Below are 131,939 nucleotides of genomic sequence, written 5' to 3'. Positions count from 1 at the left end.
GAGTAATTGCCGACTATAAGCCTCAAACAAGCCTTAACCGTAACAAATACCCACTCGGCCTGCTTGAAACACACCCCGGTCTCGCCTAATTAAGACTAGCAATCCGCATGTCACCACAACGGGTAATTCCCGTGTGTGACTCCGTGCTCGTATAATCCATCCACATAACTTGAGATCTCCATCATACTCCTCCATTAAAAGCCTGACTTGCTTCACTTGTTTTTAAGATCTTCATTGTCCGGTGTGATTCTCCGACATTGAAATCTAGTGCAAGTACAAGTGCTAGGCACGCTTCTGACGATGGGTCTCCTTTCTGATGTTATTAACAACTTCCTACCTGAAACTCCCCTAGCATGGGCCGCTCTTATACTCGCATCTTTTACTCTCTATTCTGTCCAGCTGGTCGTGAGGCGGCTCTACTTCCATCCTCTGTCCAAGATACCTGGCCCATTCCTAGCGCGGTCGACGTACTGGTATGAGTTCTATCAAGACATAATTCTAGGTGGCATATATGTCAAGAATTATGCCGCACTCCACGAGAAATATGGTACGCACCCCACACTCTGACACTTGGGGTCCCGCCCCAAGATATATCATAGCTATCATGATATGCATATACTGATTCCATGTCAACAGGACCTGTCCTCAGAGCCAGCCCAGATCGGGTTCACGTCAGTGACCCTGACTTCTTCCATGAGTAATTTTCACCTCTAGTTGATCCATTCCTTCCCAGCTAACTTACAATCTCAGGGTCTACTCCTCTGGATCCAAGTACATGAAGGATCCTGCGTTTTTCCAAGCAGCTGGAGGCATTCCCGAGGCGCTTCCTGCCATTGTCGATGTTGAATACCACAGGCGCCGGAGAAAGCTCATCAACGACTTGTTCTCTGCCAAGTCCATGGAAGCGCTTTCTCATCTCGTCCTCAAGGTTGTCCAGAACGCACTCAGCAAGGCCCATGAACACCACGAGGCGAACAAAGTGCTGGACATCCAGCGTCTCTACACCGGCATTACGATCGACACCATCATGCAAGTCCTGTGCGACCGAACGCTCAACTTCATCGACGCTAAGGAAGAGGAGGAGCCACCGTTCCTTGCGACCCTGCGCACGTTCTCTGAGAATTTCTTCCTCTTGAAGCACTTCCCCATCCTCATTTGGATGGCACTGAACATCCCTAAGAGCATTGCCCAGAAGCTGATCCCCGGTGAGTTCGAGTTTCGCGCCAGCATCAACCAGTGGATTCGTGATCGCGCTAGTGAGCATGAGCTCGGCGTGGAGAAGGCCGAGGATGGCCGCAAGACCGTCATCGATCTCCTGTTGCGACCCGAGGACGGTGGCAGGCCCCTCACCCACCAAGCCGTCGAGGATGAAACCTACTCGTTTGCTTTTGCCGGGACCCATACTACCAGTCACACTATGAGCATGGGCACCTATTACCTCCTGAGCCACCCGGCCAAGCTCCAGAAGCTTCGTGACGAGCTCAAACCCATCCCCAAGAACGACCAAGGCCTTTACGAGTACAAGACTGTCCGATCTCTTCCATACTTGAACGCCTGCATCAAGGAGTCTCTCCGCATGTCTTCGCCGGTACCAGGTATCCTTCCCCGTCTTGTGCCTGCGGAAGGCATGACATGGAGGGGTCACTACCTGCCTCCAGGAACCTCTGTTTCTAGTTCGATCTACTCTGTTCACACTGACCCTAATATCTTCCCCAACCCCGAACAGTTCATCCCCGAGCGGTGGTTGGCCAACGAGAACCTGGACCACTATCTCGTCGTCTTCGGCAAGGGCTCCCGTGCTTGCATCGGCCTCAAGTAAGATTCCCTCTGTTTTGTTCCTTGCTCCTTTTTGGAGTTGCCCTTTATGCAGCTGCTAACCATTTACCCTCTATAGCGTCGCTTGGATGGAGACCTACCTCACCTTCTCTAACTTCTTCACCTCGCTGAACATGACCCTGTTCGAGACGAACGAGCAAAGTACGGACTGGACCGACTGCGGTAACGCTATGATTAAGAAGCATGTCAGAGTCAAGGTTGACTCTCTTGCATCATAGTAGATGATTGATTAAGAATGCAACGAGACATAGGATATAGATAGTATAGTTAGAAACTGAAGAATATTAGATTTGCTCTGTTTGTTCCAGAACTTCTGGCCTTCTGTGAGTATCGAGGCGATAGTGATGATTATACTGTGTATAAATGAGCCAGAGAGCTTCTTGTCCTTCCGCTACTAGTATCGCACACTATTCATCAGATATCAAATTAGTTATCTTGAAGTTATTACTCTTATTGACTGGTGTTTCAATTAGTATCTTACTTTAACAGTACATATTGATATTTATAACGTGACTTATTATTATATGAACTACTTTAATCTTAACTCATCTAATAATTATTGAATACAATAATCAATCAAAACTATTAAAAACCTAATAATTTAGAATCTATTGTATTGTTTCGATAAGTTTTTGAATTATAATTCAATTTTCTATATAGATTATAACATTTACCAGAAAATGTTTTTATTAGTAAATCTAACTCGAAAGAATAATATACATCTATAATAAAACTAAAGAAGCTAACATGAGTCCTTAGTTTAGACGTTATAGTATTGTAACTATATATAATTATCTATACTTATATTATTAGTTTAACAAATTAAGAGTAAAAGCATCAATAGTTATATAGAATTTATCAACCCCAGGAATACTTTTTTTAATATAGTGTCTTTGCGAAGTCTCTACTTTTCATACTCCTTAAATTCTTTTTTAATTCTTTTATAGATATCATTAAGAATCGATCTAAGATCGGAGTAATTTAAGTCATTGAGTTTATATTCCAGCTTTTTTCCCATTTCTATAACCGTGAGTATGGGCTTGCGTTTAGCTATAGAAAATAATTAGATGAATCAGTCCTTTTCCAACGATAGGGTTGATGGTGAAGATGGATTCCGTTTTTCGTATGATCTCTTTAGAACGAACTATATTCGGACCCGTGATACGTCTCGCTAAGTTGAGCTAAGCCTGAAAAGTACAAGCACGCTGCTTGACCACGTGACTCATTCACGGCGATCTCCTACGGGCCAGCCAGGCAGGATGACACTTCATCCTAAATTTCCGTATACAATGCAACAATATAGATTTGCAACGACTGTTTGTTGTATCTAATCTTTTGCTTGGTATTCCCACCTCATGCGGAAACTATGAAACAAGAAAATTCCTCGCGCGGCCAACCGCAAGGGTATAACGACGCGATATGAGCTTTATCAAGATGCAGGTAAAAGTGAGGGACGCCGCAGACACATTTGTCCGCTAAGCTACGAACAGGAACCGAAGAGGTGTCGAGTCGCTAACCTTAAAGAAGCATTGGAAGCTTCCGATGAAAGTTGCGGGACCGCAAATACAAACAAGGTAAGCCCGATCCATGTAAATCGAGAACAGAGTGCAGGGACCATACGCATACAAAAGTAGGTGACGGCGACTTGCTGGTTACCTTTCTGAGCTTCGGGCGAACCGGAATGTCCTATTCGGGAATATACCGGTGGACTCGAGGTGGATACCGCGGCAATTTAGACGCCCGAGGCGACCACGAACGGGGTGCCATGCCAGCAGCTAGGTGTAGCACTTGGTAGATATTTATTGTCGGTGTTAGAAACCGACTTGTAGCAGATAACATGAATCGGAGAAAGTGAACATGGTCGAGTATAACGTCACAAGCACCACTCTGGAGCCTAAGACCGGTTGGCCTGTCGTCGACCGTCTACTGGGAGGCTATACTGAATTGGAGACGTTGAATGGGCAGGTTGTTGCCAGATGCCTTGTAGCTATCGTAAGTTCTCTTTGTGCAGCTCATGATTGCACATCACAAAGCCGTTGGCTAATTTTGAAAATCTCGAATACAGATCCTGTGTAGATTCATCGCCGTGTGGAGCTACAATCTGTGGTTTCATCCTCTTGCCCGGTTCCCAGGGCCATTCTTGGGTCGTTGCTCCCTCGTAAGTTATCTAAAAGCCCGCAACCTACTACTACGATCTGGGTTCTCACCAGGTTTTCATTCTGCAGTTATACCGTTTTATCCATAGCTCTCGGGGTAGGATCCACTCTGCAGTAGCAGACGCCCACAAGAAATATGGTTTGTTGTTTCATCCCAGATTATGGTCTACTCTAGTACTTCTGACACGGGTTCTTAGGCGATATTGTACGCATTGCGCCAAACGAGCTCTCGTTCGCCAGCGTGGAGTCCTGGAAGGCCATCTACGGTCACCCCACAAGGGGCAATGAGATTGCACCAAAGGGACCTTTTTACGAAGTTTTTGCTGCCGGCTTTAACAGCAAATGCGTCGGCAGCGAGCGCAACCCGGAGAAGCATGCTTTGATGCGCAAGATGTTGAACCCTGCCTTCTCCCAGCGTGGACTGCTCGAGCAGGAGGAGATAATCTCCGGAACAATTGACAAGTTCGTTCACGTTTTGGGAGAGAAAGCGGGTCCCGGCACTAAGGGATTAAACATGACAAAGTGGTATGAAATGAACTCGTTCGACATTCTGGGCGAGATGGCCTTTGGGGAGAGTTTCCACAGTCTAGATACAGGCAAGTCTCCAGGCATATCTTCTGCGCGGAGAGACAAAACACTGACTCATGCCAACGACAGGTATCCCGCACTTCTGGGCAGATGTTGTCCTCGAGCATCTCTACATAATAACCTTGTTGGACAATTTGCGGCGCATTGGCTGGCTGGCCAAGCTTGCTGGTCTGCTTATTCCTGCCTCGCTCGTCACCAAGAACCAGAACTCGAACTATAGCAGGCAGCAGGTCGAGAAGTGAGTCAAAAAAAATGGTGTAGAAACTCGACCTTTACTGATCAAACATCCTTAGACGTCTCGGGATACAAAAATCCCGCAACGATTTCGTTAGTCTGCTGGTCGACAAAGTTCGCGCGGGAGAAGTCTCTAAGGAGGAGATGACGGCTCATGTCTCAACCATTACGTATGTGATAAGTATTCTCACAATCATCATCTCATAAAACAATGGCTGAAAGATTTGTTGTTTGACAGGATTGCTGGTGGTGAGACCGTCGCGACTACGTTATCCGGCCTGACGTGCTTTCTCGCTCAGAACCCTGACAAGCTTGAGCGGCTCACCAAAGAGATTCGCGCCGCGTTCAAGACTTTTGAGGAGATCAATGCAGTAAAGTCCCAGCAAATACCGTACCTGCAAGCCGTCATCAACGAGGGTCTCAGACTTTTCCCCCCTGCCTCTGGTGGTGCGCCAAGAGTCTCGCCTGGTTTTACGCTACATGACAAATACATTCCCAAGGGAGTAAGTCTCACTGTTTCTGCCGTGTTGTGTTCTATTCAGATTGTTCATCAGTCCTAACGGCACCTTAGACCGAGGTCAATGTCAGCCCCTGGTCCATCACCCATAACGCCAAGTATTTCTCAGATCCCTGGGAATTCAAGCCGGAGCGCTGGTTGGACCCCAACTCAAAGGACATCAAGGATGCCAGTCGTCCATTCTTGCTTGGTCCCCGAGACTGCCTGGGACGGAAGTAAGTTACCACAGCCCAATTTGCCCCCCGAGACTTCAAATAATCAATCACTCACAATTTTGTGTGTAGCTTTGCCTTGATGGAGCTGAACCTCGTGCTTGCGAAGCTGCTCTGGTCATATGACATGGAGCTCGTCAACAAGGAGATCAATTTCTTAGAGCAGAGCACAGTGCATGTTCTGTGGTGGAAACCGGGATTGTTTGTCCGGTGGCATAAGCCACAATCTCCTGGCTTTTCTCCTTCTTAGCTTAAAGCCCTATGACAGGAAAGTCTATACGAGCTTGATAGTGCGGGCGGAGCCAATTGGAAAATTAGGTGTTCTTTTTCTCCAAATCGTACTGGCTCTTCCTCCCCCAAGTTCTACCAGAACTGACTGTAGGTAATAGTATCAAAGCGCGCTGGATAGGCGCCAGGGCCGAACTAGATATGGTGCACTCAGAGATCTACGAGATCAGGTAAAAACAGATTGTTGTAGACCTACAAGGTTATTTGAAGTAAATCCTCTATATGGAGTATAGGCAACAGAATAAATCCATTACTTACTACTCATTTGGTCAGTCAATCTTGTTTGAGGTAGACCGCGTCAACAAGAAGCCGAAGCTGTTTCTGTGCCGCCTGGTGTTAAATCTGGTGACAGTATTTGTTATCTATTGCAGTCTAGGTGACGTCCGTTTTCACGCTGAGAGACGCCGCGATGACGCGGGAGTATAAGCCTTTCTTGCTCAACTTTCATGAGCGTGCCGCCAAAGTGTTCCCTGAGCGTGTCGGGACATACAGCAGAGCGATTGATTGACAGCGGAATCAAAACATGCTTGATGTGGGTCCCATATAAACGTCCACCTATATGAGCGTTACCATTTCCACCACCTCAATATATGTACACTTTAATCGTACAACCACAACACTAAAGGCCACATAAAGAGCTCTGCCGTTCCCTTTTACATCAATGCTTGGTGTTGAAGTGAGAAAGTGGCAGATGTGTAATTGTATGAAAGCGAGCCAGTAATAGTATTATAATTAGGATATGGTAATATTATTATACCTGATATAAAGAGTATAATATATACACTAGTATGTATAATTGTTGGAGATCACATGATATGGCACATGCACACCACTATAAAACCCACTCTTTCGAGCTCTCCGGTCATATGAACTTAATTATATGTATAACAATTCAATGCTTTAATATATATTATATTATAAGCGTAACTTACTGTCTATTTCTGATAATATTATATAGATTCGAAAGAAATTCCTGTTTTCGAAATAAAACAAAATATAAATAAGATATTCGTATATAAATTAAATAAAATTCTAAATCGTTTGAAGTCATATTAGTAGTGTCGTAGGTCGAAAGTATATGAAGGGTGATTATATATATATAATTATATATATATAGTATGGAAGTATGCTCGAGTGAATGATTAATGGATTATATAAGTAGTATGATATATGATTTTGATTGAAAAATTATATGAGATTTTCTTTCTTATTTTATAATTTGAAGAATTAGATCTCTTTTTATGCTTATTTGCTTAAAATCATTTTTCTTTATTTAAATTCCTTTTCCTAATCCAATCATTTTTTAAATAAAGAATCTAATCTTTCTTTTATTCTTTCGAAATAACAATTAAATAATTAACTATTATTTTATTAATCTTATCTAATCAATTTATATATCTTTCAATTCTTCATTATTAAATTATAAATCGAATTTATAATGAAAATTATTCTATTCTTATTTGAATATATATATATAAATTAAAAGATATCAATATTATATTATATTATTATTTTTATTTATAAAAACAATATTATAAATAATAGTTCTTCTTAATATATATTATTTTTTTAATTAATTATATATATAAAATAATAATAAAATAATAAATAAAAACAATATTATATAATTTTATATAACTTTGTGAAGTTTTTGTAAAATTATATTTTTGTATTATATATATTATTTTTTAGAATATTATTAGTTTTATTAAAAACCTTTTTATAAGGGTAAAAAGAGTATTAATTTTATATATTCTAGTATTAATTTTATTAAAAACCCTTTTTAAATAGGTAAAAAGAATATTAATTTTTATTTTTATAATTATTTAATAATTATTATAATTTTGAATTATATCAATAAATTTAAATAGTTTAATTTTATTTAATGGTTTAATTAATTTGTTAGTTATTTGATTATTAATTGATATTTAATTTAGGTTTAAAAGTTTTTTATTTATAAAATTTCTTATATAATAATATTTTGTATTTATATATTTGTTTTTATTGTGATATATAGTATTTTTAGATATAGTTTTTGTTGTTGTATTGTTTGTTTATATTGGAAATTTTTTTTGATTATATTGATTTAATTTGATTAATATTCTTTTTAAATATATAGCTTTTTTAATAATTAAATTTATAGTAATTAATTTAAATTCGATTATATTTTGAGTTATTATTGATTATAATTGAGTTTTTTAATTAATTGAATAATTTTTATATATAAATATATATTTATTAATGGATTTTGTAAAGCTTTTATTATTAATATAATTAGAATTATAAAAGTCTTTTATAAAATTATTATAATCTTTTTTATAAATTGTTTTAAAGTTTTTAATACTTTTTAAATATTTAAAAATTCTTTTCATTATTATTAAATATTCTTTATTAGAATTAGATATATATTTTTTTAGTTTTAGAATTGAAAATACAATATCTTATTTAATTCTTAATATTAAATATAATAATTTTCTTATTATTTTTTGAACTAATTTAATATTATTTAAATTTGCTTTATTAGGATTTATTTTTAAATTATTTTTAATAATTATAGAAGTGGTTATAGGGGTACATTTTTTTAAATTTAAATTTGTAAAACATTTTTTAATATATTCTTTTTGAAAAAGTTTTATAGATTTTTTATTTAAATTTATTTGAATATTTAAATAGTCTTTTATAAAATCTAGATCTTTTAGATTTAAATATCTTTTTAGATTTTTTATAAAATCTTTTATTAAAACTTTGTTAGAATTTATAATAGTAATATTATTAATGAATATATTTAATATTAATTTCGAATATTTATTTATAAATATGTATTCGTTTGATTTTATATTAATAAAATTTAATTTATTTAATATGCTTTTTAATATAATATATTATATTCTAGTGGATTGTTTTAATTTATATAGAGTTTTATTTAGGTTTAATATTATATTTTTATTATAATATATTTCAGAAGATTTAATATATATATCTTTATTAATATCTTTTTGAATAAAAGTTAATATTATATTTATTTTGTATATATATTATTTTTTATTTATTATTAAAGCAAATATTAATTTTTAAGTTATTTGCTTTATTATATTAATAAATGTATTTAAATAATCTAAGTTATATAATTGTTCAAATTTTTTAATTATATATTTAGTTTTAAATTCAATATTATTTTTGGATAAATATTTGATTTTATAAATCCATTTTGTTTTTAAGATATTTAGCTTTTTAATATTATTATTTTTTTTTAATAATATTCTAGATATTATTCTTTTTTAAAATTTTAATTTTATAATTTATAGTTTTTTTCTAATTTTCTTTTTGATTCGAATTTATAATTTCTAAATATAATTTAGGAATAATTAGATTTTTATTATAAGGTTTTTTTTTTATTATTTTTTTTAGTTTTTATATTAAAATATAATAATATTTTATTTTTATATTAAAATATAATAATATTTTATTTTTATATTGATTATTATTAATATTATTTAATTTAATTTTATAATTTTGATTTTTTGATTTAATATGTAATATATAAATAAGATTATATATATTTAATAATGGTTCTATTTTTTTTATATATTTAAATTGTTTAATTAAAATAGATAAATTAGAATTATATAGGATTTTTATTATTAATCTTTTATTATTATTTTTTAAATTATTATAAATATTATTATGTATATCTATTTCTTTTTTTTGATTTTTATTTTCAAGAATTTTTATATTTAATCTTTTTAATAAATTATTTATAATAAGATTATTATTATTATTTATATTTTTATTATAATATAAAATATCTTTTTTAATAATGTAATTATTAGAATTTATAATTTTATTTTTATTTGAAATATAAAATAATAAATTCTTAAATGATTCAAATTTTATTAAGATTTCTTTTTCTGATTTATAATCAAATTTATTTGTTCTCTTTTCTTTATATTTTAATATATATATTAGAGATTTTAAAATTTTAATTCTTTTTAAATTAGATTTTTTATTTAATATTAATTTAAAAAAAAAACTTTTTATAATTTTATTATAATACTTATTTTTAATATAAATTATATTTTTTAATATATTAAATTATAAAAATATAAATAGATTTTTATCTTTTATAAATATTAATAATTTTTTTATTAAATATTTATTTAATTTTTTGACTATTTTATTTTGAAAATGATAATAAGGATTTATAAATTCTAATATAATGTTTTTTGATTTAGCAAATAGATTTTATTAATTCAAATTAAATTTTTTAATATTATTAAATTTTATTATTTTAATATTTTTATTAAATTGATTTAATATTAAATTATAAAAATCTTTTAATATAATAAAAGTATTAGATTTATATTTAATAAAATATATTTATATATTTTTTATAACCTATTCAATAAAAATAATAAAATATTTTCCCCTTTTAATCCTAATATTTTAAATTGTTTATAAATATTAATATTAATTTTTTCAAATTGATTTAATTTAATATCAAAAAGAGTTTTATTAATATTTTGAATTATTTTAATATATATATAGATTTCATAATAACTTAGATTAATATTAGATTCTTTTAAATTTAATATTTTTATAATATAACTTTTATTTATATGATTTAAATATTTATATTAAAGATTTAAATTATTAAGATTTATATTTTTCAGTTTTTTTTTAGATTCTATATTCAAATTTATTTTAGAATTTATATTTTTATTAATAATATTTATATTTATATTATAATTTAATTGATTTATTAATTTATAATTTATATTACATTTTAAATAAAAAATATTATCAATTCATTTAATTTCGATTTTAATATTTAATAATTTGTTTAAAAAATTATAAATATTATTAGAGAATAATATATTATTAATCTATTTCTTTTTAATTATTTATTTAATATTAATTAGAATTGATTTTAATAAAGATATATATTTAATTATTCAAATAAATATTCTTTTATTATTTATAATAATTAAAATATCTTTATACTTTAATATTAATATAGATTTTTTATTTGCTATTGTAATATATTTTAGAACTTTATATATTTCATAATTTATAAATCATTCTTTATTTAAACAATAATATTTTATAACTTCTAAATCTAATATAATATTATTTTTAGATTTAATAATATAATTTATTAATAAAACCATAATATTATTTTTATATTCAAAATTAAATACAATATTGAAATCTTTTAAAGAAACCTGATTTATTTTTTCAATATTAAAACTTTTAAAATCTTTTTTATTATTATTATTATTATTATTTTGATTGGCTTTTTTATTATTTTTATTTATATTATAGGATTTATTAGATTTTTTAAGATTATTTAATTTTTTTATGATTTTATAAAGTTTATTTTTATTATATTTATTTTTATTAAACTTTTTAGATTTTTTATAATCTTTATTATAAAGTTTGGAATGTTTTTTAAAGTATTTGCTTTTTAAATAATTCTTTTTATTATAATATATATAATTTAAAATTGTGTTTTGAAATTTAATGATTTTATTAAACTTTATAGAGCCTTTTATTTTAAATTCTTTGAATATTAATTCAGATATTAATTTATTTAAATCAATATTATTATTATTATTAATTAAATCTTTTGAAATTTCTTTTGTTTTTTTAGATTTAAATGAATCAAAAGAATCATTTAAGTTATTAAATATTATTCAAATTATATAAGCCTTTTGCAATTCGAATTTTAAATCTTTTAAATAAATGTATAATGATAATATATGATTTGTATATTCATTTATATTATTAAAATTATTATAATTTGATTCTATTAATTTATTAAAATGTCGATTTATTAGATTTAATAAGGTTTTATTATATATTTTATTTGTAATATTCTAGAGCTTTTTTGGATTAGATTTTTTTTTAAATCTTTTATTTAATTTTATTGATATTATAGATTTTAGTATAACAAAAACTTTTTTAAATTTTTTTTTCAATTTTTTTAATTTTTTATTATATTTTAAATGAAACTTTTTAAATATAAATATATTATTAAATTTAAAATAATATTGTTTATTAGGATTATTATTTGAATTGTTTATATAGAGTATAATATTATTAACTTTTAAAAAAAGTTTAGTTTTATTATATTATTTTATATAATTAAATTGATTATTTAAAATTGAGCTTATATATTTAATTTTGTAATTTATATTTAATAATTTCTTAAATATAATATAGTATAATAAGTATTATATAAATTAGAATTTTATTTAGAAAAATTTTTTAATTTTATAAAAACTTTGCAAAGTTATATTATATATTGTATATATTAATATAAATTTCGTATTAAATTTAGTTATTACTTTTTGATTTAAATCTTATTATATATATATAATAAAATCTATTCAAATTAAAATACTTTTATATAAGATAATTGCTATACTATTCATTATAAATAATATATATATATTTGTATAGTTTTTAGAAATCTTATTTTATTTGTTTAATTAGATTTAGTTTTAAAAATACAAACTTATATATAAAAAAATTAAAAAGTTAATATTTCTATAGGGATAGGAATTTGATATATATTCTATTCTATTATATTGTTTTCCTTATTCGATTTCTAATATAATAAAAATATTGAATTATTCCAATTGTATTCTTTCTTTCCTTGATATATTCAATATAAGATTTGAATTATAATCCTTTAGTTTAATAAAATTTATATTTAAATTTAATATTTTAATTATATATACATTCGATATATATTCCAATAATTAAAACTCTTCAATAATTAAATTAGGATTTCTCTTCATATTCTTTATATTATAAATATAATATATAAATATATTGAAAATAGAATCTTTTATATCTAATTGATTTATTATATTTTGATCTTCATTTTAATAAATTATTAGATAATATTTGATTCTTATATTGAAAATAATATAATGATATAAATTATTAATATAATAAACTTTTTTATTATTATATCGAATTATATCATATTATCTATTATTATTTATATTTATATATCCTTTAATCGATTAATCAAAATAACTTTATAATATTTTTATATAATATATATGCATATATAGGGTTCACAAATATATATATAATATATATTTCAATAATATATATATATATATAGAAATTAATAATATATATAAAAATCAATAATATATATAAGAATTGCAAATATATATATATATAAGAAAATGCCTTTCAATAATATACTTTACTTAATAGTATTATCTTATAATATAACAAAAATATATATAATATATATATATATAAAAGTTATATAAATTCAAAAAGAAATATAAAATTGATATTGATTTATATTAATATATATTTTTTCGTATATAACATATAAGATATCAAATTCTAATTAAATTTAATTCGATTTTTAAATACACTTTGAATACATTTAATTCCGAATTTGGAAATCGATTTTCTTTTAAATTTTCGAAAACTTTTTCAACATTTTCTTAAAAGCTTTTTCATTGCTTTTTCAATACATATCATATTATATACTAAAATAACTTGCTTTTTAATTATATATATAAGTTACCGAGTTTATAACCTATTGTAAATCGAAAGTATATAAAGAATGATTATATATATATAATTATATATATATAATATAAAAGCATACTCGAATGAATAATTAATAAACTATATAAACAATATAATATATAATTTTAATTAAAAAATTATATAAGATTTTCTTTCTTATTTTACAATTTAAAAGATTAGATCCCTTTTTATACTTATTCGCTTAAAATCATTTTTTTTTTATTTAAATTCCTTTTCCTAATCCAATCATTCTTTAAATAAAGAATCTAATCTTCCTTTCATTCTTTCGAAATAACAATTAAATAATTAACTATTATCTTATTGATCTTATTTAATCAATCTATATATCTTTCAATCTTTCATTATTAAATTATAAATCGAATTCATAATGAAAATTATTTTATTCTTATTTGAATATATATATATATAAATTAAAAGATATCAATATTATATTATATTATTATTTTTATTTATAAAAACAATATTATAAACAATAAGTAGAATTATTGTATATAATATTAATACATTTGTTAATATTCTTACTTGGTATATAGACTACTTTCGAAGCTCATTCCTAATATCTTAGAGAATAGAAAATTTAATTCTTATATTAATAAGAAATGATTCGCTTTTATAAACTCATTATCAAATTTATAATAATATCAAACTATAATTAATGTCTTTTTAGAATAAAAACTAATAAAAACTAACTTTTTAATATAAACTACTAATTTTAATCATACTAACGTGGTTTATCAGTGAATGGGTCATATCAGTGAATGAGTCATTTGAAAATACATCAAAATTAGACCTTTTTCAATATTCTTATTTTAATAACTAATCATTATTTTGAAAAAAGAAAAGAACTTTCAATAATAATAAAAGATTAGCTTCTTATAAATCTAATTTTTTTATAAATATTTTTATTATATTCTAAAAAAAATAGAAATTATTATGATTTTCATTACAAAAAAGTTATTCTTATAATAACTATTATAATAATTTGATTTTTCAATAAATAATTAGATTTTTATAATATTTATATAATTAAATCTCAATATTTTCAGATTTCTTTAAATTATATTATTAAATAAAGAAAGTGTATAATTATATATAAACGAATTTTGTATATAAAATAAGATAATCTATTTATTAATATGATTCGCTCACTGATAAACTACGTTATTGTATAATCGTATAATTATATAATCGCATAATCACACTAACAATTTTTTTTTAGAATTTCTAAGGAAATAAATTTTTAGAATTTCTATAAAAAAGATATTAGTGCGATTATACCATTGTATGATTTAAATTAGTCATCTATATCTAATTAGCAAAATTATATTAAAAAACTAGTAATCTATACTAAAAAGTTAATTTTTATTACTTTTTGTTTCAAAAAGACATTATACAAATCCATTGTATTAATCATTTTTCTGTTTATTTCGTTAGTACATTTAGTATGGTTGATACACTTATGGGATTGTCAAGATCTCCCATCTTTTAAATTCGAAATATTAATGTTAAAGGTTACTTGTTTTCGGTAGCCACAGAAGTTCAATCGTCTAGTAATGGAAAATGCGTCGAGGAACCAGGGGATGAGTAGGCTTGCGAAGAGGAAGATGAGAAGGTAGAGTGGGACTATAATAAAAGGGTTTGCAAAACATTTACCACTTAATCTAATGGCATACACTCTTTTATTGTTTCCAGTACTACAACTCGACAAGTTGGCAGTTGAAGACGTGCATCATGATATAGGTCAATACCGGAGATTCTTTTGGGGATGTGCAGGCATACAAAGAAATTCAATTTTTAATTCAGTAGAATAAAGGTGTGGAATGATGGAGCTTAAGTCCAATAACAAAATTTATAGAAAAAGGGCATGCTGGATCATATCTAGTCGAACAGCCAGCCGGATGGGATGAATGTATTAAGAGATAGATGGTGTAAGTGCTGGTGAAAACTATTGGCAGGGTAAGGAAGGAGACGAAGAATGCGATAGTAATATACAAGATGAAGAAGGCTACCAGACTCAGAAATTTCAAAACGTAAGTGCAAAATGAGAAACTGAATTAGACGAGACGCAAGAAGGGGAGTGGATGGCACAGAAGAGGCAGTACGACAGGCCTGGGAGATCGAGGACCCGAAAGCCAGATCAACGTGGATAGGAGTGCCAAAAGATTATAATCAAGGCCCGAAGCAGCCTTTTTATCGACAGGTACTCGTTGTCGTGAAAAGGCCCAGATTTGCTGATCATGTGAATGACGGGAGCCATTGGTGTGAGAAGTTGAAGAAGGTTTTGCTTAACAATATGGCTTGGGAAGACATCAAAAAGGCCAGTTAATCTCCACCTAAGCATGATATAACCGATATATGCTTGCGAATTAATACTTAGTATTGCTTGGCTACGATTGTACCCGGCTCTTCGTCGGAAAAAGGCCGACGATACGATCATTATTCGGTATGTGCATTATGATTTGGATGATCCGAATGATGTGTATTCAGATTCGTAATTCAAAATTGAATTACTGTTTACAACCACGTTGGAACTTTAGGTATTCGCCAAGAAAAGCTTCATTAGATTTTGATCACTTCCGCCGCTATCGGCCTTCATTCGAGCATTAGAGATCACTGAGTAGAGTTCGGGGTCCTTCAACGTATATAAATTCATTTCTCATTTCTTTTCAACCAACCTTATAATCCCGTATAATCTAATTTGCGCATATGCAACACGATACCAAGACCCGGGAAAGCTCTCTACCGGGCACTATGTATGTACCCCGGAATGCTGACAACAAGAGGCGTGCCCCGCAGTGTGGGGATGCGGGGAGTGACATTCTCGACGATCTTTTCAGAATGTAGTGCCATTATTCCCTGTATTTCGCCATTTCTTATTAAATGAAATGGAGATGTTCTTATCCGGTACTGTGCTTATACGACCAGCATGGATGATTAATTAGAGAGAGTTTGGCTAGCACCGGTTTATTTACGAGCGACCCCCATCATCTGAACTTTATTTTTTTTGGCGAGTATAAAATAAGGAAGATAATAGAAGCTTTTGCCTCTAAACGGTAAGAAGAAGTTTTGTTTCGTTTCATACGTCTAGACATTCAATATGTTTTCACCCTCACTTCTCCTCACTTATTCCTCCCTATTTCTTCCCACGCTAAGCTCTCCCACTCCTAACAAAAATGGCCTAGTAGTCCAAACGACCAGTGGTGAAATCCACGGCTTCATAAACCAGACCACACCACAAGTTCGTCAGTTCCTAGGAGTACCATACGCTGAACCTCCTATCGGAAACTTGCGATTTGCAGCACCAGAAACGAAAAGTAAAGGATCCCCAATCAAAGCTACAACGTTTCCTCCTTCGTGCATGCAACTTGATAGTAATAGTTCGTCGATATATACAAATGCTGTACCTCAATTCTTGATTAATGGGGGTCAAAGTGAGGATTGTTTGTATTTGAGTATTTGGACTCCTGCTACACCAACAAACCAGAGTCTTCCTGTGTTTGTGTATATACCAGGAGGTGGATTCATAAGTGGTGGACAAGATTCGTTGTACAAAATTCCGGATCAATGGGTTCAGAAAACTCAATCCCATATTGTGGTTGTGATGAAGTGAGATTTCCATCACTCTTTCCGTTTTACTGACATAAGCGTGCTAACTATATGCTTGAAGTTACCGCGTAAATGTCTTCGGATTTCCAAATGCAAAGGCTATCACGGAGGATCGAAACCCTGGCTTACTTGATCAGAGGAAGGCGTATGTCCATTCAACTCTCCTCGCATTGTTCAGTGACTGACAAATTTCTCAGCGTCGAATGGGTTCACGAAAACATTGCCTCATTCAATGGAGATCCCGATCGCATGACACTTTGGGGTCAATCTGCTGGTGGTGCGTCCGTAGATAGTTACGGTTATGCGTACCCCGACGAGCCTATTGTGAAAGGTCTAATCATCGATTCTGGCTCCGCATATCTTCTCGGTAGTACCGATGCGCCCCAAACAAATTTCACATCTCTCGCTGGAATGGTCGGATGTAAAGATCTTGCACCAGAGGCCGAAATTGGATGTATGAGAAATGTTTCAGCCAATGCTATCGAAAATGCTTTAAGTGCATACACGAGCAGTGGCGCTACTCCTAAACTTGCATTTACGCCTTTTCCGGATAATGTTACCGCATTCTCCAACCCTGCGGATAGAGCTGAGAGAGGACTTGTGGCCAAATTGGTAGGGACTCCTCTTTTGTTATCGTCTGATTGTGGGATTTGAGAAATTAGAGCTGATGAATGTTTTTTTTGTACAGCCCATAATCATAGGATCCAACTCAAACGAAGGAGCTGGCTTTGTAACCTTCTCTGAAGATGGTCCCGGTGAGGCAGTATTGTTTGCGACAACACAAAGTATCATTGCTTGCCCTGTTGCACAAGAAGTCAGGTATGTTACTATTGCTCTTTTTTATCACCTACACAGAACATTCTAACGTAAAATCGAAACATAGAGCTCGAGAGAACGTAGGCTTAACAACATACCGCTACCAATACACCGGTAACTTTACCAACATTTCCCCTCTACCTTGGATGGGGGCTTATCACAGCTGTATGTTCTTTCTTCCCCTCTTGTTTCACCTCATCACTTCCACCTTCTTTCCTACTAACAATCCCAGCCGAACTCCCTCTCCTCTTCGACACTCACTTTTTATACCGTGGTAATTCCACCCCGTACGAATATGAAGTTGCGAACACAATGCAGGCACTATGGCTCTCATTCGCAAATGATCCCCAGAAGGCACCATCGACGGGTGAGATAACTTGGCCAGTGTATGACAGTGAGCAGGATAGCATGCTTTTGTTTGCGGAGGGAGATGTGAAGACGCAATTTGTGAGTGGGGAGAGGATTGATGGAAATTGTACTCTTTGAGGAGAAGGTGGAGGACAAGGATGAAGGAAATGAGGTCTGTTTTGATAGGACTTATAGAATTATCATGACATGGAGATCTGTAGGATTATCATAGAATTTGGAATAATGCGGATGTCTATTTTAAATAGAAAATTAATTGCATGTTAAACCAGCAAAAGCAAAGAGGAATTTGATCAAGCAAGTGGCACATAACAAAAGGATAAGATTAAAGTGAGGTTCATGAAATATTTATTTCCTGTGTATGCTCATAAACATAATTTTCCTCCAGTGATTAACTATATACATCTTCGATCAACGACATTATCATACATAATACCCGTGCAGACGATGCTGCTTCCCAAACGCCAATATATGCATGCATTACATCAGTCCACTCATTTATCATCCGCTGCTCTTATCCCCTTTTGTTCGTATTGTTTTGAAGACATATACTCATTCATCCATCTTCTCCTTCCATTCAGTCATACCCAATATTAAGCTAAGCGAAAGCTTAAGCGTTCATAATCTCAGGCTTGTTTTCATGAGCAGCAGCTCCTCCAGGAGCAGTCTCTGGGAACATTCTCTCGTCATGTTCCAACATTGGTCTTCCAGCCATCTCGCTCTTCTTGATATCCTTTCCGCCCTTGGTCAAAAACATGCCATCGGTATCAACACCGTTGACACCTTCGGAACCAAGAGACTTGGGGTCCCAGCTGGCGGATGTCAATGGGTTGACGTGAAGAACGTACATGGTGTCAATTTCCTCCAAAGAACGATCCTTGGTCTCGATGACGAAGAAGAAGACAATCCAGAAGAGAGCGAAGAGAGAACCGGCGAAGACAAGACCATAGTAGTAATCAATGTCGTTGGTGATGAAAGTGGTGAAGAAAGAGATAAGGAAGTTGAAGAGCCAGTTGGATGCGGTAGCGAGAGCCATGCAGGATGCTCTGTAACGGGCTGGGTACAACTCTCCGACAATAGCCCAAACCAATGGTCCCCAGGTGGTAGCGAATCCAACAATGTAGATACAGGTGAAACAGATAAGAACGGCACCAGGAGCCTTGGCATCGGCTTGTCCTTGAATCTTGAAGTGTCCGACAAAGGAGTAGATCAACATGCAAATGAACATCTCAGCAGCACCAACCATAAGAGCCTTTCTACGACCACAGTTCTTGACAATCCAGAGACCACCAATGGTAGCAACGACGTTGACGGAACCGAGAATGATAGAAGTAACATAGGAATCGGAGATACCACCAGACTTGAAAATGGTAGTACCGTAGTAGAAGAAGAAGTTCGCACCAGTCAACTGTTGACCAGCTTGAAGAACCATTCCGAGAAGTGTACGGTACAACATTCTTGGTCCGGTGAAAATCTCATACCATGGGTGATCACCACCTTCTCTCTCGGCTGCGAGCTTAGTTTCAATTTCTAGAATTTCGGCGTCGATGAGTGGGGAGTAAGGGTCGACACCGTTGAGGAGAGCCATGTTTTTGCGGGCTTCGTCTTCACGTCCAATACGGTATGCGAAACGAGGGGATTCAGGCATGAAGAGGACAGCGGTACCGAGGATGATGGCCCAGAGTGCGGAAAGACCGTTAGGAATACGCCATTGAGCACTGTTGGTATAGGTAGAGTGGGTTCCGTAGTTGATCTATTTGTCATGTTAGTAAATTATCGATTTCTTTTGGTGAAGAGATTTGACTTACCATATAAGCAGTCCAGATACCAAGAGTAATCAACAATTGATAACTGGAAACGACGGCACCACGAATGTTCTTAGGCACAGACTCAGATTGGTACATGGGAACACTAGTACTCAAGGCACCAATACCCAAACCAGCAGTGAATCTTCCCATAGCGAATTGAACCCAGTGAGTAGTAGAAGTAATTTCGATAATAACACCAATGATATAGAAGAATGCGGAACTGGAGATAGTGTAACGACGACCGATTTTGTCGCAGAGGTAAGAAGATCCAAGACATCCAACGAGAGTACCGGCGCAGAGAATGGCGACAATGGTTCCTTGACGAACAGCAGAGAGTTCGCCATTTTCACCAAATCGAGCTAAGAAATCGGACATTTGCACGAAACCTTGAGTTTTTTGTTAACTTTTCGTCGCTCCTGCACTGTATTGAAGTGAAAACAAACCTGAAATTTGACCAGATTCATAACCGAACATGAAACCACCGATAGAGGCGATAGCACCAAGAGTAACGGCCAACTTGGTAGCTGGAAGGTTGTCGAGTACTTCCTCAGGAGAGTGGTCATGATGTTCTGGCGCAGAACCATTTAAGGATCTAGCGACACGAGGAGTATCGGCTGGTGTGTGTGCTGCTGGTGTTCCCTCTGCGCTGCTGAGGTTTTTGTCAGAGATAACAGCTGACTCTGTAGTCTCCTTCTTCTTATTGAACATCCCCATGATTGCGGTTCTCTAAACTTCTATTATAGATATATGGAAGTTAAAGTATTGATCAGCAACTTTCTTCAAAGGCACAATCGGATAGCCCCAGATAGAATGAGAAGTTGAAGAGTTAAAGACGCGGAGAATGGAGAGAGGGGGATATGGGGATGATGATGATTTTATATAAAAACAAACAATCGGAAAAGGCAACAGATGGGAGTGGAGCACCACTCCGTCAAAATATCTTATTAGGGGGCCCCGAGGTGATGCCTCCATGATTTAGCCCACATTCCCATCATTTTGTCATGCGGCCCAGATAGAGATTGGAAAAATGACTCTAGCCCTCAAATTGGGGAAGCTAGTCAAAGAGGTCTCAAGACATTACAAGATTTTTCTTTAAGATGGAGAACGTTACCAAAAGAATGTTCGGTGTTAGGTGGAGTGAAGAAAACAGAGACCTAGTCAAAGTGTTCAATATTAGCCATAGCTCCCCATCCCGCTAGCCGGCACATTGTCACGACAGAGTGTAGGGTATTGCTTGTACAGAATTGGGTTGTTTGAATTTGGGAAAATAGACGATTGTAGACCGTGATTGGAATGATTGCGAAAATGGCCGAGAGCCAAATAGTTTGAATATCGAATCCAACCGATGTGAAGAAAATCGGGTCCATCTTAAAGTGACGACCGCGATAGCACCGAGTGCTAAAGAAAGGAGCGTTTAATCCCTTGTTGTGAAATTATGAAAGCTTTATTGACGTATGTTTGATTCATGTTCATTTCTACGTGGCATTTTGATACTGGGTTACCTATTTCGTATTGTTGATGGAGCATAATGAAGAATTTCCTCACATATCATGACTTTTAAATGCCGTCTGAGATATCAACACACAGATGTGAGGTCGGAGCATTATGGTGATTTGCCGTTTTCACTTGCCCCCTTACGGACTAGATGTGTCGATGAAGTGGATCTTGAGGCTCAAGGCTTGTCCTTTCGGATGCCATGATCCTCACTTCAACTTGGAACGGCTTAATTCCTGGACCCATAAAAACAGGTAAAGCCTATGAAAATTCAAGAAAAAAAACAAGGTTCCACAGGTTTGCGGCGGGAGCGAAGCGGCAGTCAAGAAAGGCAAGGCCAGAAAGCCAAGCATCTGTAATCCGACAAGCGAGTGAAGAAAAAGATTAGATTTGCATGGCATAAGGATCTCGAATTGGCGCCCGTCATCCAAGACTGCATCCTTTGAAAGAGCTGCGTGTCATGCGTCTTTCGCGTGTTTCCCGAGTTTCTAGAGCCGAGCGGATGAAAAGGATAGATAGAGTAGTTTCAGAGAAGAATCCGGTTATCGAGTTTTCCCTTTTAGCCATATATGATATAATTCTTTTCTCTTATCAGTACCCCCCGAAGACGAACCGATCGAGTCGCTCATCTATTTCCCAGAATAGCACAGATATCATCCCCCCCAAAATAAGGCGAACTTCGTTTTTTTGTTTGTTTGGTGAAACCCACATCAAAAAGGTCATATTTCGGTTTTATTCCAACGACAACCCATTCAAAACTCCACCTCATGGATATTCTCTCGGCCATACTTTCGTCTCTAAAGATCAATCATGTAACGCATAAACATCTTACCAGTATGAAATCTCCAGACAGTATACGGAAGCATACGTAATAATCGTCAAGGAATTCATGAAATTTGGCCGAAATGTGTTGTTCGCTGGAATTCTTTTCTTCTTTTTGTGGTACCACGACGGAAAGTGTACCACATCGTCGCCCATGGGACCTCCTCATTTTCTCCCAACTTTGGATACCTTTACCCATGGGACACGAGAATGGAGTATGCAGCTTGGGGTGTACACTGTACTCCGTACAATCTGGATTCTCGGGGCCCCCCCCTTTTGACGCTTTTGATGCAGATGGTGCCGTTATGCCGGTGGGTGGTAGTGGGCGACAATGACGATATACTTTTCGGGGTTTTGCTTCAGAGTTGATGAATGAGGAGATTCTCGGAATCACCCCACCGATGATTCAATTCAAATCACGTGAGATCTTCAACCCCGAGTCATGTTTCTCGTGAAAACTTTTTCTTTTTTGCCCCCCTCGCGTGCAAATCTGTTCGCGAATGCGTCTCGAATATCCATTCATCCTGAATCTTATAGTCAAAGGTCTTAAGATCGAAGGGCCATTATTCAGTTATCCCGTACACTTGGTTTGAAATATGGTCCCGAGCTCTAAGGCCATAGTTGACAATTAGCGAAAATTCTCAACAACTGAACTGTTCCCTTCAAATTCATTTGAAAGGATGTTTCGAAAGATATTGGGAATAAGGACATTATGAGATCTCATTTGCTATCATTCAATACATTTACTTCACTTTGGGTTGGATTTTCGTAAAGTCTAAACTGATATCGAAGATCAAACCTGGCGTGCTTTCTCTCCTATGAAGAGCCAAGCCAACAAAGCCACACACTCTCGCCCTGACTATCAATGTTTAGTTGCCGTTCGAGTCCCATGCTAAGATCACTACATCGTTCTAGAAAACACTAAGAGTCTGATTTCTTGGACCCTTGGAAGTTGGCGGTGAGTTTTAGACTTTTGCATGACTTCTTGGAGTTCCTGTAACCTTCAGTGCGTGTATTCGCTCGAGTTCTCAAAATAGAAGTGATACCACGAATAGTAAAGGGAAATTCGTGAAAATTTTTAACTGGCATTGAACATCGATTGGAAACATTGAGTCTTTTGTTGCGACATAATATTCTTCAATGAGTCTGCGCCACAATCGTTATCATCTTCATTGCCTCGCATCATGGACACTCGCACATTCATAAAAAATAATTATTATGCCACTTTTACATTATTGTATGCGTTCTATAAGCTCATTGGGATATTCAGTATGATTTATTAATTCGAGGAAATAGCACCACTGGCTTCCGATGTTAAAGCCGTTAAAAAGGGGTTTGAATAAGTATGAAATATGACGGTAGCCCTTTTTCTTTAACCATACACCGCAGTTTCGGCATTGGATACTTCAATCGGTCTGATATTTCGTATCCTCTTGCGCCTTCTGATATAAATGCCCCACTCGGGGATGTATAGGTGAGGCTGATCAGGGTCATCAATCAAGCTTAAAAAGATATATAAGACTACTGTCTGTCTTTCCATTGAAGTACAACTTTCAATTGCCAGTTTTCGATCACAGCATAATGCAATTTCTCGACAAGAAAGCAAGCTCGTTGGAAATGGGAAAGTAAATAAGACAGCGAAGGCATGGACGTACTTCCAGGCTACGAGATTGAGGATATATCATTTTCTAAAATTGTAGATCCTGCCAATCAATTCAATTTGTATCGAGAGTTCGATGCATATCTACGCATTAAAATGAATCTTATTATTATGTATTGTAGTTAGAATATGACAGTCCATAGATAAAGCATAATGGGTTGTGGTGATTTTGCATTGATCGTTCTTGCCTGCAAGCGAATCGCCGTCAACGTCTTCATTGGTAACTTCACTTCAATATTCCCAAAATAGAAACAATTATAGATCAAGAATGTCGGACCCATTGAGATCTTCTTCAATTCCTTCTTCTAATCGTTCTACATTCTCTAGACGTCGATTTATCACTCTTCAATTGGCTGACCTTCCGCTACCTGGTTCTTCATCAGCCCCCCCTCTATCAACTGGAGCTTCGACAGCTGCTTCTTCATCGGTCGAACCTTCATCTGTTGTGTCATTACCAGTCGTGCTTCCATCATTTGAACTTCCATCAGTTGAGCCTTCACTAGCTGAGCCTTCAGCGGCCGAACCTTCATCAAAAATATCGTCATCAGGCAGATTTCGTTGGCTGAATCTTCAGAAACTACATTATCGTCGCCCGGTCCTCGATTGCTTGAACCTCGATCATTTGGAACAAATAAATGGGGGGCCGGTGGCGTTGAAACTTCCAATGAACCAATGAACAAATAAACTCTGCTTTTTATGCCGTGAACAACGATCCTATCATGTCTGGGGATCAGCACGCCAGAGCAGCTGTAGGAGGCATGCTTGCAGCATCTTGTGAAAATACTAACGCACAAGTATCCAGTGTTGGAGATTTACAAGGACAATGGGGAAGCGGAAATCTATGCTTCATATACGAGATTGATTCACAGATGAATGACATACCGGCAGCCTGGACGGAGCTAAACATTGAGATAGACTTATATGAAGCCGAGCTGAATAGTGTAGCTTTACCCGAAGTCAATAATGAGCTAAACACCACGGCAATACCTGGAGTTTATAGTGGACTGGATACTATGGTAATACCTGAAGTCAGTAGTGAGCCAAAACACAAAGGACCTCGAATGGGATAAAACACACAATTGAGTTATCCACGCATTGACATTTGTTGTATCAGTTAGCAAAAACAAAAGATGAAGTGGAGTATCGGATTAGTAAATTACGGTTGGTTTGTTGTGTTTCGATATTGGAGAACTGCTTTGATTGTTAAGTAGGATAGCGAAATATATAAGTTATATAGTAGAATACCACTGTGGTTGTTCTCGTGTATGATTATCAGGGAATCACATTGTGTGAACGGAGTGAATAACTTCAATTCAATTACCACTGTAATATAGCAAATGTAATAAAGCCCTAAGCGAATGCGAAAGAGACTAGTTCTTTCTGTAAGCCCTTATAAGGCTTACTACTTTCAATATGTAGCTAGCTCTTTAGACAGAATACAATTAGACATACAGGACCTACGATATTCGTGGGTGCTACGTCTTCCGTATCCTTCTCGTACCAACACACATTGATATTCAAAATGCGCTAAAACCGCTTACACAATCTTAAATACAGAAATTCAAATTGCTTGCCGGAGATGATGGAAACTGTACAATTCTTTCTGTCTTGTGGTGAATCTAGCAAATGTGAAAACTTGCTTTTGCAACAAGAATATGCGGAATTCTGTCTATCTGATGATTGATATTTGAGCGGAATCTCCGGGAAGTACGTTTTGCCTGGGATATGCTAGAAATACTATCCCCCTCACGCCTTTCCATCTTATTATGGGGTTAAACCAAATTTTCACCAAGAGTCTACTATATAAGTATGTAATGTTGTTTGATTATCAGTTAAGAAACACTTGACAACCCCGAGCAAAATTGGCAGGGCACTAATTTGGAACGTGCTTGTGTTCTATTTCATCACTTTCATTATTACGTATTGCGCATTTATGTGTGTATATGGATCCTTTGCGAATTGTAGAAAGAGCAAAGAGTGCTTCAAAATCTCGAGCTTGAGAACCGACAATAAATTATAATCCATATTGAAGAATTAGCGAAGTTGGAAAAGGGGCATCAAAATTTTTCTCTGGTAGTAGTTATCATCGAAAGAAGTCAAGAGCAAGGGAAAGAAAAGATTTCAGCACTTGGATACATGACACGAGGGTAATTTTCTGCGGATGAAATAGAGTCGGACAAAGAACAAGATTTAAAAATCAAATGACGATGGTTACATATAATCATTAATTGACGATAAATATGATTGTAATAATGTCGAATATATCATAGGCACTAACGAGATGGGATATGGAACACGGATTTTCCTATACACACTCGTCTTAAGTGAACTTATTCGGCCGCGCTCATAACTTCAGATAAGTCTCGTGCTGATGGACACCATTAATCCTTTTTCTACTGAATATTATCATACTTTGCGAGAGATCCAGACTTGAGAGGCGCCTCTCTATATAAACTGATATTGATACAACTTACAACTGAAACAAAAGCTTGCAGGTTCGAAATATATGAGTTGTTGAAATAATTAGCCTCAACAAGTAGCTTGAAAGATACTACAGATGGGCTCAAAAGCTCAAAAGCAATCTACCATTCAAGAGCTTGTATAAAAGCTCGACTATCTCTCAGTTATTAAATTCGTAACCAAATGGAAAAAACCATAGCGGGAAATGTGATGAAAAACACGACGTTCGTTTAACAGGCCGAGAACCTAGACCTTGAACCCATTTCGAATAAGGCTTCCAGCAGAGCGTCATGAATATGAGGTCTCTTTGATTCGCCGACAGTCTTTAACCTCAATGACAGCAAATATGTAAGCTATCGTTTGAAATATATCCCCTGATGATCGAACAATTTAGCATGTATATTTGAGTTTCACAAAAACGAGATCTGAACTTGCATTTCTGCGAAGCAGGGTTCACCAACAAGACTTATAGTTTTTTCGGATCATTTTGGCAGGAAAAATATGATGCAAGACATTAATCGCCACATTATGGATGCGTATATATACTAAAAATCCACAGCTTTCTCGATCGCATCGCTAGTATGGAACGACCGATCCGCTCGATTCGCTTTTTTATGACTAGACGAGTGAATGAAGGGTGTTCCAAATAAATGTCCCGCAAAAAGACCAAACGCATCAATGAGACATCTGCTAGCTCGAGGATTCACTTCTTTTATTTCCGATCCTATCCTTAGGTTCAAATACTAAATCCAAAGCTCAATAGAATACACCCAACCACACTCAATTTAAAAGGAACGGGCCAGCCGCTATTCATAACAACTTAAGAAGATAGAAGATTGATGAGAGACAGCCTCATATGTGGCGGAGTCTTGTGAAGCACGCAACCAGCTCCAAACTTTTAGCTTTATTATCTCTGTTGACGTATTACATACCACGTTCAAGAGTCTCGTCTACTGAATATCAAGCAGGACGAATTTTTTTGATAAATGACAGCAAGAGTGCCCATCTAAATCAACGATAGAAAGCCTGAGCATCTGATCCGATTGTTCCAACTATCGACAGTACAGAAACGATCCAAATATCACACCTGGAATCACAATGGAAATTAGAAATAAACTATCATGATGACATGGCACTAACACCACAATCCAATCATTCAGTCATCCCCCGTTCTCTCAATCGTAAACCGTTTCTGTGATTTTGATTCAAGATACAGGAGATTATGATGATAGTGATACCTCTTATATATCAAGAACTTTAAGATTCTCGAGGTTTGGGTGGAGTATCATCATACACCTAGGTAATAAGATACATGGAAAATTATACTACATTTTCCCGGTACATTCACCATACCCGTTACCCCTCCTCGAAAACCTTGATCGATAAACGGCCCTGTAAATGTTTGGGAGATACAAAACTTCCATACTGAAATGGAGTTCTTTATACTCATTCACATCCGAAGATCCAAATAGCAAGAGCTAAGTAGAAAATGCTATAAACCCAAAATATATAAGGAGTACCCACACGAAGCATTCCACCGACAGAGAAAGCTATGCCGAGAAAAAGGCTCAAACATATCTCTACTTCATTCCATCACTTTTCATTCACGCCATCAAATCCCAACAACAAAATGTATTACAAAAATAGCAATCAATCAATCAATTAATCAATCAATTTCAAAACAGCTTATCAAAGACCCTTAGGGCCCATTCGGATCGATTTTTTAGGTGATATAAAACAATATAGATCTAAATAAGCATTTACTAAACACAAATATTATCCAACAATTTATATTGATAATAAAATTGAAACAAAGTAATTTGCTGAATACTTATATTAAACTACAAAAAGCTACAAAATAAAAATTTACAAATTTGAAAGTTTATACAATAATCTTGCTAAACCTTCCAAAGATATAATATAACTTTTATTAGCATTTGAGAATATTTGATAATATTTGTTATTCTATATTTTATAAATCTATAAAATTTAAATTAATTTATTAATCAACAAATTAAAAAAAAAAACGATCCGAACAGGCCCTTGATTTCAGATCCCAATTCTAAACAAGAAGTTATAAAGATATCAGCCTATATCAGAAATTTATAAAGATACGTAAACTCCCCCCCCCCCCTCTTCCCAACTCACAATACCACATCCCACGAAAACAACATCTCGAATAAACATAATCTTTCCCCCGGAAGAAAACCTTCCAAGCGATTACATTCATATCGCATCACATCATATCAATAAAAAACACAAACAAAAAACCCATAATCTCCAACCTAACCTATAGATACACATCACAAGCAAGCAAACAAGCAAACAATCCATTTAATCATGCCAACTATACTTACTCAGTACTCATAAAACGATTCCCTCTTATCAACTCACCTATCATTTCCTCATTCCCCTTCTCATACTTACCTGCCCACCTTCCTTTCAGATTCCCCCTTCGAGACTAACTAACTAATAATCAACAACTCAACCCAACTCTATTCTAATTAAGTTCTGCACGTTAATTTCCATTTCCATATCCACTTTCAAGCAAAAAAAATCAATAAACAAACAAACAAACCAGACCAAACCACACCCCACCCCACACATAGGCACCCAAAAGTCAACAGAATGGACGAATACCTAGAATTGCATTAAATATTCTCCAAATCCGTGATTGAACAAGCCTTGAATCGCTATCGCCGAGTAGTTTAGTACCACTCCTCGGCTCCTCTCCTTCCTCCCTCCCTCCCTCCCTTCGGCTGGAAAGTACCAAGATGAAGAAAGAAATGCATCTAAAGTTCCCGGAGCGAAAAGAAAAAAAACAAACATATATCCACAATTTCTCGATTTATTATGTATCCAGCAACAACATCCACATCGATATCCATATGGGCGGGTATAAAAACAGAACAAGCATGTACATCGAAACAAAAGGACGTCGAAGATTGGTCCCCGATCAGACTTTGGGAAAAATGACAATAGATTATCTCATTGCAGTATCGCAGATCCATCCATCTCAAGCATCTACAGTGTAGTATTTACAATTCATGCAATAAATATGTGCGAGAATTTTCAGGTAAGTCAAAACGTGAATGAATGAGCGGATTTATAGCATGAGAGTGATGCAGACTGGGATAGGGTGATACTTGTTCACTATACTAAAAGTTTAGAAAAATACGAAAACCATGAAAAACATGGGGATCAAGATGTAAAGTTCATGGACATCAACAGTGCTTATTTTATTGACAGTTTATTTATATACAATCGCCGCAAATTATATCATACATATCATTAACCCCATCCCACCAGTTGCAATCAATATAATACAAAAGTCATTAAATATTCTCCAGATCCAAGGGCTCAAGCTAATTTAGCCAGCTTGGTACATTGCCAAAGCAGCCACATGTGGGTTAACATTTGACAAGTTAAAAGCAGTGTAGGTTTGATTTGTATCCGTCAAAGCCAAAAACATAGTACCGTTGATAGCTGGGTCACCCTCATAAGTTGAAACATCCGGTTGGATAGTCATAGCATAATTGACACCGTTTGCCGATGAAACGTTCATGAGAGGTGAATAAGTGACATTCAATTGCGAAACCCACATTGCCCATGATGGTGTACCAGCACTAGTGGAAGTGACATAAGAATTATTTGGTCCAATGGCTTGACCTGGGTTATCCCATTGAAGGTAGACCTCACGTCCTGGGTAGGAAAGAGGTATAGATCGGTTTTGGGAAATAGATGCCGAGCAATCAAATCCAGTGACGTTGTTACCAACACATGAGTCAATCGGTGCCAAGTCTGAGTTACTTGGTGCAGCAGGGCCAAATCCTACAGTTTCGTTGAAACCAGTTTGTGAGGCATTACGACGAGCAATGTTTGGTTGGTTAAGAATAGTAAGTTGTGGGAAGTTTTGCCAAACAAGACGCTTGGAGTCGGATGGACAAGAAGAAATATATGGTGCGAGAAGAGTCCACGCCCAGGATTGTGGGATACCTGTTTCGAACCATACTGGCATAGGGAAGAGACCTGCAAATTGACGGAAAATCATCTGTTGACGAGCTTCAGTGGCAATGGATTGATCGAGAAGCTGTGCCACTTCACGTGAATCAAGGTGAGCTTGGAAACCCCATACCCCAGACTCTCCGTATCTAGTAAGCTTTTGAGTGAAGTCAAATGCTTCGGTGACGGTAGTGAAAGGATAGTTGTATGTGCACTGTGGTGTTGCTCCTCCTGGCCCTCCAAGTAAATTCGAAAGCAGAGTAGCATGGCCAGCTTCTTGATCAGCCATAAACTCGATGAGGTAGCGATCACTAGGAGTGAGACCGGCAGCCGTGAATTCTTCTTCGGAGAATGTGGCAAGAATGTTATGGAAAAGGTCGAGTTCGATCCACTCTTGATAAAGACCCAAGAGAATTGATTGATAATCAAAATCAGACTGGACACGATAGACTGGCTCAGTGCCATTCGTTCCTAGACCGCCAGCTGGCTGGTAAGGAATTGGCTGTGGCTCGTGAAGTGTACCATCAGGTACATATGTCGTTTCTGCTTTTCTAGCTGGCAAGATTGGCACTTCACTGGCTAGTGCGATAGTACTCAAAGCTCCAGTGGTGGTGGGTGTACCACTGTATGGGCCATGGCTCGTGGCGCCCGTAACTTCAGGACTGATAATTGGTGCGACTGGAACGGTGGCCCCCGGAATTTCCGATGCTGGAATTCCAGCAACTGAAGCGACCGATGAAACTGCCGCGCTGTTTACAGATGGCTGTTGATTGTATGAATAGACGCCGAATGACGAGGAAGCACCGGAATCTGTCGGAGAGCCTGTGGCAGAAGCAGCAGCTTGGATTTGACCATCACTGATCTGGCTGATAGAAGCTGGAACAGCCGCGACCGCTGCAATGAAGCCAACGGTGATGCCTGCCTGATAAAACATTTTTGAACGTTCGGTGTGAATGAACAAGTAAAAGGCAAGAAATTGTTGCTTGAAGTAAACAAGAATTGATTGAAAACAAGTGATTGATATAGGAACTCAATCGCCACAGGAAAGCTAAGGAGCTTATGACGCTTGTCATGGAAAGCTCTTGTGGAACTATGAAGTAATGAAAAATAGCACATACACCTTGGCGTAACGCAATGTTAATTACTGATTGGTTCCAAGAAAAGCAGTCATCCCAAATCATGGGAATAATATCAAATCTTCAAAGGTCATTCTTTACGTCAACACATTAGATGGAGAAAAGCTGGAGAAAGCGGTTTGGTACGTGCGGTGGTACGCAACCGGTGGGAAGCTCTAGTATCGGCATCGGCATCTAAATCTTGGTTGTGAAAAAAGGCCCTAAAATGTGGAAGATAAACCGGGATTAAAGATTATGTAGCAAAATCGATAAATTGATTTGATATATAATTTCGAAAAGGAAGTGTCTTTTGAGGGTGCTGTTTTTTTCGTACTAAGTGTGGGGGTAGGTGACTGGTTGAGCCAGGAACCAGAAACGGCCGACAACGCCTTCTGAGGAGCAAAAGTTCCGTCTATATAAAATATTAGCAAAGAGATTCAGTCGATCGAAATTTCCATGTCAGAAAAATGGAGGGACCTAGAAAGTCTGCCTCAAGCTGTATGAGTATTGAGAAACTTATTGTGCTCCATTCTATATGATGAAAGCTAATAAAGTTGGAATTCGCGGTTCGACATTAACGTCATAGCCACTTCATAGCTATTTGTATACTTTCCTAGAAACTTTTAGTGACTTGATGAGAATGCCTTTAAGTGCTTCGGTCGTGCCCCGCGGGTCGCAATGTCTCACGGTCTCAGCTAATAGTCAACCCCAGAGTCCTCAATCTATTTTGGACCTAACAGCGGTGCGGTAGATAGTGTCGATTTAGTTTCCTTCATCTATCAAAACAAATCATGAAGCTAGATGTCTCAATCGAGATACTGCTAAGTACTCCGTATCATATTGCGCTAAACGGTGACATATCGAAACTCGTTTTCGGATCTGACATTTGCTTTTTGTTAAGCAATTTGCCATTAATTGTGCATGTTTCTCTACTCGAACCAAAATTTCTGTGTGAGTTCTCAATAGAAGCCAGGACAAATTCTCCTGAGAGCAGATCCATGTGGCGGATTCCGAACTTCGAACTTTGTCCGATGTTGTGAACCTATGATGAGATGAAATTGCCCCTTGTAGATGATCAGCACAGGGAATTTCAAATCTGGTTTTATCAAATCCCATTTATATAATGAATGCCATCCATTGCCATCAGCCGAACTTGCGGTCGATGACGCTTTGAAGTTGATTGCTGAGAGGAATTCCAGCCGATAACGCTGCTTTCTTGTGGATCTGCAAAACACCGTGCCAGAGGGGCAAGAAGAAGAAGAAGAAGAAGAAGAAGAAGAAGAAGAAGAAGCAGAAGAAGAAGTATTGCTACAGCACGAAGGTCTTATTCTCGGTTTAAAGAATGGAGAGTGGACAGCAGAGAGCAATGGGAGCAACAAGAGCGTCCTAGAGTGTCCTCAATATCGACCTAACAATCAAAAGAGAATTCTGAAGTTGTATTCGTGATTGATGTTGTTTTTCGTAAGTTCTGGCGTGATAACGTTGTGAAAGCTGGTGAGGCCGCGTTTAGCCGAAGATAACCCGTCACCATTATCATCATCGTTAGAGTCAAGCATGAGTCGATGATAATAATTGTAGTCTCTATGAACATCTCACCATTTTCATGTCCAATTATTGATAGATTTCCTTATTTACTACATGAGATTGACGTCGAATCTTCTCTTTCGTCCTTCACTCCTCAAAATGGCCCTTCATCCTCCACCGAATAGCTCCAAGCTCATCTGTAAGTTCTCCCCAAAACCCCTCCACAACTACCCACATCTCTGATCAAGAGTCATCTCACAGTCGCACCCGCCAACGACAAAACCAATGCCCAGGCCGATCAATTCGTAAAAGGCGCACTCGATCGGAAAGATCTCGATTCCAATCCTCTCACACAATTCCATTCCTGGTTTTCCCACGCACAAACCAATGGCGTTTACCATCCAGAGACCGTTTGTCTATCAACGGCCAGTTTACCTTCCGGCCGCGTGTCAGCGCGTATGGTATACTTGAAGGAATTAGATGCAAAGGGGGGGTTTGTTATATATAGCAATTGGGGCACAAGTAAAAAGGCGAAAGATATCGCGGAGAATAAATGGGCGAGTCTTACATTTTGGTGGCAAGAATTGGAGAGACAGGTTAGAGTTGAGGGAAAGGTGGAGAGGTTACCCGATGAGGAAAGTCAGGTTTATTACAATTTGAGGGCGAGGGGCAGTAGGATTGGTGCTTGGGCTAGTCCGCAGAGTCAGGTATTGAAGGGGAGAGAGGAGTTGGAGGAGAGGGTTAAGGAGGTTGAGAAGAGATTCGAGGGCCAGGAAAAGATACCAGTGCCGGAGTTTTGGGGAGGGCTAAGAATCATACCGGAAATGGTAGAGTTTTGGCAAGGGAGAGATAGTAGGTTACATGATCGATTTCAATACGAGAAGAAAGAGGATGGAGAATGGGATATTCAAAGACTAAGTCCGTGAGTAGGGGAAAGTCAGATGTGTCAGAATCAAGACTTGAACAACTTGATTGAAGTCTATAAATGTTTCGTGCTGACTCCAGAGAACTTTATGCTCCTATGATGACTGTGTGCTTTGTTCAATATTTGAGCAACACCTAGCATTGTCATTCATGTTCTACAGAAAGTTCTGTAAGGAACATCAACCGTCACCCCTTTCGATTTTTACATTACCGTTTGCATGCCAATAACTCACAACATGATAATATCTAATGCACATTCCGTCACACATAACTTTATACTGAAGAGGATTGAGCTATCTCCTTACACTTTTATGCCAGCGATTTTCTATATTCGAATTTTCGTTTCAATTGATATCGAAATCTGGGTTAAGTCAAAAGACCTTATTCCCTACTACATCATTTATATCTGCATTAAAAATATTTCGAGTTGATTTCGTTAAATTTTTGAGTAGTTGTAGAAATTACGGTCGATGCATGTAATGATACGATAATACAAAGTAAACGTGGCGAAGGCTTCACGCCTACTTGGAGTACTCATGCGTCTGCCGACTATGCGTATAGCGATTGTCATATATATACTAAGTCTAAGTATATATATATATATATATATATATTGTATAACCCCGCGGGTGCAAAGCATATATTATCCGTTGATTGAAATATTCTTTTAATTGTTTGTTTCAGTTTCCACTCAATCAACTTCATTACATTTTCATCGAAAAAACGAACAATAGTCCTCCATCCATCCATCTAACACCAGCGAAAACTTAGCACGATAAACTTTATAAAGAGCCCAAACTCATAGTCACAGTTTTAATCTCGCCGTCTTCATTTTCACTCACAGAATCCCAGGAACAGCTCGTCATCGTCATCATCCATCTTACGCTTCTCACAGATTCCAAAGAACCCATTAAAGTCGATATCAACGAAACGATGGTTTCCTAGCACCCGACAAAGCAAATTGTCAAACAGTCCCTATAGTCTTACTCATAAAGCTATAGGTAAACAAGAATGCGAAATACACACGAATATCGGCTTGGCTACTACCAAAATCACCAGTCCCGATATTGATGTGTTGACTGTACATCCTGGGAAACTTTTCACCACCACGTACGTTTTGGGCTCGATATGATTATCTTCCGAAACTAGTGGTAAACTGCTGTATGTTTTCTTCTTCTGTCGTCTTACCACTTTTAAAGGTATTAGAGATTCTTTCCTAGTTGTCATCGTCACTTGAAATGATTCAGATGAAGGGCCTTGAAATGGAGAAATCAAGGAAATACAATGATCTATTTCATGGCTGGTCTTCCTAACACCCCCTCAACTTCTTTTTCCCCCCAAAAGTTCAGAGCTTAAAACAAAAATATCAAGCATACTTTGAAAACAATGGAGTATCCGAGAAACAATCCAAACATGATCGCATCAAAGCAGACCTGTTGGACCTCACATTTTTATACTTCAAATTCTACCCCTTCACTCTCATAGTCCTCTCTCAGAACATTGGCTTCTGTCTTCTTCGCTTCTTCCCTATCCCCAACCAGAACATGCATCCAAAATCCCTTCGCATGCACCACATACTTCTCTCCACTCTTCAGTACAACTTCTGGAGCTTTTATCTCAATATCCTTTGTTTCTTTAGCCCCCGCATCGATAGTAATTATATCATCATCCGAAAACACGCCCTCCCGTGGCATCTTTCGATTAAGTTTCAAACCTAAACATGGAGCGAGATCTCCAGTGGCCACTGATTTGAATTCAAAAATTCCCATAGGAACAGCTCGTAGGTCGAAAGGAGTAGACCATCGGAGAAAGGATACGGCTTTGTCTGATGGGTTACTGAGTGTAACTTTCAGCTTGATGATTGGCGAGCTTTGTGGCTCGCTGTCGATTGTAGTAATGTCCGAGATTGATATTTGGATAGGGATATCGTGCTGATTTGTCGAGGGCGAGTCCATCCTGATGAATAAGCCGCACAGTACAAGAGCGACAAGTATTACGATAAGCTTTGGGTTTATTGGGAATCTGCGCTGAGATGGAGGAATGGGGTATTCTTCGCGACGATGTAACATTTCGCAAAATTTCTTTTTCCGTAAGTATGAGAGATGGGGTGCTCGAAAAATTGAAGAATCGTGTCTTTGTTTGGCAGAAAGCCAAGACAGACTATCTCAATATAGAAGGTCGAATATCAAAGTGTGGGGTTGTTCCGCATCCGCCACAACTTTATCCGAACGGCAGTTTCTTATCAAGATCAAGAAGTGATCAATGTGGATGTTGTGCATGTTCGGATGATTTATTGGTTGTTGTTCCTTTGAAGTGGGTTTTTCTTCATGTTTAGTGACAAAAGAGGGGCCGTACTTTATAGAGAGCAGACAGATGAGGAAACTCGAGAGCCGGATAAATGACTGAATGTCTTAATCACGAGGATGCAATCATCAATGCGTTGAGATCCGAAAACCTCAAACACTCGAGATCTTTACTCTCCATTGGTTTGCCCATCTTTGTTTCTTTTGTACCCTTGTATGCTCTCGTATTATATCACAGTTTGCGGGCGCGGAGAATCCAGTACCACAGCGTCACTCAACGGCCTAGGCTTCGATTGAGGATCATACCTCTTTTCAGAAGGTGAAATCGAGCCAGCAATTATATAAAGACATCCGCCAAGCCCATTTCTTCATTGAGGCCAAGATGCATATTGTCTTGGTCTTTCTTGGACTTCTCAATGTTTTGGCAGTGAATGGTAAATCAATTACCAAAAGTAGGCATTCACAGGCTCAACTCCCGATGCCACACCTCGACTTCACTTGGCGCTCAAGTGCTACTTTCCACGTCCTCTAATGAAACGGCACAATCTTAGAAGATAATGATAGAAAGCTTGTTGATCGATTTCAAACTGCTTGGCTCCAACATTCCAGACGCCTGCATGTCGCCAAAAGCTTCAATTATCTTACATCCTGGCCTGGTATCTACCAAGAGCTTTCTTTAGCTTCCTATCTCAGTTAAAAAGTTCTTCCATCATGAGAACCACGATAATTTGATTCAGGATACTTGGGCACACTAACCAGAGCTTTGTAAGATATCTCCAATCATTCACTGCAACGACATCGTATTCGGAGGCAACCGCATGGATTGTGAGTGGAATCATATTCTTTATTATCACAGGGGAGATTGGGACAGCCAGTGCAGTTCACCGATGAGGCAGGCAGATTTGAACTTCGGCCGAAAAATTATGTGAAATGACGATCTTTTGAAGACAATGGATGAATTATTCTTATCACTTACTCTTACCTTCCATTTATGACCACAACAATCTATGTACCGTACTCTGCGGCGGGAGAAGTCTTCCGCGCTCAACAGTGCGAAAAGGAACGACGGTCAGTCTTGGAAGTATCTATATATGAAGCGTCGATGCCCTTCAACTTCAAGTACCTCATCCTCATCTCCAGCAACTCAAAAGCTTCTGAACAGACAGTATCATCTCTCATCCCTACATTCAATTCAATATGCGCTCTTTCTCCAAGATTTTGGCAGTTGCCAGTTTGGCCGCCATTGCCAACTCTGCGGTTTTGAAGAGGCAAGTTATCTCCCAATTTCCAATTTTCTGGATATCTATTCAGCAAGGAATGGTCTTATGCACCGGATTCATGTTGCAGATTGAACTGTTTGGCACACTTCATCTGGAGATATTCACCCCATTTGAAACGGCAACTCAGAACATCAACATGCTACATTTTAGATGCTTCGAACATTCCGAGTCTTGATTTCTACCATGGAAAAACTCAAACTAACAATACATCTAGGGATAACAATGTCCTTGAAGTCACTTTGGTTGCTGGCGAGAATGCTGTAGTCCATGCTTCCGTCAAGAATGTCGGAGCCGAAGACTTGAACCTTTTGAGCTATGGAAGTCTCTTCGATACTGCTCCAGTTCAGAAGATCAATGTTTATGAAGGCGGTGGGTTTACATTATCCTTGACTATTCGAAATAGTCTCTTATATTTAAAGGATCGGAAGCTGACATGAAAAAAGAAACTGCCGTTCCATTCAAGGGAGTTCTTCGCGCCATTCAACGTACCGACTTGGCCCCAGAGGTTTTCCATACTCTTGCAGCAGGTGAAACCTTCGAGACCTCATTCAACGCAGCCGAAGTCCACGATCTCTCCACCTCAACCTACACTTTCGTAGCCGAAGGTGCCATCCCCTTTGCCAAAGCCGGATCCACCGAAATCAGTGATTCCATTATCTTCAAGTCCAATGCCATCACTGTTTCCGTTGATGGTGAAGCCGCCAAGTCTGTCGCAAAGGCCATTCCATCTTCCATCGACCGCAGAACCGTTCTCCAATCCGGATGTTCCACCAGCCAAAGATCCGCAACCACTCAAGCACTTTCCTACTGTGCTTCCCTTGCTAGAGCAGCCTCCACTGCCGCATCATCAGGATCCTCCACCAAGTTCAGCGAATACTTCAAGACAACCTCATCCAGCACCCGTTCCGTCGTCGCAGCTCGTCTCAGCGCCGTCGCTTCCCAATGTAGTTCTCTCACCTCTGGCTCCACAAAGTACTACTGCACTGACGTATACGGATACTGTGAATCCAACGTTCTCGCCTACACCATCCCATCCACCAACGAGATTGTCAACTGCCCTATCTACTACTCTGCTCTTCCAGCACTTACAGGTACTTGCCACGCACAAGACAGAGCAACAACCACTCTCCACGAGTTCACCCACGCACCTGCTACTTACAGCCCAGGAACTGCTGATAACGGTTACGGATACGCAGCTGCTACTGCCTTGACCAGTGCAAGAGCTGTCTTGAACGCTGATAGTTACGCACTTTACGCCAACGGTATGTTTTTCTATCCTTCCTTTGATTTTTGCGCAAGATATCTACTATCTGAATTGTTGCTAATTGTTACAATAGCTATCTACGTCGGATGCTAGATCAGAAATGATGCTACCATCTCCAATGGCATTGATATCCGAAAGACCGTCCAAATATCAAGCTATTATGTTTCATGGTGGATGTTAAGACGTTTCCCTTCACGAAGTTTCTTGCCAGTGCTTGGGATTAGATACATGAGAGTAGATATATATTCTAGCTTCAGTCGTATTTATATATCTCATTCGTTAACGAAATTTTCATGATCTACGCTTTAATAAATCTACCCTTTCCAACCGTTGTGCTATATTTGTGAATTGTGATATGTGTGGTTGAAATTCTTGAGACTAGGCTCAGGTATAACAATTAATCGAGATTACGATCTAATCACTTGGCACTTCGAAAACCCACTCGGTACTTGTGAGTTGTGCAAGATGGGAAGTGCGCTAGAAGGTGTTGAGATAACGTTGAAAAACTTCTCATACTTCTCAAATGGAATGATTTCCATTGAAGTCAAATATTTGAAGAGGTGAAAGAATCTGCAAGATGAATGTAACATCGAAACGACCGTATGTAGTTTCGTTAATCAGGGAGATAAGCGAGAAAGAAAGAACACATCAATCTAGGCCTGGAGGGAGTTGTAATACTTGATGTTTAAAAAGGAATTGAGTATAATACTCCGACTTCATGTTCCGTAAAATCAATTGCCGAGAAATTCTGGATGTCGTCACATTTGTGAAGTCTTGAAGTGTGAGCGTGTATGTACGACCACGAACTTTCAGACAGCACATTAGAGGTGTATAGCACATGACCATTCAAGCAACCACGTTCAATTACCCGTTACTAGTATTACTCTAAAATCAATTAGTAGCCACAACCTCAAAAGTCACCTCGAACTATTTCTTGCCGTCCCACAACTATACAATCTCACAACCAGTTGTCGTCCTCCTATCTACAAACAACACAACCACCAGTCCTGCTGTATCGCCTTCTTCGTAGGTTTCGTATGCGCCGAGCTCAGTTGTGGTATCATTAACTCCCAGAATGTATATATATATATTCCATGGCTATCTACATATGCATAGCAAGGCTTGGTGTAATCGAACACGTTATTTCAATATACAAGTATGTAAGTATATCGAACCAATTCACAGTGGAACATGGAACCCAAAACTTACCCCGCACCAGTGCCTACTGAAATTTCTTTCGCTCAAACACACCATTCTTTCTTCTCATTCTGTTAACTCTATTATCAATTTCGTCTTCACAGTGAACAGGCATCAAAAATTGAGTCATCCTAATAATAGTCATTTAGTTGCTTCGGCGGAATTCAAGATTTCATTCCCAATCTCCCACTTTGGAGAATATGCCATGTCAATGGAACAGGACTTGTATGAAGGCAAAAGTTCCAGGAAGTATTTATTGCACGGAACGTACGTCATCCAACCCATTCTCAGTCAGGCTTCACATGGTCTCTATTTTCTAAATACAAAATACTGATCATTGAAATAGACAAATGCAAGAAATGCCATCAAGTTATTGAACCTCGCTCAACTTGTTGTTCTCAACGTAAGCTTCTTGTTTTCAACGTTTAATGCAGATGTAATTTTGCTGGTTCGACATGTTGATCGTGGGAATAGATAAACAATTCAACTCGAGAAAGGCTAAATGTCGCACGGTTCAATGCACCAGACCACCTTTAGGGAATGGAATCTACTGCTCTCAACGTAAGTGTGTAATTGCAGCTTTTCATGGCTCCCTATTCAAAGCCCTTTCGTTGATACTGACAAAAATATAGACAAGTGTCATGATTGGAATTGCAACATGCAAAAATGTCTTGAAATTTCATGGTGTCCAGAACGTAAGAAGCCATTCCTTTTCAAGTCAAAATGGAATACAACAAGACTGATGTATTTACCCCAGATTCTTACTGCGCCCAGCAAAATTGTGATTTCCCGAAATTTGGAAACGCGTTGATTTGTGCCGCACACAAATGTCAAGATCCTTCATGTGTGATTCTTCGATTCGGTCTTTCGAAATTTTGTGGGAATCACAAGTGTCATTCGGATGGATGCTTAAGAAGAAAGTGTGGGGAGAACCACATATATTGCGACTTCCATTCGTGTTATTCCGTCTCAATTTGCCAAAACATGAAGGATCTACACGACGGGAGAGTACATTGTCAGATTCACAACTGCTCCAAGCCGGGGTGCTTGTCACCTAAAATCGCAAAAGAAAAGTTTTGTGAAGATCATGGTCGTGTGTATTAGGTACGCCAATTCACCAAGTATCGACGGAAATAAATGACAACATAGCTAATATCAATAGTATACAAGCATTGTGATCTTCGTCCTCGCAGACATGACCGAGTGTAGCGAGTAGCAACCAAGTCTAATAGGCTGAAAGGAAATGAACACATTATTTTCTCTCTCTATTCACTCGCCTAATCTCCAAGTAATTCAAAATCTGTCCCGCTCCACAGCCGTAACAATTTCCATCTTCCACTTCAAATAACTTTTTCTCACATCACACCATCTCACCCGTCAGTTCCACCCTTCATAAGAACCAACACTATCATCCGTATGTAAATACAGTGAATAACTTCAATTCAACCGCTCCTGTAATATAATCCTACACCCGCACGAAAGAGACTAGCTCTTTCTAGTAACCTTATATAAGGGCTACCATTCCCTATACACATGTAAATCTCTAAATAAAACGCAATTAGACATTCAAGACCTACACAATCGTGGGTATCGCGTCTTCAGTATCCTTCCCACACAAACCATTCCATCACTTCAAAACAACAACCCTCAATCAGAATGCCCTGTCACTGGCAGCCCCGCGGCGAAAGACGCTGCAAAGGAGCAAAGGAACCCCAAAGCATTTTCTGCAATCAACGTATGCATACCCCCCCCTACCTACCTATCTATGCCACCATCTTCCAATCCCAACCCAGATTAAAAATCTCCAGACATCTGCCGCAACCAAGAATGTCCCGAGCCAATGCTCGACTACAACACCTGGTGGTGCAAAAAACGTACGTAAAATTCCTCATCCCCTCCCATCCATCCCATATCCCCCACCCCAAAGTAAGTAAGAAAACTAACACTCCCCCCCCCCTTCCCACAACAGACTCCCCCTGCGCCCTAAAAACCTGCACGACCCCGCGCTTCCAATCCTCCATCTCCTGCGCCCCGCACAAATGCCACCGTCCCAAATGCATCTCGATCCAATTCGCGCCGTCCAAATACTGCAGCGGCCACAAATGCCACATCGACAACTGTCTGCGGGAGCGCAGCAGCACGAATCGTTTTTGCGCACTACATGAGTGTGCGTTGGGAGATTGTGAGAAGTTGAAGGATTTGGTGGGCGGGAGAGTGTACTGCGCATTGCATAGTTGTGGGATGCAGGGGTGTTTGGAGGGGAAGGAGGGGGAGAAGGGGGAGTTTTGCGAGGGGCATGCGAAGGGGAAGTAGAGGGGATGGAAGGGACTGTGGGATATGTAAAGCTGGCTGGCCAATTGCGGGGGAAAGCTCTCTAATGATGATCAGGATGATGATGATAATGATGTGAACCAGGCATCGAACAGAACAGGATTGAAACCCATCACCTCACCTCACCTCGCCTTTACAAAGACGATACATACAGATCCAACAGTCAATAAAGGGAGAGGAATTCGAAACCAACCCCCCCCCCCCCCCCCCCCCCCCCCCAAAAGAAAAAGAAACCATCAAGACATCCATCATACAATACAATATGATCACACAAAGGACAGACACCCGTGTTAGCTAGCTAGCTAGCTAGCAAGTCCTTATATAAGTACAAGTACAAGTACATCGTGAGCTTCCCATAGATAGATAGATAGATAGATAATAATGAGCAAAAATGATTACAATCATAAGAGAAATAAAGTGCCGACATCCCCAACCCCCAACCCACAACTCACAACCCTTTCCCCCACCTCCTAACTTCTCAAGCACAAAAAAATAGAATCTACGTCAAATCACACTGCTGCTGCATGTGTTATGTATGTATTATGTATGTACGTACGTATGTACGTATATATTCTTCAAACAAAAACGCATAATCAAGTGAAGAATTTGTAACTATACAATCGGTAGATAGTTAAGTAAGTTCAAGTCAGAAAGAGGAACTTTCTCTTGCTGCATTTACAACTAATACTACCTGATCTTATTACTACCTCTGACACCAAAAAATCAGCCTCATCAACCAAATCACCAATCCATCAATAGAATTTTGTTTGTTTAATTAATTATTCCTCGCTATTTCTTGTACATACATATGTAAATGTACATATACTTAATCTTGCGCCGACTTCCACTTCCCCCTCTCCTCCCTCACTTCTCACTTCTCACATAAAACTAAACTCCTATTGCTATTCCTATTCCCAACCTTAATCCTATTCCATCCCATTCCATCCAAACCGAAACGCCAAGAAACGAAATAATGGTATCGGAACTAGAATTTGTACGTCCACTCGTTTATTCGTTCGTAGCTATTGTTATTATTAATCTGCTTTAATCGCACTATCACATCATTAGCTTCATATTCTTGCATGTATCAACCCCATCACAAGCGAAAGATATATCCACTCCCCCCCTTTTTTTCAAGAGGATAAACATCCCAAAGACGGAAAACAAAAGGAAATGTTTCAAAAACTTACCCATAAACCCTTCTCACAAACCAAAAACTTGTCAAAAATCCTACGGTTCCCGTCGCCAATCCATAAGTAACAGCTACGACTCCACAGTAACTGAAAAACAACATTCCACTAACAAATCCCTCAATATGTAACCTCCTCATGTAAAACCACACACAATACGCCATAACCCAAACTGCTGATCCACCTCCTACAAGGAAAGAATGCCACCACCAATTGTAATCTTCAGCACAAAGTTTAATGTAAATAGTAACAATTGTGACTTCCGCAATGGTGATGATAAGAAGAAGAGTTATGAGAGAGAGAAAACCGAATACGTAGTAATATCCACTTTTATCTTGCCAAAGTGATTGGAAGACAAAGAGAAGTTCGATAAAGATTACTGCGAAAGGGATGAGGCCAGCTAGGAGAATTGAAGAGGTAGAACGAATATACCATGGCTGAATTGGTACTTGTCGAGGGATAATAGCCGTTTTTGTTGGGGATTCCCATGCGCCGGAACGTGTGTAACCGTAGTAAGAACCAGCGTAGACAAGAGGGAGTTGGATGCAAAGCCATAGGAATACGAGAGCAATAAGGGTACCGAATGGAAGGGCGGTACTAGATGCCTGGGCCCAGACGAATAGATTGAGGATGAAAACTAGAGAAAAGAGAAGACCAGGGAAGAGAATGGCTGTGATCAAGGTATTTTTGCGCCAATTGAGACCTCCAAATGTTTTGTAGACGCGTGCGCTGAAATAACCAGAGAAAACTCCTGCGAAGATGAAAAGACCAATTCCGACACTGATAAATCCACCACGGAAACTAGGGTTCAGTATACCTAGACTACTTAGAGAAAGTAATCCAAAGGCCATGAAAACGAGTTGCATTCCAGATCCGACCAAAGGTGCTAGAAGATATCCATAAGGAGGTGGACGGAAAACATCTCCATGAAGTAATTTCCAACCAGTAATATCTTCCAGTTGCTCGTCATCAGAAGAAACGTCCGCATCATTCTCAGTATCAACCTGATCCAATAAACCAAGCCCAGTTTTTTCTCCGGTTTTAGGTGATCTTGCTCCACTACCAGGTCTAGATCTTCTTTTTGGTTTCAATTTTCCATCTTCTCCTGAGACATCCTTTGTATATGCTTTAATATCTCCTCGAACAGTTCTGGCCAAGATCATAGCAACAATGCCACTAAGAAGACCTGAGATGATCAAAGAATTGACAATAGCCAACCAGTGAATTCTTGTTCCTTCCTCTTGGTTAACGAAGTATAGATCCCATCGATTCCTCCATTCGACCTTTTCATCCTCACGGAAATAAACAGAGTAGGTGTATGGAATCTCCATTGTAGCTCCATCATCCAAATCTATTTCTCTCTCCGGTGGATGATATGATGAAAGTGGGTATGCGAGGGCGGGTGAAGAATCGGTATGATTCGGGGCGAGATATAATTCAAATGGTGTATTGGCATCATTTAGATCCGCAGGACATCCCGATTCCACTCTCTTATCAGCTCCAACACTCTTGGTATAAACTTCGAATCCAACAATAACCTTTCCACCTTTTTCTCCATCCTTTCCTGGAGCTTTTCGATACCGCAGCACGATTGTAAGATGATTGTTGATGAAATATCTCGCTTTGCCGGTTTGAGAAAAGTCCTTGTAGCCCAATTTGAATCCGGCAGCGTAATATTTCTTGCTTTTATCCACCGTCACAAAACTCGTTGCTCCAGGTAAATTATCCACAATCCATTCCACAACATAACCATCCTTAACCAATTCCTTTGCGCGTTTAAGATCTCTTCGAGTGACCGTTTTGGAACAGAGGAAGTTGCATTCTTGATCCTTCCCCATTACCAATTCGATATCGGATTGTGTTATTCTGTCTCCGCGTAAGACTTCGCCGAGATTCAATGATATACTTTGGCCGCTGAGTAGAGAAGATCCGGCATGACGAACACCGGTTGGAGGACACACGAATGGAAGATCGTAGTAGGCATATTGTAATTGTGTATTGTCGGAGTAAACCTTGTTGACTAGCAATGGGATTGCTTCGTTGTCTTTGTAACTTTTAATCGACCAACCTGTATGAATGAGAGAACAGTTAGGTTGCTATCCGGAGTCCAACATCTAGCAGATAAGGGGATGGGATGGGATGGGATGGGATCGATGTGGCAGCTAGTGGCAGACATTACCTGGTATATAGAAAGCATCCGTGATTGAAATTGCCAGGAAGAAGAGTAACCAACTTCCTATCCTCATGGAAGAATTGGTCGCCATATTATTGATGTTATCTTGTCCAATAAATTATGAAAAAGTGTAAGTCGCTCCGGTAAAATTCGAATTTCCCCCCAGCTTTGAAGTCCGGAAGGTCCGTAGATGCCGTTCGATGATGGTCGCACCAGACGGAGTTGTCGCGATTGAATTGAAGATAAAGTGTTTTCTTATCGATGAAAGAATGGAATGATTGCGAGTTTATGATTTACGATTGAAGGTTTCTTCTTCTTCTTCTTCTTCTTCTTTTGTTGGTGAGATGGAAAGGTGCACAACGAGCGCCTCCTTCTTTCCCTTTTCCCTTTTCCCTTTTCCCCGTCTCCAATCTTTAGCCAAGACGCCGTATCGCTCTGTTGGTCCTTCAAGATGGATGGATGCGCGATGGCATAAAGCGTAATATGGGGATTGGGGTTATATTTCGGATCAGAAGCTTAAACGTTCAAGGATTAAAGCAAAGTCCACTGGTGATCCTTAATAACGAGCGCAATGGGCACAAAGTACCTCTTTGGAAAGATTTCAATCGTGGCAAAGGGAAGTGCGAAGGTGTCTTTCCGCGAACGAACGAAGATGGAGACAGAGGCGTCGGTGTCGGTGTCGGTGTCGGTGTGTGAATTATGTTACTCGATGGCAATCTGGAAGTTCGAGCGAGGCAAACTGATGGTTGAAGCTCTTCGGGGTAAGGTTAAGATGGGAGTGGAACCATCGATGAGCGAGAACGCGAGCGAGAACGCGAACTAGAGCCAAAACTACTTAGGAGATCGATATTCTCCACCAAAACGGCTTGAACGGGTTTGGGGCGGCGAGGTATGAGAATGGAGATGGCCAAGGGGAGGGAGATGGCATGAAGAGAAAGAAATTGAAGATGTCGAGGTAAGGATGTGTACAAAGTCAAGAAGAGTAAAGGGTACCGTGTAAAGAGCAGATAGATATACACACACATTTCCTCCGACGTGATTGGTACGGAAGATGGAATAATATATCTTTGATTGTGTTGCCATGGATCTATATATTCACATATTCATCTCCTCGTCTATTCGTCCATCGACGGGGTGTACGTCTAGACCTTTCCACAGCAAACGGCCTTCCCCTTTTCATTGATCCGAGCATGTCGGGTATCCATTCGTTAGATATCGGATATTGTTACGGAAAATGGATAAATTGATAATTATCCGTTTGTTTGTTTATTTGGTTATTGATTTATTCACTCCCCTTATTATATATCTATATGTATTATGTATTATGTATTATGTATTATCCTTTTCATCTGTGTCAGTTCCATTGCGTCGATTCCTAAAAATAGCAACGTCAAGGTGAGTTGTCTTCACCATGTTTTGATAACAACACCAAGCCCACAGCCCACTCTGCTGCTCGGGTACGCACACGTGAAATTGGGAAAGTGGTGGAACTCTTGTCTTGTCTTTGACCATCTCTTGTCCCTAGCTGCTTAGTCCGAAAACTTCAAACACGACGACAACATCAAATCGTCAGAATGTCTTCATCTCATCTCTTTTCCCTGAAACAAATGACACGCGTGTTTGAAAACTATTTGTTTATCAGCTCTCCCGTCAAAATCTTCCGTCATCCCGTCTCAACCCCTCACACATCACGGCACACGATGTATCGCATGCAAAGCGTCCATGTCTGAATGAGCGTGAAGATGACGAATTCATGCCTGCGCTTGCATATCGACTACGCCGTTCATGTTGGCCCTCTCGAAATAGGTAGTCGATCAAAGTTTGAGGTGGGAGTACGCAATATTATGTTTCTAGAGTTAGAGACGCGGATATGATGTAAGAAATCTGACTTGGGTGTTTCGTATCGCCACAATCATATCTCACAATCGAAGAAGTGGTGTGTTGCACTGCTGGAAGATAGATTGACTTGAGTCACATTCATCGTAAGATTCCTTCATGCTTGAATATCACTTCTTCATCCCACAGAGGACCGTGTAGACGACCTAATATGTGTTTTCTCGAATCTCGAAAATTCTTCATTCCTCTCAAGTCTAGAACATCAAGTTGATGATCAGCACCTACTAAAGCGAAACGTTACATTGATAGCGCTCAATCAATTCGTAGAAATTCCAACCTAAGGTTTCTTCCCATCAATCTCTATTTTCCATCTTTTGAGTTTCCATCTGTCGACTCTGATCATTACCCGTCGTGGTATGGTTCTGGCATGGTTCACGTGATACACCCTCCGTATAATCGTCTTCTTCCTGTTACTATTTGTCTTGTTGCACGTCTGTTTCACTTCTAGCACACATATCAGGGGGGTTCTCCTTGTCTTACATCAATCGAGATGCATAGTATCTTCTGGTTCTCGTGTCGGTCTCGTGCCGTGCACGTGTTTCAGGCATTCGAATGTACTCATGGTGCATTGCCCATCCGGGCGTTTCTTCACCGTTATGCTCTGTTGAAAAAGCAACAGCTAGACTAAGGATGGTGCATTACCGGTAATGTATCGGTACATTGTCGTTCCATAGCAAGTGCCCCAGATCTCAAAGACCATGTGTTCAGATTGAGACTACTCCTTCGTCATACCATTCTCACATGATAGAGATAAGGAGAGTCGATCATACATCGTTCTCTCACCAATTCCAGCCCAATTCTTTCGGTTGCCGCGCCGGATGTATCGGCTGTGCGTACCATAGCTACACATTGATAGATCGTCTTGGACGAGAATATTCACACAAGAGAACAATATCTCGGCGGGAAATGGCCCCTTGGCTTTGTGCTATGTACCCCGAATGAATCCCTCCAGCCCAATGAAGATGTCCCAAATCGAGATACAAAAAGATCTCCGATGAGATTCTTCATCTGTCAAATACTAAAGACCGAGTTGACAGCAGATCGTACGTTCCCAAATTTAGTTCGCATTAGCTCTCGGTCTTGTCCGACAGCTTTCACTCCTGATTTCTTAGGTTTTGACTGTTTACCTAAAGAGTACTCCTAGATTTCGAATAATAATCTTGGTATGATGTCAAATTTTTACACTTTGAATGGTATCCACTCCATCTGAAGTGCACGAAAATAGTTTCTGTTCGTCCATTTCATTGACTGTCTCTTTATTCCCGTTGGCTAGAGTTTTGAAGATGATCATCTGAAGATGTCAATGCCACCTTATTCGAAGTAGTCTACAATCAACGGACAAAATTCGAAACATGGTGATGATATGAGCTTGATGTCTATGAGTATAGGGCTATCAAAACTAATTAATCATGATTCGTGAATAGATGTGCATTTATGACTCCACAAACACTCCAAGTACCCAAGCTTCATGGCACTCATTAGATCGACCTAGATCACTGATGTTCAGCACTAAGAACAAAAGGTACTAGTGTGAGACTTTATGTTGCCTATCATATACCGGATTATCATAAGCTTGATAGTTCAATGCCGTCTCGAATGCGGATACATATCATGAAAGATCTAGGGGGTCGGCACTCAGATCCGTCCTTGAGCCGTCTCACTATGAAAACATTATGTGAATATGCAATTTACTCACTAGAAGATAATTTTTATTCGGATTATTATTCGAGTTATCGATTGTGATAGTCAAGATTTTCATTATCAGGATAATTATCGGGAATGAATTTAATCTATAACATTGCACGTGTGTGAATGTTGCAAGGAGAGTGAGGAAGTACCTTGCAATCTCTTCAATCCTCTGGTTCATCTGTTATCCCCATTTCATTCCCGTTAGTTCGAGTTGTAGAACGGTAGATACTCATCTGCCAAACTTCTGATATCGTATTGCTCCACTCAATGCACAATCTTCACATTCTTCACAAAAAGAAAACATAAAAAGAAAACATAAAAACATAACATAACTCCAACGTTGAACTCAAGCCTCAGGTACCGCAGTGCAGATGATTCAGCCTTACACTACACATCATTTTAGTAGATGGTTCTTAAAAAATCACATGGCCTACATGTCAAAAGTTGTTTAAAATGCGCCACCCGTTGCTCATCCTTTCATAATGTTCATCTCAAAACTAGCAGCCTGAGAGAAACCCATTAAGGATATCATGTAGAAGATCTGTTCGTACAAAATCACCTTGCACTATACATGTTTAGTCAAACGAATGGTATAATATATTATGAAAAGCTTGTCAAAAACGAACACTACTGCGAATTTGTATTAGCTTTCATTTATCTCGCTCTTCGCTCTTCGCTCTTCGACCTTCATCTATAAGTGGTATCCTGGATCAAATCCTCCACTCACAAACAATCTCGTACATGGTCCAATAGGAAGTCCTACAGCTTTAGACTTGATCAACTAAACGGCATACTATTACTATGCAAACCGTTACTCTCCTTGTACATCGTAATGTCTTTGATTTAATCTACAGATGCAGATCGATCGTCGTTGCAGTAGTGTAATCTCAGTCTTCTATGCATTGTTCATCGTATCTTTCTCCATTAATTCTTGACTTCGACGCCCAAAGTTTGAAGGACTGTATATGCGTATCGTATACATAAACTCTATCCCATGCGCAAGTGAATCCACTCTGCAATATCGTACGATAACCGTTGCATAACAAGCCACTAGTATCGATACAGCTCCAGGTATATTTTGTGTCTAGAGCTAAGGACAAAATGTGAACCTTCCAAGCTTCGATTGTACATATTATGTCACGAGCCACGCCATCCGCCATTACCGCGTGAGCTAGCTATGGAATTTCTGTCGCATACTCCAGCCTATCATTGTCTCAATGTACAGTAGTCATACAATGATCAACAGGTTCATCTACCAAATCTGGAAGCTGCAGCCATTTGCAGCTGGCCAATGCTTGTACCTGCGTCTGTGCGTGAACTTTCTTTAAGGTTTGCATTAGTAAGGTTTTTTTTTACTCCAATCGTCTTGTAACCGAGATGCAGACTTCCAATCAACCTAAACCCCAATGTTTCTGCACCCCGACCATTCTACGCTCTAAGCATACATTCTGCTTAGTGGACCATCAACCTTAGAAAATCGTCTAGTTTACAAACGCCCGGCTTGCTTGAAAACCTTTTAGATGCACAAGCTCCACACAAGGCCAAGCTCATAGACTAAATATTTTATAGTTTTCACGTACTATGCTTAGCGAACGCATCAATTAACGGATGACTTTCATACGTACTGGAATTCGAGATCATCCAACTGTGGCCCGATCATGGGCTCGCAGACTCCGAAGCAAGCGCCATGAAATTAAATGTTAGTGTGTGAATAGATAATTCCTTGATACCTGGAGCTTGCGATCTCTTAGTCCTTGGCCAAGTGAGTGACACATGAAATTCGTACAGTTATGGCAAAGTAAGTATTGAATAGAGTTTCCGTGCCTGAAGCTTGGAGGATGCAAATGTAGTATTTCTTTTTTTACTTATAGGCCATGAATTTCCTAGAATCATGGGAAGATCATTTAAGTTCTTATATCTGTCTATATATTCTTGGAGAAAAAGAAAGTCTTGAAATCATATCATTTCCAATACGCACAAGTTGAACACTGAATCTCTTCATTCTGAAATCACATTGCATCACCGTATACAACCAATATGTCTTCCTCCTCATCAACATCATCGTCATCAACGTCGAATATACAAAAAATCAAAAAACTCTTGTAAGTTCTCCTATACTACATCTTTCCTCATATCATATACTAACACTCCACTCTTTAGTAAGCTCAAGTCCCCATCCACTTCACGCTCTACCTCACGCTCCACAAGCCTACCCAGCACCTCTCTCAACTCTCCCCATCCCTCACCTACATTCGACTCCAAACCCCGCATCCATTCCTCCTCAACCATAACCTCAATCACCTCTTCCCACTGCTCGCACTCCTCGTATCCCACCTCGCGCAAAGGATCCACATCGGGACTCTCCACATCAGGCCTCTCCACCGCCGCCGCATTCTCCCTCTCCTCTTCCAACCACACCATCCTCGAAGACTCCCGCAATTCCATCGACTCACGTAATCGTATCGCGGGCCTCGGACTCCGCGGAAGTGGAATTGGAATGACAGGTGCGCAGACGAGGTGTAATAGTCTATCGTCCATGATTTCGATAGGGTCGTTGGAGATTGAGAAGACCGAGACGTTTGGGGTAGAGATTGAGGAGAGGGGAGATGCGGATTTGGATTTGGAAAGCAGGAAGGAGAGGAGGAGGGGCAAGGTGTGGGAGGGGGAATTGGGGGAGTGGATTTATTAGGTTACGGGATTTTTTTTTATGTCTGGGCAGGGTTGGGTCGGAGGAGAACTTCACGCTTTGGAGGAGAAAAATTCATTATCAATCATCTCTCGAATGATTATCTTTCTTTTGTCTTTTGGTTTGGGATACGTGTATAGCGTTGGTCGGTTGTGCCTGGATAGAAGGTAGCCAGACAGCAAGGGCCTTAATAAAGACCGAGGTCGAGGGAAAAATGGGAATGTACGGATGGATGCATGGAATGGTTACCTACATGGATATGGAAGTATCAAGGGCTGATTACTTGAGTATCAAATGAATAGGATGGATGGGATGGGATGGGATGGGATAGGATACATCGGACTTTAATCGAGCCGATCTTTTTTTTGTTTTCGTCTTTTCGGACATGCTGGGATGGGGAAGGGAAACTTATGTGTTATGATATCATCACGAACTCTTTTTGAAATTTTTATATTTTGATCATGTGATTTGTGATTCTTGATGTGATTGTGATTGTGAGAGTGTCCTCGTCGGGGACGAAAAGAGCGGCCGGAATTGTCAGTGGGTATTCAAAAAATACGTATTATTTTGGTGGTGTGCACGGTGCTCAATTTCGACCGCTCCCTTTTTCCCCGAAGCGGGTGTGGTTTTTATGGCTTGGGGATGGATAACGTGCGGAGACTTGTCACTTTGAACTTTTGAAGCTAGAAATTGGAAGTGGAAGTAAGGGGTAGTGGGAAGGTGGTGGTGTGATTTTCGGATGTATAGATTGGTTGATTGATTGATTGATTGATCGACGACGGTTGATTCTTGGTACAAAGACAGGATAGTACAGCATTGTCCCTCCGAAGCCACGAAAACCGTACACTAACCTTCCCATCTCCGAAGCCATAAAACCCGTCCACTAACCTTCCCACGGGGAAAGCTATACTAAATCATACCCCCGAGCTCGAGAGTACGACATCGCATCATCCGGATTCGTCAATTGCGCCTAGCGATCTACGGAACCAAGAAAAAAAAGCCACGATAAGTTATGGATTTCAAGGTTGCAATCGCTTGTTTTCATCGGTTATTATGCAGAGCGACGTATAACGATGTCGGAGTTAAGATGTAGGAGGAGGGGAGTATACTATTTTAGTTATCGGTAGGAGAGAATAAGAAAGGGATGTATAGAGAGTGGACTTGCTGAGCAAGACTTTTAGAGACTCTTCATGATAGGGTTAGAGTAGGAGCGGAGCAACAATACGCGATACTATTTATCTTGGCTGGCGGGGTGGAATAGTGATTATCCGAGGCTTAAGGCCGAACCGTTGTATTATCCCCTAGACTGCCGGTTGGTTCATGGCGTTTTCGCTAATGAGAAGTTGTTAGTTCGTTAGTGACATCAAATGCTCCTATTCCTTTGATGTAGAGAATTGGGGAAAAAATAATAGTAAGACTAGAGAATAATTAAAAGGGTCAGTTAGGGGAAAGGGATTGTACCAAGTATACTATACTAAATCATATAATAGAAATTTTCAGATTATTACTTTTATTACAAGACATACAGACTCAATACTTAAGGTTTATGATTCAGAGAACTGTATTGTATTGATATTAAAACTAAATGTCAGAATCGTATTATACGATTTCTACAGCTTCGGAGAGTAGTATAGTCCGGTGCGAAATCATAGAGTAGTACGGATTCGGGGGAGAGGTTTCATTTGAGTTTTTGTATGCATGGAGTGGAATTCTATAGTGGAAATTAAATCAAGAGGAGGAGGGCTAGATGCCATTTCTGGATTGTCGTTGATTTGCTAGATAGTTATCTGTGTGTTTCATTGAAGAAGAGATTCTTAGAATAGAAGCGTAGAGAGAAATCTTCTTTTCTAATTATTAAATTATATTACTCTATCTCATAGAATCTATCTATCCACCTATCTACCTGCCTACCTAAATCAGAATCGGAATCCAAGTTCCGCAATGAATAAAACCAAGCAAACCTTAAAAAAATATTAATAGTCGACTCCTTAAGCGATCGACTGTTCTAGTTCAGGAACGCGAATTGTCCCCGTGTGGTCCTAACATTAATTAAAGCTTGTAATATGATTAGTATTATCAAGTGTTGTATATTTGAATAATGATAATCTCAATGAAAGTATTAAAAAGATTGTGATTATGTAAAATTCGATTATTGTATACTGAAAATCAGAACTTCCAATATAAACTATTCGATTTATGAATTTTGACAAGAAACACTAGGTCATTAAACTCTCACGGGGATACTTCGCTTTCCGGGGACATTCATTTTCCCCAACTAGGAACTAGTCGATCGTTTAAAGAGCCGAATGTTAGTTGCATATTGAAAATGAATGATAGTAATTGAATATACCGGGATAGATTGTCACTACTAAACACCACCTAAGATGCATATATTCAACTCCGAGTCTAAGTCCGAAGTACGATGTATTTGCTCTATTTATGATGTAATACAGCATAGCATAGTGTGATAATAAATCACTGTTTAACCGCGTGCAGAAACCCCGCAACCTCAGGGTCGAAAATCCCATCCTGCACTAAGTGGTCCGCGGCCTCTACGAGCCATGACTGACAATCTTTTTGGATGATCTTTTTGCCTAGATGGTTCTTTGAAGAAGGGTATGTTAGTAGATGGAGAGGTGGTGATGTTGATTGGTTTTTTTGGGGAGATGGGGGGTGGAAAATAAAACGCATGGGACACTTGAATAGAGTTGAATACGAGAAGATCTTACGTACTTCTTCACCCAAAGAATTCAACGTCTTCCCGGGCACTTCTGCCCTCCTTACACTTTCCTCGAATGAACAAATGGCCCTGTTATACATATCCACATCCGCTTCACAAAGCCCCTCATTCGGTATTTTCCCCCCATCAACCCACTGCAGCGAGATTCTCTTGGTAGGGATATCCTCAGTAGTATATAAATTATAATCCAGTTGAATCTCAAAACGAAATCCATTTCTCACATCTCCGGTAGCGTGGAGACGAACGCCGACGGAGGGATTGGAGGGGGAGCGGATGAAGTAGGCCCAATGGTCTTTGTAGGGGTGACCATTGTAAGTGAGGAGTTCGACGAGGAAGGTGTCTGGGGGGCCGAGAGATGGAGGGGATGGAGCGGGGGGTATATTTGCGAGAGTGAAGGATTTGGGGAAAATGGGGGGAGGAGGAGGAGGGGGTGGTGGTGGTGGTGGAACGGAGCTGTTGTCGGTATTGGAGGATTGATTTGTGTTTTGATTATCATCCGATATTGGAGTGCAATGATTGATATCTATTGATTCGCGAAGTATCGTAGAGCCTTTAGCCTCGGCGGCTACATGGGAAGGGACCAGAGAGGACATGGTGATAGCGTCAATCTTGTGAATTTCACCACCCTATACACTTCCAATAACGCAACTTCGATTAAAAAACTACGAACAAAAAGATCAATAGCTCAAAAAGTAGAACATACACAAAAAGCAAATATTCTGGGGGAAAAGAAATTCGAAAGTTCGTTTGGAGTGGATTTCTAGGCAGTTAACGTTGGTTAAATCAGCCTTATAAAAATGGGTCCGGATTCTGTCCGGGGGGACACGTGGGGGGATCCTCGGTATCTTAGGGCGTCCCACAAATCTGTGCCGTTAACGTTGATGGCGCTTTTTTCTTACACCACCTACATTATCTGGGTATGTGTTCTAGAGTTTTTGTGGATGATGTATCTTAGTAATATGATCGTCTGTTTTTTGATTTCGAGAGTGCGTAATGTGAGAAAAATATGAGACGTATTGTGTGTGAGGAATCGAGCCGATGAAGGTGTTGCGGATTTTGAAGCAAGATATGGTATCGAGCTAAGCGAGTGAATTGTCTCGGTATGCAATTAATCCACAAGCAAGTCTTTCAGATGATATTACATGACAACTTCTCTAGATATTGTCTGGTATAGTTTTGCATAGTAGAAATGCTATAGCTAAATGTTTGAGTTCTAATCCAAAAGATTTTTATAATACTATTCCGAATTCAAATGAATGACGCACAGAATATCTTCCTAAAAATTTTACATTGGTGGATTATGATGTCGGCTATTTCTGCGCTTTATCTTTTGTTCGGAAAAGAGGATATGGTCTTTGAATAGTTGTTAAAATCATTACATTATTATTGACGTACGTTATTGATATCTACAGATACTATGCGAAAATGGTATAAATACATAAGGGGGAAATGAAGAAATTGTGAACGCTCAACCTTAGAATGGTTTCTATTACCAGAACTCAACTTCGAGAGTCCCAAAAACGTAAACGCCGTTCCAATCTTAAAGTCCAAAAGTGAATAGAATGGACACTTTAGTTTTCAAGACAATGCTTCCTTCTTTCACGCAGTAAATCAAGAGTGAGTCGAATCTCATGAATGTCCCATTTTAAAGAAGACGACTCTAGGATTTTTAGAACCCATTGAAAATCTACAGGATGTGTTGTAAGCGCCTGAGCAATACCCCTGGGATATAGGAAATTGACACAGGCTAGACGGTACGGGTTTGCACCCCTTTTATTCCTCCAGAAGCTGATCCATTGATCTTCATTCCCCTCTACAGGAAACGACACGAGCGCTGTGTCTATCCCAATACCTCGTAGCAATTGCTCTTTTGACCACTGGCATCGTGCGTTCTTTTCCTCTTGTACCAGATCAACAATCATGTCCCCGACAAATGAAATATTCTTGTAAGAAAAGATACCACAATTGATGTCGGTAGTCTTGAGAACATAGACCCCATTCCAATCCAACTTCGCACATTGTTCTGAATCAAGATGCTCTCTCAAAGGTTCGAGAAATGGCATTAGAATGTTGAGGCATACGCACTCAAATGTGTAAGGATCGTAGTCTTCGTCTTCTGGTATGGGGTATTCACGGTCTGGTTGAACACATAATCTAAACTCAAGTATTTTCTTTGTTCTAGGTGTTTCTCCTTCCCCGTTGCCTAACAATTGCTCAATAACCTTTTTGATTCTCACTTTAAACAGTCTGTACGAGCCATCGTCCGTAGATAAGAGTGAGCCATCACAATTCCCGATATTGGTTATGTTCAGCTTGATACGGCTGATTTGACTGCCGTGGTGAACTAAAAACTTGTCTAATCTCTGTCGATTATTTTTACCAAGATCGGGGGTCTGTTCATGCCAATTCGGGTCCGGTATTGTTTCAAAACTGAAGTCTGCCGCTTCTACTTTTTCTATCCAGCCTCCTTCCGATTCATAAATCTCGGGGTATCCCAGATATTCATCTCCCTCGAGGTCCAGTGTGATAGAAATGCGTATTTCTCGATAAAATTCTGGTAAACAAGTAGATCGTACATACTTGGATATTGATAGCATATTGAGTGCATCCTTGATGTGTCTCGGTTGAATTCCATAGTTAGAGAATCTTGAGCTTTTCTCTTGGGCTCGTTCAAGAAGCCGTTTGAATAGATTCTGTATAAGTTCTGTGGGAAGAGAGAGAAAAGTCGAGGGTTCACTTCTCTTTATGGTGGAAGCAAAGGTCAGATTTGAGGATTCGCTGCTTTTGAGTATGAGATTCGCGTTTCTGTCAGAGGAAGACATCTTGGAAAGGTATTAAATGATAGGAATTTATAATTCAATATTCGCGTATACAGGTATGAGTAGCTGCAAATGTATGAATGTATGTGAATACTCGAATAGATATAAAAGTCCAAATGTATACGAATGACTGTGAGCGTATAATACGGAGAAGAAGAAAAAAAAAAGGGCAATACAGGAGCGGGTATTCTGCTTGAAGAGAAAAGAAAGTTGTATATTTTTTGTGTACCATTAGAAGGCTGGGAGAGGAATACTCCTTCCTCATAGTACCTATTCTTAAATGTCTAGCTCAGACCGAAGCAGAACTAGTCTATAGACTAGTTAACTAGATTGGCACAGGTTGAAATATCCTAAAATTACTAGCGCACTTATTACTCCTCAAAATTTGAATCAAATTGTAGACTGATATCTCAGATTTTGATCCGATCAAGCACATAAATGAATGAATGGAATATGAAGCATGAACTGAACACATAGAATGATTGCAATATCTGAGATATCCATGGTAATTTCAACCAGATTGATAGAAATTCAGATATCATTGTACCTGTCATAGACTAGTCATGACCTAGGAGACCTTGCTCCTAGATACATATAGTACATGAAATAGTATGAACTACCCCAGGGTTTCGTTTTCGTAGTACAAATTTCTGGAGCACACGCGACAAAGCTAAACGAAGCATAAATGCACGTGATTATGAATTATGTAATCACGGACTTCAATGGTGATCTCTCAACCTCGGCATTACAGCCTCGCGATACATTCATACATTGAGAACTTCTCATCAACGGATTCTTATAATATTCAACTTCATTTTCATATCTATCTATAATGTCTGCGGTTATTTATTATGCCATATGAAATGCAAATAGTGTCAATCTTAATATCCCTCAATATTCATCTGATAATCTCGACCTTGGCGGCTCTCTCAACTACAAGCTTGTCACAATCGAATCGCGACGCTGAGAATTGAATTTCCACACGACCTTTAACGAAAATCACGAATACAACTATCGTTAGCATTATACATCAAGGCTTGCCATTGCAACTCAAGCTTTCTATCAAAGCTTTTACGAACCAAAGCAGCCATCCAATACCTCGCACAACACACCTCACCGCGCATCCACAATGTCTTTAGAACCACCCCTCGACCCTTACAAACCCTCCTTATTCGAACTCCTGTCCTCAACTCAACTATCATCTCTACTCCCTCCATCGCTGCACTACCTCCTAACTGTCGCCACTCATCGGCATCCACGCCATCTCCTTCCAATCCTCAATTCTTTCCACGAACTCCACGCCCTTCTTTTCCTAGCAATCGAACACCACTACCTGACAACCTATTCCTCTTCCTTCGTCGAGAACTTCTATTCTCTAAAACGTGAACGAGCCTTACCCCCCGCTATAGGGTCCTTAAGATTGACTGCCGAAGGCGCCAACGCCAGTCTACGAGAAGCAACAAAACTTACAACCAAAGATGTATGGAAAAATCTCGCTGTCTTGGTCGGGATCCCCTATCTCAAACGCCGCCTCGATGAATCTGCAGAGATAAACGCCCCCCGCGCTCTCCTCGGCGCAAACTATACTCGAATGCCACCAAATCCTACACTCCGCCAACGATTCCTCCATTACTATCGTTGGTTTCTTACTAATGTATATCCCAGCGTCAACGCTGCGTATTATTTCAGCATCTTGGCCTTCAACCTACGCTACCTGTTTTCCAACTCAAAATCCGGTTCGGGAGTTTATTCCGACCCTTTCCTCTGGCTGATAGGTACCCGCATACGACGGTTAAGTCAAGCAGATTTCCAAGCATTTGAAGCCCTTGCAAATGCCCCTTCATCTACGACACCAGGAGGTAACCTGGGAATAAGAAGCTTATTGGATCCAAGATTGGCCATGGGAAGATTAGGGGCTGGATTGAAGCTATTGCTGCCAACGAGTATTTTTGCGCTCAAGTTTTTGGAATGGTGGCATGCGAGTGATTTTGCGAGACAATTGTCGAGGAAGGCGACGGAGGGGTTGGAGCTACCACCGCCTATAATTTCGTATACACCTTCTGCTACTACTCCCTCCAAGCCAGCATCCTCATCAAAGCCGGAAACCGCATCTCCAACTTCCCCAGAAGATAAATCCTCAGAAGAGCCCACCAATCCACCCATCTCGACTCTCACCCACCTCCCAATCTACGTTATTCCTGCACCTTCTTCCTCAAGCACCGAATCTCTAGAGAACTGTCCGATTTGCTTACAAGAAATCACGACCCCGACAGCTTGTCAGACCGGTTACGTATACTGTTATACTTGTATCCATCGCTGGATCGAGGGAGTGCATGAGCTACAAGAGACATTTATGAAAGGGGGCGCAGAGGTTGTAGCGAGCGGCGAGAAAGAAGACGGAGATGGAAAAGAGAAAAAGGAAGAATACAGGGAAACAAGAGAAGGAAAATGGGAAAGCGGCGCCGGCAGATGTGCGGTTAGTGGAAGGAGGGTATTAGGCGGTGTTGGGGGATTGAGGAGAGTTTTGGTTTAAGTCTGTAGAAATTCGGACACACGAAATGAGGTGATATACAGCCCTCAAATTTCCAAATTCCGAGATCACACCACACCACAGCATACTCTATCATTCACACCTAGTAGGAGCACAGAAATGAAAACCCACAACCAGACGAAATAATGTCCCTTTTACCAATTTTAGAAAGCGAAGCTGGAGCATTTCAAATCGGAGTTTGGATATCATGTCATGCCATATCACATCATTTCATGGAATTAATAGAATTTCGGCGTTGCATTTCGATTTCACTTTAATCTTTACTTAGATATCACATATACATATATAATGAAACTATCAAGTCAGCCATAACTTAAGTCAACCTCCCACAGATACATGAATGAGGATATCTAGATACGTGTTTGTCATTAAACTATCATTGAATAAAAAACTAGCTAGCTATGCATCATGCATGTGTGCATGATCTATTCTAAGTAAAGGGAAATTGTCACCACTTCGCAGCGCATCACGTCTCATTGTGACCGCGAGATTAGAGACTCCATCCCCTACAGAGGACATCAAAGGTGAATATGCTGCTAAGCAAAGATGCCTTCGAAATGAAATAAAATTCGCGAGGAAAAAACTTTTGGAATGACATCGTATCATCACCGCTTGCTCACTAGGAATCTTTGATATTATCTGCCCGTAAAAGTCGTGCCGTCAATTTCGAGAAATGCAATGCTATCTAATCATCATTGCACACAAAAGGCTAAATCATGTCGTGCGTAACTCGTAGTCGTAGATCCGTGTTTGGGCGATCGAAAAGCTTGCCATCCGTTTATTCCTGAGTGTAATTTTAACGTGCTTCAAATCTTCAGTAGTTTTTGTGCTATCGGTGGCCCCGCAGCTTCATTCCCCTTTTAATCTCCATTCAAATCAGCCTCAGCTTTCTTCAAAATATTGCCAACAACCTCTTCTCAATATCCCATACCGATCCCCTCCATCCCGTCTTCACGTTCAACAAATTCAATATTGCCCTCTTCATCAACAACATCACCTTCACATGAGCACCCGTATTCATCCCTGAATTCTCGGACACTCATTCCCTCCAATTTTCTCAAGGCATTCCTCGCTGCTCCGACCCTAGCATATCTCATACTTTCGGCAGTGGCAGTTGATACCACCTTATTGTGTATGATGACCCCGCAAACTACAACATTCTTTCTACCATCCTCTCCAGGTACTTCCTTACTAACTGGTGCCCAGTCCTCACATCCCATGTTCTTTTGCAAGAAATTAGTAAGGAAAGTGGTTGGGTGCTTGTTAGCATAGGTATCGTAGATGCCCATATCCTCAAAGTACCATCTGATATGCATTTCAAAGAACTTCTCAACTTCACCGTAGTCATACTCAGAGTCGACAAAAATGGCACCAATGAATGCTTCTACAATATCGGGAAGACATTTAGGAGGTTGACGGACGGCAATCCAATAATCACGAGCGTAATCATCTTCTACTTTGCCGACTCTCTTTGCGTCCGTTTTGGCTTGAATGAGAGCTTCATTGATATCTGAGGAGTAATCTGCAATCATTTTTTGAACTTGAGAATCGAGTGTCAGTAGATGTTTGTGGAAGCCTAATTTGACACAAAGAGCTCCAAGAAACTGATTGGATACTATAGCCATCTTGTGCTCAGTGAGCCACTGAGGATCTTTTGTTGGGTGGTTGTGAAAAAGGAAGTTGACACATGCCATATCGAGTAGCGAATCACCCAAAAATTCGAGACGTTGATAACAAGGAATTTGTTCATAGATGAACAAGTATGCCGGATGGATGAAAGCTGATCTTAACAGGCGTGGGTGTTTGAAATGATATGGATGTTTCATTTCAACTTGTCTTGCCATATCTATTTGTGCAGCTGTAGCTGTAGCAGTTTGCCATTTTGGTTTCTCATACAATTTGTAATAATCAGACCATACAACAGCATTGTGGTTGTCACTATTGACAACTTCAGTAACGGCGCGAACCGCATTATCCATGGACTTGCTTTCGTGGTGGCTTAGTAAAGCAGCTCCAATCATTGCTTCACAAACATCTGCAACTGACTTATCGCCGAGCTTGTGGGTATTTGGTGCCGTGGCTGTCTTTCCTCTTAATAATTCGGGGCCTTCGGGATACCAAGCTCGTCGGTTGAAGGCTGCCGACCGAATGTATTTGTAAAGCTCTAATTTCAAAGCCGTATTGAACAGATTTTTGTTGCAAATCAGACACATACGATCAACATGGTAGCGGAATTCATCACTATCAGGATTTAGACCGTATAGAGATATTGACGTTCCCATCTTCAAGAAGCAGTCCCCAAGAAATTCCAATCGTTCATAATTATTGCCCATTCCACGTTGAAAGTTTGTCTGTTCCTCACCATGCTCTCCAGAATTGTCGGAATCCTTGGTAACAGCCTCTAGCGCAAGATCAGGACGGATATCAAGATGTAACAAGTCTGTTGCTTCAAGAGCAATGAGATATGACTCAACTCGATGAATAATTGCAGGTAAAAGATAGGCCATTGCAACCACGGTAGTTGGAAGAGGTGATACCTTCAATGGTTCTAAAATAATAAAACACTTCTTTGAAGTCTCGAGCTCACCTCCATCAAATTCATCAAGCAAATTTCTCCGAAGTGAAATGTAGGTTGCTTCAATAACAGGCTGTTCTTCATCAAAAGTTCGTTTTGCTCTAGCCTTTGCCCAGAGACTACAACTATACTCCATGATATTACTATTGTTCTTTCTAGCTCCCTTCCTGGGCGCCGTGTTTGGTGGGACTGGATCCAATGGTCTGTATTCTTTTGTGATTCCAACGGACCACAATTTTCGAGACCCGTCAAAGGGATCAGTTATGAATTTGTCTTTGAAATAATCGTCAGGCTTTCCTAACCATGGCTTGTGCTCCCATGGCTTATCAGCTTGCTTATTCTCGAAGTCTTGGACATATTCAACTGTCTCCCAATCGATTATTGACATTGGGTTTTGTGATTTCCAGTCGACAATAGCATTCAGGCAGTTGATAGGAACCAGAAAGTATGGCATACTATCCGGATCTGATTTGTATGCTTTACTGAACACATCTTGGAATAAACATAGGGTGAACATATTAACTTGGTCAAGCTTGTTTTTTTCGAGCGTAATTGAGGAAGCGAGAGGTACGCACGAGGTTGGAGAGTTTCGCCCTGCTCCGAAATGAAGAACAAATTCTGGCAAATCAGGCAAGGGTGATCTTGTCAGTAAGCCCAATGGCTGAGATGCTCTGTCAAGATTATCTGGAGATTTGAGAGACAAGACAGTCATATAAAATATGCCTTGTTTCCCTTTCGAAGACCATAAAGTTGGTTTAGTCTGCATATCATAAGCTTCTTGCTTCTTTCCATCCACAGCCAAAAGTGCATTTCTCATCATGTGTGCTGATCTTTTAAATGTAGAAAGTAGGTAGTCGTTGATGTATCCTTTCTGGTGCAGAATCACACAAGTTTCAAAGGCTGCTGAGCATTTGGCCACTTGTTTAGTTGTTGCTGGCCGACCAATTGCTCCGCGTATGGGTGCTTCTTCTGGCAAAATGGCCTCACAGATAAACTGCTTATCGACAGTTGTGACGACATAATCCACTCGAAGAACCGACTCTGGGGCTCGAGGAAGTGAGTCAACGAAGGCAGATAGGACCGTTAAGCTCATTCTGTAAGTAAGTTTTGCGTCACTATTCGGGACAGGGTAAATTCTGTGGCCTCGTTCTTTTCTGAGGAAGTAATCCATATTGAAGTTGTTTCCGGTCAATTTTCGATCTTCTGGAAGAGCAGAAGCAAAAAGCTTTAGCATTTTCTCATGCTTCAAAACCTCTTTGATTGTACGAATCTGTTCCTCGTTGTGGCTCTCTACCATATGGTAGTACCTTGAATTGATATGCCTAGCACGACCTCTAGATTGAATGTACTGAATGACTGTATTGTACAAATCGAATCTGACAACGAGGTTACAGTCAGGAATGTCAAGACCTTCTTCAGCAACTGATGTTGCGATAAGGCAGTTGATTTTACCATTGCGAAAGTTGTGCATAGTAAGAGTTTGTGATCTAAATGTGATATGCATTTCCCCGGCTGAAGCAGACGTAGTACCAACCTGTAAAAATGTTAGGAGTTGTGTTCAGTGGATATAATCGGTTACATACCAGCGGTGCAGCCTTCAAGAATGGTGTCCCAGCTTCAGGTGTGGAGAGAAGTGAGGCTAGAAGGCGTGCGGTGTATCTTTCTTTGACAAATACAATACACTTGTCATTGGTGGGTCGTTGGAAACGATCTTTGAGAATACTCAAGAGAGCAACGACTTTAGTAGATAAATTATTCGAATAGTGAACTTTTGTTGTGAAATCATCCAATAATCTTGATGCAAAGTGTGGTGGCTCGAAAGTGTGATTTTCGACAATGGATTTGGCTTGTTCAAGTTGTTCCTTGCGTTTCTCTAGCACTTCAAGTGGCTCCGGGACTCTCTTCTTATGATGCGCCTGCTCCGTCCTTGCTTGTAGTTTCTTAGACTCTTCTTCTTGAAGACAGAAAGTCCAGATCTGGTCAACACACCAAGATCCTAGAGTTCTACTGGCTTCTGTCCCAAATACAAATGGCTTCCGAAAGATAGGATTGTCTTTTAGAAGCGGGAGCATTTGAAGATAAAGAGGAGTATTGAATTTCGGGCCCAAGGGATCATAGTAGGCAAGAGTCTCAGGTTTACCTTTGATTGAGTACTGCAGCAAGCTGGGATCTTCTGCAGTACATATTTGACTGTGTAGCAAACCTTCAAGTTCTTCCGCAGCTTTCTTGACATTATCTCTAGCATCTACCGGTGATGCTGTCATCCCAAATATTTTAGGCAGAGCGATATCCTTTTCCGTGTCATTGCGATAAAAATCTTTAATAATCCTAGCATAAGGATGATCCTTCTTTGCATGGTGGGCTTCATCGAAAATTAGCAGATTTATTTGAGCCATTGTAACAAACGAATGGTGCAGGCATTGGCGCAAAATTTCTGCAGTGCAGACAATGACCATATTCGTATCCAGTCGTTTCTTCCACTTTATGTGATCAGATAAGTCAGTTCCCATAAGCCCACAGATCATGTCTGTTGGCTGATTGAGATTATTTCTGAGTACTGAGTGTTGTTGATGGCAAAGGGTCACAGAATCAACCTTACTAACATGTCAGTGTTGATCTGTCATGTAGTATGTAGGACTTACCAGGAAGAATGAAACACGATGAGGCTTGCCAATAGCTCTATCTTCAAGCTCTTGGTCTATGATCCACCGAAGTAAGAGAACTGCAATGAATGTCTTGCCAGATCCTAAAAATATTAGTCAGACTGGGAAAAAGAGATCGATCGAAGAAAAGCTTACCTGTATCAAGTACAGCTATAATGTTCTGTTTCTTTGCCTTCTCAAACAATTCAAGTTGATAGTCCCTGGGACTTTCTATAATATGCTGTTTTTCTGCTTGGTCAATCAACCACCTAGTAGACTGAATTGCTTCATCATTCGCATGTGAAGTCTTTTCTGTCTTTGGTAGTTTGGTAGCTTCCTTAAGAAAAACGTCAAATATGGCAGCGTTCTTTTGTTTTCGTGCTGAGATACGTTTGATATCGGGTATGGCTTGGTTCATATCCTCTTCCTCTTCCTCTTCCTTATCCTTTTCAACAACATGCAGATCTTTTTGATTGGAACCTTGATTGTTGTCTAGAATCTCATCATTCGTGTTATAACTATCAACACAAGAGGAAGTCTTGATATCAATCTGGCTCTGAATAGCTTGGGGATGCAAAGGCCGCCTAAGTTCTGCGAAAACGTCATCGGTTGTCCTTGTAGAAAGTGCGAATGGTGTAGGGACTTTGTTGATTGGGGTCACATTTGGAGAATGGTTTTCCAGAGATGGTGAATCAAGCTGCAAAGAAATGTTTCCAGAAGGAATTTGGTTTGCAGAACCCAGTGATATAACAACGGGAGAACCTGCCTCGTCCTTTTCGGCAAGTAAAAAAGCTTCAGGACCTGGCATCTTAGAGCTTTGAGCTGCGTTCTGGGCGGCTATTGCAGAATGCTGTGCAGTGACCTGTTGAGGACCTGTTAGCCAGCACGGAGAGCCTGAATATATAGAACTAACCGTCGTCGCAAGCACATCCGCATGGTGAGAAACTGGTGACAAATCCATATCCGCAGTCTTAGCAAGGGAAGATTTATCAAAAGTATCAGCCTGAGGTATACCTGTTCTGGAAGCCTCTTGGAAGCATTCGCCCTGGTGATTATTGATGATAACTGGTTTGAGTATCTTTGGATCGAGAGTTCTCGAATTTTCCATAGAAGAAGAAGCCCGATTTCTGCTCAACCCTCCTGTTGTGCGGGGTAAGCTTGAAGAAGAAAAAGGATTCAATGATAAGAACGCGAACGAGCTGGAATTCGATTTCGAGGCGTGAATTTGGAGGGTTTTAGCTTTTTCTCTTTCCTCCTTGGGCAAATTCTGTTTTGGAGGAGTGAATTGAATAAGATCTGGACTTGAAGATCTTAAAGACTCATCTACTAAGCTTGCTTCAAGTAATGGTTTAGCCGTGTTGACAATCAATGAGGAGAGGCCTTGCCCAAAATTAGTGAAGGGTTGTTGAGCAAACAAACTCGAATCTCGAAACGAATAAGAAGATTTATTAAAGAATGGCTTCTCTGGCTCCCTTAAAGGAGGCCCAAAGATGAATTCCAGTTTACTATCAGGTGAAAGAGAGGGAGAACTTTTGGCATCACCTTGATTGCCGTTTGAAGATGATCGGACTTGAGCAGAATGAGAAGATACGGTAGCCTGTTTGAGGTAACCACTGCTAACATCTGCTATAGCATCTCCGTTGCCAGATGCAGAAGGTATCTTATCTCGAGAAGTATATGGAGCGACAGACGAAGACAAGATTGTAGGTGGAACGGCAGTAACAATATCATCAAACGATAGAAGATCCTCTTCGGCTGAAGGAGTGACGCCTTTTCTTCCTGTTTGTTGGTTTCTATTAGTTTCCATCGCTAATACCAGGAGCAAACCCAATTAGACTAGTGTAGAATTGTTTGATGTCGCATTCATGCACCTCTTCCAGCGCATGCTGCAGGGTGAGATGAGATCTACAGCACAACACTGGCAGGCAGAAGTCAAAGGGTAGAGATAAGAACGGGAAAAGGGAAAAGAGGGTGAGAAAGAGGTTTGCCAAGATGCAATGGATATTTTCAGCGTGTTGGGAGGTGAGAGGCGGGAGAAATTGAATTCTTGTTATTGTTATCTGGTTGTGTTATTCAGAAGAAGTGAACGTCCCCTCACCCCCAGCGTTTCATCCGATAGGAGAAACCCAACGCCAATGGTAGAGACTTTTTGCTGCTGCTGCGTCTCTCGTCATCTGCGAGACGTCATTCGCTTGTGCTCCTGCGGGCGGTTGAAATATGCCCAAGATCTTTCCCAATGTAGAAAGCTTGAAGATATATAAAACATGTAAACTCAAGAGAAGGACGAGGTAAGTGAAGGTCAAGGAAAGGGATTTGACTACCTAGGTATAAGATGATTCTGCCCAAGTAGGTAAGACCGTTTTTACTCCGTACTCTCACACTTTTCCTATGGGGAATTGGTCGCATTTCTGCCAGGTTGTGGCGAACTAGGAAGGCGGTCTGTTATCTGCTGGACGCGGCCGCATTTCTCCCGCAATTTTGGGCCTCGCAGCTAATCCCCCACTACAACACCACACTGACTGTTGCCCTGAAGCTCTCCCAATTTATTCATCATATACCTAGTATCTGCCGACTACCCCCAAATCCACAAATATCCTTCGAATTACCTCGAACATGGCAGATAATTCTCTCAAAACCCTCTTCAGCTCAGCAGAGCGCCAAAGGCTTGCTATCGAATCATCGTGGGAAACAAATACAGAAAAATATCAGGACGATGTTGCAAGTGCGCTCACGGCATACCAGGAATGTCGGCAGCTTGCAGACAGACTTGCATTATTCAGTCCAAACGAAACTTTAGAAGACATCAATTCCAGCGATATACAGTACGTTCACACGCACGGATATAGGGCAGCAAGCTAACGATACCGTGTAGATACTTGGTCATTCCTTACAGGATCGCAGATTTGGGCCAACGGCTTTCCACAAATACTAGCGATCGAAAAGTAATTTTGCAAGAGGCCAAAAAATGTTACGAAGCATTTTTAACTCAACTAGGATATTATGAGATGCTATCTACTGCAGAAAAGAAGTTGTATGCTGAATATCAAGAATCGCCATCTACATTCTCAACCATTTCTACCACAGATCCAACTGCAAGAAGGAATGTAAAAATCGCAAATTTTAAGATGGAGAAGGAACTCAAAAAGAAGCTGGATGTATGTGTCCCCGGCGTGCGCTGGGTTAATTCTATGCCGAGCAGCCCTCGAACGAGTCTTTTGACTTGGTGCAATATGCTAACAATCTCAGTTTCTGGCAGCAAATCCAGCCTATCTACAAAACGACGAAGATGCCATTCGCGAGTTAGAAATTGCCAAGCTATCCTTGTGTTCGCACAATGCCTTTCAATCGCTCGAATCCATCAACCGCGAACTCGAGATCTTGGCTATGGCACCTGTGGGACCACAAGTTCCCCAAGGTCAGCAATCAGACGACAGAGAACGAATAGGAGGTTTACGCGGACCGGACGCAGGATACTCGGATCGCTTAGACATGAGAGACATAACTACAAACAACAAAGGGCCAATCTTGAGTACTGGAGGGAAACCATTACGGCCCTTTACTCTACTAGAAAGTAGACAAGCGTTACAAAAGGGTGTATTCAGACCAGGGCACAATCTACCAACCATGACGATAGATGAATATCTGGAAGAAGAGAGAGCGAGAGGTGGTATAATTGAAGGTGGTGGGGAGGCAAGTGGTATTATACCTGACATTGATCCTGATGATTTTGAGAAAATGGACGAGGAGACCGAAAAGGCTAGAAGGTGGGATGAATTCACGGAGGATAATCCAAAGTAAGTTGGAGCCTTTTTCAGTTCCAAGGGTGAATGCTAATGATGTCTCTAGGGGCGCTGGAAATACTTTAAATAGAGGATAGACTAATGATTAATGAATAATGTGACACCAGTCAAGCCAGTCATCGACAACTCTGTTTTCGTCTTTCTGCCAGGCGGAGATATTGGGAAATCATGCATCTGCACTCGGTTTGCAATCACATCCAGTTTCATGCTGGGTGATCATGCAGTTCTGACACAGGATTTTGCCAATTGATTACCGGCAATACCCTACTTGTTATGATAACTCCATGGGTGGAGATTTACCAGAGAACAATTTCAATGAAAAGAGAGATATTTTTTAAAGTCTGATTTAGTTGCATCTTACGGCGATAAATGAACCCTCTGCAGCGATACGAATGAGCATCTATCTACCCAGTGAGGTCTCCTTGAGCAGAACAAGGTTCGATAGACGTCTGCTAGCCCATGGATAAAGATTGGATATTATTGGCAAATGTCGGGTTTTAATATGGATGGCCTTCGAACAATTAGCATCTGCCTCCAATCCAGGACACAATCTCACTCAGGTATGCTCATCTATGCCTATCAGAGGCACCTCGCTTTCTAATACAATCTCGGAGACCCAGTCCCACTAACAATACCTTGTTAGGAAATCATAATATTGACTTGAAGTGTGAGCCTTCGGAGGTAATAGGCTATACCACACTAACTCATCACGTCAATTACTTAATTACAATAAATTCCACAATACGCCACACAATGGAACTTGAAGGTTCAACTGGGTAGAGAAATGTGCTGCTTAAGATAACAAAGAGCATGATTCTAATATAAATCTGATATCTCAAGGAGAAAATATCAAAAACGCAGGTCAGCTTTGAGCTAAACTTCACTCTTAGTTCCATCTGCAATGCCTTCAAAACTGACCTCGATAAATGTTCAATTACACAGCCTGTAATTAAGGAACCTCGTCATCGCATCATATCACGTTTCGTTACTCATTTGCTGGTCAGAAAGCTCACTATATTTCGTGTAACCTTGGGCATCCATATCAGTCTTCCATCTTGATCGCGGCCCTTCAACACTCGTCTACCATTCCCATCATCTTCAGTCGTGCATTCGCTGATCCAGACTAGACAACTATCCTATGTGTTGGACAAATGCTAACCATACAGATTAAGAAAGATTTCAGGATCGCAGTGGTGAACTGTCCATGCAACTCATGGGCACTCACTAGAAATCAAGTACTGTGTGTCTGCTTCATTTATGTTCTAGACCTATAGGATGCATTCTTGATACTCGAATATGTAACGATAAGACGGCCAATAGGAATCACCACCGAACACGACGGTACTCGGCGGGCATCTAAGACACAAGTAAAAGCTCCCGCCATTACGCGACATTGTAGGCTGAACCAAGGTCGACTGTAGATCACGTCCACGATGACTTTAATGTTGCGAGCAATTCAACGATCGCATGAAGAAAATTATCTAGTTATCTTATTCCACAAAGCATTGTCATTCATGTATGTCTGCAGAAGGAAGCATGAAGAGGACGAAGGATTAGGTAGCACCCACATTTTTCAAAGTGTGCAGCACATTACCCGCAAAGACCTCCTGTCATTAAGTACCCCCCTAGTTGACGTTACAGCGTTCGCTTCGGCACCTCAAAGGCGTCAATCAATAGCCTTACATTGTCGTAACGGCAAAACTTTGACAACCACCGGAGACTGGAAGGCCATCATACGACAATGGAGTAGATTTGACCAAATGGACCACATTTAACTTTAGCCCGGCCTTACTATTCAACGATTCAATAATGCACACCAGAACCAACATTTGGCTGTGTATGGCCGTCCTACCATTTGTAGTCTTGTACCTCAATTACAGCCCTTGTCGAAAGAAAAGGAAGGAATCTGCTGCGGTCACACATTTCTCATTAATCCCGATGGCCAGGAATAATGCGTGCAATGTAACCTCAGCGCCATAAATGAACACGCGCATGCGATTCCATCCGAATTCAATGTCCTACTCCGTGTAATGCTGAGCACCCTCCTCAACACCGAGAGCCGCGATTTGCTCTCAACGTTCAACGTTTCATGCTGGTTGCATGCTTCCACTTCTCGTATTTGATATTATCTCACCATCTTGTATACCACTTCGTAAATGTGGTTTGTGGCTTTATCAAATGGATGTACTACGCATGCTGACAACTAGGGTGTTAAAGCGAATGTTTCAAGTAGATTGCCGCGTTTGTTCTCTGCTAATAAGTGTTCCTATCGCTATCGCTATCGGAAAGCAGTTCAAGTGCGAGTACCGAGATTCATCAGTTGCAGCCAAAAATGACAAGTTAGCCAAATGCAAGGTATTGTAATGCTTGCCATAAGCCATGATGCATTGGAGTATCACACTTCACAAGCAAGCTAACACGCAAGCAATTGAAGCAATCAAACTACTGCAGCCAGAAATAATAAGGTTACAGTGCAGACCCACCCCGTACCCACCCACCACGTTTATTCCTTATTCCTTTTTCGTTTGTCTCGTTACGCCTCTCTTCTCTATTCCTTATTCGTCGCTAGTACGAGGATGCATGATTGGCATTTTTAATTCCCCCCCCACTGCGATTAGCCCTTTCGAAAGATTGACAGAACATTTCTCTCGTATCTTGTTGGTAAAGAATCTCTCTTACTGGCTGATGAGACTCGATCATGGATCATATGTCGGTCCCGACGTGGGGGGAACTGAGAGCTCATTGGTGGGGGGAGCTGAAGCCTGAGCAGTAAGCGCTTGTGGGGACACTGGGGAGGAACCATCAACTCGGGAGGGAGGGTGAGAGTGGAGAATGAGCCTAGCATGGTCTAAGGAGGATGTCACCCTCTTAGTGTGTGAAGCACAGCTTGAAGATGGTGTGCCGCAGGATCGAATGATATATGTGGGTGCCCCGGTTGAGATTAGCTCGATTTTGATGGTTCGAAATCCTTTCATATCTATTTTGCTTTACAACGCTCACATTTCACACGTATAAGCAGAGTGAATAAGCTACGAGAATACAATCGAGCAACCACAAAGCGGATGATACGATATTGGTCGATAGCCGGAAGTTGTATCAATGGCAAACCAGATATATGCTCTCCCACAAGCATGTCCGCCATCAACTGCACCAATATCGCAACCGAGAGTTAGACGCTCTCGTGCGAGTAAACCAAAGGTCAAGACTGGTTGTTTGACTTGCAAGTATGTCCACCGCCACTCTTGTTCAAATTAGATTCATTCATACTTTCCAAGGCGATATGCTGAACATATTTCAGATCACGAAGAGTCAAATGCGATGAAGCAAAACCAGGCTGTATGCGATGTGTACGATTTGGACATAAATGCGAAGGTTACGCTTATCTCCAGAGATCCAGTGTGAAGCCCACTGTTGTAACCAACATTGCGCCACGAACGCTGATACCAAGAACTGGATATCTGCCCATCAGTCCCGCTACCTCCCCCACTTCTGTGGCTTCCACGACTTCTTCAATCTTATCACGGCCAGAATCTTCCGTTTCTTCACCCTCGACATGGAGTGATCAAGGTGCTGAAGCATGTTTTCGAAACTTCGTAAGAGAGATTACGGGGAGTTCAGGTCAATTTGAAGTTTGGTGGGGTCTCATATTCTCTGGATGTCAATCCTCGTCGCTCATTTTCGATGCTGTACACATGATTGGATCTCTCGATTTGCGACCGAAGAATCGGGGAGTTCATATAGGAACCTTTAGACACATGGCTACTTATCACGAATATTGCAATACGAAATGCTTGACTAACAAGAGAACAGTGCCATTCTCTGAGGGCCTAGGAATAGGTGCAGTAATTATTGATATCGATGTGGAAAGTAGAACAACACTCATTACCCATCTACTTTCTAATATGATGGCTAGCGGCAACGAGGTTGTCAGTCATGAAAGAGTCTCGACTATGTACTTAGGACTAAGAGCACTTCGTGAATGGGTAGTCAGGACATATATTCCCCAAGGCGGCCGTCTCGGATCGATGTCGGAAACTGCTTGTTTGAAATGTTTCAGTCGCTTGGAATCAAAAATCTTACGATACGCGGATGCAAAACCAGAAAATGAAAGAAGGACAAGTCTAGGAGAACCAGATATTGAAATGATGCCGGGCCGGTTTTCCAATCTCACAGAGGCGAAGAATGATTTGGAAAGGGTTATGGTGAAAAGCATGGAGTGGTTGGCTTCGACTCTTAAGCGACATGATTTTTCGGCATATCATAGTGATAAGGAAAGCGATTCTCGCAACGATGGATCATTCTTCGATATTGATCCTAAATTTGAGGAGGAGAAAAGAACGTTAAGGGAATACGAACGCTGGAATCGATCTTTCTCGCCTCTTTTCGAAGATCGGCAAAAACGATGCCGATCCAATGATAAATTTCATTGTGAGAAAGACTCGGATTTGTTAATGGCATATTTGTTAAGAATGAATTGGCTTTCCGGATATATTCTCATTGCCTCATCTAATCATCTCAAAAATCTTGACGTTGTCGAGGGAAGATTTTCAGCACAATTACAGGAGCTAAAAGAAATTGCTAAAATATTACGCTCAACCCCAAGCTGGAGGAAAACTCTAGAGGAAAACGGAGACTTCGAACTCGCGACTGTGATTCCATCGATGGTTGTAGGGTGGGAAATCCGAGATAGAGATTTGAGAAGAATTGCAGTGTCGATGTTGTTGAAGGGGGGAAAGCATGACTACTTGAGTGGGAGGGAAGTCAGAGGATTTTCTGGGGCGGTGGGGAAGGTTATGGAGAAATTGGTGGAGATAGAAGAGGATGGGCCGGAGGTGGATAGAGTGTTAGAGGGGGGTGCATCGTTGGCTGAGGAGACTAATAAGTGTAGGAATATTGAAATGGGATGGGATGCAGCGGCGAGAGTGGCGTTTATGAGGTGTTGCAAGGGGAATCCGAGGGGATTGGGACTACCGGGATTTGACGGAAGGAGAGAGATTGTTGTTCAGTGTTAATTTGGATAAGTTGGAAGATTGAGATTAAAGTAGAAGTTTCGAATTTTATAATGGGATGGGATAGGATGGGATGGGATAGGCGTCAAATATCATGGGAAAGGGGTGTTGTGTATGATTTATCACGAGGATTCACTTCAATACTCTATAGGTAGATTATCAGCCAAGCAACCAAATCTAGACTTTAGAATGTACTTCTCTTATGTAAATTTCACCTGCTTGCACGTTCTATCGTAGGGACCCCCTCAAATATATACATCCAATTCTACGGTTTTGACAACGAAGTCTGATTCACATCAACATGCATCAACGCATTTAATCTCCATTCCTGGATTCACCATCGATCTGAAAATCCCAATCCGTGTTCACATTCAACGAAAACACTCCGGCAAAGAACCGAGTCTGCCAGTCGGGCAATTAATTCGGTTGAGGCTCAACTAAATGTGACAGGACAGCTATTCGCCCGGTCGCAATCATCAAACACGCTACGCATATCTGACAGGCTCGCCGAAGACCCTATGAGCCGCCTCAGCTCCGACCGCAGTGGGCCTGTCTGTGGCTTGTGACCAGATTAGCTCTCTTGACCAGGTTAGTGATTAGCTTTGCTTATCCCTGCGCTGAACTAGCTCGCTACTCTAGTCTAGCTTACCCCGCCTTGTCACGTTGTATCTTGACTCCTGGAGTGGATGGATGGTTAGATCGACAAGCCACAATGGCTTACCATCTCTCCTCTCTCCGACGGTGTAGATTGGATAGAGTCCTGTTTATCTATTCCATCTTGTTCACTTGCTTGTGCAAAGGTGAAGCTATACTTGACCCAGAATTCTTGATCGCTGACCTCTTTTTGTTTGATTTCCTGACTGGTATACATTGTGCTAGACGTCGTTCGGTGGAGGCGGTCGTGTTGTTGCCCAGCTTTGCATAGATTTATCTTCGCCTCAGCCTTGTGCACTTCTTACTCTGACCACGTATTTGGATACGTGTACTGGATTATCGAATCCAGGGACTGGAGAGTTGCGCTGATCATTCGCATTTCTACTATCTGCTATCGTTTGAGGCGGCGGTCTTATGGTTGCCTAGATCTACATCTCTACCTCTGCCCCAGCCTTATTGACCTTTTACTCTCGCCACTTTCTCAGATACAAGAATCATCTTGTAACTTCAGCGAGACGACCAAGACAACAATTCAATCCTTCCTTCTTTCAAATACTTCTCTCAGTAGCGATAATGGAAGCCTCCGGGTCCAAAGACAACCGGTCTTCTCCTGGGAAAATTATCTGGAATGCTTCGGATGATATGTTCGAGTTTTTCGACACGGAAATTGAGAATGCAGATGCAGAAGAGGCAGTTATCAAACAACCAGTTACGAATGAGTCTCGGGAAGGGTTAAAGCTTCCCCGGGAAACAGAAAATGTGGAACGGAAATATGGAGAAGAAATTCCACTTATGACATGCATTGATGAATATCAAGATGTCTTCAGAGTTCCAGGTCAAATGGATGAAGCGGGCCGAAGTGTTGGTCAAGAAGGTGGATCAAATGCAAATGATGGTGTGTATTTTTTGAGTGAATTATACTTCACATCTGCTTGGCCTAACAAACTTTAATTCAATACTAACGACATATCGTCAAATAGTGCGAACCCTCTCTGCTTCAGAGTGGGGCAAGGACGGTGAGCAAGAACGCAAAGCTCGACAAAAGCTCCACGAAAGAGATCGTAATTCGGTCGAGTACAGCAAATCGCTTTTATATGAAGGCGACACTCTGGTATACGTCTCATATCCTGGAGGCATTACTTTTTACGACTCCAATGGAAAAGCACAGCCATACAAAATTTATCGAGCCAGTAGCGAAAAATTAAAGGCTCTTGGCTCTGCGAAATTCTCTCGAATGTTTGAAGAGCGACCACAATATTGGGCGAGAAAGAGAAAGGGTCTTCTGCATCATCTTCCAGACGGTATCAGATATGTACTTGATCTTACACCACTAGAAGAAGGTGATGAAGCAGTCGAATTGGTATCGGAGTTATCCTGCTCGGCAGGAATTAGGAATTGGTACCTGGCTGAAACTCGGTGTGGTGTTGAAAAGCATTTGGTTGCTGGCGACGATGACGTTCCTGGACCTGCCATTGTACCAGCTCGAACTGCCGAACAATTCGGATTAAAAGTCCCGATAGACGGCTACATAACCTTCCTTTCTTCGAAGTCGAGTATCAACTCGCCTGTCAACGATAGATATCTTCGTACATCTTTGGGTCGTACGGTACCTAATGAGGATGCTTTTAGTTGTGGCAAGTCTTTCCAAGATTCGCAGATGCAGAGAGCGATCAAGAATAGCTTGGAAGGTGGCCATTTATTCGTTGGACCTTCAGGAAGTACTCCGGTGGGAACTACTCAGCAAGATTCTACCGACGCAGCGGGGTCAAAGAAAAAGGTTCTAGATTATTGTCCGATCCGTCATCGATTTGGTGTCGAAAATCTTCTGAGGATCATTCAAGGTAAAGCACCTGAACTGGATTCGGCACCAAAAGTATGGACATTATTTGTTTTGGCAAAGTATTATGAATGCACAAGTGTAGTGGTAAGAGATCATTCCTTCATTTCGACATTTCAAAGTCTAACTTCATTCAGATTGACTACATAACATCATGGATCATGAATGGAAATAACATCAAATTCCTCGAAATTCTTCCCGAAGCCAGTATAAACATCGGACTTGGCTTGAAATCACCTATGATTACAAGAGCTGCGTTCTCAATTCTCGTTTCTGAGGAAGCGCTCAATGTGGCTTCCCGAACTTTGTGTGAAAATCATGGTGATAGGCGAGCGGGGTACAAGTATCTTCGACCTCGTGAAGAGCTTGATGAAGATTTGTGGAACGTTATTCAACATGCTAGTCAGGACTTCTGCGATCGTATTCAAAAAACGATTACCGATTTGTTGGATGAAAGAATGGCTTGGTTTTTAGAACTTCCAGAGTACAGGAAAATATGCAAGTTTGAAGACTATTGCTACAAGAAAAAAGATAAGAGCAAGAAAGAAGAAGCCGTCTATGAGAGAAGAAAGTCGGTTATTCAGCAGTTACTCGTTGATCTTCGTCGATATGTTCGAGGGAAAATTATTAGTTGTTTGAACCAAGGACTAACAGTCTCGGCGATCACGATGGTAGATAAAAGTCAACGCGAAGCTCAATGGGAGATGCCTGAATCGAATGAGCCTCCAGATGCAAATTATATCTACAACGGTCTTGGTGATCGTGAAAGAGTCTTGCTACCGCATTTCTGGCGTCGTCTTCGAGATGTCTATTGGGAGGATGATTTTGACAGCCCTATACTTGAAAAATACAATCCGCAACTAATTCGTTCAGGAAAGAGTCTTGTGGATAGGGATCATTTACGCCTCATAACTACTTCTTACCTTGAGACTCATATCAGCGAATTCAATCGTGAGGTCAACCTTGCAGTTGATAAGGAGAATTACAATCCTTCGCCCCCCTCGAATCCATTACCTACCATACCACCAACTGAAACTAAGAGCCTGGACGAAGAGAGACCCAATTATGCATTTATGAGTGCATACAACCAAGATCACGCATATCACCAGGCACGTCTAGCAGGAATTAGAGCATTGGAACTTGAGCTTGCCGAGGTCGATGAGAAAACAGATGATGCAGCATCAATATCCTCTGTCTCAACTGACGCTTCGACTAAACCATTACTCGATCTACCTTTGCGCTCGAAAAAGAACAAAGTTACGGTGGAAAACAGAAAAGATGAATCTGATCCTAATGCTCAGCCAGGACCTTCAACCATGGTGGAAGAAAAGCCGGAGAATTCTGTACCGAAGGTTCTCGAGAACTTTTTGCAGCATATGGGAAAGAGATCACTTACTGATTATAAAGAATACAGAGCCGCTCCACTGACAGGTGTCTCGTACCCAAATGTGAAAAGTGGCTCCACTCTTCTATCGAAAGATATCCCAAACTTTGCCTTCGCCAATACATCCATACCCTTCTCCGCCAACTCCAATCCTGTACAACCAAATGAACCTTCTCATAATTTCAAACTCTGTTGCTTTCTGGATGAACTCGCATCTTACATTGACCATATTTGTCACTCCATGCTCTCCAAATCAGACGGGTCTGAACTCACCATGTTGACGGACACATTGCTCTGTTTGACCGATAAGGAATGGCAATATCTACCGCTTTGGGCAGGGGGGAATGATGACGGCAGTGGTGGTGTGACGAGCGCGGATGTACCGCCCGCTTATTATGCCAATGTGGGGGGATTGACACCGGGAGTTATGTATAAAGGGGCTAGAGGGTTTTTGGGAGTGGGGACAGGAATGGGAAGCGAGAGGAATAGTAGTTTGGATGTTAAGGATGGTAGTGCAAGGACGGAGACGGAAATGGGAGCTGGGAGTCAAGTGGGAAGTCAAGTTGGCATGATGGGGGATGATGGTTGTGAAAGTGATACGGGAAGTATCTTCTCGACAGGAAGTTATGATATGGCTGCTATGACACCCACGGGAAGTGGAAGTGAAAGTGATTTTGAAATTGTTGGTTCTGGAGAAGATGAGGGGTTAGAGAGTGGAGATGATTTTACGATTGATGGGGATAATGTTAGTGTTAGTCAGATGGAGATGTCGGATGGTGAAATTGATGAGGAGAATAGGGAGAAGGGGAAGGGGAAGGGAAAGGGCAAAGAGATACAAGATGAGGATGAGGATGGTGGGGTGGATGATATGGATTGGACGGATCAGGAAGGTATGGAATTGGAAGATGGTTGGGAGGGATCTTTTACTGATTAGTAGAGTGGAGAAGAGAGATAAATTTGGAAATTATAAGATGATGATAGGATAGGATGGGATGGCATAGGAGATTGGAAAAGAAAAAGTGGGTAATTTGATAGCCAAGATACAATGAATTATGAGATACGAGATATGAGATATGAGATATGATTCTGTGAGGATGTAAAGTTCAAGTGGAGTGATTTCAGCTGAAAAGTAGTCAGTCAGAGTCCTCCATTCCTATGATAGGTATGGGAAATTGCATCAACGATTACAAGTTAACTTGATGAGCACACACGTTCACGATAGACTTGTGAGACGACTCTGCCTGTTGAGTAGGAGCGAGGAAAAGGGAAGGATTGGACAATCACTGCTTTTGACCTATCTACTTTACTAGTTATCCGTAGAAACCGAAGTTATAACACCCAGACTTCAACCTAGCGCTCATTGACGCCCAAAAATAAACAATCCACCTTCTCTCATACCTTTTCCATTCTAGAATTTTCCCTTCTTTACTCTCCCAGCTTCATTCACACTCTCACTCGCTTTCCTCTTTTGGCCCCTCGCAGCCTTATTTCCACCCATCTTCTCCTTCTCTCCCTTCCCAAGTCCCCGCACTAGCAACTGCCCAGTATAAACCGGATCTGGATTTCTCGTCTTCCTACTTCCCCTTGATACCACTACTTCTCCTACTCTCTGCATTTCTTGAATCGGACTCTCCTGCGCTATTTCCACATCTGGTATCTCTTCGTCCTCGCTTTCGACCGCTGTCTCGACTTTATACGTTGGATCATATTTGACCCTTTCTTTTCCGTGAACCTTCTTCTTCTTCTTCGCGTGCGCTTTGGATGTAAGTCTGATGGTTGTCGAGGGAGCTGGAGAGGGTGATGGAGCTGGATGACCTGAATCCATTTCTGGACGAAGGGAAATGTTGTGTTTGGGCTGTGGCTTGAGAGGTTTCGGGGACTCGAGGTCTTCATTCGAAGGCTCGGAATCGGAGTGGTGAGAATAATAGGGTGGGTCTGGCGGGGTCTTGGTGATAGGTTTCTTTTTGGGGGGTTTCTTTTTCAATTTCTTTGGCTTAGGCTCAGCGGCAGAAGGCGGAACTTCAGGTTGCAGAAGTTCGATATCATCTGTTTGTGTTTCCATATTTGTGGATGCGGGCGTGTCTGTTTGCGTTTCCGCATTTTGATTACGCGTGATCCGGTGAAATTCAACTTTGGCCTCGGCATCTTCCAATTGTTGCTGTAGATTTTCAATCTCCCCAATGCTTTCTCCCGCAACGATTTTCCATCTCGCAATCTCGGCTTCGAGATCAGATAATCCTGCCGAAGTCGTGATTGATATATCGAGAAGCTCGGTAACTTTGTCTTCGCTAGTTTTGTGTAGCTCGTGAAGTCTCTCGATCTCTTCCTGGTATTGTTCTTCTTCTTCACTTCTTAATTTCCTGAAAAATTCAGCAGTTTGTGTTTCGCGAGCTTTGAGAAGATCTTCCAGCCTTTCAGCCTCGGATTGCTGGGTATCTTTTTCCAGCTGCAGATCTCGGATTCTCTCTTCGGCCTTCCTGAGTTGCTCATCGAGTTGTGTCGTTTGTGTCTCGCTAGCTCGAAGAAAACTTTCTAACCCATCAGCTTCGGCTTTATGCTCATCTTTCTCCCGCAACAAGTCTCGTATTCTTTCTTCATTCCTACTTAGTTGTTCTTCCAATTCTGCAACCTTTGCATCTTTCGTACCTTCACTCTTCATGTCCTCTTGTGTTGAGTGCAAAAGTTTAGCGAGCGCCACCCCTCTTTCTTCACTCTCCTTTAACATTTTCTCCAAACTCTCAACCGCCCAATCGCGTTCTCCATCCTTTTCTTTCCACTCATTCATTTTAGCTTTCAAGTCCTCCCTTGCCTCTCTCAATAATCCTTTCAGATTATCCCACGCTTCTTTTTGAGCCAACGGTCCATCTACCAAGTCCATACAACCCTCCAATCTTCTCGCCGCTATCTCCGCTCTCTCTGTCGCTTTCATTTTCTCTGTCTTCAATCCCTTCTTCTCATCTTCCTCTTCACCCTCCGCAGCATCATATCTCTGACATATAAACTCAACCAACTCATCCGTATCTTGAAGCTGAACTCTCAAATGCGCAATAACTTCGAGATCAGTAGCATTCGGAGCTAGAGGGGATCTCTGTCTCTTTAATCTCAAAGATTCAACTCTAGGGTGCGTATTTGACTTCTTAAAAGATAACCCAATATATTCATCCAATTTCTCTTTCGATCTTTTCGACATTTTCTCCATAGATTTGATATCGGATTGAGCTTTCTGAAGCTGGTTTTCCAACAGGTCAATTTTCCGCTGAAGTCTCGCAATCTTTTCTTCGTTCTCCAAATCAACATCTGTAATAGGAAGCTGAGGATTGCGATCGGGATGCTGTTGCAGTGTATATATTTTCTGTTCCAGTGTTTCATTGTGTCTGAAGGCGGTCGTTAAACATCCCACAGCACTCTTCGTAAGACTATTCCTCTGTATCGTTTTATCCATCAGCTTCCTCTTCGTTTGGTACAGTTCGATTAATGCTCTAGCCAATCTTGCACTCATCGAATCATTGTTCACATCGCTGGCAAGATCGTCATATTCCATGTACTTCTCTTCCAGAAACTTCTCGAGAGACTTGGTCCTTTCTTTCTCGTCGCTCAATTCACGCTGGAATTTTCGGTATTTGTTGTTCATTTCCTTGGGTTGTTCGTATTTGTCCTCTTTGGGATAAATATCAACATCGAGTTTCTGGGATAATTGATCCATCAGTCCCTTGATGGACATAAGATTCTCCTCCAGGTGTGATTCCTCCATAGCTGTATCTCTTTCCTTTGTGCACCATTCAAGCTCAGTTTTGACTCTTGTTAACTCCTTCTCCGCATCAAAATCGTCTGTATCTTCAGCAACACGAGATGCCAATTGTTCTCTCAATCCTAACGGACCATCGATTTCCACTTCCAGTTCCTCTATTCGCTTTTTAAGAAGTTCCCGCTCCTTGCGCAATTCCGAAACTTCTTCGACATCGACATCCGAACAGGTCTCTAGCATCTTCTTCACTACCCCTTCCGCCTCCTCATACAATCTTTTGTAATCCTTCGCAGCGTTTTTCTTTTCATCATATTGGGCTTGTGTGAATATGAAATCCTGCGCATCCCCCGTGTCCTCTTTCTCCTTGAGTCTCAAATCTGCCAATACCTGGAACTGCTTTTCGAGGTTCCTATTTTGTTTTCGCAGAATTTTACATTCCTTGTCCATAACATCAAGTAACACCATTCCCTCTTTCCTCTTAGCCTCTTTACGTTCACGGTATGCTTCGAAATGAACAGGTGTCAGACTGAGGATTGCGCGTGTTGCGTGGGACATGTCGTGATAACGCTCAAGACGCATATTTCTTTCCTCAAGTTCTTTGATGCGATTAACAAGTCGCTGGTAGTGAATGTCTGTGTCTTTTCGATATGTTTCCACCGATGTGTCGATTTCGTCTTTTTCGATACTTTCTTTTACTTTTTCATCGTTTTCTGTGTCTGCTTCTTCCTCTTCTTCCTTGGAATATCCTTCTTTTGCTTCTACTTCATTTTCCGAATCTTCATCTTCTACCGATTCGGCGGTAGAAGATTGTTGTCTCAAAGGAGAAGGGGCATGCAAGATTCGTCTACTGCCTTTGAACTTGGAACTACCTAGGCCGGTAGTATAGTTCAATATACTAGATTCCCGCTCTTTGTTTTGATCTGGTGTTTCTCTCGGCGATGTGTCTTCTCTTGGTGTAAACTCCTTCGGCGGAGTACCTATGACATTCTCCGTCAAGATCTCCAATTGCTGTCTCATATCATCTCTTTCTACCATCAACACATGAATTTGTTCTATAAGAGCCATTGTTCGTTCTCTCGCTACTGGTGGCGTCTCTGACACTCTCGCTGACCTACTCCTGCCTTCTTCCTTTAAATGCTGTATATGAAGCTCTTTTCCCCTTATGGTCACCTTTGCTTCCTGAAGCTCCTCTGAAATCCTATTCTTCTGCTGCTCAAGCAAACCCAAGGACACATCATTCATTCCCTCCTTTTCATCCTTCTCAATACACAAATTTTCCCATCTCGTTTTCATTTGGATCGCCATCTCCTGTGCTTTCACTACATCCTCTACCAATTCCTTATTCTTCGTTTCTGCCTCGAACTTTTCCCTCTTCAACACCTCTAACTGTCCACCAATTTCTCTCGTCGCATATTTTTCCCCTTCATTAAAAGCCTCATCCCTTTCGTCTCTCACCTGTTTAATACGATTTAATCTCGTTTGCGACTCCTCTCTAGCTTCAAGAAGCATACGATTGAGCGTTTCCAGTCTTATACGAAGAGATTCATTTTCGCGCTGACAAGCTTCAAGGGGATTTTCTTGGAGATGCCGAATATGCTCTTGAGTAAAATCTACGTGGTCGAAATTGTAATCAGACATTTTCATGAATGGCCGGTAGGTGTGAGTGATTTCTTACGAAAACCCATCTTTCTCCGGAAAAAAATTGCGTTTGAAAGTTCTTGGATTCTACCCAAGTAATAACCTACGGTAGTCAAAGAAATCCATTGACCAATTGTAGAAGTTGAACTTAGGTAGGTGTGAGATTGTAAACAAAGTGGGATGACTCCTTTGTTCACTAGCGAATGTTGTAGCTGTTTCCAATTGAAGTACATTAGAATAACAAAGGTACGAAATGTGGGCTGAGACATAACAATTAGTAGCTACATATAGAAATAAGTTAAAATTTGCCAAGAACTTGCAGTAGTTGAAGAATTGTTTAAAAAAAAAAACTGGCAAGCACTGTCTTCCGAATACCAGATATAAGATGGACATATTGACAAATATGTATGAAATGAGATGAGACTAGTACAAAAGTTTACCCTAAAAATACAAAATGTTTTCCAACAGAATGAATGAATCGAGGCAGAAACTCGTCCTCGCAATCAAGTGACTATGAGCACGATTGACATTTAACCCTTGTGAGCAGCCTTCTTAGCATTGCTTAGGAGCACCTGCTTGCTTACACCACTTGGACCATCAACTTTAGGGGCATCAAGAGGTCTGTTAAGTCCGACACGATCTTGAGTGTTGTAAGTACCGATTCCACCATCCTGGTCTGCCTCAGTAATGAGTTCCTTGCGACGTGTGTCAACAAGAAGACGGATGAGATCAGGTCTCATGTAATGACCACCAAAGTCTCCGAGAGCTTTTGGAAGGTGTGATTGATCAAGATCGATCTGAAATCTCGTTAGTATAAGTTTTTAGTGCGGCAAATGCTGTTTATCTTACCTCGACGAACATCAAACCCTCAAACTCTTCATCAGCCTTTGCAAGGCATTGTCCATCTGGTCCGAAAATTCTGCTGTTGCCGTTGTAAAGGTTGTGATCTTCACGCTCAACTCCTGGTGGAGTGCACTTGTCGACACCTTCCTTGGAAATACGTTGGAATGGTGCGAGAACATAAGTTGCAGTCTCAATGGCGTAGGCTGGAGAAACAATATCGGAGTTGGGGTTGCTAGTGTTGGTCCATGGGTCTAATGGAGTGCGAGTTTCCTCGTGTGGGTAGATTGGCCAGCCAGCAATGTGGACCTGATGAATTGTGAGAAACATTTCATACAAGTGCTTGTGGATGTGGTCTTACCTGTTCTCCCTCGGAAACGTTCATTGCCTTTAGGAATGGGTTCATGTTCTCCCAGCAGTTCAATTGTCCAACTCTTCCAATGTCTGTTTGAACAACACTCTTGAAGGTATCTCCTGCTCCATCGCCGTAGACAAGCTTCTCAACATGAGTAGGCTTGATCTTTCTGCGATGGTTGAGAACTTCTCCTGTTGGGGAAATCAAAACTTGAGAAATGTAAAGGGTTGCGAAATCGATTTCACTGTATCCCAATGAAACGTAGATTGCGTTTTCACGGGCAGCTTCGCGAATTCTGCGCATCTCATCTGAGTCAGATGCAAGACTGTTCTCGCGGTACGCCTTAAGCATAGGGAGAGATTGTTGGTAGTTGACCTTCCATGCCCAGTATGGGTAACCAGGAATCCCTATACACGTGTAAGTAAATTAGAAAGAAAAAGACCAGAGCTGGGTGTACTAACAAACTTCAGGGAATGCAACAAGTTTGCAACCTGCTTTTCCAGCTTCGTTGATCCAGTGGATAGTCTTCTTGACAGATAATTCGAGATCGAACCATCCAGGCTCAGCTTGGACAGCTGCGGCCTTGTACTTCTTGATTTGAGCAGGCATTTTGATATCTGATATGATAACTGCTGGCTGGTGATTTTTAATTGCTGTTGCTATTGTAGTATGATGAGAAGATTGTGTGATGGAGAAGAGAATACTTGGATGAAGTCGGGTTCTTATACAACTTAGAAGTCACTACAAACACAATGAAATTATGATTTGGGATTCATGCATTTCGATAATCATACGATTGAGTTCAAATCCCGCCCCAAAATTTGTGACAGCAACACGTAGGAGGGATGAGGGGTAGAAACATGACGACGTCGTATGCAAGTTGCCGTGCAACTTTACGATGATACTGTAAAGCATAAAAATTAATAGCGGCATACAATGAAGTTGTTTCGATGAAAGCTACTTCATGCAGTGTCTCCAGTTTAGAAGATTAGCCGTTTGAACCCGTTTTTGATTATGTATCGGTGGATGCTCGGAATGTGCTCTCCGTATTTCTGGATCTGCCGTGAAGATCACGAAACGGTTCGTCCCGAGATAAGGAACCCGAACTTCACGACCATAAGACAAGACTTATTGAAAGCAATTTCAAGCCATCTAAGAAACCTGACCAAGCTATGAATGTATATGTGTAAATCGTTGAAACAACTGCCTCAAATCCCAACACTAGCTGGCATTACGATAGGTATTTGTTCACCATAATAGAATATCAACAACAGCTCCGCAAAATAGAATGGAGGAGCACATTCTAGATCACCCGGGTGTGGCCTGCAAGCTGATGATTGTGATGCAACGCGGTGTTGCAGCACCTCTAGAATTTCAAATCCCGAAATGATTGGCATATGCAAACGCAGCAATCATACGATCGAATTGATCGCAATTCGCCCGGAACGATCAATAATCACAATCCGCCAAGTATACCAAATACGTAGACTCCAGGAGACACGAACCTTTGATGATATCTGGGAAGAGGTTCTTCCTGTTGCAATGCTTTTGTTGTAGTTAGATAATTACTTAAGGTGTTGAGGACCACCAGTAGACTGAAGTGTGATTATGTAATCGATAAACGTCTTCTGAAATGCCGAGGACCACCCGAGATCACGAGCAAATATCGGATAGCATCGGGAACCAACCTCAGGACAGACACCTAACAATCGCTATCGACTCACAGAATTGATTAACAACTTACTTCTGTGTCGTTAAATGTGAAGAAAGATCACAAGAAATCAAAGCGATAGAACGCAGGTGAGTAAAATGCAAACACAAGACAATGGCTGGCCTCACATGTAGAAACAATGAGATTGCTTTGGAAAGAAATATCAATTCATTTTGATTAATTATCTCATATTCATCGTGTCTATATACAGTGTGGAGCTAAGTAATACAGTGAGGGAATATTAAATGAAGTGTACAGGGTGCATTTATTTCATGAAGCCAGCCTTTCCATCACCATCAGCGTCGACCTTTGGGTTGAGCTTGTCCATCAAGCTAGGTTTCTTGTGGGAGTCGGTGGAAGAGTGGGAAGTCGTCTGGCTGATACCAGCACCGGTAGTGGCAACACCAGCACCAGTGTGAGAGTGAGAACCATTGAGTGCACCGTTGTGTGTACCAGTGTGAGTGCCAGTGTGAGTGCCAGTGTGGTGACTGTGGATACCTTCTCCCTCAGTCAAGGAGGTAGTACCTCTGGCGCCATCGCCTCCAAGAGTACCACCAACAGACTTTGGCTCGCCCTTGAAAGCATCAGTGCGCTCCTCACGTCCTCCGAGGGAGCCTCCTTGGGATCTGAACTCGCTCATGCTGACAGCGGGGAGAGCAGTGGCAGTGTGGTGCTTAGCCTCGTTTTGATGAACCTCGTGGACTGGGATGGTGGTGTGGACAACGGATGGTTGGACAGTCTCCTTTTGGATGACTGGTTGAATGGTCTCATGGACGTGGTGGTGAACATGCTCACCAGCAACGGCGGCGCCTTTGGCTGCAGTATGTTGGGTCTCTCCGACAGTTCTGGTGTTCTTGAATTGGGCTTGTTCAGCAGCGAGACGTTCCTGAATCTGATCGTCATTTCCGTGCTTAATGTTGCGGTGCTCAACAGCTCCGAGTTGATGAGTGTGTTGCTCTGGAAGGACTTCGCGATCTTGGATAGGTTGGACTGAAGTGTGGTGATGATCTTGATGAACCTCACGGTCGATAGCAGTTGTTGCTTCTTCGTGGCGTGTCTTAGTTACGTGCTCATTTTGAACGGCTGGGTTGATAGTCTGTGAGAGATCATTAGCACTGTCTAGGATGCGAATCGAAGAGCAAGAACTCGTACCTCGTGAACAGTGGTATCATGCTTTCCATCCTTGGAGAGGAATTCACTGACAGCTGACTTGGCACGATCCATTTTGATTTGATATTGTATATGAAGGTAATTGGGTGTTTGTTGGGTATAGTTGATTGAATTAGAAGAGTGTTGATTATTGATTGTTTGATTGCTTGTTTGGAAAATGGAAACGAAATGGGAGGACAGTCTATCACTTATAGTCCCGAGACTCTCGAGATGATATCTCCTCCCCCGCACCTAGCACTGTCTACATCATCACACTAGGTACAATAAATTGTTCTTTCCAGATTCGGATGGCTGTGTCTTGCAAATACCTGATTTTGTGAGATCCGGAGGATCCGTCACCAAGTGGCTGTGCATCATCGATGCTGAGAGTGAGCCAGCGGAGTGTTTCCTGGTCCTTACATGATAGACAAAGGGTATGAATATGTGCCGGGAGGTCAAATGGCGCTACTTACGCACTTCGTCTCCACTTCTAAATCATATTGTATCAGCTTTCCAGATGTCTTTTTGGTAATTGGGTACCAGTCTTTGTCCAATAAACGTCAAAATCCGATGTTGGCATCTCAAGTATAGTATTGGCAGTTGTGCAAAAGTGGGTTTCGGTTATTGCGCGAGTAACAGCGGGAGGAACTATGATTTCCATTTCCAAAACAGCTGAAGTGAGGAATAGTTCATGAGATAGCGTAATGCAATCATTGCCTGTACTGGAAACTTTATTTGAGTTACGAAATCTAAGAAGAAAGTCTAACTGCTAGTCATTTGTGTTGTGGTTCCTTGATGCCATAAAAATTCCAATAGCTTGAATTCTTGAGCACAGACAGAGCCAGTCATCTATATTGAGAGTTGTTGAGTAGTAAAAAGTAGCCGAGGATAAGAGACTCGTACCAATTTATTGAGTGTCGAGTTCTGCACAAATTTCAATTATTGAATATCATTGATCATTGTTGATTTTCGCCATGATCAACTTGATGGGAAACTAAAAGTTGCATCATTGTACCCCGCATCGGATTAAGCCGCAACACGGGAAAGGGGAACCCGCTGTACAAGATTACTAAACAAAGTAGCCAGTCATTTGCATTTCTCAATTCCGAGTGGCTAGGTGACAGGAGCTCCTCTTCCTTGCTTCCTTGTCAACATTACCATAAGTTTACCAAATATCGATGATTTGCATTACACGTAGATTTCTACTGCAATGAACCTGGGTTCATGATCGAATAACGTACATATCACATGCAACATTGTAAAGAAAAACAAGGAAGTTGAAGTTTTTGCACACCGGAAGTGGGTAGGTAACCAATTAGCAAGTGTTCCCAAATGCGAGTGGACGGAGATCTAGTTTACTAAATGATCTAGTTTTTGAGTCAAGGGGTCCATGCCACGTCGCTACCATGATCTCTATTCTGCAGTTCCAATGGGTCTAACTTCGAATAAAGTAGTAAAATAGACACAAACAAAATATTGACCTTGCTGGTAGGTTGAAATCTTGGAGATCGAGTAAACCTGCAGTAGGTAACCGATTGAATGCGGGTTGAAATTGAAGTTCGCCGACATGTTATTATACCCCTGCTGTATTTGCATCTAAACAATATACTTTAGAGCTTTCGTCTGTGGGATTAATTTCATGTCGATGTCGCTGTTATCGTTGTCGTTGTCATTTGTGTTGTGCTTTGTTACCGATACGAAGGAATACCAAGTGAAGGGGTTGGGCAAAAGAGATCGCCGCAAGCATTTCGAAGATCCCCCACCGGTAAAGCTATCTCCGAACGCCGATTGTTTATTTGAGACATCCTGACCTATCAATGGCTTCTAGAATAAAAAATTGGATCTTGAAAAGGTCATCATCGACAAATGATGCTCAAAATTCAAGAGGAAAACAGTGTCAAAAAGCAAAAGGTTCAGATTCGCCTGTCACCGGTACTAAACTTAGACACCAGTTGTCAATTGATGATGTAGCAAAATCTTCCAAAGCATACGATAGCGTGAGCCGTGAGGGAACGAGTAGAGGCGGTGGAAAATTTTGTACACAGCGTGAATCAGCAAAAGCTCCCATGGTTCTAGGACATCGGCAAGGCATTACAAAATCCAAGGAATATGATAAGTCCAGTACGGCACCAGCCGATGCTGATATCCAGGGCCGGGGAAGAGAATTCTCTCCACGTATGATCTCCGGATTTGGGCTGGGGTCTCCTTCGTTTTTGCGACGAAAGAAGTCCAATGTTTTGCAGTCGCGGCCTCGACCTATCTCTTTGGAATATCCCAACTCAACACACACGGTGCCGAAGCTACCCAACTCGGCCTATTCCCCCCAAGCGTACGAACCTGTAGCAAGGTCTACACAGTCTGTGCAGAATCATAAACGACAGTCATCGCGTTCCTCCAATTCATACATCGATGTCTTAGATGCGCATGACAATTTGAAAGGTGGACGGGAAAACTCCAGGAATCGCACGATGGCTGCTGGAGTGAGAATTTATGGAGAAGATGTAGCGAATCGAAATTTGGCCATGGAAAGTTCCCAAGAAGATCCTAGCAACCCCCAATATAGCTATTTAAGATCGAGATGCTATGGTGTGGCTGAGACTGAAGGGTCTAAACATTCTAGACCTAGACCTCCGGAGTTCATTCCTAAAAATGACGACACAAAGACATCCCAACAAGATCCATCTTACATCCAAAGTGTATCAGGGCCTCTTTTTTTCCTTACCGGGTCTCCACCTGAGACGATATTAGGTTCTGCCGAGTACGCTTGTTCCACTAGCACCTGCCATAGCGAAGATAGCAGGGCTTCTGATAATCATGCAAGTAAATTTGATCGTCATCAAGGGGATCTAGAAGCATTACCATACATTTTTGAAGCCACAAATTACACTTCATCAAGTCGAGAAGCACGTCGTCGAGCATTTGTTTTTACACCGTCGCATCCAATCCATTCGGTATCACATCTTGAATCTTCAAATATTATCAATTCATCAAGTAGCATTTTTCCAATGAAAGAAACACTACGAACCAATTCGGTGCGGGATCGAGGCACTTCCCATTCAACCTCTGCTACCACTTCGGCGGGTCATAATCACGATTTGTCTTCAGAAAATGGAGTTTCTGGTAATCTCTCTAACAGAACTCCTCGATCAATGCCATCGCCATCAAAATATGCTCCTTTTCCTACAGGCAAAAAAGTAGAGGCTACAAGCAATGGAAATGACATGCGTGTTAATGGCACCAAATTTCCCATTGCAAAGGGACAGAAGCATACCTCTTCTTCAATGCCTGATCATTTTGGGATGAATGGCTCATATCTTATTGGAGAAAGGGCGGAGCCCATAGGCCTCGAAGGTGTGGTAGATCTTACCAATACTGTGGATACTACTGTACACGAAAAGGTTGCACCCGGTACATACAATCCCTCCCTTGCTCGTCGCCATTCAAAATCAAACAAACTGTCACCCTTGAAACTCAACCCCTTGTTACCCGATTCACCTGCTTCACCATCTTTTGTCCGCCCAGAAAATTGGCCGTTTGTGTCCACAGGATCTACAGTAGACAGGAGCAGAAGCTGATTCATCTTTCTCATTAGCTGTTGTTCATGAACATATCTTGCCGACTTCACACGAGATTATAACAAAAGAAATCTATCGAGAAATTCATCAACATCATTGGTATCATCGAGTTCTTCCAGTTATTGATACCGAGGTCCTACCAGCCAAACATTATGTTTATGGCGATGATTATGGAGATACACTGGTTAGAATACCAGAGTCGATGGTACGGGGTCATACCATCACAGGAACCTATTCTCAAAATTGGTCCATTGTACATCACCCACAAGCTCCAGCCGCCGAAGATCCCTTTGATTCACCACTATTCGGAGTCGAACCAGAATTACCAGACACAAAATATGTAACACACTTTGGACCAGACTCGGAAGGCGGGCTTCAATGGTCTCATGTACCTGGTGAGCCGGTGAAAGTCATGGAACGAGAGTACATCACCGCAGAAGGTTTCCCTCGCAAGGAAACTTGGTGGAGATATCCCCCAGTCATGGCGACTGCCGCTCAGGATGCTGGCCTAACAGTACCCATGTATTGGAATCATGTACCAGCTGGGAAAGAACAAACTGTTGCAGAAGCACCAATATTGGCCCCTAAGAAAGAGAAGAAGATTAAGGAACTTCGCGATTTGGAACATGCACAAGCAGTTGAATATAATGAACTCGACCATATAGATTCCAACATGCAAAAGCTTCGCGAACAAAAACTTTACGATGGTCTTTCAGATTCGGATTCAAAACATGCCCAAGAGCTCAATGGTATGCACTCACATTCGCTCCCGAGAAAGCCAGTTGCAAATCAGCAAACGTATGAAAGACCGCCAACTAGAGATTCGGGATATGGTGGCTTGGATAGTTCTCCTTCGTCTGTGGGAAAGGGACCATCGCATTATAGAGATACCTCAGGTTCGAGTATATCAAGTCTCCTTGGTCGAGTACGAGGCGAGGATGGAATAAAGTCCACTCCTGTAGATGGAGAAGCTACCAAATATCTACAGAGAATGAGAGAAAAGAGACGGAGCTCAAGTTCTTCTGCAGGCACTACTTCTAGGTCTTGGGGCAGAAGAAGTGAGGATGTTCAAAGAGGTCCCAATTTTACCTTGCCCGAGAGACCCAAAAAGCCTGAACATCATTTCGGCGCTCCAACAACATTGCAATAAATAGTATGGATTGGTACAACTGAATGTTTGGGTTTGGATTGTAGAATCATGAGGAGGCGCGTTCACTCCATGTTTATACCTTAATTGTCACAAAATCCCTGTATGATAGAAAAATAGAAAGCCGTGTAATTATTAGAATTTTCATTTGCCAGTTAATTATTTCCTTCATCGTCGATTTTTTAATCTTCGTTCAAAAAATCATCGGCGACAATAACCAATGCTTACGATACACATGTCAGCATGATAACTTCAGCTGGGAACTTACATACATCCTCCAATTTTACTCTTTGGTCGCCTGGTTGCTATTCGAACAAATAAACAGATCCCCCACAGATCGGCACTAGGTCATGATCGACGCATCTAGACTGGAACAAGATGGTGCTAGACCCGGAGCTAAAACTAGCGTATCAGCCACATCTATGCGGATTGGGCTTAGGGGTGTAGGTTAAATCGATGGATCTATGACTTCATTGTGCTTAATAGGCAGGCAAAATGGGGAAACGAGAAGAGGAAGGTGGAAGGTGGAAAAGGGAAGGTTGATGTGGGTGTGACAGGGAAGATCCACTAGGGGATTGTCACGACTTATGAGACTCGTATTTGCGGTGTGTGCGTGGTTGTTTGCATGATTTGGGTTCTTTGGGTTCATTGGAAGGAATTAGAATAGGGATGACAATAGAGTTCGAGGGCAATCGTTTATACGTGGCTTTTTTAGGTAGAAGAGAGCCTCGTATATTAACATTGAGGTGTCCCTGCGGAGACAAGAGAAAGAGGACAGGATTGATTTCTCTCAAAAAGTTTTTACATTTCGTTTATTGCTTCTGATACTTACACGACAGATGCTTTGATAAGGTTACGAGTTCCAGAACAATTTAAAGCTAAATTCTCGTTTTCCTGTTGTGAAGTTAGGGGTTAGATGTGGGTGTTTGACGAGACTGGGGTGGTTCAATTACAGCTTCTTAATTTGTCTCCGTAGAAGGTGAGAAGAGGTTCTTACCTAGATTGGCTTGGGATTGCGATGAGATCAAAGTTTGAATTGGACTGATGAGATGCGAGTCTGAGATGAAGTTTGAGGTTCGTGCATTTGGGTTTGTGTATCTGAGTCTGGAGGAACGTAAATTTGCAGCTGACGGGTGTGATGATCTGGATAAGATAGGTGGCGAAGCTTGGAGGGGTAAATCTTGAGCTTTGAGTTGGGTTATGTAGATGTGAGATTTTGGCTTGCAAAAGGCACCTTGGGAGGGAGAGAAATGTGGGAGGTGGAGTAGTCCATTACCACGTGACAACGCACCTTAATGTCACGTGTTTTGACAAGTTAGTTGTCCCAGGTTGCGATGTAGAGGTGTTCTTGGGAGGAGGAGGAGATTGTGTATATGTGACGGTACACTCAGTTATATCATATGCTTGTCAAACAAATTAGATATCCTGAATTGTAATAAAAACTGAGTAGAGGCTTAGAAATGTATATTTATATAATCATTATAAACAATTTAAGGGATTTAGGAATGAGATTTTGATAATAATTCTTTATACAAGAAAAGCGTGTTATGAAAACATGTCCCGGCGTTTGCGCAGTCACTTTCTATTTATCAGCAAAAATAAAAGGTGGAATGATAGTCAAGAATAAATAACAGTGACCACTTGAAAGGTCATAAACAACCTTGCTTATTCTCTGTATCCCCTTCACACTTGTAGATGCGGGAGAGCTTCTTTGCAGCATGGATGCTTACATTAGATGATATTGATCCGATATGTTTCTATGAATTTCATTCTCTGACTAGTTCTGCTGTTGGTATTTGATGTTTCACCTCCAATTTTATTTCTACTGCACCTTTTGATATCTGGAATAAGCTACTTGTTGATTTCCATCTCATTTCAAGCGCTTCTATTTTTTTGTGAGATTTTTCTCTCTGTTTTCGCTTAATTTTTTGTATCAAGGTTACACACTGATTGGTTTCTATGGCCTGGAGAAGATTACATTATAGCCAATGATACGATAAAGTAGTACGACGATGTTTCGGCTAATGAAGGGGTATTTCATACTCTAGGGTCAACTCTAAAGTCACTGGAAAGTTGTTTTTATTGTAAGATTTACCCGAAGTGCTACACGCGTTTATTAATTTTGCGGTTGTCCCTCAGCCATGTTTGCACCTGAAAATATCAGAAGCCCAGAACTAGCTTACGCTGAAGTGTAAAGGTTTGCCCCTATTTTACTTCTTTTGTTTCTTGCGCTCCTTCTTCTTTCTTTTCCTTCTTCTTCCTTTCCTTCTTCTCCCCCTCCTTCATTTTCTTCTTCGCTATCACTCTCAAGCTTCTACATAACTTTGTCAAGTTCTTTTGATTCTTTCTCCTTTTTGTCACGAGCCACTCCCCAATCTAATCGATAACTCCTTCCCCAGTCATTAACTTCTTTTCCAATCTCTTCTGCTGTCCATGCATGTTTATATTCCCCTTTTTTTAATAATTTTTGCATCGAATAGATCCATTAACAGACGAGGGTTATCCCACTTTTCCTTTTTCGTGTCGCGGTTTCGGAGGAAGTTACGCAACACCTTTTCCTCGATGGGCCTCATTATTCTCGGTGAGTTCTTTCTCTGATTCTCGGGACAATAGTGACGTTGTAGACGAGATCTGGATATCAGCTTGAGTATATGGAATTGGCTTGTAGAGCCATCCATCTGGAATAGGCACGGTTAATGTACCATTTGAATTTAGGGTGTTCAAAAAATGAAACGAGGATGTAAAAAAGCAGTTTGGATGCTTCACCATTCATCCTCTTCTTTCTTTTAGTTGTTAGTCTCTTCTGGAACTACAAAGAGGTCCCGAGTGGGATGATTTTCTGTTTCCATTTTCATTGCTTGCTTTGATTCTATTCTGTTTCCAATAGAATGTGTGAATGCTTCATTATCGATAGGTGAACAACTGGAGTTCTTGTCTACTCTTCACGAGCTGTAAGTCTCTTGTGTTCCCTAAAAGTCTTCCACATCGAGATACACTCATCTTAGAACAATAAAAGATATAATTGGGTTCTTCAAAAAGAGATCCGGATATCAAAGATTTCGTTTCTGTCTAAACAGGCGGTTGTATTTCTGATTTATCATGAGGCGAAAGAATAGAGTTTATCATCTCTTGATGTCGGAATTATATTTCTTATTCTTTTTCTCAGTTTCATTAATTATCATATATGCTTCATGTTGCATCTAACAAGAGCCGAGAACTTATGAACGGATATTGATTGTTGGAATAACCCAGGCCTTTCATTTCCATATATTGCTTGTTAATTATTTTGATTCCATTCACGTACATAAAATATTGCAGATGTGAATTTGAAGTCATCAAGATAAAAGTGCTTTGATAACAAATAGCTATTATCTACAATATCCTTTGATCACTTTTGCAACAGACTTAAAGTTAGCAGATTCTTGAAATATCTTTGGTTGCTGAAGTCCTCTCGTCTTTCTCTTCCATGCATAACCTCATATTTCCATAAGATAATCAGGCAGTTTGAGATGTTCTTCTCATTTATGATTGCCAGTCTACTCTAAAAATTTGTTAAGGATTATCTTTCTCGCCCCAAATTGTTTAATTTTTTGTATAAGATGATTTTGTAGAACTAAAATAATGACTACTAATTGTAAAAACACAGACGAAACCTTAGCAGAGGTACTGAAAACTAACAAAAAAACAAGTGTGGGAGGCCCTAAAGATGTGGAATATTTCCCATGACATTAAGCTCAGGAGTCTAGTAAACACCAATTGGCACATGACGCAACGAAATGAAAAACTCGACCACCAGATACATCCGAGCAGCAGCGTAGGCTGAAACTCTCAGATACAATAAGATCAGCTTGTCATAATTAAATAACGAAAAGACTCCGTCAACTGAATACCGAGTTTTGCCAGCTGTTCTGTATGGAATATTCCTGATTCGTGCTTCCAACTTCTCGACAAAAGTAGCTTACGATCCAAGAACATGGCTGATGAGTGCATCGAAACATTTTATGAGAGCCCATAATCCAAAGCTAGAAGCTACAGCAATTAAGTAGTAGCATGATATCTTCCATAGCAAACGCTCAATCGCGGTCGGTCATATGATGGAAAGCGCTCCAAGATGAGCACACCCATACACCATAGGGACCAAAGCTATTGCTGCGGAGAGATACGTTGCATCGTATGGTATATCATTGAAAACCTTTCCCCGAAAGTTCTCAGCTCTTAGTGACAACAGTTGCTCTATGCCACTTGTGGCATATTTATAGATTCCTAAGGATCTATCCTCTACTAGCTCATTAAACAGTGGTTGCGTCTTCTTCTTTTTCTTGGTTGGAGCTCTCTTCTTTGGCATGAGATTCATTTCCGATATGTATGCTCCCGCCAAATTGAGTCTTCTCACATCTTTGTAGGTGAGCGATATGGTGATGGATCGGCTGTCATACTTTGTCCTATGAGTCTCTTTATCAGATCTATCATCTAGTCCAGGACCACACCCTAATGCTAGTGATTCGCCCGTTGTCAGTGTACAGACGATTTCTTCTGTTTCAATAGCCGGCACATACATTATGGGGGAGCTCTCAGCGGCGCAGGAGACAGGTCGAATTCCATTGGGAGTAAATGTTACTCTTTTAATGACATTATGAAGATCGCTCACGTCTGCAGCAAATCTTCCCATCGTCACATAGTATGCATAAACTCTATCGAAATCCAAATTAGCTGGCTTTGCGGAGTTATCTTTCGATTTATCCTGGGTGTTGTCAATATAACATTCAACGATCAGAGGTGAACCAATTCACATTTTCTTGTTCCCTAGAGAGTAAACTCTTCAAGAATTTGCCGCCAAGGTAGTATTGTTCGAAGGCAGTGTATACCACAATTTCCGCCACAAATAACGCAATCAGTATCCACTTTACTTTCATCATATAACCGGCAAATTTACTTTCTCCACCAGGCGGAATATTCAGAAGAATTGCGGTATAAACGCATGCGATCAAAGTACAGACACATCTATACAGGATGCTCCAGGTGTCTCTGCCATTTGGGCCAGATACCCAGCCCAGGGCTACCTCAATTTGCAAGGCTGTAGAATTAACCGCGCTGGAATTCGAGCTAAATATAGGGTGAGCAACTATCAACCCAATCTCTGTTGTAAATATATATAAAAGGAGTGCCATATTCTAGCCGGGGTGTTGTCAAGATTTCAAAAAACTCTTTTGATAGATTTCGAAACTTTTCATGATGAGCAAAGAAGGTAATATTGAGTATTTCGAGTATGTACAACGTTACCTAGCCCCGCAAGCGATTGGATATGAACCAAAATTGGCAGAGGCTTAGAATCGGCACCTTGCATATTCATTACCATCATTCGATGAAATGAGAGGCCTGAAATACTCTATTCTTGTAGACATTGTTGGCGCAGCTTCTGTTGTGTTCACAGGTTACCTTTGCTGGTGATAGATTCGTAGTTCTATACAATGGCTTACCGAACAGTGTGCTTTTGCACAACATCTGCTTGCATGAAGAAGAATGCTATGAGACTGATACTTACAATTTTTGAAGTGTCTCGTTAAGATTTTTACTTACATGCTCTCACCAGAGATGGAAGTCACCCCAACATCTGCATTTAGCTACATAAATCATCATCATCATGCATCGGATCCATATCAGATGTTATAAGCTGAATTAATCTATTTTTTCGAGTCAAGATAGGCTCTGATCTTAAAGACACCAGACTATAAATCATAGATGTCCAGATTCCACTCGAGCTATTGCCCATTTGAGGATCTGAATGAGTGAGCCAGTTCAAAACATTTGCCATATAACATCTGATCAAAGTCTATTGAGAATGGTACGTTTATCGTCGAATAGTTAGGGTTCTTAACTTTGATTTCTTGGGGGAACATGGGAGAAATAGATGGTTATCCTGAAAATATTGAGGCTTCACAGGAATTTCATCGCCTCTCGTTCAGATGAAGCACATAATGGAAATCCCTAGAGTAGATGCAATAATTGTCTTCTCTCATCTCAAACCATTTTGCCAACATTCCCAAAATTAACATATCCGTCAAGTAAGACGACTCACCAAGCATGATCTTGCTTCGTGAAATCGCTCACTGGTAACCCGTTCTGGTAAAATAAGAGAATTTTATGAGCCAGATTGCTCGGAAGGAAAGTCCCATAGCCATATCAGGGACGTAGGGATTCTGTCATTCAATGACTTATAAGACATTAGCTTGCAGCCCCCCCCAAAAAACACGTTTCCCTGCTTTGATATGCACATCGTCAAAAGAAAGCAGAAATGAGCTGTGAATTCAGCTTCACAATAATAATAACTCATCGCCTTAGGAAATATGTAGCATAGATTGAATCTCGAACAGCGCTCAATGATACAACATTGAACTTCTTCCAATGGCGTTGGAAACGTACTTATTCTTTTCTATCAAGAAGATGAGGCTCAATCTCAGTAAAGCATACACATTCTTGCTTGACCTTGACGCTGCACTTGCAGCTGCTGAAGGATCATCGCCCTGCTAGTGAATCAAAGATGACAGATCTCTATTTAGCTGGAAATGGCTGGCTGACAATGGGTGATCCATCATCTTTTTTATCGATGGAATACTCGTATCGACCGTAGAATAAAGTCTTGCCGATGAGCAGAGAGCAGATGCAAGAAATCTCAAGATAATTACTGTCTACTCGTACCCCTTTAAAATCCTGTAACGAATTTAATAAAGATGAAGCTTGACATCATAATGCACTAATCTTACTAAGTCAATTCACTAACCCCTCGGGGCCGAGAGACCCTGCAGGCTTAGAAAATATAGACTCCACCTCGCTAAACGCCATCCGATATCGTAACATACTGATAATCTGATAATCTCTCCGTCAAAGCTCAACTGTCCCTCTTTCTTTCCTTTCCTCCCAACATCCATTTTTCCCATCCACAATGTCGTTCTTTAGTCCCCGTCGTGTGGCTCTTTTGCTTTCAATTGCAGTTGTATGCGTATATGCTCAAGGCCATGCTACATCTGTTGCGAGCATGAGCTTGCCTGAAATAGAGGAACAGCTCCAAGTAAGTTCTCACGACCATCTGCCTGAGCCCCATCTAACCATTTTACTCGATAGCAATGCCCCCTTGTGCAAGATCTCAATGCGTATAAGCAAGTTACCTCTCCAATTACTTCGACTCTTACTTCTCGCATATTCGCAGTTCTTTTCCCTTCCACCCCCGCTGTCAACGCACTTCTAGCAACCCTTTACATCTCTGGACCCCCCAATTTTCTCCTCGCATTATGTCCACCGAATATCGATCCCGCTTCTCTCTCCGTAATGGTAGCATTTGCAGTTGGCGGTCTTTTGGGTGATACATTATTCCATCTTCTTCCCGAGATCTTCCTTGGTGAGGACTCTCATGAGAATGTGCGATTCGTGTTGGTTGAACCAAACCGCAATTTATTGTTGGGAGTCGCTATCATGGTTGGATTCGTTACATTTGTTGCTATGGATAAAGGGCTAAGAATCGCTACTGGTGGACAAGGCCATGAACATTCGCATAGTCATGGTCATGATAGCGAGGAGGAAACCTCTGCCATTTCAAGCAACTTGGATGATACACCAGCCAGAAGTACTAGATCAAGAAAGAAGGATAACGGAAAGTCAATTGTTGAGGTGGAGAAGACTGAAAAAGAGATAAACTCTAGTGTCAAGCTTGCTGGGTATCTTAATCTCATGTACGTTCTTTGGCAGAAGAAAACCGGGACCAATGCTAATTATATGACAGCGCGGATTTCACCCACAACATTACCGACGGTCTCGCCATGTCCTCTTCCTTTTATGCATCTCCAACGATTGGCGCGACAACTACAGTTGCAGTATTCTTCCACGAAATTCCCCACGAAGTCGGTGATTTTGCTCTCCTAATCCAATCTGGCTTCTCCAAACGTGCCGCCATGGGCGCACAATTCGTAACCGCACTTGGTGCTCTCCTCGGCACAGTCATTGGCATCGTGATTCAAGAATATGGTTCTAGCACAGAAGAAGGTGGTATTGGCAGATTCGACGGTCTTATGGGTACAAGTTTAGAGTGGGGTGACATGTTGTTGCCATTTACTGCTGGAACATTTTTGTATGTGGGAACTGTAGCTGTTATTCCAGAATTATTGGAAACTGGAAAGGATAGAGGTGTTGAGTTGACAAAGACCCTCAAACAATTTATGGCTATGGCAGCCGGAGCTGGAATCATGCTTTAGTAAGTTTTCGATCATTCCACTGGTTTTGTCACTGTTACTAACAACTCATAGCATTTCTTGGTCATAGACCGACTACATAAACGAGATACTATGATTAAAGGTGCTTGGATTACTCAATCTATATGGCACGGCTCTGGATTCAAAGATTTCGGATACCATATACATCGATAGAAGTGAGATGAGGGAATTTAGTCCAAGGATAAAGCTATCGCATTAAAAATCTAGATATATCATGGTATCTAAAATTAATCCTTTTAGGTCTCTGTCAAAATGGACGTAAGGTTTTGACACCCGGATGCAGCTGTTCTGTGACTGCTCATTTGATGTAATGCAACGCCGATGTTTTCTTCCGGTCCCTTCAAAATAGTTCATGATAATCATAATCGTAACCAGCCCATCTTAGTCAAGACTTGGTGCTAACGCAATCAAACTGAACCTCAATTCCGCGCCATTTGCCTCTTCTCTCTTTAAAAACTTCCTTACACCCCAATCCAACGCCTTTTCACTCAAAACGTCTTCATCTTCTCCCAATGATCCCAACTCAAGTGGGCCTCTTCTCCTTCCATCCATTTCCCAAAGGTTGTTATTCTCGTCCTTGACGAAACATACGTAGTGTAAATCGATGTCATCTTCGGCATTGGGCGTGGAGGATTGGCCTTGTGTGGCGGCACTTTGATGGGCAGATTCGAGAGCTTGGGAATTGTAGAGGAGATCTGCGCGATCGATTGCGGCGAGAGGAATTGCATCTTTGATTAGTTTGTCGAGAGGAGAGTCTTGTTCTGCAGAAGAGAGAAGTTATGTTAGATATGTACGTTTGATCAACGTGATAAGAGGCAGAGGGAGAAGATGAAATGAAACGTACCAACAAAACCCCTCGCAGCACCATTGCTTACAGCGTGCAAAAGGCCGATCAATCCACACGCATTCCTGATAGTCTGTTTATACCAAATGACTGGTTCACTCTCCCCCTTTCCTTTATAATCTTCGCGCTCTTTATCCTCTGTAAAGCGAAATGCCTCGTAACTTTTTGAGACGGGGAAAACGAGCAAGAGGGCGAGTGCGGGACGAGGGATAAAGGAGAGGAGAGAGGGATCTTCGATGGAAAACACGTCGTGGAAAGAAAGAGTGGTGGAGAGACCGAGTTTATGGAGGAGAGAGGACATTACTTCGGGGTTATTCTCTAGGGGAGATATGTGGTTAGCTTGGGACAAGGATGGAGGGGATGGAGGAAGGAGGAGGCACCTAAGGGAATGAAAGCCTTCTTGTTTGAAGGGACATCTGGATTATCTATTGCCTCCGCCATTTTGACTTGATAGTTTGGAGTAACTGGAAATTCTAGACGTTGGCTTGATTGATGTATTAGATGATGGAAACTTTGAGAGCTCAAAGGCAGCTCCTGCTACTACGTAATGTAAAGTTAATAATTACCCCACGATTCGGATCATCAGATCCGCCGGGTTCCGGTCCGGTCCAGTGACCAGTCAGCGTATCTTTCTTTGCAGCAATTTTAGCAACTCTACTTATGATACAATGTGGTTATGAAGCGATGCGAAAGCTCGTTTATTGGCACTTGAATCGAAGTCACTATGTTGATTTTCTGCTCCTTCATTATATGTTGATATTCTTCTAAATTGAAAATATTCACGGCTCTCCTGGATCTGCAGACCCTGGGCCGTTGAGAACCCAATCATCTGTTTGTTGCACTCCTCATAGTAGTTCTAGAAGAGTTCCATATCTTCAGCTCCAGAGTCAAAGTTCATTCCCCCTTCAATACTCCTCACACCCTCAGGGACTGAAACATTCTCCAAACTCTAATAGGAGACTGTGCCAATTTACCATGAACCATCCGAAATTACCAGACCAATTAGAGTTTTGTTGAAACAAGCTTGTCTCTTGGTCTCCAGATTTTCAATTTGTGAGCCGGCATATACCCATAATTTTCACCGCAGTTTTCATGGTTGATACATGGAAAGCATTCCTAGTTGACCTTTTTGGGTCAATTGGCATTTTCATGTTATGCGTTCCAAAAATAATGAAAGATCTCTATTGCTTCGGTTATCAGGCCATAATCTATCTGAGGAAACTTTAATAGTAAGGTAAATTCACCTTCTTTGGCGAAGTCTTATGGAATTGAACCATAATAGATGAGATGGAAATCTCGCGGGGTCGTAGAAAGGCCGACTATATATACCCATATGAATGGGCTATGCGGACCGCGTACCCTTTCATCCAAAGTATCACTGTGTGACTTTTTTTGTCAGTTCCATTCTTTTTAAACCGTTAAGAAATATCGATACATTCCTTTCTCATTACATTCATTTACAAATTTCTCTATCAATCATGTCACTTCACTCAATTCTCGGATTGTCATTGTTGACTCTCGCTTCCGTAGCACAGGCGCAAGATTGTCCACTTCAGTTTGAGGGGCGTGTACCAGTAGGCACAGCACCAACTGCATTTGATAACTCCAACACAAGTCTCTTCAATCCCAGTTATAACTTTGGTGCAAGTAGGTTTTGTTTTTTCCTGTAAAGCTCTTCTTCTAACGTTTCCAGATCTCACATGGAGCCAAATAATCAAGATCCCAACCGATGTTCCTACTTCTTTGGTAAGCCATCTTGCGCGCAGTTCTGGTTACACACCTAACAATCTCTTAGTATGATGGAAACTCAACTGCACCCTTCGAGGTCACCCTCTCTGATGCCTCCATCTTTGCTCCCTCCTCAACCAACGTACAAGTTGGATTTCGTCGTGCCGAATTGATGCCATTATCCAACAATGGCACTGATGCTTCTACCACAGGCATTAAAACTCTTCATTTCTCCATCATGAAGGATGCCTCTCGTCCTTTGAATCTCAGCCACGAGTATCAAATTGCTTTCCTCGAAAGTTCGGATTTCAGCACCAATCAATTTGTGTTGAAGACAGGTACCATTCTGGACACCAACAACACAGATTCAAATGTTTTGAGAGTCGTCGGAAATGTGAATGAGGGAGCAACTGAACTCTTTACAACTGCTTTTACCGATGGATGGCACAATTTTGGTTTGAAGTTGGATTTTACCGCTAAGTTTGTTTCCCTCTCTTGTTTTCAATAAATAGGCCCAGCTAACCTTTAATCAGTACAACTCAAGTATTCTACTCTGCCTCCTCCAAGGCACTTGAATCGGTGACTGAAGCTTTAACCAATGATATCTCTGGACAAGGTCAATATCACTTCGGTTTATTGAAGAAGCCAACAGATTTTGCTGCTGGTGCAGATATATCCAAGAGTGGATTCCAGGAAAGTGGTATCAATGAGGGATTGATCTTTGGTGGTATTTTCATGGAAGATAGCGAAAATTGCGACGCGGATACATGCGTTGAGACTGAGTAGGATGGGTAAGAAGGATTTGGTTTTCTCAATCACAACCATTCGCTCTGGCAGTGTAATTCTGAACCTTTGAAAAAATACATTTATTACCTTAGCATTGATCATATCATATTTAATAGCTTTTTCGCGCGGCTTGTGAAGAATTCATTCTACGTTATATATTTCCAAATAGGAAAGATATCACAATTCAATTCGACATCTGACATTAGCCAAACAGACCTCCGCCGAGCTCACATCTTTGTCTGGTATTTTCTTCTCCTGTATTGATTAATTTTTGCCCGACCACTTCATCCAACCAATTAATTATGCACTACTTATTTACCAAACGTTCTCTCCAATCATCAACCTCAAATCACAAAATACAAGATCAGGAAAAGTAGGTAAGTTATATGAAAGTATGAAATTATATAGCGAAGCCCCCCTCCTCATGCCCCACTAGAACTAATTATATATATCCAAATAAAAATTGAAAATTATAATAGTCACATGATTAAGGACCGCTGGCGCAACGGTAGCGCGTTCGACTCCAGATCGAAAGGTTATCCGTTCAAATCGGGTGTGGTTCAATACCTCGTTTCCTATAATCATTTTTTGAAGTTTTTTTTTGCGAGTGAGGAGTGAGACATTGCGAGGGGAAGGTTTTTTTTTTTTGGAGAATTTTGGGGATGGGGTTGTGATGGTGGAGGGATGTGTGGTGGGTGGGCTGAGGTGGGGGGGTACTTACTGTACATGGCGTGAAATGATAAATACCCTGGCAAAGGTAATATTTTCGACGAAAAGAAATTCAATATAAATCCCTATATAAATTTTATTGTATATATTACAACAATCATATATCCCCTTTATTACTAACGAAATAGCTATTTCGTTAATAACAAATAGAATCGATACTTTTTAAGATTTGTTTAATATTGAATATTAATATAAAAAAAGAAAATAAGGGTTTATGTGACGATGAAAGTGTGAAAGAAGGACGAAGTTCTCATTTTACTATGTAGAAGCTATTTATAGGTGCCTGGGGTACTCTGGTGCGCTAGTGTTCGCGTACCAGTTTAGAGGCTTTAGAGATTTGAATATTAAAATTATAGAAAAAGTAAACAGAAAAAAGCAAACATAAAAACTAAAAGGAAAGAAAGATGAACAAATATAAGAGCTATAGAATAGATAGAAGACATTAGTCGAAAGCTTAAAGAGGAATAAGAGATAAATCATTTATATCACTTCTAATTTATTTTTCTATCAAGTTTTACTATTATACTATATTATATAGAATATCACGTGCAAAATGTACTATATAATTTTTAATCTATATATTCATATTTATCAATTAATAATCGAATTCAAAACAAATAAATAATCTAATAATTTTTAGATTAAAAATTAAAATTGTTTTCCAAATTCAAGAAATCCATTGAATCCCTTAAAAATAAAATTCTCTTGTTACATATAAAAATAAGTATCGGGATAGGGATCATGTGACCGTGCTAGCACTTGCACTAGCGCTTTTCGGCATTACAGCAATATGTTTTGTAGTCCTAGTTTTTAGAATCCTAAGTAATATTATAATAATATAAATTATAATATTATATTAACTTCACCATCCCTATAATGATATCAATATTGATTAGTAATATTATAGATTAGGAATTTGGCATTTTAATTTTAAATGTAATATATATTTGTAATTAAGATTGGTATTTCTTTAAAGAGATATAAGTTTTTATATCAATTTATTGTAGTTTGATATTTGCCTTTGTATAAATAAGAATTGATAGTAATGTAATAGTAGTTCTTATACAAATATTAATCTAATATAATTTGATATTTGTATTATTAAAAGAAATCAATAATATAACAATGATTTTTATATTAATTTTAATTTATATTCGATTCTTTTTTATAATATATATTGAAGAAGTAGAAATCAATAATATCAGCTCGAATTCAACAATATTATATATAATATAATTTTATAAACTTTTTACAAAATTGTATCCCAATTATATTTATATTATCGATTTATTTTATTATTATTTATTTGCTATTTATAAAATAATAGAAGTTTTTTTAGAATCCCTTTAAATAGAAAAATATATTCTTGAAAATCCTATTTCAAATATTAAATTGAAAATAGTATTAGTTATTATAATTGAAAAATATAAGAAATTATTATAAAAATAAATAGATTATCTTATTAATATATAAAATGTAAATATAAAAGAGATTAAAGATTTTATTAAATATAAAACTTATAAATATTAATATTAGAAATATTATAATTAAGAGATATAAATGGATTATAATTTTGTATTCAATAGATTTATACTAATGTATTTTTTATAAGTTAATATATACATTTTATATAAACTTAGATATAAATTATATTTGTATAAAGTATATATTAATAAATCAAAAGAATATATAACCCGATTAATATATAAAGCTTTAATTAATATATATTAATTATCTTATAAAATATAGATATTTAAAAAGATTATTGAAATGATTTTCAAAAAGGAATTTATATTTCAATCGAGAAATATACAATAAAGAATTGTAATTAAAAAACTATATATATTATTCAAAAACCCTAAAATATCTTAAATAAAGAATCTGCATATCAATCCTTCAAAATTCAATATATACATTTTATTATAATTACCTTTTATATTATAACAATTAAAAAGAATTAATAAAAATAAAAATGTTAATATTGAATATAAGATATTGATAGAACTACAATCAAAGACATTTCTATAATCAAAGATACCCTTTCAATTCCTAAATTTTATATTAGAAAATGAATCAATTATATATGAATATTATAATTCTAAGAAATCATTATTATTTTTAATATTTTAAGAATTCATTGACTTATTATCAAAACTATTCTGAATCAATTTTGAACAATTTTTAAAAGTATTACCTTTTTATTATAATAATTAATTATTATAATAATTATTTCAATAATAAGAATAATATTATAATTAATATGATTTGAATTAGTAATATATATATTAATGTATGTATTGAAATAGATATTCGAATGAAGAATTGAATGGTAGTAATAATAATTCTAATAATAATGGTAGAGGTAATGGTAATAAAGGGAATGGAGGAGAATATAATAAAGATAACTTTGAATATAATGATAATATTTAGAATGATTTATTTAGAATATTATAAAGAATTATTAATATTAAATAATTATTAGGAAATCTTGTAAAGCTTTATAAAAAAGCTAATAAGTATAATGGATAAAACAATAATTTCATTTATAAGTATTCGATATTTATTAATAATTATTAACAAATCGATTTACTTAAATATTTATTATTGAAAGTATTCTCTATAATGTTTATTAAAATCGTATTCGATTTTTATTATACAAATTTAAATAATATATTTAATATAATAGAAGAGATTTGTTAAATAATGAAGATTATATTCGAAGGCCTAGAATACAAATGTAATCTTATATAGTAATAAAAGAGCATTATATTCAAAAGCGTTATAACAAAATTAGATAATACTAGTAAATCAATAAATCATTATTTATAATTGATAGTAATAAAGCTTTGTTATTTATATAAAGGATTCAGTTCGATAATAAGAATTGATGAGTTATTGTATCAAAAGATTGTTAATATATATATATCAATATCAGTATATTTTATTATTTGCTTTTGTTTTGCAAAAAATATATCAAATCTTTTTGAAAAATTATAATTAATTATAATAATATAAGAGCAATTTTATATAAACAAAATTATAACATTTTATATTGATTATAAATATTAATATAATTGAAATGGATATAATTAGAAAGATTTCGAGTATAATAATTATTGTTTATTTAAATTACAAATGAAAAAGAAATATTTTGTTTATAAAAAAAAGGATTATTAATCAATTCAGTATAGTAAGAAAAAATGTAACAAATTAAAAAGCAAATATAAAAAGCAATTCAAGAATAAAAACAACTTTGATAAGAGCTTTGAATAATTCCTTATTAAATATAAAGGATCTAATTAAAACAATAATAAAGATATTGATTTGGATATTGATAGCAAAATAGCAATCTATTTTATATAATTCGAATTATAAGAATTATTTGTATAAGAATTATATTCAAGTTTTATTATTTATATTAGATTTATAAATAGTAGAAAGATTATAATGAATTTAAATAATAAGATTTTTAAATATATTTTGATATATTGAATTTGTAAAGAGAGAATGATCTATATTAGTAAATATAATGTAAAGGAATTTCAAGATATCATTATCAATATAGCTGTTGCAGAATAATCTACGGTTGGTTATAAGCAATATATAATATATAAGACAATTATTGAAAATGTATTACTGAACAAAAGTAAAACGGGAATTGCTAATATAATATTCGGAATTAGTAGAATTGAATTAATAGGCTTATTCCATTTCGATTTATTATTGAGAACTATTGAATTCTATATAATAAATATAAAGACATTATTTTTATTATTATTTAAAAATATGGATAAACTTGATATATATTATAATAATATTATTGATATAATAATAGTAAATAAGATAGGGAGAAGTTTTCTATATATTTGCCGAAACAAATATGCAATGCTTTTGTAATATATAAATGTATAACAATTTATATAATAAATTATTGATAATAATAAATACTATCTTATTGATATAGAATTATATTGTCTACATTATTGCTTTGATTATTTATTAATTTATAAACTTTTATAAATATTATAATAAGTTGGCTATAACAATATTTTGTAATAAAAGATCGATAAACTTATCAAATTCTGTTAATACTATTAAAAACATAATAAATCATCTAATCGATTCAAATTCAATTTAAAAAATGATATCGATTTTAATCATTCTATTATAGTAAATATGATATATATTAATATTAATTCGATTCTATATATTATTAATAAAGATATACGATTTCAAGTAGTATAATAGTTAATGAATATTAGTATAAAGTATATATTTAATATATTCAAGAAATACTAAATAAATATCTATACTGGTTTATTGGATTATATTATATATAATACTGAAAAGAATTTTGTTAATAAGGAGTTTATTTAATATACAACAATTATATTGATAAAGATAAAAAGTATCCCAATTGAAGCTTATTAGTTAATCAATACAATCGAACAATATTATACAATTATCAAACGTGTGTATACTATTATTATTAATAAGTTAGAGAATTCAATAATGAAGGAGATAATATTACAAATAATTGTGAAAATAATAAACAATATTGTAGAATCAAATGGATTGATTCCAACACTCCTAATTTTTGAAGTATATCCTCGAATGATTGATTTTGATCTACCAATACCCATAATTCTATAATAACAATCTGTAATCAGAAAGGCAATAAACAAAATCAATAAACTATAAACTACACAACAAGTTTTAAATGTTCTAAATCAATACAATGGATTATCTACAATGGCTTTATACAACCTATCTATCAACTCAAAGATCTAGATATGGAGAGAATATAAGAATTGAATAGAACCACATCATTTACTAAACATTAGGGATCAAATATATATTATGAAACTATCAAATAGATCAATAGAATTTCATATTACTTAAATTAAACCTTATATTAAAAAAAAGCAGGATCAATTCTAGAGAGAATCTGAATATATCGAATTTATATAATAAGAGAATAAAGGGATTATTTTATAAGAAAATCTTAATAATATAATTTTGCAAAAAGTTCGCGAAATTATATAGTCTTTTTATAATACTAAAGAATCCCTTTCAAATAAAACTAATGGTTTACAGGGTTGCAGTCTTTTATAGGTCAGAATTCCATTAATATAATTATTACAAGCTTATACAAATATACAAATATTCTTTTTCAATAAAAACGAAGAATACAAAATACTATTGAATTTAGCATTCTATCTTTCAAACAAAAATGAAATTGATAATATCGAATATATTAAATACTATATAGTATCTATCATATTCCCAATATCTATAATTTTCATTAAATCAAAACAAAAGGAGATCAATAAACTAATGGAGAATAATGTATTTCGACTCGTCAAGCTTATGGACATATCTGAGAACACAAAAATATTCAATTCATGATTTATTAATAAGATTAAAAATAAAGAAATTGATAAGACATTTCTAAAATTTCGATTAGTTATATAAACATAAAAGGATCAAAGAAAAAGCATTATTTTAATATAATCATTTACCATACAATGCATTAGCCAACATATTATATTATCCATAATAGCAATGCTACCTAAGAACAAAGTAATTATAAGCATTCGCGATATCATTCAAGTATATATATAATCGGCATCTAATTTAGTTTGAAAATTTTATATATAATCATTAATAGAGATAGACATTCTTAAAAGTTTTATTCTACAAATTATACAACCATTATATAGTATTTCGAAAGCGGGCAATTATTGATTCAATACCTACCATAAGTATTATATTAATATTTTCAAAATAGTATAATCAATATATAACCCATACCTTTTATATATAATCAAGAATAATATAGTATTTGGTATTATAGAACTTCAAATGAATAATATTCTTATTATTGCTAATAAGGAATTTATAGATCACAAATAAATTGAATTTAAGAATGCAAAGTTTATAGTAAAAGAATATAAAACATTGATATTAAATATATTACTTAAATTCAATAAAGATCTAATTACTCAATATGAGAATAAATCAATCTACTTTAATTAACAAAAGCAATATAAGAATTTATAATTTATTAAAATAGAATCTTTTGATATATATAAAACCTATAAAAAATTGAGAAAATCAGTAATAGCAAAGGATCAATATATTGTACAATATGTCCATAAAGTATATATCGTAACCATATATTAATCAAAAGCAATTTTCGATTTTTCCTTTATTGTACAAATAATTAATTTAAAGAAAAAGAATGTTAATATTCTTAATAAGTATATTCAATAACAAATTGATAATTCAGAAAAAGGATTGCAATTCATACTACTCCATATGGATTCTCTTAAACTGATTGTATTTATTAATATTTCTTTTATTAATAATAAAGATTTGTTCTTTCAAATAGAATATATTATTATATTAATAAACAAATATAACAAAGCTAATATTATTTATTGATTATCAATCAAATATAAAAAAGTTATTAAAAGTATATTGATTTCAAAACTCTATAAAATAATTTTAGGATTTGATATCAATACAACAATCAAAGGTATAATCGATAAGATCTTCCCAGCATACAAGATATTATTAATTATATACATCGATTTTAAATCACTCTATAACTGTTTTATAAAGCTTAATACCATTAATGAAAAGAAACTAATAATTGACATTATAGTAATTCGAAAAGTATATGAAAAACAAGAGATTGTAAAGATTAAATAGATTGATAGAGAATCTAACCTTACAAATACGATAATTAAATCAAAACTATATCAAGCACTCAAAAACCTAATCAATAACAACACTATTACAATCAAAATCACAAAATGGATTAACAAAAACTAAAAGATATAATAGGGGAAGTATAAAACTAAGAAGGAAAATGGTTATATAAAGGAATTTAAGGAATTAATTAAAAGAATATATTACCAGTGATTTTAAAGAATTATCAATATCAGAATAGGGATTATATAATTATACTAATACTTACACTAACACTTTTCGGTATTACAACAATATATTTTGTAATCCTAGTTTTTAGAATCCTAAGCAATATTACAATAGTATGAATCATAGTACTATATTGACTTCACCATCCCCATGGTGATATCAACAATAAGATTTACCTGATTAATACCACCATAGGGATGGTGGATGAAATGAACGAAGGGGTTGATCGGTTAGCCGAGATGAGATGAAATATAGTATTGATTGAGTTCACTAGTTATAATTTGGGGTTTGAGATTTGATATATAGGAAATTTTTGTAAGTACAAAATGGCTGGTTGGAATGTGATTTTTTGTCATACTAGCTAGCCTTATGATTTAGAGCTTGTGGGAATTTGGTTGTGTTGCGGTTTTTGTAGAAGACAAGTAGAGAGAGAAAGGGGGAAATGATTATGATGAGAGAGGTTCGAAGATAGTATTGCGTGTAGTGCACATCAGAATGGACAATTGTTTCTTCCGGCGATTAGATCATGAAGATGTAAAGAGGTACACTGAATGCTAGTAGTAACATGCCCTCGTAGTAGTTTCAGACCGAAGGAATAAGGCTAAAGATAGCGAACTCATAATTCACATTTCAACATCATACGAGTTGTCTACTCGGAGAGGACTCAATCTTCAAGACGGAATTGTATATGTACAGCCAGTACCGCAATCTAGATTCTCGCTCAGAGCCTGGCGCACGTGGCTACTCAATCTTTTCGAATCAAATCTTCATTGAATCCCTCAACAATTGCTTCATTCCCAATTATACCCACATGCTGTCCCTTCTTGCTCATGAGATCTTCATTGAAGCCTTCTACGATCGCTTCATTTCCAATGATACCCGCGTAGATACTCGAGCGTCTACTCTTCTTGTACATGAGATCTTCGTTAAAGCCTTCTACGATGGCTTCGTTTCCTATAATTCCAACGCTGATGGCTCGTTCTATGTCAAGTTAGATGTGTGCAGATAATAGAAAGTTGGAGACTTACCGTTTGGAACTGGGGCGGCATAGACAATAGTAGCGAGGGCGAGATAGCTCAGAAAAGTCTTTGAAGGAAACATGGTGTTTGTGGAGTAGTTGTAGAAGCAGAAAGTAGACCTGGAGACGGTAGTATTTGAGTTTAAAACAAATATCACTTTCTGTATGTGAGGTTCAAGATTTGTTGAGAACGTTTGGGAATGGTGAAAGATGAGAGGAGAGAAGGGCTTAAAAGTCCTGTCGCCCGTTTTATGGTGGGGGATATTCGAATTTGAGGCCGGAGAAAATGGTTAAGCGACGTTAGCAGGTCAATCTAGCTTCCTATCATGTAGTATTGTAAGACATACCTTCCTCAATAGTGTGAGCAAGCCATAGTCTCTGTGGTCAGTTCACTTGGCTGTCATAGATGTTGTCCTTCATGCAAGTCCTTCATTTTGGAGCCTTAGCTCAAAGTGCATGAACCGACCACGGAGTGCACCAGAAATGCTGCAAACTCCAGCAGAATGAGTTTCTGCCTTGCCAGTCGCTACTTTTGGCATTCCACAACATTCATTATGACATTAGATGGTTACATTAGGCCGAGATGCATAGCTGAATATCGTTCATGTGCATTCTGCATGAATCACATCCCAAAATGAGTGGTCGCCCGTCCCCCTTGTAGGAGATGACTCTTGATAGTTATCTCCGTATGAGGTTTAAGCTTGAATCTCAGTCTGATATGTATTAAGGTAAATTGATAGCTATCGTTTTGCTGCATACATAAGTTAATTCTAAACAAGAAGAAAGGGAAAAAATCGCCTTCCCATTTCAGAGGAATAGGAGTGCCTCCGACTTTTCCGAAAGAGATAATAAGAAAGTTGCCCGGTATGTCACTCTCCAGGGTAAAGAAACCTCCAAAGGGATGCAATTGGTATAGTTCCATACTCATGGCGTATCCGGAGCTATCCAGAGTTCCCTTTCAACAAAAACGACAGGTATTTGCTTCTCGCTCATTCTTATCAATAGTTTTAAGCGCGTAAGACGGTTGAATAATACCACCGGATGTGCGGCGCAGCTTCTTTACTGGAAGGCTGGAAGACATGCACCCATATCCATCCATGTGTGCGAAAGGATAAAATTTGGGAATGGTGAATTGTTCTTTCTTGCATGCAGTATCATATTGGCCTGTTCTATTGTTGCATGGTAAATCAGTTGTCGAGACCTAGAATCTCGCTAGCATAGTTTTAACAATCCTTTTTTCTAAACGATCCCACAGGCAAAGAACTTCCCGAGTCTGACCGTCTGAAGCTCAGTTTATTTGAACTTACAATCTCGCTGATTCTGGTTCGAATCAGGATTGTTGATTTATTCAACTTCATTTCTTTTTACTTGAACAGCTATTTGCTATGACCATCATGGGACTTTCGAAAGAGTTCCAGAATTCTTCTTTCTGGGCCAAGGAGGCTTCGTCATCGAAATATAAACTTTTGCAGGAAGAGCAAACTTCTTCATCTACCTCACTTCCTCTCCACAAACACAAGGAGAATATCCATACGTTAACCATCATCTCTACTGCTGCAAGCACCTTCTCGAAGATCTGGATATTGCACATGATTTTGTTCATGATCTCCGGTGCTGTGTTACTATATTCAATCCTCAAGCTCCCTAGCAAAAGTTACTGCATTGAGAAACTATCTCCTTACTGTGAGTAGTCTAACATGATATATTCTTTACTCGATGGTAACTGAGTATCTTCATCGAATTACAGCTCCAGGTCTTCACATTTTCCAGGATGTAGACAAGGTATACCGATTTGACGTAGGCTACAACTCCCATTCTAGTTTCAGAGGGCCTCCTTCACCCGAACGCGATGCTGTTTGGGACAGAATCACACATGGTAAGCACATGTCCATAAATCCCAATTTGGCTAATATTTCGGCAGTGGGTGCGATGAGCATATCTGAGGAGACACGCCAGAAGATAAATGCTTCGGATGGATCGGTAAGGCTACCGAAAGAAAGCGGAGGTGGATTCATGGCTATGACTGAGTTTGTCCATGAAATGCATTGCATTGTGGGTTCTTTTCCAGGCTTTATCGTTGCATGATACTAATTTTCGCAAATCAGGATCGCCTCTGGAAACACACATATCCAGATTATTATATGTATGAGTATAATCATACAATTGAATCACCCGAGGACTGGCACGAACACGCTGGTGAGTTCAAGACTAATACACCCAACTAAATCTAACCATGTATCCAGACCACTGCGCGGAAATTCTCCGGCAAAAGGTAATGTGCAATGCAGATATCACAGTCGTGACCTACAATTGGTTAAAAAATCACGAATCGCCTCACCCAAACTTCAACAGCCAACATAAGTGCAGGGACTTTGATGCAGCACTCGAGTGGGCGATTGCGAATCAGGCACCTCCCCCAAAGGAAGGGAAAGTTTATCGGCCAACCGATGGAACTCATTACTTTGAGTACGACGATCTACCTTTTGATCCCAGAAAGCTTTCGTGAAGTAGAGAAAGAAATTTGGTCGTTACTGATGGTACGAATTGAGAATCGGGAAGCGAGAACTAGTGCCGAGCTTGGCAATATTGTTTTCTATTGATAGCGAGGGTTATGGATACGGAGTTAGCTTGTGTTAACGAAGCCTGTCATAATTTGACGATTGGAAAAGATTTGGGATAAGCGGCATATTCTCTCAAATGCAATGAAACATGATACACACATACTTGATTCCTCACGGAAGTGATTCCGAAAATTTCTTGTAGAAAACAGTCCAGGATTTGAGAAACCCAGCTGCACGATTGCGGCGTGGGTAATCCAAATCTAACGGCAGCATTGAGTGTTCTTCACCCAAATAGCAACGGCAATTCCGAGAGTACCTTATCGTATCCCTGTTGTGCGGGTGAAGCAAACGCAACTCTATTGACCACTTCAGAGGTGGTTTATTGACTATTTCTGCATGACAGCAGCGTGAAACTTCAACTTGTATGATGTAGTATTGAAGGTTGAATTCAGAATACTGCAAGTCTTCAATGATTCAATCAAAAGAAACCATCCCGACGGGTTGGCAGAGTGGACTGCGCTAATCCATGCAATTATTCTTCAAGCAGGCAAGCGCCCTACTAATGGGTGCTTATTTGGCAGTTACGCATCAGCAACTATCTGGGTTGCGCATGATGATCGTCTCTGACGCATGTGGTTATCTGGTTCTTCATGAGGGGTAAGTTAAGTGGGGCGCGGGTATGTGAGGTGATGAAATTGGCAGGATTCTTATCGAAGTAGTAATGGTGGCTGGATGATAAATTAGATAGGCAGTCGCAAGCGAATTAAAACCATTGCTCTCAAAGAAGCCCTGTTGCCCTAGAATTAACCTTGGTATAATACCCTTAGCCCTGACACACAACCAGGATACAATCTACTGTTTCATGTATACACACGATCAAATGCCTGGACTTACTGTGCCGCGCTCGTCTAAATCATGTTGCAGTGCATCTGCGCAGTATCAAAAGCATCACACTCACACGTCGTGTACTCGATATATCTCGTGAGAGTGAATCTCATGCTTGACTAGGATATTTAACTAGCACTATCGGTTGCTAGATATGCTTTCTTGACTGATTTCTGCATGTTGTTCACTGGTTCAATAAACGAGATGTTATTATGTGAGTAAAGGCTTCTTGAAAACAAATTCACATCAGGCCAATCAGATATTAAATGTGGAAAGAAACCCCCAAGCTCTGCATATACATGAGTTTAACATGCAATCCTCCTTTGCGGCCAGAGGGTATGCAGCTCTACAGCTAGACAATGGGACTTACCCCACCAAGCGCTTTGTGTCTACAGTTACATTGCTCTTACTTGCATCCCCGATAATCGATACATGACTAGTTGAAAGCTCGTAATCCTGAAATCCATCACCCCTCCTTGTATTTCCACTATGATCCAAGGTCTTGTAAGAGGTGGACTTCTTGCGTCTATCTCCAAACAATGTTCGATAGCTCGGTAAAGCAGAGATCATTACCGTTATGGTTGGCTCCAAGATATCCCATAGAGTGTCGAGTGCGATGGCTCCACCATCAACCGTATAAATGGTGCGAAGAATGTCAAAAACAACATCGATCGTGGCAATCAAGAAGATAACGGCCAACCCAATCTTCTGTCCAGTTTTCATTTGTAACCCTTTCAGCATCCAAAGTGGTAACGCCATAACTGCATTGTAATTCGATCAGCAGGGATATTTGCTCGAGCAGACTTGGTAAACACTTACTTGTCAAATCTGAGATCACGTTTAGCACACACCACATCGTCACAACTCTAGCCGTAACCTTGAGAGCACTAGGGGAGGTGCATTTTGCTAGCATTTGTTAGTCGGTGGGAGTCCTGAGAGTGAGATGCAAGTTCAAATGCAGCAACATACCAATGACATATAGATCTTCCGCTTTACCGCAAGCCCAAAAGACTGAGATAAAATTGATGAAGAAGGTGACAACGGTGAACCCAAACACACACCACCAAGCTATCATGAACTTCTTGGATACGCCAAAAATCAAACGATAAAAGGTCAAAAAAGAAAATTTAACAAGGTAGTTGATGATCCAAAATGTTGCCGACACGGCAATAATGAAATGAAAATAGCTATCCATTTCAGCGGGCGTGGGTACCTCATTGCTCAAGCCAGCCACAAAGAATTCGACTTTGTAATTGAGGGGAAATGCAATGTTGTACGTGATGCAATAGCCAATAAGAACAAGACATGCCAGACCATGGATTATGTCGTCGATCTGGAACTTGTGGAAACCCCTCCAACGGATAGTATATCGACCTGCCGTTAATGCGACAGCCACACCTGTAAAGCTCCAGGTAAGTGCCTGGATTATGTAGCATGATCAGTAGAGAAACGGAGTAAAATCGGAAATGGGCACGTACCACGAGGCCGTCTTTTGGGAGGGAGCTCATGGTTTATTGAGCAGAGAAAGCTTGAGTTGAGACAAGAGGAAATAACCTGTGATTTGCAGACGTAGCTTGGATTGTGGAGACAAAATGAACTTCACTCAGAGACAAACATATATATAGTGCGAAAAAGAGGGGGGGGGGGGAGTAGAATGGTTGCATGAATGTAGGAGGATTAGACGAACAGTCCAAGGATCCTCGAGAACACAAATTGGATGCTGGGCCACTGGGGGACGGCGTTGTGTTTTGAATCAAAGCTGTAAAGATCATCAATCTTATCATTCATTGCACATATAGTGTGGCTAATCCAATAAGAAAAAATCAATTATCATGGGGTGGTTGGTACATTGCTGTAAAGACACTTTGTGCGTACGCGACTGGCCCGAGATACTCAGACCCCTATCAAGATCTTATAAGAATAGAAATTTGGCAGCCTTGGTGTACCGATAATAACGATGGATTATGTATCATTCTTGGCACTTGCATTGAAACCTCCTAGGGTGTGAATTCGCTGCAGTTGGAGAACTGTGTCAGGGATACGCTTACAGAAATCTGCAGGAGAAAAACCACTTGGCCTGTAAGCCTGCTGCAGAGATAGATCCGATTGGCGGAAAATGACATTTTAAAACATCGGATCACCCATAGGACTGGTGAAATTACTACATTTCCATTTTGAGTTCAATATTTAAACCCAATTCTTACCCACCCTCCGCAGTTGTTGCTCAGCATCACCAACAATTTGTTATCCCAATCAAACCTCAAATTGCGAACTACCAAACAACCGCTATGGGAATTTCTCGACCAGGTTGGGCATTGAGCATCATAGCCGTGGTAACCATTATCACGCAGATTGCAACTTTAATCAACCCTTCGAGCTTCATTCAAGACTTCAAAGTTGATAGTGTCGAGGCAGTGCGGTTGATTGGTAATGCTCCTTTCTCTTCCTCCTCGTTTTTAGAATAGAACTGACTGGGTCTCGCAGCATTCCTTCTCATTCTGATAAATGGTTACGACCTTATGGGAGCTCTTCAAGATAACTGGGCCGTGTACAAATTTGGAATTGTTGCACGTATTGCTGCGGCCTTCCTTTTCTGGTCATTCGGTCCCACTTGGAATTTCATGGTTGGCGTAGAGATTGCAACTTTGAGTATCTTGGTGGCAGCAATGGTGGCAGCATAGCTAAAGACAAGCACGTTCGTTGCAAATTAGAGTGGTGGTCTTGCCTGATATAATTAATGGCTCTAATCCGCGTCTTATATAGATCTTGTCTATTCTGTTACCGTAGTAAAGCTTTAGAATCAGTAGCTAACGGGACAGTGGGTACTGAAACCAGCTTCCTACAATTCTAGTCTTTACGTCTCCGTGATTTCGGTTCAAGTGTCCTTTCGCACCTAGCTGTCACTGTATCCATCCAGCAAAGGCACATCCAAATCATTTTCAAGGCTCTCTTTAATTCTTGCTGCATCGCCTGCCGATATACACCCAAACCAATTTGTCTGTTGTAGAAAAAGCTCTTCGTCTTCTGTGTCTCTCCTCCCGAGTGCTCTATTTCTCCAGGGGAATCGATTGAATCTTCTCAGTACAGGTGTATGTGCATCCAATACAGCTAAGAACCAAAAAGCATATGATGGCATATTTACATTGCCATTAAAATTCTTGGCTGGGCCTTCCAGTGAAAGATGACTAAAGGCCGCGCCATCAATCTCTGCAATGCCTCGCGCCAAATATGAATCTTCCAATCCAGTATGATTTTCAATCGCAACACGAAGTTCTGTACAGAGGGCTTTTGCCACAGCTGAATGTTCAAGAGATTCGGAGTGGACGAAGGGGAGAATAAATAAAAATCGAATGTAAACCCAGTTATTGAATGGATAGTTTAATTTGTCCATCCAATGCTCTTTTGAATCTGGTCGTAAGTGCGGAGGCAGAGAGTGTATATATGTAACCACCTGTAAGGCGAGATGGTCAAAAAACGCGAATGCGTAGTAAATTTCCGCGCCACGAAGAAGTTGTCTGGGAGCTTGATCAAGCAGAAGAATAAGACCTAGGGCTCGAGGAGGATTTAATGTTGGTAGCAGCGATTTAATTAATAAACCGAAAGCAGTAACGTTGGATCCATCGGTCAGAAAATCCTCTTTGTAATGGCGATAGATTGAGTGTAATGCCCTACAAGCGCTAACACAAACTCTGGAGTCGTCACTTAATTTAGGCAAATCTGCAAAGTTGATTTTGACATGAGAGTCTTTCGCAATGTGCAGATAACACAAATTGTCTAAGACACCAATGTTGAAATTCTCGAGGATATTGTGCTCGGCCATGGCGGCTATTGATAAAGAAAGCAATCAAGTTTGATCTCGTTCGTAGATATTGTGGACAACCTATTCCACGACTGTGCAAGCTTATAACTGAGCCTCTCGCTTGGGGTAATTCTGCCGATTGTTAGTGGCTTGGCACACCTACAGTGCTTAGCCTCTACTTTAGACCTTCGATAGCATCGCGATATCATTCTACCCCTCAGTACCTACTCGACACCTAGTACAACCACATATTTTTTTGAACTTATCAAAATGACGATATATGGCCAAAATATATCCATCGACCCCGAAAATGAGAATGAAGACGAGAATGAACCCCTCCTTCCAGAGAACAGCCGCTATCCCACCCAAAATACCACAAAACCATATACCAAACTTGTTGTACTTCTATACTTGTTAATTCTCATTGTAGACTTTGGAGGGCTTCTTCAACTTGCACCGATGACCCAAATCTTTGAAACCATCATATGTCACAAATTCTATGCCCGTTATCCAGCCAACCAAGACATAGAGGAGATCAATTATTCCTGCAAGATACAAGAAGTTCAAAGCGAGCTCGTGCTTCTCAAAGGCGTCCAGAGTTGTCTTAGTATTCTCCCGAGTATGTTGGTCCTGAGACAAATCTACATTTTCTGATTGATTATAGACTTACTTTTGACCATTCCTTATGGTGTTCTCGTCAACATCTATGGGCGCCAACTAATCCTATGTCTTGCAATGCTAGGGATTTGCTTACAGCTTACTTGGATAATTTTTATATGTGAGCTTATCAGCACCAAAAAATGTTCAAGGTGTTGTCTCTTGCTAATTCTCTCACCATAAAGCTTGGTTTTCTGACATATTCTCTCTCCGACTGATATGGCTATCGTCTGCATTTCATATCATCGGGGGAGGGCCAAGTGTAGCATTGTCAATTGTCTATGTACTCGTGGCCGACACAGTCCCTGATAATGCTCGGTATGTTGCCTCTCTCACATCATTTGACAATGATCTGTCATAAAACTTACAAATCCCATACAGGGCGCAGGTATTTTTCGGGCTGGATGCTGCTAGACTACTTGCAGTAGCAGCAGGAACAGCAACCAGTTCTGCGCTCATGAAGCGAGGCCCATGGATTCCTATGCTTTTCGCGCTTCTCGTCACCTATATTGGCAGTTCGCTTGCATTATTCATACCGGCTGGTGGAACAGCCTCAAGCTTAATGAGGAATTCTAGACATAATTCGCCAGAAGACGCACAAGCTTCTGGTGCGTTTTCTACCACAACACGTTTTTCATCTCTAGAAATAAGATATAAATTATTCAAGAATGATTTACGAAGGTTTATAAAGTCTTTATTAATCAACAGTCTTGCGAGGAAAATTCTCGTTATGTCCGTTATTAGTACCTTAGCTGGCAGCTCTTCCAGTCTTGTTCTAATCTATGCATCGAAGCGGTTTGACTGGAGCTTTGCAAGGGTGAGTTTGTATTTTCTCTTGAAATAAAATTTCTGTAATGTTAAACTCGCTAGGCAAACCTTTTAACCACACTTCGAGCTAGCATTAACCTGGTCGTCATCCTACTCCTGATTCCCCTGGCCGGCTTCTGGCTCATGGTCCGGTGCAAAGTTTCTCACAGAGAAAAGGAAACCTATCTAGCACGGGGAAGTGCATCTTTTATTCTCCTTGGGCTGTTTATAGTTGCAATAGCCCATACTCCAGCTCTGCTGATCACCGGTATGATGATCCGAAATGAGGACAGACTCATTGACTTTACATGCCTGCAGTAGTTACTGACAATTGTTTAGGTGTTGTAGTGTCATCTCTGGGATTTGGTGTTGATGCTCTGCTTCGTTCAATTCTGACATCAGTCATTCCTAGCCATGAAATTGGCACATTCTACACATCAATGACACTTTTACAGAATCTGGGAGAATCTGCTGGCGGACTGCTATACTCGACTCTATTTTCTGTGGCATTGAATCTACAGGGGTTTTGGCTTGGGCTACCATATATGATTTCGGCTATCCTGTCTGTTCTCTTTTTAGTTATGGCCTTCGATGCGCGACTTTCACATGACAAGTCTGAAGATCAAGAAGATTAGCCCGGCACAATCTCGAGCCAACGGAAGTTGTGGCAGAGACTTTTATCTTATCACAGTAATCAAAGAAGTATCATTGGATGTCGGGATTCTGTCTAAGTTGCATTGATGTAAAGTAAGTGCATAATTAAATTCTGTGGTCGAGAGCTATCTTTCTGATCAAGTAACGAAGTGGCACAGTTGGTTGGTTGTATAGCTGCATCAAATAAATTGGGCCTGTCAACAGAATATTGGTGTATAAAGTGTGTATTTATTGACCGAGCCCGGCTGTGCCGCATAAGGTCACATCGCCTCGCCCGATACACAGTATGAAAATATGCCACAATACTACTGTTCGGCTTACCCATTCCATAAACGTTGGCGGGCGACGCACCTTGTATATGTTGATAAAGTACAAGAACTTCTTACAATCAAAGCAGATAAAAGTAGTCAATTAACTTTATTGTCAATCGAGGAATAAAATTTCCATAAATTGCTTCAAAAATCAAACCTACTGTTGATCAACAATGAAAGAGATGAGTAGCGATAGAGATCATATGCAAGCTGATTCAATGGCTCTTGGAGAGAGCTTGCTTGTGGGGCATAAAACGCCGGTACTGACAGAAAGCCAGCTAGGTCTACGCACTGTAAGTACTTCCGTCCAGATGTACGATGATTTATAATTGATAGCCACACAGATACTTTGGCGTTTCTCCACTAGATCAGACAAAATGCTTCAGATTTTTGCACTTGCCGCGGCAATTGGTGCAGGAACTGTATGATAATGAGATCTATTCTTGTTTATGGGAAGCTATACTGACTGATGTCTAGACCAGGCCGTTGATGACGATTTTCTTTGGCAGTCTCGTCAACGATTTCAATGACAGAAATGCAATTCAAACGTCTGAATTAAAATCGCGAGTCAATCGTAATGTGTATGCCTCATTCACATCTAGATCAGTCACATCTTCGTATGCTAATTCTGCCTGAAAGTCGGTATTTCGTCTGCTTATTCGCGGCACAATTCTTGGTATGTCCATCATAATATTTTGTAAAAATGTAGAATTAGAAGTTGATTATATTATGATTCTAGTTGACCTATATATTTTCTTCAACATTGTCCATAGTGGCAGCTCGAATATCACGCAATCTGCGCCTGTCATACTTGCGAGCTATTGTGCGTCATGACCAATCGTATTGGGATACCGCTGCCAGACGATCGGCAGCTAATGATATCTCCAATGAAGCAACCCAAATTAAGACTGGCTTGTCCGAAACCCTCGGGATTGCTGTGCAAGCATGTTCAACCGTTGCAACGGCGTTCATTATAGCTTTCACACAAAGCTGGAGATTAACTTTGGTCATGTCCACAGCTATTGTCACCCTTTTCTCTGGATTTTACCTCATATCTCGTGCTGAAACTCGGACAGAGGGGCGTATATCCTTGATATACTCCGATGCAGCTGCCTTGCTGGAAGAAGTGTTCTCAAGCATTCAAACAGTTATGGCCATGGGCGCTGAGGCCAAACTTTCGAAAAGATATGGCAGTTACTTAGACAAGGCCAGGATATCGAGGCTCAAAAATAGTCCTGTATCAGGTGTCAAATTTGTTCTTAGCTATTTTGTTTTGCTTTCGGCATACGCGCTGGCATTTTGGTACGGAGTCAAGCTAGTTGTCAGCGATAAAGTTCGACACAGCGGAAATGTGGTAATGTATGTGAGCTTCAAGCGAAAGTTATTTCACGGGGTCGATCTTTCTTTAATAGTTATTCCCAGTAGTTGCTGATATCAAACAGTGTCATTCTTTGTGTCAACATGTCAACGAACGCCCTTCGCCTACTTCTTCCATCATGGACCACACTTACGCAAGCGACAGCTAGTGCGCGGTCAATTTTACTTCCATTCTTGCATAAGCCGACAATCGATCCATTTAGCAGGGAGGGTAAGTTCCCCGATGAGTTTCTAGGGCGTATAGAAATATGTAATGCGAGCTTTAGTTATCCTTCTAAACCTTCCATCAAGACACTTGATGATGTCAGTATCATTTTTGAGAGAGGGAAAACAACCGCGGTCACCGGTCCTAGCGGTTGCGGCAAGAGTACAATAATCAATCTTTTAGAAAGAAACTACGACTTATCGAGTGGTCGAATCTTACTTGATGGTGAAGATATAAAAGATTTGAACATCGGTTGGCTAAGGTGTCAAATTGGCTTAGTTCAACAGGTAATTATTCTTAAGAATCAGGTTGGTTACGAATACTAACACGTGGAAAGGATCCAATTCTATTCAATGAAAGCATATTCCAGAATGTTGCGAATGGCATCCATAGTCAAATTGCAAGTACTCTCAGCCAGGACCATATCACTGAGCTCGTACATCAAGCCTGCAAAGACGCAAATATCCATGATTTCATTTCACAACTTCCACAAGGATATGAGACTATTGCTGGAGACCGCGGTAGCAGTATCAGCGGAGGCGAAAGACAGCGAATAGCTATAGCGCGAGCAATTATCTCAGATCCGCCAATTTTATTATTGGATGAAGCAACCTCAGCTCTAGATGCAAAGTCCGAGGGTGTTGTGCAAGCTACCCTTGAGAAGCTTTCACTCAACCGGACCACAATTGTTGTATCCCATAAGCTGTCAACAATTCAGAAAGCAGACAAGATTGTCCTCATCAAAGACGGACGCGTAGTAGAGGAGGGTACTCATGCAGATCTTTGCAGTCAGGGAGGAGCTTATCAGCGCCTGGTTGAGACTCAAAGTGTACAATCTGCCCATATGAAGACTATCCATAAAGGAGAAATCGATAATCTTGTTACTGATCTGGATAGACGAGAATTTACTGACGAGAAAGCTCCAATGAGCAGTACACATACCAGCATCGATATTCCACTGATCGTTCAAGATACTACGTCTCCCCAACAAAAATCGCTCGTACGGTGCTTGGGTATGATTATGAGGGATCTGAGACATTATCGTCCAATATTCATAATCGGTACTCTAGCATGCATTGTCTCTGGTGGTATCTATCCAAGTCAATCCATCGTATTTGCCAAGTCAGTCACCGTTTTTGAATTTCATGGGGACTCGTTGAAACATAATGGCGATTTTTGGGCTTTGATGTGGTTTGTTCTGGCTCTTGGAGTGTGCTTAGCTTTTGGAGCCATGGGTACAATATTCTCTGCTATTGCTGCAATCGTTGGACATCATTATAGAGGAAGCTATTTTGCCGAAATCCTTGCTCAAGATGCAGATTTCTTCACAATGGACGACCACAGTCCAGGCAGCCTGACTGCCCAGTTAACATCTCGTACCCAGCAACTCGAAAACTTAATGTCAACAAGCCTTGGACTCATTCTCGTTGTTATCGTAAACCTGGTCGCCTCTTGTATTTTATCATTACTCGAGTCGTGGAAGCTCGCGCTCGTAGCCATATTTGGAAGCTTGCCTGTGATTATACTTGCGGGCTATTTACATGTAAGGCTGGAATCCACTTCCAAAGTTCGAGATCAAATCCTTTTCCACGAAAGCGCCAGCTTCATTAGCGAGGTTACTGCATCGATCAAAACAATTGCTTCTCTGACAATGGAAAAAAACGTGTGTGAAAAGCTGGATCAAAAGCTACAAGGTCCCACGAACAGAGTTTATAAAGAAACTTTCACGAGCATGTTGCTCTTTGCATTCTCTCAAAGTGCAAGCCTTCTTGGTCAGTTTTACCCTTCCATGGAATATATTTCTCAATGCGTATAAAATAACCAATTCAATTGCAGGGATGGCGCTTGCATTTTGGTATGGTGGGCATTTGTTAGCCGATCGAGAGATCAATGGGTATGAACTGTTTGTGATATTTCTAGCTATTGTATCTGGTGGAGAGGCTGCAGGAAGCTTTTTTGCCCAATCCAACAGTAAGATTTTCAATCCCTGTCATACCTCCACACTACTTAACACAAAATTCAGATATTGTCCAGGCACATTCAGCTGCGAATCATATTCTGAATATGAAAACGACTCCAACATCCCATATATCGGACATAGCAGCTATCCCTCCTCCTAGTCCTGGTGATACGATAGACTTTTCTCATGTCTCTTTTCACTACGCTTCACGCCCGGAAAGTCTTGTTCTGAAAAATCTCAGTTTCAAGGCAAGGTATGGAGAAAACCTAGCAATAGTTGGAGCGTCCGGTTCCGGAAAGTCCACTGTCATCGCACTGCTGGAAAGATTCTATAAGCCCACTCAAGGGGTGATACTTTTTCGAGGAATGCCATTGGACTCCACCGATATGATAAAATATCGCTCTCTCGTCTCCTTGGTATCTCAACAAACATGTCTTTACCAAGGTTCCGTTCGCCAGAATATTCTTCTAGGTATTCCAAATGATGAGTCTATTAGTGAAGATGTTATCACACGCGCATGCAAAGATGCAGATATTCACGAGTTCATCACGTCGCTCCCACAGGGTTATGAAACGCAGATTGGAAACCGCGGACTTTCTCTCAGTGGTGGGCAGCGACAGCGTATTGCAATCGCACGAGCCTTAATACGAGATCCGGCAGTTTTGTTATTAGACGAAGCTACAAGCGCGCTTGATGTACAGAGTGAACGCCAAGTCCAACAAGCCTTGAACAATGCCATGAAGGGTAGAATTACGATTACGGTCGCACACCGATTGTCGACTATTAGATCTGCGAATCAGATTTTGGTTCTTTCGCAAGGCGAATTGAAGGAAGTCGGAACACATGATGAGCTTTTTGCAAAGAAAGGATTTTATTTTGATATGTGTCAGATGCAAGCTTTTGCAGAGACGTAATCTTCAAGATACTTCCTGTTGATAGTTGAGGCTTAAGTCCAGCGGCTCTGTTGTAGCATGGTCCAGGTCCTACTTGCGGTGTGCTCTAGACAGGGTAGCCTGGTTTAATTGCCACTATATATTCGTGGCCGGGAGCTTCAGCGCTTCTTAGAGGTTCTTGAGCACTCCAATAACTTTGGCGTCAAAGACGTGCGAGAGTGAGTTGATTGCCCCATATGCAGTGACATTCAGATTTTGTTCTTGGTAGATCGCAAACCATAGCCCACGAGGTTTGTTCCACGATGGCACTGCTTGGCTCTATCCGAGAATATGGTGATGTTGTCATTTGAGAGCTCGCCCCATTGTTGTTCGAACTCCTCAGCTACCACTTCCTTCTCGATCACCTTTGTGGGGTCTATTCTATATTTTGGTGAGAATTGAGGGGGGGGTACGGGTAGCGGCGCATACTGAATTATGGCATCCAGCAGCCGGAGCTTGGTCGCTCGCTGACTGGAGTGCATCGGGGTCGCTAAGCATTGCACCAGCGGGTGGGTGGCATTCACCGTTCTCATTCTCATAGCAAAGCGTATTCGAGCATACTCGAGTGCTGTGCCTCTAAATATTAGCTCTGCGTCTTGTAAAACACAAACCGTGGCGGTTATACGCCAAATCGAGAGCACTCCTCGAGTAATGAGATTTATAGCCTTATCCACTTTTTCTATTCGAGTACCTATCCGAGCGCTGACCATCGTGCCTCTGCGAATGCCGCCAGCCAAGCTGGGCACTTCAACATGGATAACAGGTCTCTGATCCGTACAGAGGTGTCTTACAAAATGTGATTATTTGTCGGCAAAATCCTCGTACGGCTTTGGGCTTTGTAGATATGCATGTGCTGCTTGCGCGCAATATCAAGTAGCGAAGAAACCCGCATCAACTTTCGAAATAAATAATAGCGGGGATATAGGACGAGAAGGAGAGAGAAGGGTTGCAGGGGGCAACAGATGTTATAAGAATGGGAAGGTGGTTTAGTTTTAGGGAAGGAGAGCTTTCGGGGGGTTAAAGACAGTACATAATCAGTTTCCTGGGGTGGAGGGGCGCTGAAATCACAAGGATGTTAGGGGGCTTGATTATTTGGACTGAGATCGCTATTCATGTTTATTTCTTGATTGTGATGAGTGAATGAAAATAACATGCCGTAAAGAGTCGAGAAAATAGTGCTTTGGAATATGCCAGAACCATAATTAGGAGAAGATTGCTCCTAGATTCGAGGTTCTTAATACGACGCTGTAAATTTTCCTTCGATGGGCTCCCACATCATAAATTGGCACGAAAGCGATTTGAACTCCATCTCCACACTCTCTGGTAAAAGTAATTATGTCCACATATTCCAGATGCGGGCCCTGGTTTTCAATCACTTTGAAGTTTCTCGCAAACGTTGCTAAAACAAAAGCAACATCCGTAAGCGCGTTTTGTTGTGCTGGGCATATACGTCGACCTCCCATGAACGTTATGTAATTCCAACTCTGCTTGGGTCCAGCCCATCTTTCCGGTAAGAAATCCAATGCAGTTTCGCCCCATATATCCGGATCAGTGTGGAGTGGTGTAAAAGACATACGCATCTCGTCTCCCGGCTCAACAAGGATGGGTTCTTTGCCCGAGGGGCCACCTCCGTGGGGGAGGATGCAAGATACTAGGCAGGTTTTCCAACTTCCGCCGACGGGGGATTGGAGACGGAGTGCTAAGGTTTGTTAGATGGTAGATCAATTAATTTGGGCAGTTCTTGAAAGATACATACTTTGTCCATACTTGGGGATATCTTGCAAACATGAAGATAAAGGATATTCGCGGCAGCTATTCATAGGGAAAGGAAAGGAAAGAAACAAAATTTGCATGAGAAATAAGATGGATTGCATTGGAGGAGCGATGCTGCATATTCTGTGCCGCAATGTTGATGAATATTGATTACCCACTGGGCAACAAAAGTGAACTTCCCCCAGCACTCATTTCGAACCCGATTCAATCCATATCACAACTCCTTAAACACCATATAAAATATATGTCCGTAACATAAATGGTATACTGATAACCAAATTCATATTCAGATCACTCGGATTTGAAACGTATCATATAGTCTCGAACTGAAAAAGGACATTGAAAGAAGAATGTTATGATAATGCCTAGGTGGCTAATCATGATAGCAACGAAAAAGATCTCGGGACCCCACCATCCCACAAGAGCGGGGGAATTCATCCGTCTGTGCCGGTCTGATAAGGAATGTACGAGGCTCATGCTGAAGGAGCCTAGGTGTTCCAAATAAAACGGCGCAGATTGTGAACTTGATGCAGTTGAAATTGTTTATGAAATTCATGTTGCATTTGTTGACTGCTGGTTGGTGGCGTCAGTCCGTCTCCGAAGTTGAGCCAGGAAGGCAGACGGCCCAAGTCTTAAATAAGCTTAGAATTCCACTCCGTATAATTCTTCACAAAATTGCGATGTCTATATTCATGCTTCTAGAATGGAGAGGAACAGCCTTCAAAATCAAAATCTTCATTGAGAGTTTCACAATATATAAAATGAGATGACAGCTACGATATCCAATCGAGTATTAGGATGGCTAGTTTACTTCAAAAGATAAACATGATCCACGGAAAAAGAGAGTTCTAACGTCCCCTGTTCTCTCGGTTCCATTCTCTAATGTCCCCTCTCAATATTCTCGTTGCAATCACTTCTTTGATTGATTTACGTGCGAAAGGATGTATGCCAAAGAGAAAATCTCGAATCGACTCAAATTTTCAGCATTTAAAAATGGAGGGCACAAAGTATCATTCATGACGATGAATTGATTCATTACACAATGTCCGAGATCCATCAAAGAATCGCGGTACTATGGTGCAAAGAATACTACAATGAATAATTGAAATGAATGGAGAACTCTCCTCTATCATCTGGTAAGCCAGCACGTTTTCCAGCTTGCTCCTAAAGCTCTCTTTATCCTGTCATCGCTATTTCAACCACTTGATTATCGCTATCGCTGTAAAAGCTCAGTATCACACTATCCAGTTGCCCAATCAATCACAGTATCACAGAAACTCCATAACGCGTCTCAATATGCCACGTAAAAAGCCGGCTAGAATATGGACACAGGCCGAGAAAAATTATCTTCAGCATCTGCTTCAACACAGGCAGAATCAAGGGAGATTTTGGAGAGACAGTAGAACCAGTAGAAAGTTTCTCGCCAAGAAGATGAATGAGAGATTCCTGCCTAGAGACCAGCCAGACGCTCGAATGTTCTTTGTAAGACATATGGAGGAATATCTGAGAGAATGGGTAGAAACCCATCCGGATCCCAGACAAGTTGAAGAGCCACCAGAGAGTGAAACGGATTCAGAGGAAGAAGGGGAGGATGATGGGAATGGCGATGATGATGACGATGACAGCGGAGACGAAGATGAAAGCAGAGAAGTATTGACAGGAGGAGTGCCAGAGAAGCAAGGAGAAGATGGAGAGGATAGCCAAGGCGTACAAGATGCAGGAACTCAAAACGACGAGGGAGATGGTATTGATGCGGATGAGGAGCGGGGGAGACGACGCGAGAGAAGAGCAGGAGGCAAAAGCGGTGCAGCGGAAGCCCGAAAGGCGAACAAGAAATTACCAAAAAGAGAGCAATAGTTGATGACATGAAAACTTTTCAGGCGTCAGCTGTTGTGATAGTGGGAGAATGAAATTAGGATAAAATTATTGGTAGCATTTAGATGGACGTCAAATGATACCATTGATGAGATATTAATACTAGTGCTCGTGAATTTGTTGACGAGTTGGCGGTCGCTAAACCTCAAATATCTTTCGGTATCGAATGGAGCAGATTGACTACTTGGTCGCTAACATGCTACGAGCGTCCATATTTGCACCGCACTACGGCTTTACTTGGGAAGGCGACGTATGCTACAGTATCGTGTTACATTATGTATGCACGCTGTAATAAGTGCCCCTCAAAGCCTGATTGAACCCAACAAAATTCCCAGCATGGGCTAACATGCAACTGCTTCCTCTCCCATACGTATTTTCGCAGATCTGTAGCTATTAAACTCCAAGATGCCTCGCCAAGATGCCAACACTAAAGAATATCCATAACAAATTAAAAATCCCGAACTCACGTTGATACGCAAAAGGATCGAAACTCTTTTATCTTACCCTTACTCTTATTCCACGAAATGCTCTTGGCTGAACGAGGAAGAATTTCCAGAAATCAGGACGATCATAATGATGATTGAGTAGGTTGTTTCTCAATACACAATTTTGTTTCGTCGAGTGATCATTGCTGTGCATCTAAGCACCGCACCACCCCTCAAGGCCGATGCAGAAGATGATTATGTTCCGACGCCGCGACCAACCAACTAAATGCCGAACCATTTGCAATCACTAGACACCTACTTGAGGCGCGGTACTAGGCGTTTCTACTCCGAATCCGAGGAGTAAGAATTTGCACAAATGTGAGGAGGAACATCTATGGCCGCGTCCATATACACCCCCCCTCGGAGCTTCTCAGCAAAACAGCATTCCTTTGCCTGGCTTTGGATTATTCTGGGAGGAAAAACACAAATTCGCGCTCTTGATCTGAAGTCAGGATGCAGACTCTACAGTAAAACTAGCATCAGTCGGGACTGCTCTCAATGTCCTACACGCTATTTGGCAAGCCGACTTCTTGTCTTCTTTTCCGCCAGACTCCTGGTATCTTGTTGATCAGTAATAGGAAATTCCGTTCTATAGACTCTTCTTTTCGCGAAAATGGCGACTCCTTCCATGCAGCCGTACACTCCAGCAAGGGCGCTTCGCACATGATGGCCAACCTAGATTAAAATTGGGAATAGCTAACTCAGAATTTTGCCTCTGAACCTTCCTATTCCGACGATAGCGTCTTGAGTTATTTAGAAATCGATATACTTATGTACACAGCAACAACCGATCATGACGGTACCGATGGTGAATCAGTTGAACGATTTAAGAAGAACGGGATTCGATAAAGAACAATGCGAGAGTGCCACTTAGGTTGCATATCGTGTGGCAGAATGAACGGAGTGGATACATAGAAGTGGAAAAACATTGAAGATGCGGTTGATCGGAGCAAGGTGGTCGAGAGACAGTGAAACAGCTAGTCGTGTTTGTATGCCACAATACTTTCCGTACCAATTTACCATCCTATAATCCTGCTGCGCCACCACTTTTCTCCGTTCTTACAGATTCAGCTCCAAGAGGTCACACGCACTGTCGTACAAAACGCAATGAGTTGGTATCTCCTCACTAGACGCCGGAACTGTAATGGCTTT

The 131,939-nt window shown here is 39.7% G+C and overlaps 36 protein-coding genes across 38 annotated transcripts; 20 read left to right on the top strand and 16 right to left on the bottom strand.

Annotated features, from left to right (window-relative positions):
• The first annotated feature begins 200 nt into the window (after nt 1-200).
• On the top strand, nt 201-2,143 carry Bcbot1. The gene is made up of 4 exons (XM_024696571.1): nt 201-547; nt 637-697; nt 751-1,815; nt 1,895-2,143. Exons 1-4 carry the CDS (start codon nt 301-303, stop codon nt 2,052-2,054), a joined length of 1,533 nt encoding a protein of 510 aa, XP_024552382.1. The 5' UTR covers nt 201-300; the 3' UTR covers nt 2,055-2,143.
• Nucleotides 2,144-3,498: 1,355 nt separating this feature from the next.
• Nucleotides 3,499-6,081, top strand: Bcbot4. Its single transcript, XM_024696570.1, has 9 exons — nt 3,499-3,828; nt 3,902-3,994; nt 4,062-4,131; nt 4,190-4,588; nt 4,650-4,818; nt 4,874-4,984; nt 5,053-5,317; nt 5,386-5,546; nt 5,616-6,081. Exons 1-9 carry the CDS (start codon nt 3,694-3,696, stop codon nt 5,791-5,793), a joined length of 1,581 nt encoding a protein of 526 aa, XP_024552381.1. The 5' UTR covers nt 3,499-3,693; the 3' UTR covers nt 5,794-6,081.
• Nucleotides 6,082-16,470: 10,389 nt separating this feature from the next.
• Nucleotides 16,471-18,467, top strand: BCIN_12g06360 (hypothetical protein). Its single transcript, XM_024696569.1, has 6 exons — nt 16,471-17,024; nt 17,086-17,169; nt 17,222-17,636; nt 17,713-17,843; nt 17,908-18,005; nt 18,073-18,467. The coding sequence occupies exons 1-6, from the start codon at nt 16,516-16,518 to the stop codon at nt 18,324-18,326; spliced, it is 1,491 nt and encodes a 496-aa protein (XP_024552380.1). The 5' UTR covers nt 16,471-16,515; the 3' UTR covers nt 18,327-18,467.
• Nucleotides 18,468-18,546: 79 nt separating this feature from the next.
• Bchex6 lies at nt 18,547-20,850 on the bottom strand. Its single transcript, XM_001551127.2, has 3 exons — nt 20,458-20,850; nt 20,015-20,400; nt 18,547-19,959 (listed from the first exon to the last, which is right to left on the bottom strand). Exons 1-3 carry the CDS (start codon nt 20,726-20,728, stop codon nt 18,817-18,819), a joined length of 1,800 nt encoding a protein of 599 aa, XP_001551177.1. The 5' UTR covers nt 20,729-20,850; the 3' UTR covers nt 18,547-18,816.
• A 3,791-nt stretch (nt 20,851-24,641) lies between these two features.
• On the top strand, nt 24,642-25,173 carry BCIN_12g06340 (hypothetical protein). The gene has a single exon (XM_024696568.1). The coding sequence runs from the start codon at nt 24,710-24,712 to the stop codon at nt 25,058-25,060; it is 351 nt and encodes a 116-aa protein (XP_024552379.1). The 5' UTR covers nt 24,642-24,709; the 3' UTR covers nt 25,061-25,173.
• A 4,508-nt stretch (nt 25,174-29,681) lies between these two features.
• Nucleotides 29,682-31,523, bottom strand: BCIN_12g06330 (hypothetical protein). The gene has a single exon (XM_001551130.2). It carries the CDS (start codon nt 31,384-31,386, stop codon nt 29,821-29,823), a length of 1,566 nt encoding a protein of 521 aa, XP_001551180.1. The 5' UTR covers nt 31,387-31,523; the 3' UTR covers nt 29,682-29,820.
• Nucleotides 31,524-33,152: 1,629 nt separating this feature from the next.
• Nucleotides 33,153-34,271, top strand: Bcpdx3. Its single transcript, XM_001551131.2, has 2 exons — nt 33,153-33,290; nt 33,353-34,271. The coding sequence occupies exons 1-2, from the start codon at nt 33,206-33,208 to the stop codon at nt 34,015-34,017; spliced, it is 750 nt and encodes a 249-aa protein (XP_001551181.2). The 5' UTR covers nt 33,153-33,205; the 3' UTR covers nt 34,018-34,271.
• Nucleotides 34,272-35,278: 1,007 nt separating this feature from the next.
• On the bottom strand, nt 35,279-36,128 carry BCIN_12g06310 (hypothetical protein). The gene has a single exon (XM_001551132.2). The coding sequence runs from the start codon at nt 36,082-36,084 to the stop codon at nt 35,467-35,469; it is 618 nt and encodes a 205-aa protein (XP_001551182.1). The 5' UTR covers nt 36,085-36,128; the 3' UTR covers nt 35,279-35,466.
• Nucleotides 36,129-37,474: 1,346 nt separating this feature from the next.
• On the top strand, nt 37,475-39,164 carry BCIN_12g06300 (hypothetical protein). Its single transcript, XM_024696567.1, has 4 exons — nt 37,475-37,586; nt 37,813-37,967; nt 38,042-38,860; nt 38,936-39,164. The coding sequence occupies exons 1-4, from the start codon at nt 37,516-37,518 to the stop codon at nt 38,953-38,955; spliced, it is 1,065 nt and encodes a 354-aa protein (XP_024552378.1). The 5' UTR covers nt 37,475-37,515; the 3' UTR covers nt 38,956-39,164.
• A 1,000-nt stretch (nt 39,165-40,164) lies between these two features.
• Nucleotides 40,165-41,578, top strand: BCIN_12g06290 (hypothetical protein). The gene is made up of 6 exons (XM_024696566.1): nt 40,165-40,326; nt 40,406-40,462; nt 40,534-40,620; nt 40,692-40,754; nt 40,817-41,163; nt 41,222-41,578. Exons 1-5 carry the CDS (start codon nt 40,260-40,262, stop codon nt 41,161-41,163), a joined length of 621 nt encoding a protein of 206 aa, XP_024552377.1. The 5' UTR covers nt 40,165-40,259; the 3' UTR covers nt 41,222-41,578.
• Nucleotides 41,579-43,057: 1,479 nt separating this feature from the next.
• Bctmn3 lies at nt 43,058-46,834 on the bottom strand. Its single transcript, XM_001551135.2, has 3 exons — nt 45,760-46,834; nt 43,581-45,648; nt 43,058-43,443 (listed from the first exon to the last, which is right to left on the bottom strand). Exons 1-3 carry the CDS (start codon nt 45,842-45,844, stop codon nt 43,425-43,427), a joined length of 2,172 nt encoding a protein of 723 aa, XP_001551185.1. The 5' UTR covers nt 45,845-46,834; the 3' UTR covers nt 43,058-43,424.
• A 4,424-nt stretch (nt 46,835-51,258) lies between these two features.
• BCIN_12g06270 (hypothetical protein) lies at nt 51,259-52,486 on the top strand. Its single transcript, XM_024696565.1, has 2 exons — nt 51,259-51,440; nt 51,499-52,486. The coding sequence occupies exons 1-2, from the start codon at nt 51,376-51,378 to the stop codon at nt 52,025-52,027; spliced, it is 594 nt and encodes a 197-aa protein (XP_024552376.1). The 5' UTR covers nt 51,259-51,375; the 3' UTR covers nt 52,028-52,486.
• A 1,898-nt stretch (nt 52,487-54,384) lies between these two features.
• Nucleotides 54,385-55,678, bottom strand: BCIN_12g06260 (hypothetical protein). Of its 2 annotated transcripts, XM_024696563.1 has the most exons (2): nt 54,758-55,678; nt 54,385-54,628 (listed from the first exon to the last, which is right to left on the bottom strand). In XM_024696563.1, the coding sequence occupies exons 1-2, from the start codon at nt 55,355-55,357 to the stop codon at nt 54,500-54,502; spliced, it is 729 nt and encodes a 242-aa protein (XP_024552374.1). In that variant the 5' UTR covers nt 55,358-55,678; the 3' UTR covers nt 54,385-54,499. The 2 variants fall into 2 exon arrangements, with proteins under 2 accessions (XP_024552374.1, XP_024552375.1); XM_024696564.1 differs by having other exon boundaries at nt 54,385-55,678.
• Nucleotides 55,679-56,128: 450 nt separating this feature from the next.
• Nucleotides 56,129-57,730, bottom strand: BCIN_12g06250 (hypothetical protein). The gene has a single exon (XM_001551137.2). The coding sequence runs from the start codon at nt 57,584-57,586 to the stop codon at nt 56,336-56,338; it is 1,251 nt and encodes a 416-aa protein (XP_001551187.2). The 5' UTR covers nt 57,587-57,730; the 3' UTR covers nt 56,129-56,335.
• A 643-nt stretch (nt 57,731-58,373) lies between these two features.
• Bcpex12 lies at nt 58,374-60,439 on the top strand. Its single transcript, XM_001551138.2, has one exon. It carries the CDS (start codon nt 58,713-58,715, stop codon nt 60,114-60,116), a length of 1,404 nt encoding a protein of 467 aa, XP_001551188.1. The 5' UTR covers nt 58,374-58,712; the 3' UTR covers nt 60,117-60,439.
• A 58-nt stretch (nt 60,440-60,497) lies between these two features.
• Nucleotides 60,498-67,625, bottom strand: BcdcL1. The gene is made up of 5 exons (XM_024696562.1): nt 66,265-67,625; nt 65,508-66,213; nt 65,352-65,455; nt 64,293-65,303; nt 60,498-64,243 (listed from the first exon to the last, which is right to left on the bottom strand). Exons 1-5 carry the CDS (start codon nt 67,156-67,158, stop codon nt 61,052-61,054), a joined length of 5,907 nt encoding a protein of 1,968 aa, XP_024552373.1. The 5' UTR covers nt 67,159-67,625; the 3' UTR covers nt 60,498-61,051.
• Nucleotides 67,626-67,880: 255 nt separating this feature from the next.
• BCIN_12g06220 (hypothetical protein) lies at nt 67,881-69,466 on the top strand. Its single transcript, XM_024696561.1, has 4 exons — nt 67,881-68,173; nt 68,224-68,506; nt 68,598-69,145; nt 69,198-69,466. Exons 1-4 carry the CDS (start codon nt 67,965-67,967, stop codon nt 69,226-69,228), a joined length of 1,071 nt encoding a protein of 356 aa, XP_024552372.1. The 5' UTR covers nt 67,881-67,964; the 3' UTR covers nt 69,229-69,466.
• A 2,556-nt stretch (nt 69,467-72,022) lies between these two features.
• BCIN_12g06210 (hypothetical protein) lies at nt 72,023-74,326 on the top strand. Its single transcript, XM_024696560.1, has 3 exons — nt 72,023-72,073; nt 72,171-72,375; nt 72,450-74,326. Exons 2-3 carry the CDS (start codon nt 72,251-72,253, stop codon nt 74,161-74,163), a joined length of 1,839 nt encoding a protein of 612 aa, XP_024552371.1. The 5' UTR covers nt 72,023-72,073; nt 72,171-72,250; the 3' UTR covers nt 74,164-74,326.
• A 571-nt stretch (nt 74,327-74,897) lies between these two features.
• BCIN_12g06200 (hypothetical protein) lies at nt 74,898-79,105 on the top strand. The gene is made up of 3 exons (XM_001551144.2): nt 74,898-75,709; nt 75,795-76,738; nt 76,789-79,105. Exons 1-3 carry the CDS (start codon nt 75,388-75,390, stop codon nt 78,967-78,969), a joined length of 3,447 nt encoding a protein of 1,148 aa, XP_001551194.1. The 5' UTR covers nt 74,898-75,387; the 3' UTR covers nt 78,970-79,105.
• A 220-nt stretch (nt 79,106-79,325) lies between these two features.
• On the bottom strand, nt 79,326-83,473 carry BCIN_12g06190 (hypothetical protein). The gene has a single exon (XM_001551145.2). It carries the CDS (start codon nt 83,422-83,424, stop codon nt 79,444-79,446), a length of 3,981 nt encoding a protein of 1,326 aa, XP_001551195.2. The 5' UTR covers nt 83,425-83,473; the 3' UTR covers nt 79,326-79,443.
• Nucleotides 83,474-83,779: 306 nt separating this feature from the next.
• On the bottom strand, nt 83,780-85,273 carry BCIN_12g06180 (hypothetical protein). The gene is made up of 4 exons (XM_001551147.2): nt 85,075-85,273; nt 84,620-85,020; nt 84,268-84,567; nt 83,780-84,215 (listed from the first exon to the last, which is right to left on the bottom strand). The coding sequence occupies exons 1-4, from the start codon at nt 85,220-85,222 to the stop codon at nt 83,949-83,951; spliced, it is 1,116 nt and encodes a 371-aa protein (XP_001551197.1). The 5' UTR covers nt 85,223-85,273; the 3' UTR covers nt 83,780-83,948.
• A 1,225-nt stretch (nt 85,274-86,498) lies between these two features.
• On the bottom strand, nt 86,499-87,640 carry BCIN_12g06170 (hypothetical protein). The gene is made up of 2 exons (XM_001551148.2): nt 87,477-87,640; nt 86,499-87,420 (listed from the first exon to the last, which is right to left on the bottom strand). Exons 1-2 carry the CDS (start codon nt 87,546-87,548, stop codon nt 86,590-86,592), a joined length of 903 nt encoding a protein of 300 aa, XP_001551198.1. The 5' UTR covers nt 87,549-87,640; the 3' UTR covers nt 86,499-86,589.
• Nucleotides 87,641-89,094: 1,454 nt separating this feature from the next.
• Nucleotides 89,095-92,342, top strand: BCIN_12g06160 (hypothetical protein). Its single transcript, XM_001551149.2, has 2 exons — nt 89,095-90,881; nt 91,066-92,342. The coding sequence occupies exons 1-2, from the start codon at nt 89,291-89,293 to the stop codon at nt 92,196-92,198; spliced, it is 2,724 nt and encodes a 907-aa protein (XP_001551199.2). The 5' UTR covers nt 89,095-89,290; the 3' UTR covers nt 92,199-92,342.
• A 3,544-nt stretch (nt 92,343-95,886) lies between these two features.
• BCIN_12g06150 (hypothetical protein) lies at nt 95,887-97,383 on the bottom strand. Of its 2 annotated transcripts, XM_024696558.1 has the most exons (3): nt 96,986-97,383; nt 96,752-96,936; nt 96,467-96,689 (listed from the first exon to the last, which is right to left on the bottom strand). In XM_024696558.1, the coding sequence occupies exons 1-3, from the start codon at nt 97,361-97,363 to the stop codon at nt 96,662-96,664; spliced, it is 591 nt and encodes a 196-aa protein (XP_024552369.1). In that variant the 5' UTR covers nt 97,364-97,383; the 3' UTR covers nt 96,467-96,661. The 2 variants fall into 2 exon arrangements, with proteins under 2 accessions (XP_024552370.1, XP_024552369.1); XM_024696559.1 differs by having other exon boundaries at nt 95,887-96,936.
• A 1,696-nt stretch (nt 97,384-99,079) lies between these two features.
• On the top strand, nt 99,080-100,671 carry Bcyke4. The gene is made up of 4 exons (XM_001551153.2): nt 99,080-99,261; nt 99,315-99,919; nt 99,970-100,437; nt 100,490-100,671. The coding sequence occupies exons 1-4, from the start codon at nt 99,136-99,138 to the stop codon at nt 100,503-100,505; spliced, it is 1,215 nt and encodes a 404-aa protein (XP_001551203.1). The 5' UTR covers nt 99,080-99,135; the 3' UTR covers nt 100,506-100,671.
• On the bottom strand, nt 100,618-101,823 carry BCIN_12g06130 (hypothetical protein). Its single transcript, XM_001551154.2, has 3 exons — nt 101,681-101,823; nt 101,301-101,618; nt 100,618-101,217 (listed from the first exon to the last, which is right to left on the bottom strand). Exons 1-3 carry the CDS (start codon nt 101,739-101,741, stop codon nt 100,838-100,840), a joined length of 759 nt encoding a protein of 252 aa, XP_001551204.1. The 5' UTR covers nt 101,742-101,823; the 3' UTR covers nt 100,618-100,837.
• Nucleotides 101,824-102,672: 849 nt separating this feature from the next.
• BCIN_12g06120 (hypothetical protein) lies at nt 102,673-103,908 on the top strand. The gene is made up of 4 exons (XM_024696557.1): nt 102,673-102,947; nt 102,994-103,046; nt 103,096-103,508; nt 103,562-103,908. Exons 1-4 carry the CDS (start codon nt 102,779-102,781, stop codon nt 103,812-103,814), a joined length of 888 nt encoding a protein of 295 aa, XP_024552368.1. The 5' UTR covers nt 102,673-102,778; the 3' UTR covers nt 103,815-103,908.
• An 8,325-nt stretch (nt 103,909-112,233) lies between these two features.
• BCIN_12g06110 (hypothetical protein) lies at nt 112,234-112,698 on the bottom strand (the record flags this gene model as incomplete). Its single annotated transcript, XM_001551157.2, has 2 exons — nt 112,517-112,698; nt 112,234-112,469 (listed from the first exon to the last, which is right to left on the bottom strand). Exons 1-2 carry the CDS (start codon nt 112,587-112,589, stop codon nt 112,234-112,236), a joined length of 309 nt encoding a protein of 102 aa, XP_001551207.1. The 5' UTR covers nt 112,590-112,698.
• A 1,178-nt stretch (nt 112,699-113,876) lies between these two features.
• Nucleotides 113,877-115,113, top strand: BCIN_12g06100 (hypothetical protein). Its single transcript, XM_024696556.1, has 5 exons — nt 113,877-114,189; nt 114,254-114,382; nt 114,428-114,558; nt 114,612-114,702; nt 114,750-115,113. Exons 1-5 carry the CDS (start codon nt 113,892-113,894, stop codon nt 115,010-115,012), a joined length of 912 nt encoding a protein of 303 aa, XP_024552367.1. The 5' UTR covers nt 113,877-113,891; the 3' UTR covers nt 115,013-115,113.
• A 1,069-nt stretch (nt 115,114-116,182) lies between these two features.
• BCIN_12g06090 (hypothetical protein) lies at nt 116,183-117,493 on the bottom strand. Its single transcript, XM_001551159.2, has 4 exons — nt 117,431-117,493; nt 116,922-117,372; nt 116,772-116,858; nt 116,183-116,713 (listed from the first exon to the last, which is right to left on the bottom strand). The coding sequence occupies exons 1-4, from the start codon at nt 117,458-117,460 to the stop codon at nt 116,319-116,321; spliced, it is 963 nt and encodes a 320-aa protein (XP_001551209.2). The 5' UTR covers nt 117,461-117,493; the 3' UTR covers nt 116,183-116,318.
• A 672-nt stretch (nt 117,494-118,165) lies between these two features.
• BCIN_12g06080 (hypothetical protein) lies at nt 118,166-118,704 on the top strand. Its single transcript, XM_001551160.2, has 2 exons — nt 118,166-118,379; nt 118,437-118,704. The coding sequence occupies exons 1-2, from the start codon at nt 118,241-118,243 to the stop codon at nt 118,631-118,633; spliced, it is 336 nt and encodes a 111-aa protein (XP_001551210.2). The 5' UTR covers nt 118,166-118,240; the 3' UTR covers nt 118,634-118,704.
• Nucleotides 118,705-118,802: 98 nt separating this feature from the next.
• On the bottom strand, nt 118,803-119,798 carry BCIN_12g06070 (hypothetical protein). Its single transcript, XM_001551161.2, has one exon. It carries the CDS (start codon nt 119,770-119,772, stop codon nt 118,846-118,848), a length of 927 nt encoding a protein of 308 aa, XP_001551211.1. The 5' UTR covers nt 119,773-119,798; the 3' UTR covers nt 118,803-118,845.
• Nucleotides 119,799-119,941: 143 nt separating this feature from the next.
• BCIN_12g06060 (hypothetical protein) lies at nt 119,942-121,923 on the top strand. The gene is made up of 6 exons (XM_024696555.1): nt 119,942-120,370; nt 120,416-120,529; nt 120,594-120,726; nt 120,790-121,225; nt 121,279-121,483; nt 121,555-121,923. The coding sequence occupies exons 1-6, from the start codon at nt 120,022-120,024 to the stop codon at nt 121,848-121,850; spliced, it is 1,533 nt and encodes a 510-aa protein (XP_024552366.1). The 5' UTR covers nt 119,942-120,021; the 3' UTR covers nt 121,851-121,923.
• A 608-nt stretch (nt 121,924-122,531) lies between these two features.
• BCIN_12g06050 (hypothetical protein) lies at nt 122,532-126,820 on the top strand. Its single transcript, XM_024696554.1, has 8 exons — nt 122,532-122,602; nt 122,658-122,761; nt 122,820-122,856; nt 122,920-123,539; nt 123,623-124,049; nt 124,100-125,534; nt 125,599-125,733; nt 125,786-126,820. The coding sequence occupies exons 1-8, from the start codon at nt 122,558-122,560 to the stop codon at nt 126,634-126,636; spliced, it is 3,654 nt and encodes a 1,217-aa protein (XP_024552365.1). The 5' UTR covers nt 122,532-122,557; the 3' UTR covers nt 126,637-126,820.
• Nucleotides 126,821-127,752: 932 nt separating this feature from the next.
• BCIN_12g06040 (hypothetical protein) lies at nt 127,753-128,607 on the bottom strand. The gene is made up of 2 exons (XM_024696553.1): nt 128,411-128,607; nt 127,753-128,353 (listed from the first exon to the last, which is right to left on the bottom strand). Exons 1-2 carry the CDS (start codon nt 128,526-128,528, stop codon nt 127,857-127,859), a joined length of 615 nt encoding a protein of 204 aa, XP_024552364.1. The 5' UTR covers nt 128,529-128,607; the 3' UTR covers nt 127,753-127,856.
• A 976-nt stretch (nt 128,608-129,583) lies between these two features.
• On the top strand, nt 129,584-130,476 carry BCIN_12g06030 (hypothetical protein). Its single transcript, XM_001551168.2, has one exon. The coding sequence runs from the start codon at nt 129,724-129,726 to the stop codon at nt 130,282-130,284; it is 561 nt and encodes a 186-aa protein (XP_001551218.1). The 5' UTR covers nt 129,584-129,723; the 3' UTR covers nt 130,285-130,476.
• The last annotated feature ends 1,463 nt before the right edge of the window (nt 130,477-131,939 follow it).

This window comes from Botrytis cinerea, chromosome 12, assembly GCF_000143535.2.
Source record: "Botrytis cinerea B05.10 chromosome 12, complete sequence".
In the NCBI taxonomy this organism is placed as follows: Eukaryota; Fungi; Ascomycota; class Leotiomycetes; order Helotiales; family Sclerotiniaceae; genus Botrytis; species Botrytis cinerea.
The sequence above is the reverse complement of the archived record's forward strand: the minus strand, read 5'-3'. Positions and strand labels throughout refer to the sequence as shown.

Coding starts and splice junctions, on each gene's coding strand:
- Bcbot1 (XM_024696571.1), top strand. CDS start 301: ATGGGTCTCCTTTCTGATGTTATTAACAACTTCCTACCTGAAACTCCC. Junction 698..750: donor GACCCTGACTTCTTCCATGA/GTAATTTTCACC, acceptor TTACAATCTCAG/GGTCTACTCCTCTGGATCCA. Junction 1,816..1,894: donor CGTGCTTGCATCGGCCTCAA/GTAAGATTCCCT, acceptor TACCCTCTATAG/CGTCGCTTGGATGGAGACCT.
- Bcbot4 (XM_024696570.1), top strand. CDS start 3,694: ATGGTCGAGTATAACGTCACAAGCACCACTCTGGAGCCTAAGACCGGT. Junction 3,995..4,061: donor TCTTGGGTCGTTGCTCCCTC/GTAAGTTATCTA, acceptor TTCATTCTGCAG/TTATACCGTTTTATCCATAG. Junction 4,985..5,052: donor GCTCATGTCTCAACCATTAC/GTATGTGATAAG, acceptor GTTGTTTGACAG/GATTGCTGGTGGTGAGACCG.
- BCIN_12g06360 (XM_024696569.1), top strand. CDS start 16,516: ATGTTTTCACCCTCACTTCTCCTCACTTATTCCTCCCTATTTCTTCCC. Junction 17,025..17,085: donor CATATTGTGGTTGTGATGAA/GTGAGATTTCCA, acceptor ATATGCTTGAAG/TTACCGCGTAAATGTCTTCG. Junction 17,844..17,907: donor CCTGTTGCACAAGAAGTCAG/GTATGTTACTAT, acceptor ATCGAAACATAG/AGCTCGAGAGAACGTAGGCT.
- Bchex6 (XM_001551127.2), bottom strand. CDS start 20,728: ATGGGGATGTTCAATAAGAAGAAGGAGACTACAGAGTCAGCTGTTATC. Junction 20,401..20,457: donor TGAATCTGGTCAAATTTCAG/GTTTGTTTTCAC, acceptor AAAAAACTCAAG/GTTTCGTGCAAATGTCCGAT. Junction 19,960..20,014: donor GTATCTGGACTGCTTATATG/GTAAGTCAAATC, acceptor CATGACAAATAG/ATCAACTACGGAACCCACTC.
- BCIN_12g06340 (XM_024696568.1), top strand. CDS start 24,710: ATGTCTGGGGATCAGCACGCCAGAGCAGCTGTAGGAGGCATGCTTGCA.
- BCIN_12g06330 (XM_001551130.2), bottom strand. CDS start 31,386: ATGTTTTATCAGGCAGGCATCACCGTTGGCTTCATTGCAGCGGTCGCG.
- Bcpdx3 (XM_001551131.2), top strand. CDS start 33,206: ATGAGATTGACGTCGAATCTTCTCTTTCGTCCTTCACTCCTCAAAATG. Junction 33,291..33,352: donor GAATAGCTCCAAGCTCATCT/GTAAGTTCTCCC, acceptor GTCATCTCACAG/TCGCACCCGCCAACGACAAA.
- BCIN_12g06310 (XM_001551132.2), bottom strand. CDS start 36,084: ATGTTACATCGTCGCGAAGAATACCCCATTCCTCCATCTCAGCGCAGA.
- BCIN_12g06300 (XM_024696567.1), top strand. CDS start 37,516: ATGCGCTCTTTCTCCAAGATTTTGGCAGTTGCCAGTTTGGCCGCCATT. Junction 37,968..38,041: donor GATCAATGTTTATGAAGGCG/GTGGGTTTACAT, acceptor ACATGAAAAAAG/AAACTGCCGTTCCATTCAAG. Junction 38,861..38,935: donor TTACGCACTTTACGCCAACG/GTATGTTTTTCT, acceptor TTGTTACAATAG/CTATCTACGTCGGATGCTAG.
- BCIN_12g06290 (XM_024696566.1), top strand. CDS start 40,260: ATGCCATGTCAATGGAACAGGACTTGTATGAAGGCAAAAGTTCCAGGA. Junction 40,327..40,405: donor AAGTATTTATTGCACGGAAC/GTACGTCATCCA, acceptor TCATTGAAATAG/ACAAATGCAAGAAATGCCAT. Junction 40,755..40,816: donor AATTTCATGGTGTCCAGAAC/GTAAGAAGCCAT, acceptor TATTTACCCCAG/ATTCTTACTGCGCCCAGCAA.
- Bctmn3 (XM_001551135.2), bottom strand. CDS start 45,844: ATGGCGACCAATTCTTCCATGAGGATAGGAAGTTGGTTACTCTTCTTC. Junction 45,649..45,759: donor GGATGCTTTCTATATACCAG/GTAATGTCTGCC, acceptor TCATTCATACAG/GTTGGTCGATTAAAAGTTAC.
- BCIN_12g06270 (XM_024696565.1), top strand. CDS start 51,376: ATGTCTTCCTCCTCATCAACATCATCGTCATCAACGTCGAATATACAA. Junction 51,441..51,498: donor CAAAAAATCAAAAAACTCTT/GTAAGTTCTCCT, acceptor TCCACTCTTTAG/TAAGCTCAAGTCCCCATCCA.
- BCIN_12g06260 (XM_024696564.1), bottom strand. CDS start 55,357: ATGTCCTCTCTGGTCCCTTCCCATGTAGCCGCCGAGGCTAAAGGCTCT.
- BCIN_12g06250 (XM_001551137.2), bottom strand. CDS start 57,586: ATGTCTTCCTCTGACAGAAACGCGAATCTCATACTCAAAAGCAGCGAA.
- Bcpex12 (XM_001551138.2), top strand. CDS start 58,713: ATGTCTTTAGAACCACCCCTCGACCCTTACAAACCCTCCTTATTCGAA.
- BcdcL1 (XM_024696562.1), bottom strand. CDS start 67,158: ATGGAAACTAATAGAAACCAACAAACAGGAAGAAAAGGCGTCACTCCT. Junction 65,456..65,507: donor TATAGCTGTACTTGATACAG/GTAAGCTTTTCT, acceptor TAATATTTTTAG/GATCTGGCAAGACATTCATT. Junction 64,244..64,292: donor TCTTGAAGGCTGCACCGCTG/GTATGTAACCGA, acceptor ACATTTTTACAG/GTTGGTACTACGTCTGCTTC.
- BCIN_12g06220 (XM_024696561.1), top strand. CDS start 67,965: ATGGCAGATAATTCTCTCAAAACCCTCTTCAGCTCAGCAGAGCGCCAA. Junction 68,507..68,597: donor AACTCAAAAAGAAGCTGGAT/GTATGTGTCCCC, acceptor TAACAATCTCAG/TTTCTGGCAGCAAATCCAGC. Junction 69,146..69,197: donor TTCACGGAGGATAATCCAAA/GTAAGTTGGAGC, acceptor TGATGTCTCTAG/GGGCGCTGGAAATACTTTAA.
- BCIN_12g06210 (XM_024696560.1), top strand. CDS start 72,251: ATGGCAAACCAGATATATGCTCTCCCACAAGCATGTCCGCCATCAACT. Junction 72,376..72,449: donor ACTGGTTGTTTGACTTGCAA/GTATGTCCACCG, acceptor AACATATTTCAG/ATCACGAAGAGTCAAATGCG.
- BCIN_12g06200 (XM_001551144.2), top strand. CDS start 75,388: ATGGAAGCCTCCGGGTCCAAAGACAACCGGTCTTCTCCTGGGAAAATT. Junction 75,710..75,794: donor TGGATCAAATGCAAATGATG/GTGTGTATTTTT, acceptor ATCGTCAAATAG/TGCGAACCCTCTCTGCTTCA. Junction 76,739..76,788: donor ATGAATGCACAAGTGTAGTG/GTAAGAGATCAT, acceptor AACTTCATTCAG/ATTGACTACATAACATCATG.
- BCIN_12g06190 (XM_001551145.2), bottom strand. CDS start 83,424: ATGAAAATGTCTGATTACAATTTCGACCACGTAGATTTTACTCAAGAG.
- BCIN_12g06180 (XM_001551147.2), bottom strand. CDS start 85,222: ATGCCTGCTCAAATCAAGAAGTACAAGGCCGCAGCTGTCCAAGCTGAG. Junction 85,021..85,074: donor TGTTGCATTCCCTGAAGTTT/GTTAGTACACCC, acceptor ACACGTGTATAG/GGATTCCTGGTTACCCATAC. Junction 84,216..84,267: donor AGGGTTTGATGTTCGTCGAG/GTAAGATAAACA, acceptor ACGAGATTTCAG/ATCGATCTTGATCAATCACA.
- BCIN_12g06170 (XM_001551148.2), bottom strand. CDS start 87,548: ATGGATCGTGCCAAGTCAGCTGTCAGTGAATTCCTCTCCAAGGATGGA. Junction 87,421..87,476: donor ATGATACCACTGTTCACGAG/GTACGAGTTCTT, acceptor GATCTCTCACAG/ACTATCAACCCAGCCGTTCA.
- BCIN_12g06160 (XM_001551149.2), top strand. CDS start 89,291: ATGGCTTCTAGAATAAAAAATTGGATCTTGAAAAGGTCATCATCGACA. Junction 90,882..91,065: donor ACACGAAAAGGTTGCACCCG/GTACATACAATC, acceptor CTTTCTCATTAG/CTGTTGTTCATGAACATATC.
- BCIN_12g06150 (XM_024696559.1), bottom strand. CDS start 97,363: ATGGCACTCCTTTTATATATATTTACAACAGAGATTGGGTTGATAGTT. Junction 96,937..96,985: donor TCTCTAGGGAACAAGAAAAT/GTGAATTGGTTC, acceptor GACAACACCCAG/GATAAATCGAAAGATAACTC.
- Bcyke4 (XM_001551153.2), top strand. CDS start 99,136: ATGTCGTTCTTTAGTCCCCGTCGTGTGGCTCTTTTGCTTTCAATTGCA. Junction 99,262..99,314: donor AAATAGAGGAACAGCTCCAA/GTAAGTTCTCAC, acceptor TTTACTCGATAG/CAATGCCCCCTTGTGCAAGA. Junction 99,920..99,969: donor GCTGGGTATCTTAATCTCAT/GTACGTTCTTTG, acceptor ATTATATGACAG/CGCGGATTTCACCCACAACA.
- BCIN_12g06130 (XM_001551154.2), bottom strand. CDS start 101,741: ATGGCGGAGGCAATAGATAATCCAGATGTCCCTTCAAACAAGAAGGCT. Junction 101,619..101,680: donor GAAGGCTTTCATTCCCTTAG/GTGCCTCCTCCT, acceptor TATCTCCCCTAG/AGAATAACCCCGAAGTAATG. Junction 101,218..101,300: donor TGCTGCGAGGGGTTTTGTTG/GTACGTTTCATT, acceptor TCTCTTCTGCAG/AACAAGACTCTCCTCTCGAC.
- BCIN_12g06120 (XM_024696557.1), top strand. CDS start 102,779: ATGTCACTTCACTCAATTCTCGGATTGTCATTGTTGACTCTCGCTTCC. Junction 103,047..103,095: donor CCGATGTTCCTACTTCTTTG/GTAAGCCATCTT, acceptor ACAATCTCTTAG/TATGATGGAAACTCAACTGC. Junction 103,509..103,561: donor AAGTTGGATTTTACCGCTAA/GTTTGTTTCCCT, acceptor ACCTTTAATCAG/TACAACTCAAGTATTCTACT.
- BCIN_12g06100 (XM_024696556.1), top strand. CDS start 113,892: ATGACCATCATGGGACTTTCGAAAGAGTTCCAGAATTCTTCTTTCTGG. Junction 114,190..114,253: donor TGAGAAACTATCTCCTTACT/GTGAGTAGTCTA, acceptor ATCGAATTACAG/CTCCAGGTCTTCACATTTTC. Junction 114,383..114,427: donor TTGGGACAGAATCACACATG/GTAAGCACATGT, acceptor ATATTTCGGCAG/TGGGTGCGATGAGCATATCT.
- BCIN_12g06090 (XM_001551159.2), bottom strand. CDS start 117,460: ATGAGCTCCCTCCCAAAAGACGGCCTCGTG. Junction 117,373..117,430: donor TCCCAAAAGACGGCCTCGTG/GTACGTGCCCAT, acceptor TACATAATCCAG/GCACTTACCTGGAGCTTTAC. Junction 116,714..116,771: donor CGTGATCTCAGATTTGACAA/GTAAGTGTTTAC, acceptor ATTACAATGCAG/TTATGGCGTTACCACTTTGG.
- BCIN_12g06080 (XM_001551160.2), top strand. CDS start 118,241: ATGGGAATTTCTCGACCAGGTTGGGCATTGAGCATCATAGCCGTGGTA. Junction 118,380..118,436: donor CGAGGCAGTGCGGTTGATTG/GTAATGCTCCTT, acceptor TGGGTCTCGCAG/CATTCCTTCTCATTCTGATA.
- BCIN_12g06070 (XM_001551161.2), bottom strand. CDS start 119,772: ATGGCCGAGCACAATATCCTCGAGAATTTCAACATTGGTGTCTTAGAC.
- BCIN_12g06060 (XM_024696555.1), top strand. CDS start 120,022: ATGACGATATATGGCCAAAATATATCCATCGACCCCGAAAATGAGAAT. Junction 120,530..120,593: donor TACTTGGATAATTTTTATAT/GTGAGCTTATCA, acceptor CTCACCATAAAG/CTTGGTTTTCTGACATATTC. Junction 120,727..120,789: donor ACAGTCCCTGATAATGCTCG/GTATGTTGCCTC, acceptor AATCCCATACAG/GGCGCAGGTATTTTTCGGGC.
- BCIN_12g06050 (XM_024696554.1), top strand. CDS start 122,558: ATGCTTCAGATTTTTGCACTTGCCGCGGCAATTGGTGCAGGAACT. Junction 124,050..124,099: donor AAATTGGCTTAGTTCAACAG/GTAATTATTCTT, acceptor ACACGTGGAAAG/GATCCAATTCTATTCAATGA. Junction 125,535..125,598: donor TCAAAGTGCAAGCCTTCTTG/GTCAGTTTTACC, acceptor ATTCAATTGCAG/GGATGGCGCTTGCATTTTGG.
- BCIN_12g06040 (XM_024696553.1), bottom strand. CDS start 128,528: ATGCAATCCATCTTATTTCTCATGCAAATTTTGTTTCTTTCCTTTCCT. Junction 128,354..128,410: donor TATCCCCAAGTATGGACAAA/GTATGTATCTTT, acceptor AACAAACCTTAG/CACTCCGTCTCCAATCCCCC.
- BCIN_12g06030 (XM_001551168.2), top strand. CDS start 129,724: ATGCCACGTAAAAAGCCGGCTAGAATATGGACACAGGCCGAGAAAAAT.